The sequence below is a fragment of the Ricinus communis genome, chromosome 1 (genome assembly GCF_019578655.1).
Source record: "Ricinus communis isolate WT05 ecotype wild-type chromosome 1, ASM1957865v1, whole genome shotgun sequence".
In the NCBI taxonomy this organism is placed as follows: domain Eukaryota; kingdom Viridiplantae; phylum Streptophyta; class Magnoliopsida; order Malpighiales; family Euphorbiaceae; genus Ricinus; species Ricinus communis.
Window position 1 is genome coordinate 12,021,018 of NC_063256.1, and position 135,109 is coordinate 12,156,126.

A 135,109-nucleotide genomic window follows, 5' to 3' on the forward strand; every position below is an offset into this window, starting at 1 on the left:
ATGTGACTATGATTTCTCAATTAAAGAGTATGGTCCCCAAATAATTGTGTCATGTAATTTTTTAATGCCACATAATGGCTACTCATAACTTTTCTTTTGTTTTTTTAAGAAAAAATATCTCAAGATCAATCGAGAGAGAGAGAGAGAGAGAGAGAGAGGGACCTGGACTTTTTGTCATTTTCTGTTATTTGCAAGCTATTCATAAATAACATGTTCTATTTTTGGCATGAAAATAAAAGTTACTATTTACTTATTGCTTTGCCTGTATAAAACAAAGATTAGAAATAATTATCAAGAAGCATCCAATTTACAGGCCATAAAATGATTATTTGAAAAATCACTATAATTCCTACACCCTGGAGCATTCATAATTCATAACAAGGAAAGCTAACTGAATTAGAGTTCCTGAAACCCGCGATATGCATTAACTGTGTGGACTACTGGACAGGATTATGAAAATACAAGGTTCGGAAACGGTGACAAGTTAAAAAGGCTAAATAATCACTCACGGGCAACTGCTACTACTTGTTTCCCGACATTGCGGCCACTGAAAAGGCCTACCAGAGCAGCAGGAGCACTCTCCAGGCCTTCAGCTATATCTTCCACGTAAGTTATCTTCCCTTCTCTGATTAGCGGCAAGACGAAGTCCAGGAACTTGGAATACTGGTTGAAGTAATCCGTAACAACAAATCCTTTGATAAGGACCCGCTTATAGACAATAGTCATCAAATTATGCACTCCTTCAGGCTTCTCGAGATTGTACTGAGAGATCATTCCACAAACAGCTATGCGACCGTGAATTCTCATGTTTAGAAGTACAGCATCAAGCATTTTGCCCCCAACATTCTCAAAGTAAATGTCGATGCCTTCGGGGAAATACCTGAAGATGAAGAACTATTATGTGTATCATTTAAGTAATGTTGTTGCAGCAAGGCAACGACAATTGCTAATTATGCAGAAATGTACTCATATTCTTATGCATAGAACTATCATTACAAAACTTTTATTGATGATATGTGCTGGATGCTATAGACTAAAACTAACAGTATGCAAATGCTTTACAGATCCTTACCAGAACGAAGCCCTGAAAGTGCAACATTAACTTTTCTATTCTCTCCACAGCAACATCCTAAATTCAACTACTACTAACATGTAGCGGCAGAGGATGATGTGATTGGTAATATCAAAACCAAAGTCACTGCATGTCTACATTTTGTTTTTCTTTTGATCAATATCCACTATGGTTTATAAATAAGATTGTCTTGGGAACAGAATCTACAATCAATGTCCACTATGGTTTATAAATAAGATTGTCTTGGGAACAGAATCTACAATCAGAAGAGATTGCTAACTTATAAAGTTTTAAAGAATCCTACATTGTACACAAGTAAAGCACAAAGTAAACAAAAAAAATTAGCTCGCTGGAAATGATAATTTTATTCTGGTGCATGAGAAATCATACAGGAAAGGAGCGCCCAGGGTCCTAAGAAAAGGTGAAGCTGAATGGCAATGAAATCATATTTTCAGCTTTTCATTTTGGGTATTCCTAGAGGAATGCAAACACTTAAAGCTCCCCTACAAGCTAGTTAGTGAATCTTTTTAAAACATTTGGATATTGAAAGACAAATGAAAAGCAGCACAAAGGCTCCAACATAAACATGTAAACAAAAGCAAATAAGAAAGAATTTGATCTACAATGACTTACAAAGATGCAATGCAGTTTGATATCCGTGGTTCTCTTCTCTTATATTTATACTTACTGACCTTTTCAAGGCTGCATCCCAGTCAGGCTCCTCTTTGTAGTTGAAAGCATCATCAAGACCAAACTTGTTCTTCAACAGTTCAACCTTACATGTGAGAAACCAAAATAAGAGAACTTAAGTCTATTATATTCAAAATTGATGTATCAAATCAGCACCCTCTAGGCAGGAAAAGTGAAAAGATGAGCATCTCTTTGGCAGGATACCAACTTCAAGGTTCTTGTGTCATGTCTGTGTGGTGGCCAAAATATATGGTCTATGAAATCACTTCAGAAGATGAGAGATTTACTCTAGCACATGATGATTTTGCAGATTACAATGGCATCCAAATTATGAATTTTAACAAACTGAAATTTGAGATGCCAACTTCATGATTATTTACACCCCTCTGATGAGACATGTAGCATAAATCAAAGGAACGAAGGCATGGAAGTTAAGTGGCTCACCTTCTCCTTACTTCCAGCACTTCCAACAACATAGCAACCCGACAACTTGGCAAACTGACCAACAAGCTGACCAACTGCACCTGATGCAGCTGAAATGTAGACACGATCTCCTTTGTTAGGAAAACAAACATCATAGAAACCAAAGTAAGCAGTCATGCCAGGCATACCTACAAAACAAAATGCAAATATAAAACCATAACCCGAAAAGGAGGGAGAAAAATAAGGAAAGAAATCGCTGAATTCTCTCAAAGTGATTCTGCAAGGAAAAGTGAAATAGTTGTAATGTACTCTCAAGCCTCAACAGTCAACACTCAATTTCTAGACAATTGTTACCTATTAAATTCAGAGTTTGCAATAACAAAAAGCACGGCGTTGGCTTTTTAGCACAATTGAGAGATGAGAATCAGTAAATTTGTTTGTCTAAAACTACCTAAATAGCTAAACTAAACACTCCAGAGAGAAATCCTTTGGTGCAAGGCACCAGGAAGTTAGTGCTCAAGTTGGCTTTGCCATAAAAAGTACTTGCTTCTGCCATGCTGACAGGAAAAGAAACTAACACTCGGTGGATTAGCTAAGACTTCAAATGTGCAGTAACTGAATCGAAATCAGGACCTCGTGTTGACCATGATTCCACATGCTCAAGAGTGAAATTGTGCATTGCAATAAGGTTTGTTTGTCGATAGTTCTATATATAAAAGTAACAGAAGTCTACAGTTCAATGGTTGAGGTCAATTTGCATGACAAATGAGCAACCAATATCATGGCAATTAGCAAATGCACGGTATAACATCAGATTAAAATGCAAAAAGAAAAAAAGACATGCAACATGTTTTGGCTCTCCCACTTGTAGCTTTCACTTTAGAGTGAGTGATTCTCAGACTTTAAAAATGTTTAGTTCAATCTTTTCTTTTTGACACATTTTATAAATACGTCTGAAATCCCACCCTAATCACATTGGTGCTTAGGGATATAATCTGAAAGCAATAAAGTAAACACAATCAAAAGGCCTGACTAAGAAAATGAAAGAAATTGAAATGACGAAAAGAAATTGAAATTACACCAAACCAAAATCCCAATTGATCAAACCTGAAGAAATGAAGAAATAACTTTACCAAGCAATCCAGTGTAATAGGAAAGTGGCATATCAGTATGCTCTATTTTAAAGAGGCCCTCGGTTGCTGTTATAAGAGTGTACTCTTCCCACCCGATTGATCCCCATACTAACTCACCTTCTTTAAACTCAGGATGTGCAGAATCCACCACTTTAGCTACTCCCAGTGATTTTATAGGCTTTAACAAATAGATAAACAGATAAATAAAATAATATAAGCCCCATGTAAGCAAAGATTAGAATAATGTATTTCTTCTACTCATTGATAGCAGAATCAACCCACAACCTTAAAAAATTAAATTTCCGAACACTCAGTTAAAGAAACGGAAAAAAAAACATTAAAAAACCTTTTCGTTGACAACCCATTGAGACTCTAAACAAATGAGAGGACCCAAAACATCAAAGAAGGAATTAATTTAAAAGAAAAAAGAAAAGCATAAAAAGGAAGAAAGATTACAGAGCCAGGAGAGAAAGAAGCGAAGTTAGGATCATCAGAAGGGGGAATTGTCATTCGACCGCGCATGTAGGGATCGCATGACAAGTAAAGATTTTTTACCAAAACAGCCTTGCTACATTCTTGTGGTACTTTGAGGGTAATCGAGGAAGTCGCTAAGAACATGTCTGTTTCTTTAGGAAAACCACTAACATAGTCTTTGAATATCAGTTGCTTGTTCCTCACTGACACTGCCACCTCTCCTTCACTCGCCATTTTCCTTTACCTTCTTCTGGGTATTTCTCGGTTTCTCTTTTCTTCTTCCTATTATTATTAGTTTTGGAAGTTATTAGGTAATGTAACGTTGTGTTTGGATTCCTTAATGGATTCCGTGTGTCTGGGGCTTGATGGAGGCCTGCATTGTGTGGGCGTTAGGCGTTAGTCCTTTTTATTCTTTCATTTTTATCAAGAGGAAATTGAAAAACCAGAATAAGAAAAATCAGAGTACAAAATAGAGGCCAAAGCTGAAGGGGATCAAACATCCAGGAAACGGGGAATTGCTTTTTTTTTTTTTATATATATATATATAAAAATAACAACAATATTTATATTTTTTTATTTTTTATTAAAAAATTTAAGGTATAATTTTTTTTTTACTGTATAAAAATATTAAAAATATAATTTTAATTTTTTTTCAAAAATATAATATTGGTTGCTTTTTAATTTTTTTAATTATTTTTTATTTTAAAGTATTTTTAAAATTTTCTTTTTGACAAAAACCATAATCAGGCTCTCAACTTGCAAGTTTTTTTTTTCAAATTAGGTCCCAATGTAATTAAGGCATTGTACTATTACATTATCCTCTATTTAATTCCCTAATCTTTTATTCCATAAAACATATTGTATTATGCTGAATCAAAACACATCGTTTTGTTTTGATATCAACATAAGAATACCTGATGAGAAAGTAAATTCCAAATTGAACCAAGAAAACAATGATTATTCTTGTTTCTTTTTTTTTTTAATATCTAGCCATCACAATTTCAAGCGAGTTAACTCAAGAATCTCTCTAAAGCCAACAAAATTTTCTTTTCTTTTCTCTTTCCCTAGAATCTTAAACAATCTTATAATACATTATTGTAAGAACAAGACATGGCTTGTTTTACAAGAATGCTTGCAGGCTTTGACTCTACTGGCTGACCCACCGCAAATTGTGAACATTGAGTCAGATTTAGTAGTGATATTGGCAGCTCTGTTATGTGCATTAATATGTGAAGTGGGACTCGTTTGTAGTGGTTCGATGTGCCTGGCTTCATCTAGTTATCCATCTCAGGCTGCTGCTAATAAGGGTCTAAAGAAAAAGATCCTAAAGTCTTTCCCTAAGTTTACCCATGGCTCTGCAGCTGTTGTTATAGCAGGTTCTTGTAGTTTGCGTCCACAGAGTGTGCAATCTGCTTAGGTGAGTTTGCAGAGGGGGGATGAAGTTAAGAGTCGTGCGACAGTATGGACATGGGTTCCATGTTAGCTGTAATTCTCTTATGAGGACATTGATTGAGGGATCACGATTTAAACACGAGAGGTCAAAAATTTACAAATTCAGAAGCCCAATTATGGTTTGTGCCTTTTTATGCTTGGTTTATGCAATTCCTTACTTCCTATAAATGTGAATGAAATTTCAAATGTGTTATTTTTATAATAGAAAATATTTAAAAAAATATTCAAATAGAAATATTAAAAAGATCATTTTAAGTTGGATGAATTCTTTATTTTTAAGAAAACAATAATTCAAATTTATATTTCTTTTTTTCTCTTTTAACAACTATAATAATAATGTCTTTTTTAAATTTATAAAATAACAACTTTTTAGTCCTTAAAATGTCGTTAAATTATAGATATTTTAATCATTGTACATAACATATTCTAATAAAACATTTTAATGAAATAATAAATAGCAACTTTCCATTAAATTATTCTCTAAATGAAATAATAATTCTAATTTTAAATAGTTATACTTTTAATATTCTAGTTTTTATATTCGTCTATTATATTTTATGATTCGTTAAATTAAATTTTATTGAATGCTTTTATTATTGTTTAAATTCATTCTACATACTATTATCATTATTATTATTATTATTTACTATATAAAATTATGAATTAGAATTTCATACATTAATTAGCTGGTCAGAGCTAATTTTGATATATAATATATATGTGAATTTCTTTTTTCTTATTCTAACTAAATCAGTTTTTAATGATGTGTGCTGATTTACAGAGGCAGGAGTATAGGCATGAGGAGAAAAGGCAAGATCACAAGACAAGTTTTCACTAGTAGAGTTACATCTTTTCTATTTCAATACAAGTTTTCACTTACTTTCTTTTTTCTTTTTGATTTACCAATGAAGGTAGAGGGACTCGATATGCACCTACCGCTGGGCTAAGCTTATGAATGCAAGTTTTCATTTTCTTACTATTGCCTTTAGTTGTGGCTTTTATGAGGACACTAAGTCTTTTAATTATTGGCCATTGTGTAGATGCTTTTAAGCCAGAGAGTGCATGAAATTGGTGCTGACACATGTAAAGTTTGCTGCTTCACAAGTACGGCATGCACTTGTAGGCAACCCTTTGGGTTTTCACAAGGGGTCGCCACAACAGGTTATTACATGCATGAGCATGATCATAACAATTCTTCTGGTAGCATGGGAAATGTATATGTTGCTGATTCTACTCAAGGCGAGGGAAATGGACTCTTTAGACCAGTCCGAGTACATATTAGGGGACCTATTGATGGGCTTGCGGGAATTGGACGGGAACTACATTTGTGCCAACAGCTGCATGGCCTCCAACTCGTTTTGTCTTTTCCCGTCTGCCTTTTGGTATGGGTAACAGAAATTGCCAGCAATCTATTGCTAATGAAGATTCAGAGAGTAGAACTGATCACATTGGAGACCTAACATGGAGATGGGCTGACAGCTCTGGTTGGGCTTAGCCAAGGAGGGAACAGTGCCACTAATGTTCAGGGAGAGCACAGAGAGAGGGGGTATGAGACAGAACTGCAAGGAAGATTATCTGGAATGTCCATTTCAGCACCAAGTACCAGTGGTATTGCTGTCCAGATGCTCGAGTCACCAGAACATGCCATTGGAATTGAGTGGGAGAACACAAACAGTTCCTCTATATCTTTAGATATGAAAACACCTTTGAATCATTTCCCTCCGTTTCGTTTCGGGTGAGTTATGATTTCTATTCAGGACTAAGTACTTCTATTTCTTAGCATTAGTAATTCTTTTTTGATATATGTTAGACTGGGAAGCTTCTGCTGATGGCACTATAGGTGGATGTGTTGACTCCTTGTCAATTGTCACCTACTAGACCTGGAAATATTCTGTCATTCATAAGTCTGGAGTGTTGCTTGCACAAACCCATCTGTTTCCCTCAGTATTTTTTGGCCTAATTTCTGAGAATCCCAAGCTCATTACTAAATTAATCAGTTGTATATAGTATTTAATTACTATCAACTAAATATATTATTTTTATTTATTAAAATTTTTTATCTATTTTTAAAATTTAACTAATAATACTTTACAATTATAAATTTTATCTACATAATTTTAATTTGTATAAATAATTAAAAATTATATATCAATTCATTAACAATCTAATTATAAAATAATGTATAAATAACTAAAAACTATATATCAATTCATTAACAATTTAATTTAATATAATAATATATATAGTTAATTAATTATTTAAAATAATATTAATTAATTTTTAAAAGTTTAAAAATACACTTATAATGATAGAATAATCTAATAAAACTCTATTATCAAAATTATGACGACAGTTATGAGGTAAGTAATTAATTTTAGCTAAAAAGCTAATTTACCTCTTCAATTTGGAACTAATTGGCAATTAGTTTAGATCTTAATTTCTAACTAATTTATTCAGTAACTTGATGAAAATGGTTAATTCAACCAGATCAAATAACTTACTCAATATAAAAGGCTTAGTTTGACTCTTCAACTTCACACCAAATAGTAAGTTATATAAAAAAAAATATTTTTATTGAATTAAAATAAAATTATTTAATTTTAAAATAATTTAATCATATTATTTAATAAAAAGAATTAGATAATATTTTTAATTAAGAGTAAATAATATTAAGCTATCATAATTTATAATTATTAGTTAAATATGTATTATCAAAAAAATTAAATCTCTAAACTAAAAATAGAATTGTATGGCTTATATTAAAAAAAGAAATATCGGTGACATAAAATATTTTAACAATATTACATTTATGATATGTTAATTTAATTGGTTTCAAAAAAAATGTTAGTTTTATTTTAATTAGCAGTTGAGTCTCTTGTTGAATTTAAAATATATCACAGTATTATTTTATATTTTTTATATAAATCATGAGTTTGTTTCTAACATTGAGATGAAATTTGTTTCCCAATTTGATTCAAGTATATAAACATTTATCTCTTAAATATTTGGGTTTTCTTGTATATGTTTGTTCTTTTTTCTTTTTAACTATATATTTGTCTGTTATTGTTAATAAATTTTCGTAAACTTGATATTGCTTCTGCTTTACTGTTTCAGTTTTATTGCGTATCTTTTATCAGGGTTATAATGCTTTAGTCTTCTTGCATGATAATAGCAGTAATAGCCAATCCATTGAGAGTCAGGCCAACCCCAAGATGACCTTGGAAGGCTTTAATACAACAAACATTGGCAACAAAGATCTTGAAAATGCTTGTCCAAACATTAATTTCATGTGTTGATACACTTGCACTGGCTAAAGAGAAAGAAAATATTTTATTGGTATGCTCTTCTGCTTCTTGGCTTCTTTGCATAAATGATACAATAATTATATTCCTTATATCCATTTAGTATCTCAACTCAATAATCATAAAAAAATAATATTCTAAATTATTATTAATTTATCATTCGAAAGTATTTTTAATACTTTCTGGCCATTTTGTATTAATGTGGCAATCATATTTTTTCTCTTAGCTTTCACGTCATTGGTGACATATACATAATTAATACGAAGGCCAAAATATAGAGTAATCACTATCGCACGATAATGTGCATTCCTATACAACATTGTATATAGCCGACTAACTATACGTAGTGGCGGGCGATTGTGTGCCTTGTTGTACGGTTGCTCGTCCTATCACAATGTCTTTTATTCCTCCAATACTCCAAATAACACATAAATACAAAATAAAATAAAAAATTCATTAAAACAAAATAAAATAATTTAATTTAATTTAAAAAACTGCTGCATTCCTGCCATTTTTTGTTATATCTAATGTGGCATTTACCATTTTTATAAAACTATCTCTTGGTTTTAAAGTATTTAATAGCAATTTTATAAAAATAGTAGATGCTACATCACATGGGAAAGAGGTAGGACAAAATAAGGTGAGCTATATAGCATTACTCTTAAATATAACAGAAATTTAAAAAATAAAAAAATATAATATAATAAGAAAGATCGATAAACAATATGATAATAATATCAATAAAAATATAATAAGCAAGATCGAAAACGGTAATATAAAAATTATAAAAATAAAAATAAAAATATAATGAGAGCAAGGAGTAAATGGGATCAAAAAATATGATATTGTTAAATCTTCAGGTTTTTACTTTATAGATCCACGAATATCATGCAAGGAGGTAAATCAGACATTATTTAAGTTTTCCAAAGTGTTTAGGCAGATATTAAAAAAAGTTAAAATACGTTCTTATTTTTGTTGCTTCAAATTTGTCTAGGAAGTGATAATTAAAAAAGATAATTAATGATAACTTTAAAAATTGATCATTTTAAGTTTATTATTAAAGATAAATAGCTAAAAAAACTTAGTAATTATGTTTAGTTTTCTAAAATAAATTAGTTAAAGGTTTTGAAAATCAAACTGCACAGCCATGCAGCCAAGTAACACTGTTGTGCGGTAGAATAAATCATATCTACAAGTATAATCCACGTGATGAACCTTTCGCATGAGCAGATAAATGTGCAAGTTATTCTATTATGGAAGAAAAACAATGGTCTGGAAGAACTGGCAAGGAATATGAGTGGCATACTCGTTGCTTTGGGTAGTAGGGTTGGCTGACATATGCCATTGGAGCTTTCATTTGTTGTCCTCATCCTGAAATTAGTAGGCATTAACTTTGCTGATACTGAAATGTGGCATCACTGCCTCACTAATCATAATGTTATTTTTCTCATTGAAGCCTTGGTTTAATCATCATTGTCAGTTTGTTGATAATCAAAAGTGTTGCTATAAGGTAACTTATTATGGTGGAATTAAGTAATATTCATCTTTTGTTTTTCTCTACAGTGAAGACAATACTTATCAAAAAGTATGATTTACAATTATCTATTTAACTCATTTAAATATATAAATGGCAATATGTATTTGTATATTACGGTACAAACTTAAAATATGTATAATTACATAATAATTTACATATGTTCATATCCAAACGAATGAAGGTTGGAGCTGGTAATAAGCCATATTTGTATAAGGATTCTAGCACAGAAATACAATTTGGAGAAGAACAACCAAAACGAGGAGAAATAAGAGAAGAAGCTTTACAACCCAAAAATTCTCAAATGATTCAACTAACATTCCCCTATAATTCTTGATAATTATCCTTCAAAAACCAAAATCTAACCTTAAATTATGCGATTTTATCTATTTAGAGTTTAAATCATTAGAATTTTTTAAAGAAAAAGATGAGAAAGAAGAGAAGTTTTACATAACAAAGCTGAAAATTGTGTTAATAACATCTAAGGTTAAGTTTTTATCTTTGATTTTCATTAGTTTAATATAAATATACTCTCATACATAAGTAAACTTGGGATGTATAATTTATGCTATTTTGTCTCTCTATTACTATGATAATATGAATAGAATTATAGCAATTAATTAAAGGAAGGAAAGAAAAAAAAAAAAGCAAGTTTGCAGCATAATAGATTGATTTATACCTGCCTGAAATTCTTTCTTTTGAAGGGTTAGAAACATCCTTTTGAGCTGGGTTTTGGGTTCATTTGAGGCCTTTATATTTAGTATTTTATTCTCATTTTTGGTATAAAGTTAGTTTAATATGTTGTTAAAATTATGGTAAAATTTCATACCAAACTATAATTATTTAATAGGGTAAATAAGTTAAGTTTCAGAACTACCCTAAAATTGTTATAATTTTTTGATAAGTAAATTTATTAAAAGGTATTTATATGTGCATATTTATGTGCATAACATTTATAGCATCACGATTTTTTCTTATTCTTTTAAGTTTGCTTCTTAGTTGAGAATTTAATAATGATTCAAGAGTTAATCAAAGCGAATCTCGTAAGGCTGAAGGTTTAAGCCACGGAACTTGGTTGCTGGGATTGTATAAATCTCTTTGCTTGTTTTGTTGGCTCTTCTTGCCGAGGTAAGTAGACTTATTATTAACATCTAACTTAAACAAATGTATAAATAAATCTTTGTTATAATACAAATGCTTATGAAATGCCTTGAGTAATGATTTTGAATCGGAAGAATTGAAATGTTTTAATTAGCAAAGTATGTGAGAATGTTGATCATTAACTTGCACACTCTTGTTATTGATAATTAATCAATTGATGATGATATACTGTGAAAATATGAAATATGATATTCTGTTTTTGGAACACGTCAGGATATACATGATGTTTTTAGGGCATGTATCTGGTGATTACTTTTGAGGATAAGTCTCCATGCATCTATAACATGAATTAGATGAGTTTTCGCTATGCTATGATTGGTGGATTAACTTATTAGATGGGTTAACTTCAAAATGATATGCATTGTTAATATATTAAGTATATACTTGATTTAGTTTGAATATTTTTATGGCAATGATATAATTTGAGAAATGAACTCTTGAGGTTTCTTACTTATTGTAATAATATTGAAAATATACACACACACATATATATATATATATAGCAAAAGAAAAATAAAAGATTTATTAATTTATGCTATAATTGGTCCTTCTTGTTAAATATAAGTCTACTTATTGAATATTTTCGTATTTACATTTTCAAATTTTAAACTTTCAGTTAGCAGACATAAATTCATTCCACGTGTAAAATAGGATATGACATCAAATACATAAATATTCCCTTTACTGCTATTTATCCCTTAGCTAATTACGTGAAAGAGACGTAAAAAAAACTATAATTAGTAATTGTTAGGATGTATTTTGATTTTACTTTTAATAGTTCCATATTTTAGCTTTTGTATTATACCAGTTTGTTTCATTTAGTCCCTATATATCAATTGCATCGTAAATAGTTCTTTTATTTTTATTTTTTTACCTAATTGGTCCTTAAGAAATTATTAAATGAAATGAAAACATTATTATATATTATAAAATCATGTCTATTTGCTAATTCCATGAAGCTAACTCTCAAAATATTAAAAATTAGTCTATGACTTTATTATTTGTTTTCCTTTTTAATAATTTTCTAGATAAAAAATAAATAAATAAACCATAATCAAGCATAATACAAGGTAAATTAAAAACAGTAAAACATAATTTTAAACAAAAAATAATTAAATATTTTAAATTTTCTTCAACGAATTCTCATAGACTTAAAATCAATCAAATATCAACCATACACCCATCTTATCAACCACCCATCTTAAAATCAATCAAATATCAATCAAATATTTACAAAACTTCAATAAATTCATTCAATTATAAAATAGTTAAAATAAAAATCAACAATAAAAATTAAAACAAATAAAAAAATAAACCTTAAAAAAAATATAAACTAACATAAAAGAATAATAATGGAACTATAAATATAGCATAGAAATTATAAGACTTCAAGACATAAATATATATGTTGAAATATCAAAATGATTTTCTTACATAAGTAGTTTGAAGAAGACTGAATCTTTTATAGATAGCAAAATCTGATAAATTTTAAAAAATTCATAAATAAGATTTTCTTTATAAGAGAAAAAAATTAATAAAAGAAAGAGTTGAGATTAAAAAAAAATTCAAGAAAAAGATATTAATTACAATTCTTTATAGATATAAAAATCAAATATATTCATCTTAAAATCAACCAAACATCAACCAATTTGAATTAATTCAATAAAAGTAATTATTCTTTTCTATCCTTTCTCTTTACTTTTCTTTTTCTTTTTTTTTTCTCTGAAAATCTTGTTCTCTTTAAGGATTAAATAATATTTATCCTTTGAGGTTTAATCTAATACAAGTAGGTTTTTATATTTTTAATATATAAAACCTCTTTAAGTTTTAATAAAACTAACTTCTATCTCTCTACATATTAGTTCAAGGACTAAATTGATAATTTAAATTATAATTTGATCATTAAACTTATCATCAAGTATCAAGTTAAATTCAATAACATTATTTCAAAAATAAATATTTTTAACGAGCTTAGATTTTCTTACAATTAAATTATGCTAAGAAAGATAAAAATTTAAAGCAAGTAAAAGAATATTAATTATTTTTGTTAGAAATTAAAATCAAGTTAAGTTAAAAATAATATTTTACTCTATATTGATAAAAAAAAACCATTTTAGACGAATTTAATATGTAATAATTAAGTAATATGAAAGGAGATAATAAATAATTTTATTAAAACTCAAGTGTGTTAATGTAATAAAAAGAATACATAGACTAACTTATATATTAGACTAAACCTTAAAAGTAAGCAACACTTAATTGTTTCTTTAAATACAACGTAATCTCAGCAAAATATGACGTAAGCCACTGCTATTAAAACTTTTTCAATAACAAAAATTAAATGGATAAACAATGAAGTTCATGATATGCATATATATATATATATTGGTGTGGAAATTGGAAGATTGTTCCGAGAAATTGCTTTATAGTTTCTACTGAGTCACAACTTCCAAATCTTAATTTCTTCAAAAAAAAAAAAAAAAGACCCCATTGTCTTCTCTTTAATTTCTCCATTCATAGCCAAAGAAGCCATATCGAAAAAGTAATGATGCCTTCTCCGCCTACAATTCTTTTTTTATTCACCACTGCTCAACATTTCATTGAAGCTATCTCACTTTTCTTCACTTGTTATATCCTATTATCACACAATAGAATAAGGGTGTTATGCCTTAGGAATAGTGATCTCAAATCAATTTTGCCACTTTGAATCTCTAGCCATAGAGAACGACGTACAAAGCGACACTGTTAATCTAGGTTTTAAGTTATTTAGTTGATTCTTTAATACTGCCTGACAACCCCCAATACTTACTGCTATGCCCCTTAAGAAACCAATGAAGCCTTTAATTTGGGATGAACACTGCAAAATCAAATCAAACTGGAATGTGATGGACCCACTTTCTTTTTTCTGAATCGTGATTGTACCTTTTCTTTGCCAACATATATTGACTGGCTTTATTGCCATTTCATGCCAATGAGATGGCCCCACTCCCTTTTTTGCTCAATTAGGATTTCCATTTAATTGAAACTTATAATATCCAAAGTTAAAAACTTGAAACTTTTCAGTATATTAAGCTTTCAAATAAGAACTCAACATTCAGCATAGTCAAAGCCCTTCTTATTCCACTATATTTTCAGCAACAAAAGAAACAAACACCGATTAAACAGTTATGGATTAAAAGAGTGATAATTCAAACCAAAGACTATTTCTTTTATTTAGAATCAGTAAGACCCAACTTAATAATAAGTTTATTACAAGAATTTAATGGTAAATTATTATTTTAAGATAGCATTAAGTACTTATAATCAATTAATTATGTTATTTTATTATGTCTTAATTTATGAAAATAGTGTTAGTTAACAGGTAATCAACAAATAAATTTTTTGTTAATTCGAAAATTTTTAAAATGCAACTTGGAGATAAATGGACTTGAACCGCTGGCATCCGTCATAGGGTAAACTACCGATTCTCGGGTTCCTTGACTGAATTTATTATAGAGGCCAACGATAAATAATAACTCTTCCCCGAACATAGCTTACAATTTCCATCATACTGTGCTCTCCAAGCAACTCTTCTCAAAATCTCAAAAGATGTTGAGTTGGAATTACATTCTAGCTAAGGATTCTTGTGGTTCCAGAGGATCCAGCTATAGGAAAACCAGGAATAGAGAGCCCCCCCTAATATTTTAACTTGCAACATTTGTATTATATAAATAACAATTTTACAATTCAGATTAACTTGATCAACCAGAGAAAATTGTTAAGCTCAAAGTTGAAAATCAATATATTCATAATGTTGAAGTTGAAAAGATCATCAATAAAAAAATAAGTGCTCGGTTACTCTATCGCTTGATATTCATATTGATAAAGTATATTCCTTTTGTAGTTTTATTACTAATATTTCATTTTTATAATTACGATAATATATTGATAGTTTTTCTAATTTAATATATAAAATTCACATGCAAAGCTATAATTGATAATGTAGATGTTTCTATTCGCTAGTGGTACCACTCACATTGTAAAATCAGTGTCCAAAACTACAACGATTAAGTTTCTGTAAAGCTTTGAAGGAACCACCTTTGTATTAGTATATATTTTAACTATTTTAGTATTATATTAGTTTTATATATATAAGCTAAAATGCTATTATAAAAGATAACATTTTTCATTTTTAGATAAAAAGTTTTCTAAGTAGTCGTTAATTATCGAATAGGGAATTTGTATAACTTATCATTTCTTCCCATGTTATCTAGTGTCTTCGGCTTTTTTGTGCTATTGCTCCTTTCTGTATTGGGTTCGAGGCTGAACATTTATTATAATATGGTAATTTATTAGGTGTCGGCTGTTATGTTGGCGTTTTATTGGATGGAGTTATTGAGCTTTGTGTGCAGTTATTACTGATTTCTCATTATGGCTAAGGAAACTCAGTCGGATGAGCTACTGATATAAGATATTATTCAAAAATTGAAAATCTACAGTGCTCTGAGAAGAAGCTGCCGTTAAAAGCTAATACAAATACGAGAAATTTCTACTCAAAGAAAATTTTAGTAGGTCGTCTGATGTCCTTTATGAATCTATCAGGTCAAATGGTTAAAACAAGCCTCCATCAAATTTAAAAGATAGAGGGGGACTTCCAAGTCTAGAAGCACAACTAGAATACATTTATCTTTCAGTTTGAGACGGCTAAAGATAAGCAGTGGTTGATAGTAGGTACTCCATGGTCTATCTTTAATTCTTTATTGGCACTAGTAGTTTGGCCAGTAGATACACCTATTGATAAACTTGACTTCTCGAAATGTCCTTTATGGGTGGAAGTTCATAATCTTCCTCCTGATCAAATCAATGTTTCAAATGCTCAAACGATTGGGAAGCTATTTGCAGGTTTTATCAAAATGGAACTAGTCACAACAACATTTAAGTTCATGTTTAATATGAAGATTAGAGTTCTGGTAGACCTTGAATAACCACTTCCCATGGGCTTCTGGAATAACAGGAGGAAGCTGCCTATAGGGCTTTATGAGAATGATTGGATTATATTTCAATATGAGCGACTACTATAGTTTTGTTTTCTATGTAGGAGGACTGGACATATGCTAAAGTTCTGCCTGTTTCAAGAAGAAGAATGGTATCAGAAAATTCTTGAATCAGGAAAGTTTAAGTATAGTGCGGAGCTTAGAAGTACTAATACTGTAAGTTTTGCTAAAAACCTCCCTATGAGCTCCAATCAATACAAGGTTTCACAAGATGATAACATGCATACCAACTTTGGATCACTTTCTAAACCAATAGAAGTCCAGCAGAAAGCTAAAGAAGATGACAGGTTAGCCCTTGTTGCTCACGCGACAACATATACAAGTGGTCATGATCAACCACGTGATGAACATTATGTTGGGAGTGGAAGGAAACTTGATGAGGAAGATTGGCGGTCCAACATGATCATTTCAGTGAACACCCCATATTAGAGATATGCACATACTGCATGTCCAGTCTTTATTAATGACAATGAGAGGATAAAGGTTCAGATGAGTAGACTTCTGGGAGGGGATAGGACTGACCTTGGGAGTGGACCCTCCGAGAATAAGGGCAAAGAAATTAAGGTGTCGTCCTCCTTTTCATCGAGTTTTGATAAGGAGGATTTAACCTTTAAAGTCTCGTTGGCCTAGCCCAAAAGAAATGGGTTGTGGTAGGCAATGCAAAATGCCCTAATCTGTGTTTAGGTACTCAACGAACTCCGAAGTTTAAAAGGATTAAGAGAGTCGAACCAGAGATTAAGGTTATGCTAGTGCTCTTGAATGGATTGTCAGCAAGCCACTAGAAATAGGGGAAATTGGACAAGTAACTGTTCAAAATGAGAGGAAGGAGTCGACAAGAGGGTCAACAGGTTTCTCCTCATATGGACAGGCTACTACTAATCTAGAAATTAGCACAATTGGGTTTATCAAGAAAAGGAAAATAAAACAACTAATAAGATAAAAGAAGTCTTTGAAGCTACAAGAGTTAACAGATGCACCACTTGGGAAGTCAGATGACACAATGCAGGATGGTACTCGAGAAGGGCAAGGTAGTACCTTCTTCAGCTTAGATAATGATGGCGTTGGTGGCTCGCCAAAAGCCACCAAGGAGTAATGAGTTATCTGGTTTGGAATTGTTAAGGTATGGGAACGCCACTGACAATTCGTCATCTAAGAAGTTTGATACAGACTCATCATCCCCAATTTTGTTTTCTGATGGAGGCAAAATAATCGAGAGATTTTCTTGACAAAGATAAGCTGTCAACTAGGATTCCATGGAAGTTTTTATGTGGACCCTATTGGTGCTTTAGGGGGCCTGGCCTTATGATGGAACCAAGATGTCCAAGTGCATATTTTGAACTTTTCTAATTACTTTATTCATTCCTCTTGTTGTATCTTGGGAACAAATAAACTATTGGATGCTACTTTCTTCTATGGGGATCAAAATAGGACCCTTAGGCCCCAATCTTTTGCTGAGGTAGCTTCTTTGAAACCTGTAATGGATGTTCCTTGGCTAGTGATAGGTATTTTAACGCAATTGATAGTGCTAAGGATAAGATTGATGGTAGAGAGGTCCCTCTAGCCCAGCTCAATCTGCTTAAGGATTGGATTTATGAGTGTGAGATGATTCATATTGCTTTCCATGGGCCACGGTTCACTTGGTCTAATAATCGGGCGAAGGAAGGGGGGGGGGGGGGGGGGGGGGTGTGGGGTCAGATTGTGTTATGCAGAGATTAGATAGAGCTTACGGTAATATATTTTGGCATTCTATCTTCCCTAATGCACTTGTGATTCATGAAAGTAGGGTGGGGTCTAACTATCGACCCATTTTGCTTTCTCTTTTTGGTCAAACTAGGAAGGGGAGGAAGTTGTTTAGGTTTGAGATCAAGTGGTTACAGGAAGATTATTGTGCTTGGGTGGTTTATGGGTCGTGGGTTAGTAATAGTAGAGAGTATCCTCAATTTATGTTAAAATAAAAGCTCGTATCATGTAGAAGAGCCCTCGGCAGGTGGCATGTTCAAAGAGTGGGTTATTCCAGACAAAAAATTAAATCCATCACCGAGAAACTCAATGTAGTCTCCCAAAATCCAAGGGTTATCTCTTGTGAGGAGGAATCAAACCTCATAAATCAGTTAAATTTTCTCCGGAAACAAGAGGAACAATTTTAGTTTCAAAGATCTTGAATCAACTGGTTCTAACATGGGGATAGAAACACAGCTTTCTTTCATGCCATTGCCCTACAAAGAAGGAGTATGAATAGGATCATTATGATTAAGAATAGAAGTGGAGATTGGCTAGATAGGAGGCAGGATTTGAGAAGGAAATTTGTACCTGCGTTTAGGAGGTGTTTATGGATCAAGGCACTATCAATGAGTCCAATATTATAAATTGTGTTATCCCGATGATCTCTGATGAAATGAATAGATCTTTTATGGCTGAAGTATTAGAGGAGGAAGTTCAGGTTGCAGTCTTTAGCATATACCCATACAAAGCTCTTGGCCATAAGGTTGGGGGGGGGGGGGGGGGGGGGGGGGGTAGTGAATAGGTACTTTAATAACATATTTTTACTTAAAACCTTAAACCAAACGTTTATTTCTCTCATTTCATAAACTTCAAATCATGTTTCGGTAGATCAATATCGACCAATTAACCTTTGTAATGTGGCTTACAAGATTTTCTATAAGATTATAATCAATAGATTGAAACCATATCTCCAGACATTAATAGATGATCATCAAGCGGCTTTTGTAGCAAAGACATATTCAGGATAATATTTTAATTGTGCATAAATTCCTCCATGCCATTCAAAAACCTTGCTCCAGAAAGAATGCCTATATGGCTCTGAAGCTTGACCTCACCAAAGCTTATGATAAGGTCAATTCGAACTTCCTTAAAGGGTAATGGAGAAGATGGGGTTCCATATTCTCTTTATCAACCTGATGAGTGTATCTCCACGGTGTCCTTTTCTATCCTTCTCAATGGTAGTCCCACCAAGCCATTCTATCCTTTTAGAGGTCTTAGGCAAGGAGATCCCTTGTCTTCATACCTCTTTTTGCTGGTCATAAATTCTTTCTTTGCCTTTTCAAAAGCAGCCATATCCAACCAATAGTTCTCGGGGGTTAGAATTACTCGCAGGTGCCCTGTTCTATCTCACCTGCTTTTTACAAATGATACCATCCTTTTCGTTAAGGCTGATGTCCAAGAGGTCAGGGGGTTAAGGAAACTTTGGACCATTACCAAGCTACATCAGGCCAGCTCTTTAACTTATCTAAATCAGGTGTATTTATTGGGCAATCAGTTTCTGCTCAAGCAAAGAGACAAATTCTAACTATACTGGGGGTTAAACAAATTATAAAAGGGGATAAGTATCTAGGAGCCCCTATTATTTGAGGCAAAAGCAAGAAACAAACTTTAGATTTTCTTAAGAGCAGAATTTTACAGAGAATCTAAGGTTGGAAGTAGAAAATGTTATCTTATGGAGGTAGGGAAGTTATGATTAAATCTATACTATCATCGCTTCCCTCGTTCATAATGTCTTGTTTTCTTGTTACCAGGAGTTTGTGTGAGGAGCTTAATGGTCTATTGGCTAAATTCTTGAGGAGCCAAGATATGAATAGTCATCGTGTGAGCTTTATTAGTTGGTCAAATATGTCCAAACCGAAGGAGCTAGGTGGATTCGGGTTCAGGGACCTGTTATTCTTTAATTTAGCTTTGTTGGCTAAGCAAGTCTGGAACCTTTTTAATGATCCCAATTTCATGTGGGCCAAAATTGTTAGGGCAATCTATTTTCCTCATTGTTCTTTCTGGGAGGCTAAGACTGGATATCGACCCTCACGAGTCTGGAGAAGTATGTTGACTACTAGAAATGTGCTTAAGCTAGAGGGCTTTTAGGTTGATTGGGAATGGGCAATCCACTTTCATTTAGGGTGATCTATGGTTGCCCAGCACTCTAGGGTTTAAGCTCTTCTCTATTAGAACTCAGGACTTTAATCTTCATAGGGTGAGTGATGTTATCAGAGCTAGTGAGTAGGATTGTAGGGGATTAGCTAGTTATCTCACATCCCTAGAATTAAAAGCAATTACAATGTGCTAACCAAGTGCTGCCAATGAATCTGACAGATGGGTTTGGAAATTCTCAAAAGAAGGGCTCTATTCCGTTAAATCGGGATATTATGCCTTGAAAAACCAAGTTGAATTTCAAGAAGGGTCGAGCCCTTCCTCTCCTACTCAGCCATCTCTAACTTTCTAGAAAAAAATCTGAAAGGTTAACCTAACCCCAAAGATCAAGACCTTCTTATGGCGGGCTGCTAAGCAAGTCCTTCATGTTGGTAGGGTTCTCGTCCGTAGGAAGCTTAATGTGAATAATATATGTTGCTTATGTGATCAAAATCCTGAATCAGTGAAACACCTACTGTTGTTTTGTCCCATGGTGCGACTAGTATGGTTTACTTCTTTATTGGCCTACTCTCCCACTACATTTGAAGGGATCTCCTTTGCGGAATGGTGGAAAATAATGATGAGAACCTGTAAAGGTCCTAATATGGTTGACATTCTAACTAGAATTGGTTTCATAGGCTGTATGGAGAGGGATGAATGAGCTTATATTTTCAGGAACTCCTTTTGATCCTGTTAAGATTGGTAAGATTGGTGATTTTATTGCTAACAAGTTTTTATATGTGCCCAATACAGCTGCTATTATCTAATCTGAAGCTAATTTTCATCTAAATTTAACCAACTTGCAACAATTTTCTTTCTACACTGAAGTAAAATTTAATGAGATGTCAGATTCAGCTGCTCTAGCTATCTTATGCAGGAAAGCTAATGGGTCTCTAGTGGATGGTGCTGCAGTGATGATTCCATGCTTAACTGAGGAGGCTGCAGAAGCCCAGGCGATTCTCCTTTGTCTCCAGGTTGCCCAGAATTTTGGGGTAGGATCTTTTGGCATATTTGGTGAAAACAAACTTCTTAGTAATGTTGTAAATGGCAATTCTCCTGTTCCTTGGGATACTCTTAGTACTGTTCACCAAGCAAAGGAGAGACTCCGTTATTTATTTTTTTTGTGAACTTTGGTTCTGTTTGTAAAACTAAGAATTCTATAGCCAGATGAGTGGCAGAGCGATTATCCAAGGGGAATCTCTCTTGTGCTTGGCTATTTGTTTCTCTTAGTAATGAATAAGTTATTTGACCCAAGAAAATATCCTGAGTCGTACTTTTGTCGATTTAACATTGTTATGAAAATCATTAGCGCCATATATTAAAAGATAAATGAAACAAAGTATTTCTTTTTCAAATAAAGGTGGAAGTCAACTAAGAGAAACTATAAATTTCTCTTCCGCAAGTGAAAAAGCATCCATATTTGCATCTATTGATGAGTCAGAGGTAAATCTATTTTCAGACGAATCACTTGTAAAGAAAATATGTTTTGCGTTATTGTTTATAATATAGTTAATATATTCAAATATTTAATATTGATGTTTCACTTGCTAAATATTATTTTCATATGTGCTGATCACATGGGGCAGTTTTTCATGGTCCTTCTTAAAACATATTTTTTTAGCTCAAAATGAATTTCCAATTCTCAAAAGTAACTTAAAATAATTATATAATTTCTGTTTAATTATTATGTGTGTTATAAATTATTTTGACGATGACATCTTCTATTTATTTGTACGTTTCGTTGTTTCAGTTATGTAATATGCTAGGGACAAAATAATAATCACAAACTTTTTATCTTAATACGATATATATAATCTATGTTTAAAATATTTTCATATTATTTTTTTTTCATTATATTTTAATATATTTATTTATACTAGTGTCTTAATATTAATAGATAATAACAAAATAAAAATTATCATGAATTAAACTCGCATATCTAGTATGATATGTAGAGAGATAAATTTCAAATTCATTACCAACTAAAGCCAGCTTAGACAGACTTTATATAGATTAAATTAAAAGAATTGGTCAAATTTGACAAAAAAAACACAAATATCTAATTTATTTCTTTTACTAAGAGACCTTTAATGTAATAATAAATCGTTTAGTAGACATGTTCCATCAATTTATTGATACTATTAATTGAAAAGTCATTAATCAGTTCTATCTTCTTGGACACTATAAAAATAGTTGAATATTTATAAGCCACATGAGTTAACTAATTGAAATTCTTATCAAACTCGTTGGCTATGGAAGTAGTAAATGCACATTAGTTGACTAAATGTCCAAAATACAATTATTGGACTTTATTAGAGACATATTTCATTGGTTCCATACTATTAAATTTGTAGGTTGTTTCTTTAAAAATTAATTTTAGCATCTCATATAATTATTGATGTTTCTCTTTCAAAGAAGTAGATGTCGAAATTTAAGAACACAAGTCTCAAAGAGAGAGAATGTGTGTATTAAAGAGAGAATAATAAGAAAAAAGTAAAAAGAAAAAAGATAAACCAAGAAGGTAAAACTATAAAAGAACAAAAACATAGAGATAGCTTTGAATTTTTTTTTGTCTAAAAACAGGGTATATAGTATAATTTTTCTATTATTTTAGATTCTACATATTAATTCACTTAATTTTAACTTTAATCTTTCATAAATAAATGAATCAAATTTATTTATAATCGGATTAAGCCCAAATTTGTCTAACTATTTATTTTTTAAATATATAGGAAATGGGATATAAATTTTATTTTTGCTGCCAATTTCTTTTAGAGTTAAAGTATGAAAATAATTTGTTTATGCGGTATTTTTTTATCTGCATTATGATATTCTATTGATATTTTTTAGTATATTTTCAGTACTCTTAAATAAATTTTTTATTTTAATTATATGGATATTAAAATAATAAGTAAAATAAAAAAGATGACATAAATTTCTCTAAATTTAACAAAAGCAAACATCAACAAATAAATAAAAATGACTGATGTATATTTATTTTTGAATAAAATAATTACCTTAAGCTAATCCTTTTATACTTCAGTCAGAGCAGTAAATTTTTTAGTTACAAGGTCTCATCCAAATCTAGAGCTATAACATAAAAGATTGCAATAATTATTGTATATTTGTTTAAACCATTTTAAACGGTTTAAATATTAAGAATAATTCTTATTACATCCAAGTTTTTCATTCAAAGGAGGGAGTGTCTTTTTCTCAAAAGTTCCTTTACCTAACAAGCCATTGCTATCGCGCCAACCCCGATTCGCAGCATCAACCATGAGTTTCAATAACTCGTTAATTTTCTCAGCTCTCCACGTTTTATATTTTTCATGAACTCTTCCTGAAATTTTGTTATTTCTTTGATTTGTATCTCCTATTGTAATATTATTTTATTATACAATTCCATATATAATAAACCAATATAAATAACATAAAAGAAACACTGCTATTAAAAAACTAATGAAATTTAAATACTTTAAAGATATTTCATAGAAATTATATTATAATAACAATAAATTAATGAAATTTTTATTGGTAGGCGTGTGAAAATATTTTTCTGCCACCAAATTAAGAGTAGAGATTGCATTGCAAGAGTTGCCTATAGTGAAATTGTTATTGCATTTCATCATATCATATGTATTGACACAGTTGTTAATAAACAATAACAACAAAACTAACTAAATAAAAACATTAACATGGTAAGTGGGAAAGGATGGTAGCATGATAGCACCAAGTTAGGTAGGAAAAATAGAGGGCAAATATGGATTTACATCCTTTGGCTTTTGGGAGATTGCTTTATTTCCTTTTGGATATTTTCATTGTAAATTCAATTGACGTGCACAGTGTAAGAACAATAATGAGAACAAGAACAAGAATAGATATTAGAAGAGGATCTCCAACTTAAATTATTTCAAAGAATTTTCTTGAGTAAAATCGAAATCTTTTTATTCCTAGACACTCTAACAGTCATGAATTTTGTTTTCTCTATATCAATACTACAAGTGAATGCATAATAAATATAATTTTTAACGAATTTATATCAAAAGAAATTTTATTAATATACACATAAAAATAATAAAAAGCCATATAATAATTTTATAATTGTTGAAAAGGATATGCAATAGTGAGACTAAAAAGAAGAAATACTTGTCATTTCTTTTTTTTTTTTTTTGCTTTCTTTTCAGTAATAAACGACTTCTCTGCTTGGAAAAAGTCTACTCAAATATTGAGGTACGGATGAAAGAATTTTTTTTTAATTTCTTATATACTAACCTACAAAAGTCATTCAAAGTACACAAAATTTTATTGTTTATAAAAATCTAGGATTTCTTAAATATGGGTTTACTTTTATTAACTATTTTAAAGTTTTAATTGAATATTTCTTAATTTTTATAGCTTTTTTTTTTAAGTTTATAAAAGTCATTATTAAATACACTCTAACTTTTAGGATTAAATACCCTATAACTTTTAACATCTATCAAAGTATTTAAAAGTTTAAATTGAATACACTCCATAAAAGTCAGGGCGCACTCAATAATAACTTTGAAAAATTTTATAGTCATGCAGTATTCAATATAAATTTTTAAAAACTTTAAAAAAGTCTATAAAAATTATGAGGTATTCAATTATAATTTCTATAAAATATTTAAGAGTAAGCTAATATTTAAAAAATTATTGACTTTTATAAACATGAACTTTTATATATTTTTAATGACTTTTTATACATTGTTATGAATAAAAATTCTTAAAATTTCTCTTTCACTTTTCTTTAAGTTTTCAATAAAATTTTCTTTTGAAAATTCATCTTTTTTCTTTTTAAATTCTTCTATATTATCATCTTCATTCCTCGTTACTGTATTCTTCATCTTAAACAATATAAGAAATTAGATGAAACTACTAATAATAATTTCTTGTACTCACATATACAAAAAATTATTTAAAACTTTTTAATTTTATTTTAAAATGGCCCTTATAAAAAATATGAATTTTAAATGAAGCATCTAATGAGTTATTTTGAGCAAACAATCCTAGCATATAGACTTCTAGATTTTATTATGAAGATTATTTATATAACTTTTATGTTGGTAAGCATAATTATAGGTTTAAGTATTTATCAAATAATTAGTAAGCGTGATTATTATTGACTTAAGTATTTATCAAATAAGTAATAAAATAAAATATAATAAGTATGACATTAATTTAATGGTTTAATTGGAAACAAATTATAATATGATAATTTCTTTAGCCTATTGCATAAATAAGCTCCTGAACTATAGGTCAAAATACACATATCACCCAAATGTTCACTTTTGCCTGTAAAGGCTCTTATACTTTTCAGAATTCATCATTCAAGCCTTTTGACTAATTACAATAGTCAACCATTTATTTGGTTAAAAAAAATCAAAAAGTAAATAACAGTCCTGCTCTCTTTCATTTTCCTTCTTCATTCCTTCCTACCATCTCTTTCTCATTTTTTAGTTCCTAACCAACAAACTAAATTTTAAAAAATAAAATAAAATTCTAATGAGCATGATATGCCACTGTCATCATCTTTACTGCCACTCTCTTTGGTAATTAAGAATTTGATATATAAATTTTAATTCATTTTTTTATTTCAATTTAATCTTGCAATTTTTTTCTCTTTGTTTATAGCATTGGGTTAATTAAGATAATGATTAGTTGATGGGTATTGAGAATTTAGATTAGAAGTCATTAATGGAGGCTATGGAAAAGAATAAAGAACAACAAAGAAGAATAAAGAGGAAAGAAAAGGAAGGCTAATGAAGGAAAGAGAAAGGAAATGAAAAGAGTAGGACTCGCAATATTATTTTTTATTTTTCATCCAGCAAATAATTAATTAATGGTAAAGGGCTTGAATAATGATTTTTGAAAAGTTTAAGAGCATGTATAGGTAAAAGTGATTGTTTGGGTGATATATACATTTTGACCTATATTCAGGGATTATTTGTGCAATAAGCCTAATTTCTTTTTAAAAGGAATTATTTTCTTAATAAAATAAATATTCATGTTGTGAGATAAAAAATTTAAAAATAGTATGAATTTAATACAACAATGAAATGAATTTTGTTACTTGTGTACGAAGTTGCATATAATATTATAGGAATAATTACAAATTTGACATTTTAACTTTTTCATTTTCTCTATTTTGGCGTTCAGACTATTTTTTTGTTCAAATAAGTGTTTAAACCTGCTAAAAATGTTCAATATAGTGTCTCTAGCTGATTTTATAGTTTAAACTACTTGACTTATTTTGAATAATAAATTGACTTAAATATCCTCTTTTAAAATAATATCATATTTCTTTTATTTTTTTATCCATTTTTAACATTACTTTTTCTAAATTCATTTATTTTTCAAAAGATTAAAAGAAAAAAAGTAAAATTATTTTGTTCTTTTTCCATTCAAATAAGAATTGCAAGAAATTAAATGTTGTTTACTTATTTTTTACTTTTTTCCATTCACCTCAAATTAAAAATAAAATATATTCTATCACCTCAAAATTGTAATACCCCGAATTTTTATATATTTAATAATGAGATATTTTTCCATATCCAATTAGTTTGATTTTTAAGGAGTTAATTAAATAAATTATTTGAGGAATAAATTATATTTTTATTTGATTATTCAAATTTTAATTGTGTGTAGGATTTAATTGGAGGATTTATTTTGGAATAAGGATTGAAAGTATAATGTTATTTTTATGAGGGTTTAATGGAAATTTGTGACTTTGGTATTTTTGTAAATAAATATGTCTGTCAGAGGTATTTGTGTAATTGTGTATTTTCAATAATTCGGATTTGGCCCAAATTAATTAGTTAAGGGCTTAATTGAAAGGATAAAGGAAAGTTTAGGGGTTAAATTGAAATTCTGCAGGATGAGATTGTAAGTAATTAAGAAAGTTGAGGGACCAAGTTGTAATAAGGAAAAGTTCGAGGGCCTAATGTCGATATTGAAAGGAAAGAAAATCGAGGAGAGAGAAAGTATATCGGGGGAAGAAGAAGAGAAGAGAGAGAGAGGCTGGGGCCTTGGGCGCCAGTGGCGTGACGGCGGCTCGCGTGAGGAGGAAGATGGCCGAAGCTTCCTTACCGCCGTGCGAGCACTTCCTGTGTCGGTGGCTGTTGATCTTGGTGCCGATTGACTTCTCTCGGCCTTGGCTTTGTGTTGGCGGCAGCGGTGTCGACAGTGGTGGCAGGAAACGGAAGATCCGGTGGAGAGAGAAAATGGAGGCAGCCGAAGTTTTTGGGCTTTTCCGGCGAGCTCCGGCGGAGGATGGACGATCGGAGGACATATCCCGACTCTTCTCAGCTCAAGCTTCGCGATGGCACCGGTTTTGTGGCGATCAGGCTCCGTTTGCAAGTCGACGGCTGAGATCGTCCGCAAATCTCTCTGGACGATCGGATGTCAGATCGGAAAATCGGAAGCGGGGATCGTCGTCAGCGCGTCGTTATGAGTCCGATGGTGAGTTCGGATCGTCGATCGGACTCTAGCGGCTGGAGGCGAGTCGACCGAGCGATCGAGCGTCTCGGTAATTTTCTTTGGCCTGAAATTCTTGGTTTAATTGTTTCTATTGGATTATATTGAGTATTTGATAATATTTGTGAGTTAAAAATAATTGTCGGTCAGTTTGCCTGCCTCGTGTTTTGTGCTGTGTGGCGGAGTCGGAAAATAGTGAAGTTTGGGGACCCGACTCCCGTTGTTTAAATTGTTGGATATTTGAAGTGTTTTTCTGGCAGGTCCTGGACCCGTTTTTACGGGGGGTAATGTTCGTGTTGTAGGGGAGGTTCTGCCGGATTTTCGGTAGAATTCTCCCGAGTCGAGATTCTTAGACAGTCAGTCCTAGGAATCTAGACCTAGGGTCTATTGTAATTGTTTCAGCGTTTTGATAAATTGTTTTCTGTGACTAGATTGTCCGTTTGTTCGGCTCGCTCCAACCGAGGCACCGGAGCAGAGCTAGGAGGTCGCCCAATCCTGTGAGTTAAAGTCATTTAATCATTGCATTATTGCTAAGTCTGATTTTAATATGCTATTTTGGAAGTTTATGCATAACATGGTTATTAGTATCACAACGTAAATAATTTCACTGGATTATTAATTATTGAAGATAATATAAATATCATTATTAGTGATGTTATAATAATACCAAATATTATCAGTTTTCCACGTGAGTTGCCTGATGTATTACTCTTAATTGTTAATCGATATTTTGATATGGTTGAATGATTTCATTATACAATGATATTTATTAAATGGATGATTGTGTTTTGGGAAATGTGGCTTTCGTAGAACATGCCACCTGGTGGGTACATCAGGACCGCGTGCGCACCGGTAATGATCATGGACATAAGGTTATTATGGATTTGTTTGCCCTGATCGAGCATTGCTCTCTGGGCTGAGTTCAGTTGATTGCCGGAGTTAAGGTCCCTGGTCGAGCATTACTCTCGGGGCGCCGGCTTATTTGGATACTTAAGTGACCAGACTGGAGGTAAGGTCCCTGGTCGAGCATTGCTCTCGGGGCGCCAGTCTTATTGGATTAAGAGAGCCGAATGGCTACTAGATTTTGGGGTTTAGGGTTCTACTGAGCCACTTGTCCTGTAAAAGTAAAAATATATTTTTATTTATTTATTTATTTATTTATTTATTATGGTATGATTATAATATGGATTGAATTTACATGCATAGTTGATATATTAATTCGAATGATTAATATTTTCTGTGAACGAAGTAATAGGGTATGATTATAGTATGATTGGTAATTATGTACATGGTTTGATATACTGATTTGAATAATCTATGTTTTCTGAGAAGAAAGTAATAGTCTCTAGATTATTTGATTTTAACTCACTCTCGAGACTGACAGTCTCATTTTTACTGTTTTTTAGATTCATGACTGTTAGTCCTCTCGCAACTCTTATTCAGTAACCCGACTCCTTCATCATCGGGTGATGTATTTGATTTGGTATGTAAATTGGTAAATCTTAGATTCTCCGCAGTAGTAATAGTAGATGTATCAGTTGTAAATTTTATGAGTTTCGGGTCTCGCCTAGTTTTTCTGGCAGACCGAAGTAATTATGTAAAATGTAGCTGTTAAGATAATTTATGGCTTTAATAACATTAATTGAGATGAGATTTGTTTAAGTCAGTGAGTGTCAGGCTTACTACGGGTTTCGGTGGCCTTACGCCTACCCATTCCCTAGTACCGGTCACGGGCCCACGGGTGGGGTCGTGACAAAAATAATATGAAGAGAAAAAAGGAAAGTATTGAGTGTTCTAAAAAAATAAACTTTAAAAATAAAAAAACTGAGTAATTTTTTAAAATAAATAAAAATTAAAAGAATTTAATCCAATATTTTGTTTAGTACTAAAGAAGATTTTATAGAAAATAGAAAAAAAAATTAAGAAAAAGAGGAAAGAAGAAATTGAAAAAATTGTAAGTAAGGATGAATAAGGATATTTAGGTAATTTCATGTGTAAAAAAAAAATTAAATTATTACTTTAACATGTGAAATATGTAAGAGACAATATAATATATATAAATTAACAGGTTGAGAGACTTGATTGAATAAAAAAATAAAAAATTTAAGATATTAAATTTTTAATTATCTCTAATATTATGTGGAATAATGTTTAAAGTAAACGTAAAAAATAAAAAAAATAATAAAAGGGAAATGATTAAATTTATTTTTAAATAATTAAATAATAGATAAATAAGAAAATCAATAAAAGTCTATCAATGTCTACAAAAATATTTTTAAGTAAAGTCTGTGAAAGTTATAAAAGTCATTAAAAATTCAGAAATTTTTTAAAAGTAATTCATTTAAAAGAAGACTATAGAAATTTTTAAAAGTATTAATTAAATGAGATAATTATAAAATTAATGTTTGAACTTGTTAAGATTTGACAATTAAATGTCTAAGCTTTTAAAAATTATAATTTAGTGTATAAACCTAGTAAATATTTATAATTAAGTGTATGAATCTAGTAAATATTTATAATTGAGTATATATAGTAGGTCAACAACATATTACAGGTTATCCGTATCAAATTTTTACATAATGGTAATGTCAACTTATTTTAAAATTTAATAATCAAGTGTTTAAACTTTTAAAAGTAATAATTTAGTGTGTTAAATTAAAAATTATTAATATTTAAGTACGTGAAACTAATTATTATATATATATATATATATATATATATATAAATCTAAAGTAGATAAATCAAACTATTATATTTTTATAATGAAAAATAATATTTATATAAAAAAGAAAAAAGTTAATATAAACAATAAAAATTATAAAAATAGATAAAAATATATAGAAATTAAGAATATTTATTAATAATTAATATAACCGTCAAGATTATCATCCTCAATAATAACTAATTTTAGTTTAGATGGTTATAGTGATGGATTAAAAAAATAATGTGTTGCTCAAGGTTGGATAGAGATTTCTTTAAAAAAATTAATGAAAATATAATAATATAATGATAGTGATAATGTGAACGATGTATTAATCTATTAAGAATAGATATCTTTTAAAGATTTTTTTATCATATTAATTTTTTAATCTACTTAAACTTATAATATATATTTTAATATTACAAGTTAGTAATTATTATTGACTTGCTAAATACATCCAATTATAGATATTTATTAAGTTCATATACTAAATTATAATTTTTAAAAATTTAAATAATTTATTGTCAAATTTTAATAAATTCAGATACCATTTTTATAATTATAAAAAATCTTCTACGTAGTTTATATAGTCAAATATTAATTATTTCCAATTTCACGTATTAAACTTTAACTTTTAAAAATTTAAATATTAAATTATTAAATTTTAACAAATAGTAATTATTCTTAATTAAATACAGCTTTTAAAATATAAAAACGGACTCATTCATTGAAACAAAGCTTTGTTTCAAGTGTAAGCCCACATGCACAAGTTACAGGCGTCACAATCTGCATTACACGAAAAGCACGGAGTGGTCATCGTATCAACTAAAGAATCCGTCAGAATAAGACTCGCAACTCTTAAGGAAAAGCATCCATCACTCCTCATCACTCACTCTCGCTACAGCAGCCTTCTCGGACTGCTAGCAAACGTTGACAACAGCAAGCACTCTGGAAAAGAAAATATGGCAATGGCTGGGCGTCTGAGATTGGTTCCCTCTCTCCGAAATCGGATGCTGAGATCGATGTCTGCCTCTATTGCCGGACCCGCCGTTCAACGCTCCGTTCTCTGCCGTGCTTTCACATCTGAGGTAACCGTACAAATAACCTCAATTCCAACTTATTAGTTTAATCTGAAGAAAGAAATCATTTTCTTTTTCTCACTCCATTTCTTGTTTTATCTACTTATTTATGTTTTTATGATTTCTCTTTGAATCTGATTAGTGTCTTCCATCTCTGTTTTTCTCTTTACTGTACAGACTTCCCTTCTCAATCTTGTTCACTGCGTAATCATAATTTTGATCCCTATATGATTTTTTTTTTGTTTCAATTCAGAAATTGCGATTTTTCTAGAAATAAGGATTTTTATGTAAACCCGTTTTTTAATCACTTAAACGAAGAATCAATATTTGGGAAATGGATTAATTTTCAAATCGCATTGCTATTAATTTGTTATTAAAACTTCTCTCTCTCTCTCTCTCCCTCTCTTTTTGATACCAATTGTCAATAAGCAAAAGAGATTTATTGAATCTAAAAGGCAAAGTACATTGTTAAGCCCCTGAACTTTTCTATTTTATTTTTCTGAGCACCTTAAATTTTATTTTGTTCCACTGAGTCCTTGTTTTCTTTGTTTTTCTTTGATTAAGGACTATCTAGTCCTTAATTAAAGCAAATGACCCAATGAAATAAACAAAAATCTCATAAAGTATGTATAAAAAGTCTTTAACTAAGGTAAAAGCAAAAGTATAAGGGTTTAATAGAACAAATAAAAATTCAGGTGTTCAATAGAACAAAACGGAAAGATTCAGGGGCTTAATATGGGTTTTTCCAATCCAAAACTCATATTTACAACATTTTGATAACATTCTCAAAGCATACGCATCTTCCTTTAACATATGTTATTTTAGTTCACTGATTTGGATGAAACTCATATATTTACTTTAGCATTTTTTTGATAATCATATCATTAGGACCACTTACCAAAAAAGCACGCATTTTTTCGCCTTTATCCAAAACTTTTTTTATATTTGTTTTGACTGGTAGGATAGTAGAAATCAACTCCAGCATCAGGATACAATTGCCAAAAACTAAAAATTCTGAATAATAAAGGAAAAATGAGAAGAGGTTGATTAAAATGGTGACTTCTATAGAAGTTTCAGAAATTGCGATTCTTGTGTAAGCTGTGCCATGAGATATGTTTAGCATCAATATATATTCTTGTAAGTCCTGATAACTTTGATGTCTTTCTTCTTTTTCTTACTTTAGTTGTAGAATGTACTATGTAATTTATGATATCAGCACATAAGATAGTTATTTGATTTTTAGTAAAGGCTGAAATATGTTTTATGAGGAGGTTTTCTGTTATGTTGTCAGGTCCTGGTGGTATTCCTTAGTATAAGTTTTGCATAAATGCACACCTTGTCATATATTTTTATATTTCTTTTTCTGCTAAAATAGTTGTCGTTGCAACACTAAGAGCTTCATTTGAATGTCATTATGGTATTCTTGTTAGCAGTGAATTCATGAGAAATATCGAGTTGTTTCTTCTTTATGTTTTCTTTTTGGATATGTCAATATCTTTTTCATGATTCTGGTGTCAGGTATGCATGAAAACTGAGAGTCTTGCTGCTCGGCTACGTAATGCAGGGCTATTACGAACTCAGGGTCTTATTGGTGGAAAGTGGACTGATGCATATGATGGGAAGACAATTCAGGTCTACCCACCCTGTTTCCTACTAAAATCTGCCTCTATATTATGAGTCTGCATGGCTAATCACATGAACCGTTACCATGAACTGTGTAATGATTTTACATTCCTTGGGCTTATGTTCTTACGTCATTAGTTGCTTCTCCATAGCTCCGAAACATCATCAACTAGAGGGTATGTAGCATTGAGCAATTGCCTGACTAGTGCACATTTCCAATGCTTGTTTGACATGTGAGAAACACATTTCACTACGTCAAAAAAAATTAAAAAATGTTCAGCATGTGTGTTTGACACGCTTTTATTTGTATCAGAAGCAAATTAGACATTTCGGTGGTTTTTCATATAATAAATAATTTGCATATATTAATAAATAAAGAAAAAGCATTTCTGAAACTGAGTAAAAAGTACGAAAGGATACAACTTATATTAGGAGAGTAGCACATATGAAATTATGTTTAAAATACTGTATTGAATTAAAGTAGATAATTATTTCCATAATTAGATTTCTTCTAACTGTGTTTGTTAATATATTACTGCTTAATAAGGAATATTTCTCAGTGGATGCTTTTTAGTTTGGAATTAATGTCAAACATCTTATTACACATTATGTACAAAATCTTTTTCCATCTTATTCTAGGTGGATATTCTTTTCAGTTGTTACAAATAAACTTTTTTCTCTAAAAATCTTTTATAAGATGGATTTTTTTTTTTATATACTTCTTCTATGTATGATAAAGTATTAGTATTCTTAATGAAATAAAATATTTAGCTATTTAATATGTTGGGTAATACATGTTATGTAACTATGTTATTACATACTCATATTATGCCCTGATTTTGCAAGAAATTCCATGTCCTTGTTGTGTCTCTGTCTCTGAATTTGCATCTCAGCATCATAGGCTGGTTTGCTTCTAGTAAGACAAGTATGAGCATGAGCCTCAATTGTGTCTTGGTGCGTGAGCGTGATTACTTTCAGATGTGGCTTTGTTGTTGTTTTATTGTTTATAATTAGTTTTTCTGAATGATAGTTATAAATTCTTCAAAAGAAAAGAAAAAACCCCAAAGAAAAGAGATCTTTTTGCCATAAAGAACAGCTACTTGCATTTTATGTTGTTCAAAAATACCTTTCCCCTCCCTGCAGCAGGTGTGTGAAGCAGGAGAATTCATGATTGTGAATAATCTTTTTCTCCTTTGTTTTATGCTTATGTTCCTCCTTTCACACCCAGTTCACCTCATGGCAGGTTCATAATCCAGCGACTGGTGAAGTTATAGCAGATGTCCCATGCATGGGTGGAAATGAGACAAAGGATGCGATATCATCTGCTCACGATGCATTTCAATGTAAACTCAAAATGACCTATCCTCTAGTCAACATCATTTGTGTTTGCATGAATATGGCTGATATTATGCACCTTCAATATCTTCTCTTTGGTTATTAGAAGTTGTTAGTTCACATCTGCTATCAATGGATAGCTTGTTCTGGCATACCTCTTATATTGTTGCTCACATAGACACAGTAGATGAATGCAGCTTGTGCATATAGTTGGACTCCAGTCAGAATTCTCAAAATTTCTTTCGTTTTCGCTACCCTCTTGCACATCATCTTCTCTTTTCATTTTAACGCTAAAGACCTTGGATAGCTTGCAATATAGGACAAGACTCCAAAACAGATTTTATCACATGTGTTTAATTCAAAATAGTAATTATTAAATGTCTTTGATAATCTAAGGGTGCGGTTGGTTTGATTTTCGTATTCTCTTTTTGAATTATATTCAGAAAAAAGTAAATCGAGTTTGTCAAAATTGTTCCTATTTTTATTTTCTGAAGCTTTTACAAAATGTCCTATGAAATGAAAAACATAAATGCAAAAGGCATCAGATCGTTGTCTCATAACTTCCTATTTTTTCTCCCATTGCTTCTCATCCTCTATCTCTTTCATTCCTTCTCTTCTACTCTCTCTTATTATCATCATTTTGCTTTATCTTGACACTTCACCTGCATTTCCTTTCTTCTCCTTTTCTCTTCTTTATTGTCTTCCACTTGCTTGATTCAGTGAAATCCACTTTTCTCATTAACTCCTTTTGTTATCAAATTACTGTCAATCTTGATTACCTTTGCAATCTTGAATGAAAATTCTGAAGTCTTACTAGTTTAATTGTTAATGCCGAGGGTTTAACGTAATGATGTTTCATGAATTATTGTTCTTTAAGATTCCTATGACTGCTAGTTCATAATTGTAAATGTATCCTGAATGTGTAAATTTCTTGAGAGTTAAATAAGAATTAATTGAGTTGTATTTAGATTTATATTTGTAGAGAATCAAGCCACTTCATTGAAATTAAATTCTAAAGTGGATTAATAAATCTTTTGTTGAATTTCAATTTGAATATGCATTAACAGTTGAATTCAATCCATCCTTTGGTTATAATGTTTAAAGCAATGAATTTTTCTCATTTTCTTCCCTTCAAATTGCATCTTGAAAAGAAAAAGGAATATAACATTGCTTTGAGAAAACAAACAATAAAAAACCCAAAATAAAAAATAATATCAAATACACCCTAAAGTTTTGAAAAATTTCTTAAATTACAAACTTAATGGCTTTCTATTGACATGGGAGATTTGTTATTTAATTGTAAATCAGTTTAGTGATTTTAATTCAGTTAAAAAAAAAAAAATGGCGACTTCCTTTATTTAGTTAGTTTAGGTCTGTTTTCTTTTTCCTCTATTTTTCAGGTGTTCTTAAAGTATATAGTATTCTATAGCGTCTAGGATTTCTTTTTCTAGTCCAATTGTAATATTTCTAAAAACTTTAGGATTTTTATTTCAATTCAAGTTGGTATTAGGGTTTCTTTGAACCTTATAAATAGGTCTCTTATCTTCTTGTTGTAAGGAGAAAAAATATTCAAATTTGAATAGAAACTCAGCTGTTTCTCTCTGGTCAACTCCAGAAGTTATTGCTCTTTGGTATTTGAGGGATGTTTAGCACTCGGATATGATATGGTGTGATTACTGCCCTTTGGTCCTGCTTAGCTATTTATTTCAGCTATCTGAGGCAACTCGATAGCTCTTTAACCATCAAAAGTAAGCCAATGACTTTGGTAAATTAATAAAAAATATCCTCAACTGGTAGCAACTGGAATATCCGGTAAAAATTTGTTGCCAATCCTTTTAATTGTCTATCATACATACAACTATCATACATACAACTTTTATATTTATTGGTGTCAATTGTAGTCAAACATTTATTTGGGAGGAATGTGGAAGAGAGGGAAACTGATAAGAAGATCCTGCATACTTTTAATTTTCTTTTTAGTGTGACTAGAAATTTTCAAAAAGCCGTAGAGTTAATAATGATTTTCCAGTATTTCTACAAGCAAAAAGAGCTTAGTTACGATTTTTGTTTGACTATATATTGAATTCACATCCTTGAGTACCCATGGTAGTCTAACATGGAAAAGAAACCTGCTTGTATGTTGTTGACTTGAGAAAACAAACTAATTGCGAAGAGGAGCCCCAATATTTATCTACAAGACATCATTTTATATATTAGGAGACAAACATAACTGGTCTTTTACTGAATGTTGCAAGACTGCAGCAAACAACTAAATTACCTAAAGATTGAGTCTTGGTTACTATATAATTTTTTTTTTCTAGTACATACATTAGGTTCCGTTGATAGCTTAGTAACTTGTGATTGTAAGAAACAACACTGTATTGGCCATTGGGGCTGGCCTCATTGGTTGTCTAATATAGAAGTCCTGCATACCTGGTGGGTGGTTGCCATTTGATAATATGTCTAAATATGACTGAGAACCTCAAGAAGTTGGAAAGGTGCAATTTTATTCCTCTTGTGCTGTTTCCTGCAGCTTTATATCATGCTCTTATAGTACACTGTTTTTGTTTGTTTTTGAGAGGGCTGTTCAATAGCATGTGCATAGTGATGAAAATGCGTTTGAAATGAAGTGAGGCTTGTGCTTTGTGCATACAGGTTGATTTACCTTTGATGTACCAGATAGACATATAACCCATTATTAAGCCCTTGAATTTCTTAATGATATTCTATTGAGCCTCTAAATTTGTATTTTGTCTTATTGAGCTCTTCTACTTTTGTATGGTGTATCACCAAAGAATATGGACAACTCTCAATCTGGTAGCTTTTTTTCCATAACCTCTTCCTATTCTTGTGGCTGATATTTTGAAATTATGGGGCTAATTTCTCCTCTCTTCATTAGATATTAAATAGGTTCATCATATCTAAGCGAAAGTGAAAATTTCTTTTTAATAGTCCTGTTTTCACTGTTGATATGACTAATGTTTTGAAATTGTGGTGCTCTTTTATATTTTTCTATTTGTATATATAAATTTGCCCATTTCTGTCTAACATGGCATGAGGTTGTTATGGTATTTTAGTCTCACTGGATTGTGAACCATACTTAATTTGTAATATATATTGCTGATGCAATTTTTTGATCATTTGTATAGCCTGGAGCAAACTCACTGCCAGTGAGAGGAGCAAACATTTACGAAGATGGTATAGCTTTACGCCATGCTGATTCAAATGATTTGCTTAGATGATCTAATAGTTGGCAATTCTGTTGTGTTGAGACAATATTTCTTTTGATTCGGTATTCTCCATATCTATTTCAAGGTTTGACTTACTAATTGCCCACAAAGAGGAACTTGGACAACTAATAACCTTGGAACAAGGGAAGCCTCTCAAAGAAGCCATAGGTGAGGTATTGCACTCAAACTTTACTTGCAATTTTAATAGGTAGGTTTTAGCAATTTATCTTGATTCTGCTCTTACTCCTTTGTTGGAACTATGATTTTGTTATTATTGAGCATTTGCAACATGTGATCCTGAGATTAAACTAACAGGTTAGCTATGGAGCCAGTTTCATTGAGTTCTTTGCGGAGGAGGCAAAACGTGTATATGGTGACATAATCCCAGCTACTCTTGGTGATCGTCGGTTACTTGTTCTGAAGCAGGTGATTTTAGTTTTCCATTGATGTTCTATACTCATAATCACTTACTGATATGAGTTACTTAAGTCTTTTAATTTTTGGCTCGTGATATACAACTCATCTGTTTCACCCTTACTTGAGATAACCCTTTTTAACAGTTCTTGCATTTGGATCTTAATTTGTGTCATTATCATGAGGTGTAGCAATACTATGAAAAAGCATAAAGGTACTTAAGAGAAAGCTTAGAAAGAGTGATAACCAGTTATATAAAAAGGGGTACAAGGAAAAAAGAAGAAGCAACCTTATTTCAACACTTATGTTGCTTGGACTTGGGTGTATGTATCTGGTACAGATACATATCTAGGAGTAGGATTTGTCATGCCCTAAAAAGATACCTGGACATGGCTAAAAAGGGTCTGGAATGTGGACATAAATATGTGGATACGCCCTACATATAGAAAATTGGAAATATTTGATATTTTAAGCTAACTTAAAATACTGATTTAGCAATAATATCTTATTCACTGAAGAAAACCGCAAATTATAATACTTCATTTGCATTTTAAAAATAGTATTTCAAACTACAAATTTGGAAGATCAAAACTACTAAAATAATTGACTTAATGATATGAAGGTATCTGCTACTTTTCAATTGAAGGGTCCACTTTTCAAATTAAAAATTTTGGGAAGGATCCCATACCCATATGCAGACCTATACCCATGTCATGTTGCTTGACACAGGTACCTCTTTTATCATATTTCAAATCATAAAATAAGTGATTTATGGAGATGCCTAATTTTGCAAGAGTTCTCCTCAACTTGTACATGTTTTCTTTGTGTGAACTTAATCATCTACATGGCAATATATTGTTATTTTATTTTCTATGGACTCAGGTAATACTAATAATTTCTGTGAAATAAAATTCATTAACTTGTTACTGAAATTTTATCATTTTTATATAACTCCTTGAAAGAACTTTAAGTATTAGCCCAAGAAAATAATGGCACAAAGCTTGAACAGTCTAATGGAGGGCAGAACCTGCAAGAATGGTACTCTTTCCCTGTGTATTGTTATCTGTTGTCTGAGTCTGTCTAGCTGTGTCCTTGGAACTGCCCTGTCTTACTTTTTGTCTAGAATGTGTATTTTTTTAGATCTTAAATTTCCATGAAAAGTTTTTGATGCACCATTTCTTATGGAGTCCTTGATATGGTTTTTGGACATTCCAAATGCCATTTGAGGGCCGGGTGCTTTTGATGAGAGTTCTAAATATTAAGAATCCTGAAATTTCTGGAGTTATATAATTGAAAGTATATTTTAGAGTTTCATGTTAGTCATCCAAACAATTCAAATCTAATGTTTTTTAAATTATTAGAATCCCAGAGTGTGAAACAGACTTGAAATGAGACAAAGTGATGGTAGTGGTGGCAGTCTAGCTGTGGTGAAGGTATAAACAAAGATGGTGACTGAAGTGATGTTTAACTGCATTTGTGAGAATAATGGAACAGGGGAGTGACAGTAATGCTAATGTCAAGCCTTGCAGTGTTAAATATGATATACAGGGGGATGAAGTGGTGTTTTTAAAATGGGAAAAGGGCGACAGAGAACGATAGGACCATAATGATGGTTTTGTAGCAGCAGTGGCTGTAGTGGTGGTGGTGGTGGTGGCGGTGATGCTGTTGCTAGAAATTAGTGATGGCGGCAACAAAGGTATTGGGGATATGGCAGTGATGGTCGTATTGATATTTTTAGCTATAAAGTAGAGTGCATAGAACTTGGATTTCTTAAGTAACAACCTTAACCCAGACCATTACTGATGTTTCTGTTTTGAATGATTTTGAGGTTCATCAGAATTTAGAAATTTCATTAGAATTAGAGTGTGTGTAACCTTGAGGTTTGCATGAAAATTTGAGGAATTTCTTATCTATAACCTTGATATCATGAAAAGAATTGAGTCTGGAAGTTTATGTAAATGTTCTTTATCCTGCAGAACAGTTTATCCTTCTAGTGATCTTGAAAGCTGATTTGGTAATTTTAGTTTTTGTGAATACTTAATACAAGCTGTTGTTGTTGAAAGCTTTTTGTGTGGCTATATTTATTTCTTATTTGTTGCTAGGATATTAGTTGATCCCAATACTCATCGTAATGGCTTCACCTTTTTGTTTCTGTATTTTTTCCCAGCCTGTAGGTGTTGTTGGAGCAATTACGCCCTGGAATTTTCCCTTGGCCATGATCACTCGTAAGGTGTGTTCAATTTAGGATAAATTACATTTTTCATTTTGATGGTTTTGGGAGATATGTATAGCAGATGGCTTTCTTATTTAAGATGAAGTACTTTTACCTTGCACACACAGGTTGGTCCGGCCCTCGCTTGTGGTTGTACAGTGGTTGTAAAGCCCTCTGAACTTACACCTCTCACAGCCTTAGCAGCAGCAGAGCTAGCCCTTCAAGCTGGAATACCGCCGGTAATTCTTATTATATGCTGCAAAATTGATAAAGAACTTCTATAGTTACTATTCTGACATGATTTGGCAAGGCCTGTTAGCTTTTATCGGGTCCAGTATTTTACTGGTATTTATTACTCCTTGAAGATTATTAATAGTAAGTATGGATGATTATTTGATCCATTAATTATTTTTCCTAAAGAAGTCAAGGGTTTAAGTAACTTTCTACTGTATTCACCAGTGCCAATTGAAATGCAACAGTTTAAACTTCATACTTTATGGTTGATAGAATGGAGAAGGCTTGTTTTCTGACGAATTGTGTTCTTGTGAGAATTTTGCTTGCAAATTGGAAACATTGTAGAATAAGATTAGTCTGAGTTCCTAAAAATTAATCCAGTTTGCACATATTAAAGCCAAATAGACTAGAACTGACCACTTGGTTGGTTGCACCTTAGCACTTATAAGCTGCTTGTGTTTTTAGCAACTTTGCTCTTTAGTAGATTTTTCTTTTTTAGTAAGTTTTCATGTTTCACTCATACCATCCTGTTAGTAGCTCTGTGGTATTTTGGAAGTGTTTGTTGAATATGTTAGAAAGAAAAGAAAGAGTGACAAGAATCGTGTGACATACTTTTTCATACACTAGCCTTTTTCTTTTAGTTTACTTTTTCTTTTCTTTACTTTTTTTTTTTTACACTTACTCTGTATTAGGTGCAAACTTGCCTAATCTGATGGCACATGACAATCACATAGAAGCTGGTTGTTCTCGTGACATTCAGGGAATAGAAACAGTGAACTTTAGTACGAAATCAAGATATGTTGTTGAGAGTCTTGGATTTAGGAATGAATCTTACATTCCACTAGTGAAGATGACTGATGAAATCAGAGACCAACTTCATGTTCTAGGGTTAGATGCCATCAGAAACCAGAATGATAGGCCATATTGCAGAGATAAGTAGCTTGTGGCCAACCTATGACGAGATGTTCTTAAAAACGCTGTAGGCATGAAGTCTGGAAGATTTAAACAACAAAAATGACTAATTTGTAGAACTTGTGAGACAAGCTGGTGATGCTAGGAATATGCATGACTATGGTGATGTAGAAGTTACAATATTAGGCTGAAGGTATATATTTCATTTTGTAGTAGGAGTTTGAATATTGAAGCTTTCCTTGTTTGGATTATAGAGATAGATTGGTTCTTTAATATGTGAAAACTGTAGAAGGGAAAAGATTTAGATTAGACGAGTGGCATGCTGGTTAAAGGATGGTGCTATTGCTCGGTCGTACAGATTGTAGATGAGGAGAAGTGTGAGCAGAAAGCACTTGTTAGGACGTGGTACATGAAGAAGCAGCTCTTATTAATAACTTTGCTTCCTCCTGATTATGAATTGATTCTGTTCTAGCAGTGCAGAGTTGCCACAAACAAGTTCATGTGACTGACAGAATGAAATGACTTGAGAGAGTGAGGGTTAGCAGATGGCAAAGTATATAAAGGAACCAAAACCTGTGATCAAGGATAAAACAGTGGCGTAAGTATTGTGAAGCTTCTGTGAAGCAATTGCATTGCAGAGCAACTCGATTCCGTAGGAGGAGTAGGTTTGAATCTTGTTGCAGGAATTATGGCAACATGATAATTACTGAGTTCCTTTTGATAATGGTAGTCCCTGCATAAGAGTCATCTCATACGCGCGATGATAGTTGTCCCATTCGGCATTATGCTTTATTTGTATAATTATATAATTTCAGATGATGGGATTATGAGGTGTGCTATTGGCCTTTATATAAATATTATCTACTAAAATATTGAGGTGGAATTTATTTTAGATGGTTGTGCTGCAATTGTTATCTCACAATAATTTGCTCTTGTCCATCATTATGACTATGGCATGGTGAGAAAAGAGCAACCCAGTTATAGCCTCTTAAATACCTTGTGCAAATTAATGTGTTTGGGACATGAATGATGCATGGTTGTTCTTTTTATGTTTTTGAAACTAAATAAATTTATAGTTTTTTCTGTTGCTAATGGGTTTTAATATTTGAACTTTTAGGGTGTTCTGAATTTGGTCATGGGAAAGGCTCCTGATATTGGAGATGCTTTACTTGCAAGTCCACAGGTTTCTATGCGGAATATTCTCCTTATCCTTTTTGCCATTCTGAAATCATGACATTATCTCCTTGTTGTGCAAGACAAATATGACAATGAAGTGATGCTCAAGTGCTATCATTTTGTGTCTGATCCAGGTTAGAAAGATCACATTTACAGGCTCAACTGCTGTGGGAAAGAAGTTGATGGAAGGTGCTGCTAGGACTGTTAAAAGGGTAGGCATTGGGCATGAATGAATGTGTACCCACAAACTAGACTAGACTTAGAGATCATGATATGGCTTTGTTTTTCCTGTGATATATCTAGGTGTCTCTGGAACTTGGTGGGAATGCACCCTGCATTGTATTTGATGATGCAGACCTTGATGTGGCAGTAAAAGGATCAGTAAGTGGTTTTCTATGTGTTTGTAGAGTGATTGTGTGGTATTACACTCAACACTTGTCAGATTCTACTAGTCTTATCTTATATTTTCAAGTATCATATCATGTTAATATACTTTTAGTTTTTTAGTAGTAGCTAGATACATATTCGTTGTTTGATTTATTATTATCACTGGCTTCTATTTAATCAGTTGCTGAATCACGCATTGCAATATTGTCTATAACATAGGAATTTGTTACCATTTGCTGCTAGGCCATCCATTTATTAGCATAGCTTGTTGATACTTGTTGATGTAGACTCATAGGTTCTTACACTAAAAGTGCTATTTAAAACCAAAAACCAAGTCTACCTGTAAAGGCGGCACCCTTCTAGAGAAATTAGGGTTGTGAATCTCTAATGACCCTAGAAATATGAAATTTCATATGAAGGTTCATGCTACTAGAATGGTTAAGAAAAGAGTAATTGTTCCAATTTGGTCCCTCTTTTTCCAAGACAGGTTCAGGTCACAACTATGGAGGTAATAGTTTGTACTTCATCATTATGAGTCTTCAAGCACAGATTCAAGCCTAAGAAGAGATAGTCTGCTTAATGCTATCAAGTCAGATGAGTTGCATGTCCTTCTTGTTGGAGGAACTGGGAGGCTTGTTCTTCCCTGTGGCTGTTGGTGGTTTGCTGGTTGGAGAAGAGGGCCTTGTAAAGGTTCCAGGTCTCCAGCATCACTATGTGTCTTGCTTTGAATACCTGGGAAGAAATAGATTATCCAATACATAAAATAACTGTAACCCGTTTAGTGGGGTTTGAGTTGAGCCTATCTGTGAGCTACTCGAACTATGCTCCAAAGTATTAAGATTTGACTTGATTATCATTTGCTTGAGCTCAAGTAGTTTGTTTAATGAACTGAGCCAAGCTCAAGTACCACAATACTCGACTCGAGAAATTTGTGAGCTTAATCAAGTAACGAATATATTATGATTTACCATTTTATTTCTAAATATGTACGAACTAATTTGAGTTTTTTTGTTTGAGGTTATTCATTTTTTATTTAAATGTATTGAGTGTGAGTGAAGCCATACTCGAGTATTTACAACATCTAATTGAGTCAAGTTCGAGTAAGCAAAAAACATAGCCTCAATTGAGTTCAATTTAGTTTGACCACCCTTGAGTTTTCACTCAAGCTCTAGCCTAGCATTGTTTTGACTTGGATCGGCTTGATCATGCCCCTAATTGTTTGGGTTACATTACAATGACTCTTTAATGCATCACAAGTGAATACATTTATCTTTACCTAAATCCAGGAGCTTAGGCTTTTTCCTAAATGATTAGTTTTTTTGCTGTGTCTATTTTATAAACATACCTTGCAAATTCTTGCAGCTTGCAGCAAAGTTCCGTAATAGTGGACAAACATGTGTCTGTGCAAATCGATTAATCGTACAAGAAGGTAGAAATAGACAATTACTGAGCTACAATCATTTTTTCTTTCCTTTTTCCTTTTAATCTGTTGCTGCAGTATATGTTGTAATATAGCAATGGTGGAAATAATGTTAATGACTTTCATTAAATGGCAACAGTTGGTATATTTAGGTTGTTAAGCTGAAACTACTGACTTTTGTGCTAATTCTTTCTTTGTAGAGCTGTTAAAAAACTGCATTGTAAAATATCAGCAAATAGTCTAATCCATTATCATTCGCTGTCACTACTCACTAGTCACTAGATCCTATTAGCCTTTAGAAATATGCTGCCGCTGCCTTTTTTGATGCTGAATCTTTTTGTGCAGGTATCTATGACAAATTTGCTGAGACTTTTTCAAGAGCTGTTCAGAATTTGCAAGTTGGGGATGGATTTACTGAAGGTGTGGCCCAGGTAGGTGGATATTATATCTTATTAAACTTGTATATTTTTCACTAATGCATGAAGTAGCTTTTCAACTTCAGCAAAGTTTATCACATAATGGACCCCTCTATAGTCCCTTCCTTCCCTCAAGATTTGATAATGATTCTTTTTCCTTGTGTGCAATTTGAAAGTGGTTTGTGCTTAAAAGTTTATATTTTTTATTGTTATGTTACTTTCCCTACAGGGTCCATTAATTAATGAAGCTGCTCTGCAGAAGGTTAGTTTTGCTTTTTACTCGTATTTTTTAAAATGTATGTTTTAATTATCCAATTTCTGAATGAACTTCTGTATCATTTGCTCCCCCTATGATTCTGAATTGCAGGTTGAATCATTTGTTCAAGATGCCATCTCAAAGGTTCATCTCTTTTGCTTATGCTGCTTAATATACTATATTTGCACCTCTGACAGTTAACAAACAGCATGCAATTTCTTTTGCATTTGCATCTCAAGATGTACTGTAATCTTGTTATGTATTGTTCTGTATTGTTCTCGTCTTATTTTTTCCAGTGGTGTACATGGGGTCAGTTGTTAAATAACAAATTTATCAGAGTCCAGAATTGTTTAACAGGATGACATGAACTGATAAAAATTGGCTTACATCCGATTCACAGCCTTACTTATAAAAGAAAGAAATAGTCCTTCAGTAGGGAGAATGCATTGGCAGAACATCTAGTTCATAACGAATGACAGATTCTGATTAAGATACATATACTAGTCAAAATAATTATTTTATCATTCCTGAAAGACTGAAAACACAAACAAAAAGATGTTGCATGTGTAACAGAAATTTCAAAGCAGCTAACTATAAAAAATCCCGAAAAACATAATTCAGCTCCTTTCACTTTACCCTATGATTTCATAACAACCGCACAACATAAAGATAGAAGTTAAGATCCTACAGAACGAATACATATATTTTTTAAATGATTATTAATAAAATGAAATATTTTATTTTTAATTAAATAAATAATAAATTAAATTAAAATAAATATTTAAATATTAAATAAAAAATGAATATTAATATTATTAAATAAAAAAGATTAAAATTAATATTAAATATAAATAAAAAAAAAATTTCGATTTAATTTAAAAACAAAGATCTTGACCATAGAATTCTATATCTATCTATGAGATCGAGTATGAAATTCTGTTTACTCACTAAATTGGATTATCTGTTTCCTTCCCTTTCCCGCTAGGATTGGAAATCCTGTATTTTACATATCCATACAATTGAGTCCTTGGGTGTCCGTAGGCCTCTCAAAAGGTAACGGAGGCATGCAAAGGTTTCCTCGGGCCGGACGGAGATTGGCCCTCGAGTGCAAAGGCAGAAGGGAGCTTGACTGCAAGACCCACCTGTCGGGCACGGACGAAAGTCGGCCTTAGTGATCCGACCTTAGGAAGGAATTGAGTAAAGGGAAATTGGGGTTTCTTCCAAAGACTTGGTGCAATTAGCAGTTATAGCGGATGATTCTAATTTATTTAGGCAAAATTAAATGGCCTTTTCTTTCCTCATTCTGCTCTTAAATAAAAAGCTTCATGTTTCATCTCAAATCATTTATCACATGCCCTATAGTTGATGTAGAAACATGAAAAATACAAATCTGAAACAAACAACATTCTGGAATTTCAATCAATTATGTTTTTCTCAAAACATAATTACAGAGCCCATGAACTCTTATGTAGTCACCACAAAATAAACCCTAGCTATAATACAGTCACATGCTGAAAATATTCAAGATAAAATCGAAAGTAACCTAATTGGTATAGTTTGATAAATATTTCTTAAAGTATATAGTCCTGAATGCCTAAGAGGTGACTCGAAGCAACATGTATGTATTTTAACGCCAAGAAATGCAAAATTGGAATTCAATGAGCAAATTCAGGGTAATATATAAAAACATTCATTGTTTTTTCTTTTTGGCCTTCAACAGTCATGTGCATGAACAAATAAAGCATTGTGAATTTTAGATACTACTTTTACGTACAATTTCCCAGAACCTGGAACCGAAACTATACTTGGTTAAATCAAATTTTCACTTTACAGTGCCATTAAATTATTTTGGATTAGAAATGTTTTTGTTTTTTTGTGTATGAAACACAAAGTGAAATCAGTTAGATGGTTGCTTTTTAAGGAGGCTGAAAGTACAATTTATGAGAAAAAACTGCAACTGCATTCACTACCCCATCTTTCTCTTGAGGTGTCTGCTAGACTAACTTTATTTTCTTTGTTCCTTGAAAGTATTTTAACATATTGTACTGCCACCAATGGTATTGCGATGCTTTCATATGAATGTTTCATATAAAATGACCATAATTTACTATTTCAATGCTTAAAGGGTGCAAAAGTTCTTATCGGAGGCAAAAGACATAGTTTGGGGAGGACTTTCTATGAGCCTACTGTAATTAGTGATGTCAAGAGTGAGATGGTTGTATCCAGGTAAATATATATTTAGGAATGTTTATGTGATGATTGATCGGTGGTATTAAATGTAGTTGATCTTTATTTTTTGTCTGATTGATAAAGCAGCAGGCCCGTATTCCTCCAAGGCACTATTATTAGCCTGCAATCTTTTACTAGTTCAACACCTTGACTGTTTCGAAATGAGAAAAAAATAAAATACACGTTGTGCTCAAGCTACCCCAATTTGTATTTACTTGGGATATGTATTTAACCATTTAATGACCAAAACTTGAATTTCGAAATAAAAGAGGACAAAAGTAACATATATATATATATATGTGTGTGTGTGTGTGTGAGTGTGTGTGTGTGTGTGGGCGTGTGCGCGCTTGTGCGCAACTTTTCTTGTACAAGGTACTATTGATGCCAGGTATGCTGAAGGGGTGATATGTGAAGATGTGGCAAATTTTGACGGAACATTCTATAGTATAGTGCATACAAGGTTATGTATCTATTTTCTTGCTTAGGAGGTCATCCATGATAATGATAAGTGAATGACTTGGGCAATTAGAGGTGAATGGATCAATTATCTCGCAAATAAACTTATCCTTCTCTTTGACTATCTCCATATTCGCTTCTTTAATATTCATGTGTTTGGAGATGCTCATGAGGTTGCAGGCTATTACAAGCAAATAATCTTGTGAAATTTGGTTGTAATCAATTTAGGTGGGGCAAACATGGATACAGGATGCTTTCTTTGTCATTAGGTATTTACAGAAATATTATTATAAGTTGAAATTGTCATCAAATGAAAGATGGACTAGTGCATGCCTCTCAAGAATGTTCGACACTATCAGGGGCCCAAGCAAAAAATGTTTTCAGAACTTAGGCTTCAGTCCTTTTTCATTTCAGGACTGTCTTTTGTCGATGGGTGAAGCTTCAATGAAGCTTTATGTAGGGTGCAGGTTTCCAGCTGTAGATTCTGGGTTTGGAATTTCTATATTTCCCTTCTATAATTTTTTAATCATCCAAGGTTATTCGCCGTGAATTTTTGTAAATCTGAAGTTTGCTTGAACAATTAATGTATGTAAGCTATATTTTGCTTGAACCATAAATGAATATAGAGTATGTAGTAGGTTAAGAAAGGTCAACTTCTGTGCTGGTTTTTAGCACTTTGTCTGCTTCTTAGAAGTGTGCATTTATTGAATTAAAATGTAATCATGGAATGATTTTGCTTTGTAAAACTTTTATGCAGTTATCTCGATGCATAAAAATAGTTAGATATTTATTCTTTCTTCAGGACAGAAAACAATCAGTTACATAGACGTTAATTTACATTGTTCTTGTTTTACATCAGAGAGGAAGTATTTGGACCAGTGGCACCGATATTGCGGTTCAAGACTGAGGAGGAAGCTATCTCTATTGCTAATGACACCAATGCAGGTTTTTACATCAGACATGACTGCATGTTCACACGCACATGTGCAGACACATGCACACACATCTATTTATCTATATTAAGCCTGGAGTGCAGAGAGTTAAGATTTTTGGCCCTCTCTTTGATTTCCTTTTCTATTTCTTTTATCATTTTTTAAATAATTTTTAAACTTATCCTTATTTTTCATGTTGTGATCAGTTGATACAAAATTAACATATATGTTTATTTTAGTTTAAAATTATAAGAATGAAATGTGTAATAAATAATGAATGAACAAAACTATGTTTTAAAAAGTAAGTTTGGATTAAATTCTCTCCCTTTAGGAATTTTGTGTTCTGTAAAATAAGTGAACGAAGCCTTTATCAAAGACTATATCCATTGAAGATATTATAAAATTTTATATTTTCGAGCTAAAATTTAGAAATTCAGTAATTGGGATGCAAAGAAATGAATCATGGGATGGTAGAACCAAATTGACAAATATGATATAATAAAGAGATAAGTACAAAAAAATACTTGTGTTTTCACCATTTTAAAAGTTTCAGTATATGGTATTCTTTTTCCAGATAAAAAGAGGTATGTGGTTAAACATTATGACAAAAAAAAATATTTCACTGTTAAAAATATTGATTGGCAAAGATTTAACTATCTTCATTCCGATCAGCAATCATTATCATATTTTCCATGTTGGATAATTTGAATTTAGAGCCTAACAACTCAAAAACTTCTTTGTTTGACCGTTAAATCGATCTTATCAGATTAATGAATTTAATGATCAAATAATGGAGCTAAGAGTTATTAAGCTCCAAATTTAAATTATCAAATATGGATAACATGATAATGATGACTGATCGGGTTGAATCCTTACAAATCGAGGTTTTTAACGTTGAGATACATTTTCTTGTCACGATTTGTAACCACATACCTCTCTTTGTATGAAAAAAAACCACATACTAAAAAGTTTTAAAACACTAAAACTACAAGGTACTTTTTTATATTTATCTCTATAATAAAATAATAATATGAATTACGAATACCATAAGGTTTTAAACATGTCTTAATTGAAGAAATGTATTTAATTTATATTTTGTGTACATATTTCGCTTAAATTATTATTATCATTCAACTGAAATTTTTTTATTAGAAATAGGAAAAAGTACAAAAGCTCTACTTTGCTGTTTTAGTCATTGCAAAAACCGGCTTGTGATTTATTTTTTGACAAATCACTATCTTGTGGTTTATCATGTTACGTTTTATTAGCATACATGTTAATGCCTTTTGTTGGCACCAATGTAGTTTTGCATATTTGATTTTTTGGCTTTTTTTACCCTTTGTTTTAGTTTGTTCGAACTCAAGTACGTCAACTAGTAGTGGTAGTATTCTATCATTAATATAATATTAAAGTAAATGATTAATAATATTTTTTTAAATAATGACATATATCTATGCATCACAAATCAATAAATATAATTAAAAATTTATTTAAAAGAATTATTTTCTTAATTCAACTACAAATTATAAGCATACATATTGCTATAATTTATTTTAAGCTTAAAATAATTAATAGTTGTCAAATTGCTTACAAAATTTATTTTACTAAAATTGAATTTTATTTCAGTGATACATTATAAAACATGAAATAAGGTGTTAAATAGAAAAAATATATGATATGAAAACGTTACAAAAAAAAAAAAGGACCATAGGACCTATTGTACGAAAGTCCAAAATCATGAGAGTACCAATTAATGATATTAGCATGTTTGAGAATTATATTTGGAGCCTATTTAGTATGGATGGATGTGATTGATTAGAAATCCAAATTTACTAAATTATTGAACCAAGGAAAAAATTACTATGTTGCACAGGGATGCTTTACGATTCTTTGTGGTCAATTTCATTTTAATAAAAGCAATGAATTTTTTCTCAAATAAAATTTACTTTATTTGCTATTAAGATATATAAGATGCAGGATTACATGTGGCCAATTTGAATCAGTTTTCATTTTGGGCACACACACCTGGCTCATCATCTTCTCTCATACGACCCTTCAACTGCACTAATAATCTGTCTGCACAAGCATCCTCTTTGTTTCAGAATTCATGATTACAGTGTCTTTTACTGTTAATGATGCAGGATTAGCAGCATATATTTTCACGAACAATACACAACGTTCATGGCGTGTCGCTGAAGCTCTGGAGTATGGACTCGTAGGCGTCAATGAAGGACTTATTTCAACAGAGGTTGGATACATCCTGTATTTTCTAAGGACTGACATACTAATTTTGGCATCATAATATGTTCCATTATGATGCAGGTGGCTCCATTTGGAGGAGTAAAACAGTCTGGTCTAGGAAGGGAAGGCTCCAAGTATGGGATGGATGAATATTTGGAGGTAAGCATTGTCTTAACATCCTTTCATTTTCTCTGCTGTGGAAACTAAAAAGAAGTCAAATTAATAAATAAATTGCGCCTCTCTCTTCTATCTCTTATGCTTGTCATACCATGCAGCTCAAATATGTATGCTTAGGAGATATGAACAGAAAATGAGATGCAAGGTACATTTTCAAAACCGTCCTTTTATCACACTAGTTGAAAAAAGCTACCCCCTGGTTATTTACTTGAGTTTCTACGAGTAATGTGCATGTCATGTGTGTATATATAGGTAGTAGCGGCTTGTAACTTTCAAAAGAATCGATGAGCAGTAGAAAGATCTTTGCAGCTTGTGTATATAAATAATTGTTACTTGCTCGATGATCTGGAAGACATAATTGCATAGTCTGTTGTATCACACAGTTTCTCCCTTCCTGCTCAATGTGCTGAATGCTCATTTCTCATCATTTTCTCTATTTTCATGTGCAAATGGACTATTCTACAAGTTACAGTGTTTTCTTGGGTTCCTAAGCTCGCCAGTCATTTGCTAACTTGCTTATCCATAAAGATATATGATTTTATTGTTAAAATTTATTTCTGTATACAGTAATGCCTTTCTAGGGTAATTTTCAAAGCTAATATAATAATTGGATTAGTGTCTCAAAGGTGATGGTCAAGTGGTAGACTCTGGGATTCCGATTTGGCAGTTTTAGATTCAAGCCGGTAAAAACACGAATTTCAATAGGCTGGAGGACTGATACTATAAGTTAAGTAAAGTAGGACACTTAAGGAGATGGAGGAGGGTTTTCTAAGAAGGGCTTGGGACCTATGAACGGAACAACACAACAAACATGATGATTTTCTTTACGGAAAGGAGTTGGAGCTGATATCCTGTTTACAAAAGCAGGCTGATTAATGAATAAGGAAGAAAAGGCTGATGCAATAAATAATCTAATTTCTTATTTCAACATTGTCATTTCCAATTACATTATTGGCCATTCCATATATTAAATAATCTTTCTCCAGTAGCAACAAAAACAGTTGACAAGCTACCCAGGTGGTCAAACTCCACTTTCATCATCATTTCTTTGCAGGTATTTCGATCATCCCATTCTTCTTCCCCATATACACCTGAGGCACACAGTAGGATGCATACAAAACTTCAGCTGAAACTGCAGAAACCGCATAGCCAATCCCAGAACCACTTTTGAACGAATAATCGAATCTCCAATGAAATTTCCCTGAATGGTCTATCCACTTTTTCAAAGGTCCTTCACACTGTGAATGACACTGGCTCTGATGATGGATTATTAGAGAGACTAAAGACCTTGATCCAACTGGGAGGACCAATTTCCGGTGGAATCTCACCAGCTAGTCGGTTGTGGTCCAATTTAAGAAGATTTAGATCACTGCAATTGGCAATACTAGCAGAGAAATGGTTGGATGATAGATCTATTGTAACAAATGGTAGTATTTTTAAGATGTCAAAAGGAATTGGTCCCTGAACCTCCTTATTGGAAAGGTCCAAGCCTGTTAAACGTGTACAGTTCTCAATCGCACGAGGGAACTGTTCCTGGAGACCCATGTCAGAGACTCTGAGATTTAAGACCTCGCTCTCATCAGGATCCCAACAATCCACTCCTGTAAATCTACAGATGCAGCCTTCTGTATCGCTGTTGAAGTCCCATGAAGACTTCAAACCAAAAGGGTCTTCCAAGAAACCTTTAATACATTTTATGCAAGCAAGGTCAGTTTCAGTAGCAAAAGAACCAAGCAATGAAATTATAAAAGCATGGAGTAAGAAAGAAGGTTGTAGTCCTATACAAATATGGAGAAGAATGAAGCAACCATTTCACGTAAATTAACAATTACAAGTAAATAATTTCCTTATTGGTACATGATGTTGGTTCATCATAAGTTGCCAACAAGTTAATTAAGATTACATTGCTCTCAAATAGGGGTGTTCATGAATTGGTTTGGTGCAACTTAGTAGACATTCAATTCAAATCATAATTTACAGATAGAAAATTTACGAATCTAATCAAGTCCACAAAAATGAAAAGTCAATTCAATCTAACTCATAATTACTGGTCGGATTGTGCGGTTTTGTTTTATATACCTTCTCCTTTTAATTAACAATTATTCATGCAAAAAAAAAAAAAACGAATATATTTAATTAATTTAGCTCAAAACACCTCTATAGAAAAATAATATCTTGAAATAATACTAGGTAACTATAAAATTTGCTAGAGTTATTATCAACAAGAAAAGACAAAAATTAAAAAATGCCAAAAGTATGAAATGTTAAATTACAGCAATTTAGTGTCAAATTATGCTAATCTTAATGTTAATGTGAAAATTAAATAAAAAATACTCATAAAAGATGCAACTCAAGGGGTTACAAGTTACTATACAGGAAATAGGTCTACTGTAAGATATTATACACTGCCAACATCTTAAGTTTAATGTCTTTGAATACTCTCAAGGAATAAATAATTATTATACTCAATTTGTAAATAAAAGACATAAGAAAAAAAAAAAAAAATTCCTGGAGAGTACCATATTTAGTCAATGGGTCCTATGTGCTACATATATTTCACCTGTTTAAGGACTCTACTGTTTCAATTTCAACAGATTTTCCTTTGAGACTAGCAGTGGATATTTCACATTTTGTAAGTAGCTTAGAACCATTGATGATGCTATATTTCTCTGCTATATCTTTTATCTGTTCATACACTTCTAACATTGTCGGTCTTTGATCTACAACAGGTTGAACACAACTAAATGCAATTTCAAGGAACTGATGAATGTCATCGTCAAATCCATACCCTGAAACAGATTCATCAATCAGATCATATGAAGTAGAAGAGTGTCTGTCAAAAAGATGACTAACCCATTCACTTGGTGAGTCACCGTAGCTGTTTGATGAACTAGTACTAGTCATTCTGCTTGAATCCTCCCCAGTAATCAGCTCGAGAAGAACGATTCCAAAGCTATAGACATCCTCCTTAACGAACGCCATTTCCCAGAATTCAGTATTCTCACTAGAACTCTTAGTTGGAATCATGATTATCGCCTCTCCAAAGTTCGATAACTTAGGCTCGAAACTTTGATCAAGTAAGATGCATTTTGAGCTTATGTTAAGATGGATTATACGAATGTAGCTACCTTGATGGATCCATGCCAAGCCTCTTGCCAACCCAATGGCAATTTTAGCCCTTAAAGGCCAATTCATGACCTGATCTTGCCGATGATGTAGCCAGTCATAAAGTCTACCATTTGGCATATATTTGTAAACCAGAAGCCTTTCCTTTGACTTTATACAGAATCCGACAATTGGAATTATGTTGATATGTCTTATTGCACCAGGTATCCTTAATTCTGCTATGAACTGCTCATCAAGGAATTGGGAGTAGTTTAACTTCTTGACTGGAAGGAAATGTCCGCTTGGGAGGGTTGCCTTGAACATTATCCCCATCTTTCCCAATCCAATGATATTCTTTTCACTAAAGTTGTCTGTGGCATTTCTGAGATCTGTGTAAGGCAATCTTGTGACCACCTTTTGTAACCTAAGAATCTTAGGATGAAAAACTTTCATTTCGTTAGTATTAAAATACATGCTTCTCTAACCCAATAATTACAAAAAGAAAAGGAAATTGGCAGGCATGCTTATTCAAAATTGTACCAAGTTGAAGCGTCTAGTATGAATATAACATTATGAAGTTGATTAGGCCATAGCTTAATTATTTTCACATCAGTAAACAAATGCCTAGTCCCCCAGTGCACGAGTAAAACTTCCTGACACTCTTGTCCACTTTTAGATGTACTGGATGTACCAAATGAAAGACAACAACTTGAAAACTATTGGAGAAACATGAAATATGAGTACCTCTTTGCCACCATCTTGTAGATTATCCACAGTATGGAAATCTGTCACTTGATCAGAGTCTATTATCTTGGTCTTCCTCTTCCTCCTGATCATATTTAGAACCTTACTCCTGATTTTCAACAAATTCTTGCTCCTGATCTTGAAATTCATCCAAGCAGGTATGTCACAGGCCATTAAAGCAAATGTCACAGAAACAGCAAAGACTGCATAACCGATCATAAACCCCTGCTTGAATTCAAATTTCCAAGGATGATGTTTACAGGATTCTTTCAGGCAAGTGACATAAGTTTCAGTTTCCATACTTGGAATAAAAGTACACAGTAATGACAAAAAGAAGGTAAGCAGAAAAATATTGTGTAAATTTAGCAGAAAATCTTAATTAAAGATGCTACCAACAGAAAAACTTGCAAAAGAAAAATGGATGGAAAGGCCAGCAGAGAGCTGGTTTTAAAAGGAAAGATATATTTCTGCAGACAATTGAGAATTTAGAACATCTTGAATTGAAGGAGTTGGTTCTTCTCTTCAAGTCAGGGATTCTAAATGACACAATTACAAACAAAGTCAAGGTAGCTACCCTACCACAGGTGGAAAAGCAAAGTCAAGCTAGTCTACTACTGCATACAGAAACCAAAGTCTACAAGTAAAGAGATAGGAAGGTCCATTGAACGCTGAGTGTAAACCTCAAAACAAGGTTGTATCTGACCCTTAATAGCTACCAGCAACATAATGAAAACAGATGGAAATGGATTGTAAATTTCCAAGTAATTCTGAGAAGCTCTCCTGATGGTTAAGTTTCGTTTTAAATAAATGCTGTTCTTTTTTTTCATAGAATAGAAAGCAGCCGTTACTGTATTGCTTATGGAATACTTTTATTTTATGATGTTCAGAGTTTACTTCAGCTAGCGACTATACTTGTGGTGGAAGGTACGGCAAGACTGCTGCCTCTATTTGTCTCTATTCTCTTCATTTAATCTTAAGGCAGGCTTCTTGAATGGGGACTCTTCATATATATTAACGACCTATTTTTAGTGAAACATTTGCTTAAAACAATATATAGTTGGTTGCAGAACACTAATGTAGCAGTGATATTTAAAAAATGAACTACGAACATACCCACCAGGCAGGACTCAGAAGCCTGATACGAAAACTTAAATATGGACCTTAAACTACACTCAGAAACATAGTTATGCTCAAAGGTCATTATACATTTATTACCATGAAAAAGCATGATACTGATGATCATTACCAAAGTGAATAATATTGAAGGAAAAGTAAGAGCTGGACAGAAATTTGCTCTGTTATATTAGTGTGGAGAAGATGAAAATGTGATATTGTTATTTGATCTATGATGAAGTGTACAATTATGTATTCTGAGATTTACAAGTTTATGTGATGCCTATATAGACAAGTGATGAATAACGGTAATATTGATGCTTGATTCTCTCCTATTCTCCTATGTAAACGTTCCTTTCTTGTTAGGGATAGGTAGAAGTGACCTTTCTTCCTTAGGGAAGAAAGATTGCTCCCTTTCCCTTAATTCCAGGCCTATGATGAAGTGTCTGTATAGCTTTTTACTGTACAATCCTAAGGCCTAGACCGCTGGGTATTACTCCTTGGTCCCTGTGTTTGTTGTCCAGGTTCTGTATCCTCAACACTCCCCCTCAAGGTGGGTTCCAACAAATTAATTGAACCTATCTTGCTAAGGAGTTTCTAGTGACTTGCTTTATCCAAAGCCTTTGTAAATATATCTGTCAATTGTTCATGGCTTTTGACAAATGGGGTTACAATTTCTCCTTATTGAACTTTCTCTCTTATGAAGCGACAATCAATTTCTATGTGCTTGGTTCATTCGTGAAAAACAGGATTTGATGCGATGTGTCTGGCTGCTTGGTTGTCGCAGTACATTTCCATCGGTCCTTTGCATTCTATGCCCATGTCACTAAGCATTTGTTTAATCCAAATAAACTCGCTAGCCGTAGATGCCATGGCTCGATACTCGGCTTCAGCGCTGGACCTTGCGGTTACTGTTTGCTTCTTGCTTTTCCAGGTTACTAGGTTTCCCCTGACGAAGGTACAGAATCCTGATGTTGACTTTCTGTCACAGCCTCCCGCCCAATCTGCATCAGAGAACCCTGTAATAGTATTAGCATTATGGTTATTTTTCATCCAAATACCTTGGCCTGGGATGCTCTTAAGATATCTGAGGATTCTATCAATTGCGTCTAAATGGGAAGTATGGGGAGCATGCATGAATTGGCTAACCATACTGACTGCATAACTGATATCAAGTCTGGTGACGATTAAATAAATCAGTTTTCCTACTAGACGTTGGTAGTGACCTATGTCATCTAGGGGTTCACCATCCTCTAAGTTGAGTTTTGTCTTAGTTTCCATCGGGGTACTTATGGGTTTGGCTCCTATTTTTCTTGTTTTCTTTAGCAAATCAAGGGCGTACTTTCTTTGAGATAGGAATAGACCTTTATGAGATTTGACTATTTTTATTCCGAGAAAGTAGGACAATTGACCAAGATCCTTGATGTCAAATTCTCTTTTTAATTTCTGTTTCACTTCTTCAATCTCCTTATTATTGTTGCCTGTTATAATAATATCATCCACATATACTAGGATGACGATTATATATGTGTGAGTGTGTTTAATGAACATAGAGGAATCAGAAGCATATTTGCTGAAATTAATTCGTTATAGAAAATGGCTTAGCTTGGCATATCATGCTCTTGGTGATTGTTTCAATCCGTAGATCGCCTTTTTTAGCTTACATACTAGGGATAGATCAGAGGTAGATTTGTGACCTAGAGGGAGAGTCATGTACACCTCTTCTTCTAGAGACCCTTGAAGGAATGCGTTCTTAACATCCATCTGAAATAAGCTCCACCCTGAGTTAGTAGTAACAAACAGTAAAATATGAACAGTGCTCATTTTAGCTACAGGTGTGAAGGTTTTTTGGTAATCTACTCAATAAGTCTGGGTGAAACCTTTTGCTACTAACCGAGCTTTATACCTTTCAATTGTTTCGTCATATTTGTATTTGATTTTATACACCCATTTACAGCTAACCGGTTTTTTATCTGGTGGTAGGGTGACAAGATCCCAGGTGTCATCTTTCTCTAAAGCCTGGAGTTCCTCCTTCATAGCCTTACGCCAACTGGGGTTGGTGTTAGCCTCACAGAAAGAGGTGGGCTTAGTGTGTGATGTGAGATTGCTTAGATATGCTCTATATGAACTTGTTACAAAATTATAATTAATGAAGTGGTGAATAGGATACGATACCATGTGGAACACATAGTCCTTTAGCTTGGTAGGAGGTCTGGTTGGTCGAGATTATCTACGTAAGGCAATTTCTTCTGCTTGTGGCTCATTTTCCCCCCTGAAGAAGTTGCCACGGGAACGACATTATCTCCCCTTGAAGGGGAGGCCTCGGTAGTTGTGTATGGAATCTGCTCGCTCTCGGATGGAGGATTCTAGACTGAACTGTTAAAAAAGAAAGGGTAATCTGGAAATAACAAAGTAGAAGACCTAGAAGCGGTGTTAGACTCGGTGGTGAAATATGGTGTACTTTCATCAAATGACACAAAAGGATCATAACATTTATACCCTTTTTTTTTTCAGAGGAGTACCTTAGGACACGGTTTTCACAGAACTCTTGTCAAGTTTATGGTGACGTCTAATGTAGACAAAGGTAGTGCACCAAAAGACTCGAATATGCCCTAATTCTAGCTTTCTACCCTTGAGGATTTCTAGAGGAATGAGATTTTTAAGAGTGGGGCTAGGTAAGTGATTGATGAGGTAGGCAGCAGTGAGAAGGGCATCCGACCAAAACATATGAGGAACATTATTTTGAAAGAGAATTGATCTTGTGACTTCGAGGAGATGACAGTTTTTTCTTTCAAAAACACCGTTTTGTTTGGGAGTATAAATACAAGTGGTTTTGATGTAAAATTCCCTTGGTAGAGAAAAAGTCAGAGAAATTTTTATTGATATATTCAGTGCCATTATCTGATCGAAAAATTTTAATTTTGGCATTATACTGATTTTGAATAAAGTGAAAAAAATTTTGAAAGCAAGAAAACACTTCAGTTTTGCCTTTTAATAAGTAGACCCAAGTGGTACAAGAGTACTCATCAATAAACTTGACAAAATATCGAAAGTGATTGTAAGAGGTAACGAGGGCAGGTCCCCAAACATTATAGTGAATTAAATCAAACATTTTTTCTAATATAGTAGAGGAAAAAAGGAAAAGGTAATCTGGTAGGCTTTGAAAATTTGCAAATGTCACAACAACTAGAATCTATTTTTAGACAAAACAATTGATTTAAAACTTTATCGACCGGATGCCCAAATCGCCTATGCATGAACATTCTGTGATTGACTGAACTGGTTGAGACTAGACACTGGTTGGTAGATTCTGTGAGATTATACAATCCATTTTCAAGGTATCCTTCACTAATCGTCTTCCCGGTGATGCGATCCTGAAATATCATAATAGATGGTGAGAAAATAACATTACAATTTAAAGTCCGAGTTATTTTACCAACAGATAATAAATATAGATCTAGAGTTAGGTAATAGAAGAATATTATGTGTTGTATTATTATTAAAAAAATTAGAAGAGCCAAAACTAGAAATTTTGACTCGATCTCCATTTGCAACGATCACATGTTGAGAATCGATATGTACAAAATTGTGTAATTTTGTTGGATCTCAAGTCATGTGATCGGTTGCACCAGAGTCAATAATCCATGTTGAAGAATTTCTTAAAGATTTTTGTAATTTTGGGATACTAAACCTGACCCATGGGACTGCTGAAGCTGTAAAATGGACTGAAGTTGGGAAATCATTTGAGAAATTTGGCAATTTTCTTTTGGACCGGATTCGGGTCGGGTCGGTTGATTGGGCGGATTTAAATCCGGGTTGGCCTATGGGCTGCTATTGGGCTGGGCCGGGTTACTGGGCTCGGGTCGGATGTAAATAGCAGTATCGGGTCGGGTTGAATTAAAAGGATCCGAACCGCTGGATGCATCATAACCCCTTAGGGTTAGACGCGTTCGTTATGCCCACGCCGCCAAACCTCATTTCTCTTCTTCTCTCGTCCCTTTCACGCCTCTCTCCATTTCTCCCTCGCTCACCTCGGCTGAGAGCCGGCCGAAGGTATGGGTGGAGATGCCAGCAGCGCTCGTGGGAGTGACTCTGCTTCTTGCAGTGGTCACACCTATCAATGCTGACAGGCATCACCCTCACCTAAGCTGTCTCTCGCGAGTGCGAAGCGAATGCTCTGTTTTCTGTTCCTTGGTTGCTTACTGTCCCCATGGCCACACGTCTAGTCTCCTCTTGTTGAATGAGGGCTATGATCGTGTTGAGCCTGGGGAGGTCGCTGGACAACAGAATCTGTGACCTAAGCGCCTCATAGCTTGAATCAAGCCCTCCCAAGTAAGTAAAGACTAAGTCCTGCTTTGCTCTCTTCCTCGCTTTCTCTAGGTCCGTTGTGGGTGGGAGGTAGCTTTGAAGTTCCTTCCACCGAGTCAATACTTCGATTGCGTAACTCGCGTTGGACCGAGTTCTCAGTTTTATCCGTGCTAGCTCTTGTTTCAGATTCAAAATATGAGCATAGTTTTGCTCCTGTCCGTATAATTTTTTTATTTTTTCCCATACTGCCTGTGATGATGTCACTAGCATGCACAATCTGGCAATCTGAGGCTCCATCGTGTTGGTAAGGAGAGACATGACCATATGGTCAGTCGTCTGTAATTCTTCGATTGCCTCAATTTTCTCCTTTAATGGTTTATTAGGATTGTTTATTTGTGGTTTGCTTCGGGTTCCTGTGATGAACCCTAGCTTCTTCCTGCAACTGAGGCTGATATAAACTGCCCTTGACCATTCGAAGTAGTTTTGGTTGCTTTTTAACACAATATTGGTTAATTTGGTAAGATCGTTGGAAGCCATGATGAAAAGATTTTGATTGTTTGATTGGGCAGATGATGACAGGATCAATCCTACTCTAATACCGTGTGGAGAAGATGAAAATGTGATATTGTTATTTGATCTATGATGAAGTGTACAATTCTGTATTCTGAGATTTATAAGTTTATGTGATGCCTATATATACAAGTAATGAATAACGGTAACATTGATGCTTGATTCTCTCCTATTCTCCTATGTCAACGTTTCTTTCTTGTTAGGGATAGGTAGAAGTGACCTTTCTTCCTTAGGGAAGAAAGGTTGCTCCCTTTCCCTTAATTCTAGGCCTGTGATGAAGTGTTTGTACAGCTTTTTGCTATACAGGCCTTTGTATAGCTTTTTGTTGTACAGTCCTGAGGTCTGGACCGTTGGGTATTACTCCTTGGTCCCTGTGTTTGTTGTCCAGGTTCTGTATCCTCAACAATTAGGCTTCAGCTATTTCAATCTCATTAGCTCTGCCTTCAAGACTAAAATTGGTCGTTTCAGGTTGCATTAGTTGCTCACAATCATCAATTAGGCCATATCTCTCTGCTATATGTCTTATCCCTTCGTATACCTAGCGTATGGTTGGTCTTTGATCTGGAATGGATTGAGTGCATCTAAATGCAATTTTAAGAAACTCAGACATCTGGGCATCAAATCCTTGCCCGATCAAAGATTTATCAATCATATCATAGAAGTTAGAAGAACTGTTCAAAAGATGATTTAACCATTCATCCTGAAACCCATCACAATTTGTTAATGAACAAGTCATTTTGCTTCTATCATTGCTCATGATCAGCTCCAGAAGTATAACTCCAAAGCTAAGGACATCCTCCTTAATAAATGGCTCTTCCCAGAATTTAACAGTCACAGAAGAAACATCTTTAGAACATAATATCATTGCCTCCTCGAAATTGGATAGTTTAGGCTTGAAATTCTCATCAAGCAAAATGCACTTTGAGCTTATGTTAAGATGGATTATCAGCATATTACTGTCATGATGTAACCATGCCAAGCCTCCCGCTAAACCAACGACAATTTTAACTCTCACAGGCCATTCCATGACTTTTGCTTCGCCTTCAAGAGGATATAACCAATCATAAAGGTTTCCATTAGGCATATATTTGTAGACAAGCAAGTTCTCTTTCATTTTTTTGCAGAACCCCAAAAGTGGAAGTAAGCTGATGTGCTTTAATGTACCAAGTATCTTAAATTCTGATGCAAATCACTCTCCAAGGGAGCAGGAGTTATGCAACTTCTTCACTCTAAGGAAATGCCCATTAGGGAATGTTGCCTTGTACATTATTCCTATCTTTCCCGTCCCAATTATATTACTTTCACTAAAATTATTTGTTGCTTTTTTAAGATCTGGGTAGTGCAATCTTGTGACCATCTGCTCTAAATTATAAATCTAACAAGAGAATTTCACTTCATTAGTATATAAAGAACACACCTTCACCCATCTTATATATCTAAAATGGAAAAACAACTTGAAGTAAAAATTGGGCACACAACTTGAATCTTGTAATGGACTATTTATCTAATATAGATGTAACAAAATCACAGAATAAAATTGAAACATATTAATCTTTAATTTATATGATTTTTAAATATAATATATAAAGTGAAAACATAGAAAAATAAAAAGTAAATTCAGATTTTAACAAAATTGATCAGACCAATTGTTTTAATTATATGCTTCTCCAATAAAGGTTCAATAATGGAAGTGAAAATGAAGCAGTTGTAATTAAAATCATAGTGATAGAGTACCTTGTTTTGCCGTAGAATTTCTACAGTAGACAAACTAACTACTCGGTCGATTTGTATCTTTTTCTTCCTCTTCATCATTGATATTAGCATTGCTGCTATTGTGATCATGGTACTCCTCTTCCCTGTGTTCAGCCATGGCACAAAGTACGACACATACAGAACTACAACTGAAACTGCAGAGATCGCATAGCCAACCGCAAACCCACTTTTGACTACAGAAAGAAATTTGCTTTGATCATCGCTGCATCTTTCCAGAGGCCCTCCATAGAGTCCAATATTATTATCATAGATTTCAACTGGAAAATTAGCTTCCGCAAAGGTTGGCACTAGCCCTGACAATAGATTATTAGCGACATTAAAGGTTTTCAGCCGCTTGAGCTCACCAATTTGCTGTGGAATATGTCCTGTTAGACTGTTGAGTTCTAGGTTGAGGACGTTTATAAGAGAGCAATTGGCAATGGTTGATGGGATTTTACCGAAAAATTTGTTCGAGGATAGATCAAGGAACGTACCATATGGTAGTATCTTTTCAATGTCAAATGGAATTGGTCCCTGAAGCTCATTATTGGAAAGGTCCAAGCCTGTTAAGCTTGTGCACTTTTGAATCCCACGAGGGAACTAGCCCTTGAGCCCTATGCCAGTGTCAAGATTTGGGAGAGAAAAGAGTTTTTATTTTTTCTTAAACATGTTTTCTTACAATGTTTGCTATATACACAAAAAACCATTACACTAGCTTTACACGTGTCTAGCTCTTATTGGTTACCATACATATTCTATTAGCCCCCCTCAAGTTGGAGCATACAGATTTTGGATGCCCAACTTGGAAATGGAAGCTTGGAATAGAGTTGTAGGAAAAGGCTTTGTAAAGGAATCAACCAGTTGTTTTGATGAAGGGACTGGCATAAGATTGATGATTCCATGTTGAATTTTCTCTCGGATGAGGTGGCAACCGATTTCTATATGCTTGGTCCTCGCATGACATACAGGATTCTCGGTAATTCTGATGGCAGACAAGTTGTCACAATACAGATTTGCTGGAGAAAAGGAGAGCTGTAAATCCTGAAGGAGAAAGTGAAGCCATTGTATCTCACATGTCACTACAGCTATAGCTCTATATTCAGTTGTTTGTTATTTCTTTGACTTCCATGAGATCAATGTGAACCAAGAAAAACACATAATCCAGTGATGGACTTTCAGCAATCAGCGCATAAAGCCCAATCAGAATCACTGAAAGCTTTAAGCCGAAGATTACCTGTTGCTAGGAAAAGTAAGCCTTATCCTGGAGTCCCTTTCAAATACCGGAGAACTCTATGAGCTGAGGTCAAATGAATATCTGTAGGGGCTTGAAGGAACTGAGATAACTGTTGTACTGCATATGCTATGTTAGGCCTAATATGGGTTAGGTACAACAGCTTGCCAACTAGACTTCTGTATGCTGTAATCTCTTTGAGAACCTGCCCCTTTGTTCTAGATAATTTCTCAGTGGATGCTATCAGCGTCAGTACTGGTTTTGCTCCGAGAAAATCACTCTCTTGCAAAAGGTCTAAAGTATATTTTCTCTGGCATAGATTAATACTGGTTTTAGACCTGGCAACCTTTAATCCAAGAAAAAATTTTAGTTCTCCAAGATCCTTAATTTGAAAAGTATCATGCAGGAATCTTTTTATCTTTACAATTTTTGTCATGTCCGAACTTGCTAAGACAATATCATCCACATAGATAGCTAAGACAATGAAATTTGATCCAGTACCTTTGGTAAAGAGAGAGGAGTCTAATGCAGCCTGTTTAAACTTCTGAGTATGTAATGCAACAGTTAGCTTTTCATTCCATTACCTGCTTACTTGTTTCAATCCATACAAGCTCTTCTTTAGTTTGCAAACTGTATTGGTCTACGTAGGTTGAAAACCAGGGGGCAAATCCATGTAGATCTCCTCTTGTAAGCCACCATGCAAAAAGGCGTTGTTGATATCAAGTTGACAAAGGTTCTAGTCCTTTGCAGCAACTACGGCCATAAGAGTTCTAATTATGGTGATCTTTGCTATAGGACTAAATGTATCGAGAAAGTTAATTCCAGACCTTTGAGTGTATCCCTTAGCCACAAGCCTTGCTTTATATCTTTCTAGAGTTCCATCAGCTTCAAGCTTTGTTTTATACACTCATTTACAACCAATAGTCTGCTTGCCCTTGGGTAAAGGAACTAATTCCCAGGTATTACTTTCTTCTAAAGCAGCTATTTCTTCAGCCATTGCTTGTTTCCAACAAGTATGTGAGATTGCCTGATTATAATGTTTTGGTTCAGGTAATATTGATATATTACATATATAGGACTGGTACTGAGGTGAGATCTTTTCATAAGATAGAACTTGAGAAATACGATGTGGTGTGGTTCTAGGTTTGGGCAAAAAAACTTCAAAATCATGAAATTTTGATGGTAGGTGAATATTTCTAGTAGGTCTGGGAGAGGGTTAAGGAATAGTACCTGAATTAATTAGAAGAGACTGTATTTCAGCAGTAGATGAATGGAGTGGATTAACTGTGTGTGAATCTGCCCTTTTGAAATCTTCAAGTAAACTTTCATTTTGATAAACAGGAATAAGAACATCATTGGATGGTATTGTAGCAAAAATCTCTTTAAACAGGAACTTGTTTTCTATAAACATTACATATCTAGAAACAAAAATGCTTTTATCCTCTAAATTGTATACTCTGTAACCTTTAGTGTTTTTAGGAAAACTAATGAAAACACACTTGATTGATGCATTTTTGTCGTAGGATGAGGTAAAACTGAAGCAAATGCTAAATAACCAAAGACTTTGAGCTGATCATAAGAAGGTTTGACCTTAAAAATGATCTTAAAAGGAGTAGACTGGTTTAAAACTGGTGTTGGGGTCCTGTTAATTAAAAAGCTAGCATGCAGGACACAATCAATCCAAAAACAAAGAGGGAGATTGGCTTGAATCCTTAAACTCCATGCAACAGAGAGAATATGCTGGTGTTTTCTCTCAATAATACTATTTTATTGAGGTGTATAGGTACAGGAAGTTTGGTGAACAATCTCTTTTGATTTGTAAAAATCGGTCATTTCAAATTCTTTCCCGTTATCTGTTCTAAAGCATTTAATCTTGAGTGAGAACTGAGTTTCAACAAGATGGTAAAAATTAATGATTAAATGTCGAGCTTCTGACTTAAGCTTCATAGGGTAAATTCATAGGAATCTGCTCTTGTCATCAGCTACAGTTAAAAAATATGAATGACCATATATACTTTTGACAGGAAAGGGGCCCCAAATGTCTAAATGAACAAGATCAAAAATTGAAGTAGAAAAAGAATTGCTAACAGGAAAAGTGGGCCTTTTTTGTTTAGCCAAATGACAAACTTCACATTCAAAGAAATTATCATTAATCACAGTATTATGAAACTTATCAAGAGATTTCCTTACTTATTTAGAAGGGTGGCCTAGTCTGTTATGCCACAGAGTAAAAGCAACGACATTACAACTAACAGGAAATGAATTTAAGAACTTCTCACTATCTTCTTGTTGTAAAAGCTGATACAATCCATTCACTTGCTTAGCTATACCAGTCATCTTCTAAAGTTTCATGTCTTCAATATAACAAAATTTGGAAGAAAAAAATAAGAGAATAAAGGTTGTTTTGGGTTAACTGCAAAGTAGAGATAAGATTAAAAGCAAAGTTTGGTATGTAGAAAACCCTATGAAGAATCAAAGAGGGTGATAATTCTACAGTGCCTATACATGTAACCTAAACTAATTCATTATTAGGCAACTTCAAATATTTTTCAAGAACTTTGTAATGCCTTTTGAAAAAACCGAGAGAAATAGTAATGTGATTGGTAGCTCCTGAATCTACAATCCATTTCCTATTGTGGAATTGCTTATAACAACATAAGGCAGTACCTTTTTTAGTAATAGGATCGAAGACAGAGGATAAAGCATTAATCTGAGAGTTGGCTGCATTTTAAGAATTAACTGCCTTTTCTTGAATCATTAACATCAAACTATTATACTGATCCCTTGTAAAAGTAATAGGACCATCATCACCAAATTTGTTAAAAGAGTTATGATTGTCATAATTCATATGATATTCCAACTGTTCAGTAGTTAAAAAATTATGATTGTCATAAGGAAAAGATGCAACCTGGTTTGTAAAATTCTGAAAATTCTTGCTTGTTCCCTTGTATCCCGGTGGGAATCCATTCTTTCTATAACACTTGTCAACAAGATGCCCATACATTCCACAGAAAAGTGCAGGTACGCTTCTTGGCCCCATTGTTTGGAAAAATTCCAGAATTGCCAAAAAATCTCTTTTCACTATTACCAAGGTTGAGTTGTTGATTTCCCATCTTCGGCCTAAAACCATTCATATTCTTCAAGTGTTGATTATGTCCAAGGTTAAAACCGGTTGCTCTACTTCCAATATTCATATTGAATTTCCCAGTAAGCAGTATATTTGAGTAATAAGAAACTATAGCAGCACTCAAAGACCTTTCATGTTGAATCACAATAACAAAGATTTTATTCACAGGGGGCATTGATTTCATCATAAGAATCTGAGACCTTTGGACAGAAAAGTTCTCATTTAACCCTTTAAGAAACTTTAGGATGAAATCTTGTTTCCTATACTTATTAGTAGAACATTCACAAGCATGTAGAGGTCTCAAATTACATATCTCATCCCATAAGATCTTCAAGTGGGTATGATAAGCAGTAACAGAAAGGTTACATTGTTGCAAAGAGAAGAATTCCTGTTGAAGATTAGAAATCCTTATAAGGTCTGCTTGTGAAAAGCGATCATATAAGTCTGCCCAAAGATCATATGCATAGTCCAACCACATTACACTTTTACCCAATTTCTATATTAAGGGACCTCTGTAACCAAGAAAGCATAAGATTGTTGCATTTCAACCAAGCGTTGTAAGAAGGATCCTCTTCCCTGGGAACCTTAATTGAACCATTAACAAATCGAAATTTGTTCTTTGAAATTAAAGACATCCTTATAGATCATGCCCAGCTATGATAGTTGTTGCCAATTAATTGAGAGGAGGTTAACATGAGAGTTGGATTTTCATTTAGGTGGATGTAGTATTCACTATTCTGATCATCGATTTTAAAAGTTTGTGTAGAACTAAAATCTTCAGTAGCCATTGAAGAGATGGTGGTGGAGTATATTAGCTGCTCTAACAATTGATCATGGATCTGGATCACTGCCCACTCAAAAAGGCTAGAATGAGCCCCTGTATAACAAACGCTTCTTCCGGAACTCAAAAGGCTTCAAGAAGCCAACCCCAAAATGGTCTAAAAAAAAACAACTACTGTAATAGCTATAGTTGCATCATTTGCCAAGACATATACATCTTTTTCTACCACAAAAATATGCTTGACATCTCTTTCTTTTGCAGGATCAACTGTTCCACTCAACATCCAAATAAATCCAAGAAAAAGGTTCACAAGAAAAAGAGAATTTCTGGTGTCTAGCAACATGGGTTACAAAGAAACAGCGTACAGCGTAATGGGAGCCTTAATAGCAAGTGAGAAACGAGCAAGGCCACAAAAAATACTGTTTATCTGGTAGTTTGCTAGCCTAGTGTGATCATACCACACAAAAATACCCAACCAACTAGTAGAATTCAAACAAAATTAAAAAATTCATCCTGCTCACCAACTGTTTGATGAAATTTCCGACTCACCAACTGTTCGTCTTACTCACCAGCTGCTCACCAACTGTTCGTCTTGCTCACCAACTCCAAGTAGCACATCAATGTTCTTGAAACAAGAAACAAAAACGGCAGCCACACTGCAAGCATTGTCGACGAAACCAACTGTGTGCATCGTCGCTGTCGAACATCAAATGGGAAAAGGAAAAAGGTAAGGGAAAGGGGTCGAAACCCTAAAAGAAAAGGAAGAAGGTAAGGGGAAAAGAGTTTGTATTTTTTCTTAAACATGTTTTCTTACAATGTTTGCTATATATACAAAAAAACCATTACACTAGCTTTACACGTTTAGCTCTTATTGGTTACTATACATATTCTATTAGCCAGAGAGTCTGAGGATTAAGACCTTGTTCTCATCAGGATGCCAACATTCCACTCCCAAAAAGCTACAGATGAAGCCTTCTGTATTGCTGTTGAAGTTCCAGGAAGAAGTCAAGTGACCATAAGGGTTTTCCAATGAATCTTTAATAGATTTTAAACATGCAACATCAGTTTCAGAACCCACACTTGAAGTAGAATACCAAATAAAAATGTAGAGAACAACTGTACTAACTCCTCTATTGAGTACCATCTGAATTTTAGTTTATCAATTTTCTTCTACGAAAAGATATATCAAAGATTAGAAAACATAAAACAAAAAACCTTGTAGGGTATGATAGAATTGTTCAACTGACAGAGAACAAGAAGACGAAGCTAAATCATTTGAGAGATTGAATTCAATAGGAGAAGGATTAATGACAAAAAAAGGATTAAATGAGTAATGAAGTCAAGCAATCAACGTCCAAGATAATACGCAGCTATAATTTCCACGAAGCATCTTCGAGAAGCAAATTCTCACTCGCATTCCCTATTAATGTCCTTGAATTTCATATTATAATATTTTGACCCTATAATTTTGTTTTAATTCTTTCCTAAGTTTTATAAAATTACTTTTTCACCCTTATAAAATATAAATTTAAATAATTAATTACAATATTTTTACCCACTACCAATAATATCTTTTAAAATCATAAATGCATTAATTTGTGGACAAAATCTTGTTGGCACCTCCAAAATAATTTATAAAATATTTCTTTTTACTTAATTGAGATTCCAGCTAAATTAAGCTTTAAAAAATTAATAACAGCTACTGTAACAGTAATAGTAAAAATAACTTTAATTTGTATGTAATAATTATAAAATATATAATAAATAATATCATGAAATATTAATTTTTTATAGCCAAACTAAGTTCATAAAATAATATCATGAAAATCTATTCTTTATCTTGCAGCCCAAATTAGGTAATTCAAATATTACCACAAAAGTTTCAATTAATTATAACAATAAATTATTGGAATTGATAAATCCAAATCAATATATTATTTACATTTAATAGGAGTTGCAACCATATCCTGTAAAGAATTATAAAGTATTAAAAAACTTATAGGAGTTTAAGATATTTTAAAAATTGCAACGGTCAAAAAATATTTTATAAAATTATGAGAATTTATTTAATTATTTGTGTTTTTTTTTAATAATTTATTTGTGTTTTCAGGTGCTTAAAGATCTAATGCAGGTGTTTATGTGGTAAAAAATAGAATGAATTTAGATGCCGCATTTGGACAGATTTTTATTAGTTAGGAGGACTATGTTCATAATTTTGGACACTATATTTTATATTTTATTTAGTTGAAATGAATTATTTTAAAAATTTATATATTTAATTAAAATAAAAATTTACTTAAAAATTTTAACTCATTGACTTTATTAAATTTATTATAACTAAATTTAATTCTAATAAAATAAATAAAATTTTAAAATAAATTTCATATTAGCGAGGTAGTATATTTTATGAGATCAATTTTAATTAATTATTTTTCTATTTTTTCTTAAATTTTTTGTCTCTATCAATTTTCTTGTTATAAATTCTTTAAACTACATATTAATTTTATTCGAGGTAACTTCTATAGTTATTATCTAAAAACAAATTGATCAAATCTCAAAGAATTTTCTTACACGTGGCATAAAAAGAAAATAAATAAAAATGATATTTTTATTAAAAAATAAATTTTTATAAATTTAATTTAGAGTGTGATTTTTTATTGTTAATCGTTGGCCAGATTAAGATTTAAGCATTTAGTTTGTATTTTTATAATAAATCTTTTTATCTTATATAATAATTTATTAATTTTAAGTTTATATATGTATTGAAATATATTAATTTTATACTATTTTATAGCTTTTATCTTTTGGGAGTTTAACAAATTAATAATTTTAATATTTAATAATTTTTTTAATTTACCAAATATATTAATTATCCCAATAATCTATTGTAATTGAGATTATTTTATAAAAGGCAACCAGACGCACTAAATATTATTATGAAACAGAAAGGGAAAAAGCTAATATAATTATGTTAAACTTCAATGTCTATTAAACATATAATTTTTCAACTAGATTAATATTAGTAAACAGAAAGTTAAGCTAAATTACTTTGATGGTTCTTGAATTTAGGCCTTAATATTACTAAAGTTTTTAAATTTTAAGTCGTAACACTAAATTTTAAATTTCTATCATGGTAATATTAAATTCTTTATTTTTAATTTCCATCGGTCACACTGATGGAAAGCTGACAAGATAGTTTACATGGTAAACTTTTTTTAAGAAATAGAAATCTATGTCATTAAATGAGAGACGTTAGCGATACATACCTCATTTATTTTTTCTCATTTTAATTGTAACATTATAAATTTATCAAATTTTCTTAGAAGACAAATATAAAAGAATATAGTGACAATCTAAAATTTTAATAATTTCAATCCATAATACTGAAAGAACAATCCAGATGTCAAATCTAGTTTCACTAAAACAGGTCACAAAAAGATGATAATATTGACAGCAGACTTAAATATCAATCTAAACCCTTTTCTTTAAGTAAAATTGAGGCTGAACAAATTAAAGAGGAGACAGTGGTCGATTCATTATATTATATACTCTTAAAAGAACAATGGATGAGATCACTGGAGTCGAGCAAATGGATAACGACTTTCGATGATGTTTCCAACTGCATCGTTGATCAATAAAGCTAGCCAGATGAGAGAGGAAGGTAGACGGTGAAGAACATATCAAATTTTATGAGTTTGATTTTGATGAAAAAAAAAAGAAGATCATTTTATTATGGGTATATAAAAGTAAAGGAAGGATTTTGATATAGATAAGTGGCTAGGGTTTGAAAAATTAAAAGAGGAAAAGATAAGTTATTAAGAGAGAGAAAGAGAGAGGTAAGGTGGGAGAGGAAGAGAGAGAAAAAACCAGAGAAAAGAGAAAAGAAAAGGAAAAAGAATAAGTGAGAAGTAGGACTCATCATTAATGTGTCTAGATCAAATGATGTGTAATATTTTTATTTAAAAAATAATTTTTTTGTGACATAGAGATTGCCATATTATTTTTCTATTATAGTGTTTAACGGATAATTAAAGTGGGAAGTTTTTTTGTTGTTAAAATAAAAAATCAGAGAGTTTAGTATTACAAATTAAAAAATTAAGGACTTTAGCGATATTAGGTCTAAAATTCAAGGACAATGAAGCTAATTTAGCCTCTTCCAAAGCAAGCTTAGTAATATTTCACTTCAATAAAAAAACACAAAGAAAAAGAAAAGAGAAAAAGAAGAAAGAAACCTTAGCTTAATATTTCCAAGCAGGTCACATGATTCTTGGAGACTTTAAGATTTTGTAGGAACTGATTAACATGTTAATTGACTGTAAATTGCCATGTCTAATTGCCATGTCTGGCTTGAATGATGCTGATTGTTGTATACACATAAAGCATGCTTGGCCTTTGCTCTGGAAAGGGCTGGACACAATTACAAGCAACTCTGAGGAACTCGGAAATCTCACCATCATGTCCTTGGCCTATCAGAAGCTCATCAATGGCATCATACATACAAGAAGACCTTGAAGCAAAGTCACTTATCGATTTTCCTAAGCTTCCATTAGAACCAGTTGAAGAAGTAATATTCCTACCTGTAATCAATTCAAGAAGCACGAGTCCAAAGTTGAAAACATCTTCCTTGAGAAAACACTCCTCCCAAAATTCAGTATCCATACAGAAACCGGTGCTTGCATTGATCTCCTTTGGGTTGATCATTGTGGCCATTCCAAAGTTTGATAACTTGGCTTCAAAATTCTGATCGAGCAACACATTCTTAGAGCTTATGTTAAGATGAGCCACACGGAACTCGCAACAGTGGTGGAGCCATGCCAAGCCTCTTGCCAAACCAGCAGCAATTTTCATCCTCAAAGGCCATTCAAGAATCCTCTTCTTGTCTTCCCTTGAATGCAACCAATAAAAAAGGTTTCCCTTTGATATATATTTATACACCAGAAGCCTTTTCTTGGATTCGTTGCAGAATCCGATAATTGGAATTAGGTTGTCATGTCTCAGTCTTCCTAATATCTTCAATTCAGTAATGAAGCGTTCCTCAGATTGTTGAGAATTAAAAAATTTCTTGACAGCAAGGGACCAACCATTAGCAAGAGGTGCCTTGTACATGGTTCCCATTTCTCCCGACCATATGACATTATCTTGGCTAAAATTATCAGTTGCATCGCGAAGATCTTTAAAACTCATTCTTGTAACAAAGTTCTCTGAGGTAGAAACCTGTGGACAGATTCATGCTTATTAGCACTATTATAGACTGTAGACCAATGAAATCTTTGACAAACTATAGCTAATTATAGGATCTTCTAAGCTTATTCTGGATAAAAAAGCAATGCTAATCAAAGAGAGCTGGGGATAGATTACCTCTTTCTCCAGTAGGAACTCCACAGTTGACAAGCTACCCAGTTGGTCAAACTCCACTTTCTTGTTCTTCTTCCTCATCATCAACATTACCATTGCTGGTATTGTAATCAACCCATTCTTCTTCCCCATATACACCCATGGCACACAATAGGATGCATACACAACCACAGCTGAAATTGCAGAAACCGCATAGCCAATCTCAAATCCGCTTCTGAATGAATAATCAAATCTCCAATGGAATTTCCTTGAATGGTCTTTGCACTTTTCCAGAGGTCCTCCACAGAGTAAAATATTATTTGCATAGCTATCAGCTGGAAACGTAGCGTTTTGAAAGTCAGGCACTGGCCCTGATAATAGATTATTAGCGACACTGAAGACCTTGATCCGATCGAGAAATCCAATTGCTGGTGGAATCTGACTAGCTAGTCGGTTGTGGTCTAGTTTGAGAACATTTAGATGACTGCAATTGGCAATATCGGTTGGGATTTCGCCAGAGAAATTGTTGGACGATAGATCAAGAGAAGTAATATATGGTAGTAATTTTGAGATGTTAAATGGGATTGGTCCCTGAAGCTCATTATTGGAAAGGTCCAACCCCGTTAAACTTGTACAGTTCTCAATCCCACTAGGGAACTGGCCCTTGAGCCCCATGCCAGACAGTCTGAGATTTAATACCTTGTTCTCGTCAGCATGCCAACAATCCACTCCTGTAAATTCACAGATGAAGCCTTCTGTATTGTTGCTGAAGTCCCATGAAGACTTTAAGTAATCAAAAGGGTCTTCCAAGGAATGTTTAATAGATTTTAAGCAAACAATATCAGTTGCAGTACCTATAGTAGTAGCAAAGGAACCAAGCAATAACCATATGAAAATGGGGAGAAGAATTGCATCAACTATTCTTTTTTGTGCCATTTGGATCTGTTTACATAGCTTGCTCATACAAAAGAAATAAAGAAATAAAAAACTTGCCCTACACTATGTATGACAGAATAATTGAAATGAGACAAAACAAGAAGGAGAAACAATATATATTTCAAAGGAAATCCCAATATAGAAAGATCATTTTGAATCTCAAAGAATACAATAAATAGAGTTTAATTTAATTTGAATAAATTTTTTTATATAATATCCAAAAGAATCTATGCGTGTTTTATATTTTTAAATTTTTTTTAAAAATAACTATTATACGATAATTAGATAAAAAATTTTAATTTTTAGACTAATTATAGAATGATATTTAAATTTTGAAAGTAAATTGCTATTTATTCTTATTTTTAAAATTATAAAATTGTCTCGATCATTTTAAAATATATAAGGACATGGAAAACTACCAAATGTCCCTACCCAGAAATGTCTAACACGGAAAAAATGTGGCCTGTGGGAAGGAGTCAAAGCCCCATGAAGAACCTTACATATTGTGAGACTATTTCCACACACTATTATTAAATCTCCAATTAATTCTCATAAATATTAAAGTTTGCTTTTTCTTAGATCATTTTTACTCAGGCTAATTCTATCGTAGACTTAGTTTTACTTATAACTTATTAAATTTTTTTTTTTTTTTATATATATCTTTAGTTGATGAAGATCTCACTTAATATTTTATCTGAATATTTAGTAAAACTAAGTAGGCTAAATTAAATAACCATATATAGTCTTCATGAAATTAATGTCTTTATGACCTAATGTGGTAATACCTTATCTAGATTTAAAAATTTTCTCTATTTGTTTATTATTTATTAGTATAATAATATAAAATAATATTCGAATTATAGATAATCTATTGGTTTAATTGTAACTCTAGAGAATTATTAAAATATTAAAAAATTCAAATATATTGGAGAAAAAATGGAGTATCATTTTTAAATAAGAAATTAAAAAAGAATATTTTTACCCATTCCAATATCAAAAAAACTTACATAAATCAGCTTAAATAAAAGAAATTTCAAGAATCTCATAAATAAATCAATCAATCAGCATGAAGAAATTAATGGCTCGAGTATAAACGTGTGTGTTGGGTACATGTCCTTGTCTGACACAAGAAAATTGTCGGTTGCTTCCAAGGGTAGGAGCCAAGCCCCGTAAACAACTTTATTTGGTAGAAGGAATAAGATTCAAATTGGCCACTCAACTTTTAGTACGGGATCAAATATGTCATTTTGATCTTTTTTTAGACTATTTTAGTCCAATATTTAACTTTTTAAGACCTTTTAACTCCTTTTCTAAGTGCGCGTATATTACAATCGACTGTTAATTCTTGAATAGGCTATTTAATAGTTTTTTCATATTTAGAAGTACTAAATAACAGTTAATAAATAAAAAATACCATTTAATATTTAACACATATTTATTTTTTAAACATACTCCTAAAAGCTTTACCGTCACTGACAATAACCACCACTAATATCAACAATATTTAAGAGCAATAACATTTGTATTATCATTAACAGGACCGAGGCATTTTTATCAAATACCTTGCGCGCATCATCATTCATTAACATAATTAATTAAAATTTCTGAAATTAAAAATTACACAAATAAATTTGCAAAAGAACCATCTTGATATTAAGATCAATATGGTCTTGGATACTAAAACCAAAGCAACCAGTATCAATGGAGTTCCTCCTCAAAAGCTCATATTCTTTACCCTTAAAATTGCTCTTAAGGAGCTGCACAACCTGTCTTTTTCTACGGTAAGATAACAAGTAAATTTTTTTAATCAATCACAGCAAGTGATATTTTCGTTACACCTTACACCAATAGATCTAACAATGAGAATATAACTATTTCTTAAGTTTATTATTATTCTTTTTTAACTTTTTTCTTTAAATTTTAATTATGATTGCAATACACGCACTATACTTTGAACAAAAAGGGGTATATTGAACTCATTTTGTAAAGTGTTATGGTTATTTGGCCTAAAAAGGTTAAAGGGGCTTATTTGGCCCTGCACTAGAAGTTGAATGGTGAATTTAAACTTTATTCATTGACAGAATTTCAATGAAAGATCCCAAATGAAAACTAAAGCTATTCCTGCTACCATTTGCCAATAGGAATGCAACACTCAAAAGTTGGGAGCTAAAGAGTGAGTGGCAGGCCTTCTAGTAAGGACCCTTGGCCAAAATCATAGACAATTTTTCCACACGCTATTACTAATACCCAATTAATTCTCATGCATATTAAAGTTTGCTTTTCTTAGGTCATTTACTCATTAATATGATTAGCTATCCTTTTATGCCCTGCATCGAATCTACGGCTGTAGATCATCTGTCTATTCATATCGCTACTTTTGGCATTTTCGCAGAACTTGTAGAAATGAAGAAAATTTTAAAATGTGCAATCACAGTTGTTAAATCTATATAAATTGAAAAGAACAAAGTCTATTGGATGCAACGTGCTAACTGCACAAAATTAAAATGACTACTTAAATTAAGCATTTATTATAATATTATATAATTATTGGTTATGAATATTTATTTTTATATCAGTTATTTAAATAAAGTATAAGAAATTTGTATATGTAGAAAAATTTCTCTAAAGTTATATATTTGAAATCAATTAAAATTTATTACTATAAATAGATTATAACTTAACAGAGGTTTGATTATTAAATTTTTTCTTTATATTTAATATTATCGATGAAATGACAAAAACCAGAGATAAGATATGTAAATATCTAGTTATTCTATATAAATAAAATTGATGAGACAAAACAATACTATAATAAGAAAAAATATAGCATAAATACTATTTTTAAAATTATATATATAAATATTACTACATAGAGCGATATTTTTCTAAGGATTTAAAAAATGTATAATTTATTACAATAGAGTCTATTTCTATTTATAACTCGTCCAAATTGAGACCGTAATTTTTTAATCACTATTTAGAAGTTCTTCCTATATAAAATATTACTATAAAGAGGAATATTGTATATGATCGGATTGTTTATATAATTCATTTTTTAATATTTAATATTTAATATTTACTAAATTAATAAAGTTTTAAAGAATCAATCTTATTTCTCAATGAAAGTTTAATTATTCTATTATTCAATAATTTATTAATTTTTAGAAATATTCTCTCTATTTAATGATTAATGGAAAATATTTAAAGAAAAACACTAAAAATCTATATATCAATATTTAGTATAAATCTGTTATTTAATGTTTATTAATATTAGTGGTAAATTCTAAGTTTTACAAATTATTAGATATAAAACCACCAAAAAAACCACCATGAATGAGAATTAACTTTTCCATAAAAGGAGCACAATCATTGTTAAATTATTTTAAATCATAATTTTTCAAAGAGAATTGAATTATTTATAATATAATTAGGAATAAAATAAAAAATTGTTAGAGAGGCTCATGAGATATGAATGAGAAATAAAGAATTACAAGGTTAAATCTAGATATGTATGTTAAAAAATATATACAGAGACATCTAATCTGTTCATTATAGCAAATACAGGTCCACCATTTTTACAATACACAGATCTTTACAAAAAGCAAAGGAAAATGCGACTAAAACAGCACTCATAAATAGAATTGGTGTTCTTAGAGGTTGCTTGGTAATATTGACAGAATCCATTAAACATGTAATTAATGTCTAATGATGTTTAATTAAAAAAAGGACTTCATTATCCTTCTCACACGTGGATTGTTTGCAGCAAATTTGAAGAGAATTAATATGACATTTCTACTTTCTTTTTATTTTTAATATTTCAAACTCTCTTTCTTCACTGGTTTAAAATTGACCAGCAATATTGAATTGTAGCTATTTGGTCAATGTTTTATGCAAACAATATTTGATTAGTTCATAAGATTTTAATTTATATAAATTTTATGAGATTAAATTAAGCAGACTTCTACTTAGCACCAGGATCACAAGTCTAATCCGAACTACTTTATAAGTACATAAGTTCAAAGGACTGTATTTTCAATTACATAATGCTGTTGGCAAGTTAAGCATCATACTTAAATCTTTTATCAACATAATTGATTACTTCTTCAAAACTAATTTCACAAAAGTTGTAGACTTTTTCTTTTAGAATAGATAACAAAGCGATTCAATTTTACTCGACAGACTACATAATTTTGGTGCATCTAATAATAAGTTTATGGCTTAATTACAAAAGAATACTCGATTTTTTATATATTTTTTTTAAATTTAATAACGTGTTTTTAATTATAATAATATCATGCGCGACCTTATCAATTTTTTCAAATCGATACATAAATGAAATTCTGATAAAGTTTATCCCACATGGTTACCGGAGCTCTAGTAAAGTAAATACGTAAAAACGGTACGTTTTAAAGCCAAATCAGAAACGGTTTATTTTGGATAGGAGAAATGATGTTTTTTTTATATCTTAAATTGAAGCTCCTTGTTTCTGCAATCTCTAACCTTAATTTTCAAATTCATATGCATGTACTCCAATAAAAAGCTTTAGTTATTTTTATTCTCGTGCTTCATATGCTCATAAATTCACATTTATCTACTAGTTTGAAGCTAATGGTGTTGTATTAGGTTGATTGAAAGTAATTCATTTTTATTCTGGTCATTTAATGCTTCAATTACGAGCTCGACCAGTAGTTCGATGGCTTCACCCTAACATATCAATGGCTTCCTTATATGAAAGAGGTGATGAATCATTTGAAGGTTGAAAGGGACGCATTAGAAGAGGTAATAAAAGTGAAGATGGTTATGGAGAAAACGATGGTTGAAAAAGTGTGCAGTTGTAAAGAAAAGAAGGAATAATTTGAATTACTGCAGAAAACTGTTGATGACTGTAGAAAACTATTGATGAGCTCAATTCAAATAACTCCAATTTAGTGAAGATGGTTTTATCATATGAGGGCAATGAATTTAGAGTTTGATTCTGAGAAGAAAATGCTACAAGAGAGTGTATTCTTTTACAATTAAGTCAGCTCAATTCAAATAACTCCAATTTGGTGAAGATGGTTTATCATATGAGGGCAATGAATTTAGAGCTTAATTCTGAGAAGAAAAAGCTACAAGAGAGTGTCCTGATGTGGTTTGAGAAGGCCTTGTATTCTACTACTCATGACTGTGGTTATTGGTATTGGTATTGTAATACCTATGAGTTTAGCTTAACTGTTGGTTTGAGAAAGCAGATGATGCTGCCTGAAATGTTGAATTGTAATTTGAACTAAAATGTGAATAAATGACAATGTTAATTTATGATTATTGAGCATTTTTACTTAGGCCATATAACTTGAAGCTGGATACCTTGCATATAGGGTTGAGCACGGATCGGTCCAATTCGATTATTTATAAATCACCAGTACCATACCAAACCTCGGTTATTTTAAAATTGAAGGTACCAGTACCGTACCAAACATAAAAGGATCCAATACCGTATTGTACCAATTTTACGGTTCAATACAGTTCGGTTCGGTGCTATTTTCGGTTCTAAAAAATTTAAAAAATACAACTTTAATCTCATCTTTAATCAAATACATTTAGATAAAATATGATTATCAACCTAAAAAAAGTAGCATGAAAATCTGAATTAAAATTGCAATCACATTCTTGAACAACCTGTTTCGCAATTCAGTCACTTGCAAATACAATAATTCATTCAATATTCAAATACAAACCATTAAAATATATATTACTGCTAGCATAAAAATATTTTACAGATGACAATCATTAAAATAAATAAAATTACAAACTTTATGTAGCACTAAAATAAATGTCCAAAATTAGCAAAGGAATGTTATTACCTCCCCTCAAAATTAGCACTCCACATTTAATCTTGGCACAAGGGACTCATCAATCTCAAGATCTTGAATAATTTCTACAATAAAAGTAAAAGATTACGTCAATAAGACTTAACAGCATCAACAATAAACAAATATATATAAAAAGTAAAGAAATGTTACCTGACTCTATGCTTCAATATCCTCTATTGATTATTCTAGTTGGATAGGTTTATTTGAACTTCTAAGCCAATCTTGACAACAAATGAGGACCTCCGCTGTTGTAGGAAGTAAAGAACTTCTATATTGTTAAAAGATGTTTTGATAATTTTTTTCTCAAGTTTTGTTTGATCCTTTTCAAAAAAAAATTAAATTTATAAATATAATTTAATATATTTTTTATATTTTAATATTAATTTATAATATTTTAAAAGTTAACAAATTAATTATTTCTAAATATTTAATTTTTTAAATTTTATTAGTATAATAATATAAAAATTATTTTTATAATATTTATTTCTTAATTTTAATATTTATATAAATTAATACTTTTAGTATAATTAATATTATTATTCTTAAAATAAAAATATTATATAATAAAAAATTAATTTATTAATAAATATAGTGTAAATAATATTATATTTATGTAATAATATCTTTTTATAAATCTTACTAATTTATATAACTTTTATTAAATTAAGTAATTTTTTAATTAACTTGTCAAAGATTTCTAGATAGTAAATAAATTTTAAATCTAGTATTATAGTATGTATACTAGATTACTAGTATCAATATACTATGTGATATATTAATATATAACTTATATTTTTTATAGAGTATAAAGTATATTATAATATTATAGTTATTTTTAATATGTATTATTTTTTATATTTCGATAGCAATTGCTTGAATTATATAAATGATAAATATAAAATAATTTTTTATAGAGTATATGTATTATTTTTTTAATATATGTATTATTTATATAATATAAATAATTACTTATAAATATATGTAAAAAATTCGGTTCTACGGTTTGGTCCGGATCAGTACAAGATGGATCGGTTATGGTACGGTTACGGTACGGTTTTTACTAAAGAACCAGTATCATACCGTAATAGTAAAAAAATTCGGATCGGTTCAATTCGGTTATAAAAACTTTCAATCTTTTTCGGTTCTGGTACTTTTCGGTACGGTTATTCGGTTCGGGCGGGAATCACCGAAATTCATGCTCAGCCCTACTTGCATATATATGTACTAGTATAAATCATAAATAGAGAATACAAGTATTTAAGAAAACTATTTTCTGATGAAAATAAATGCATTATTTGCGTTCAAAACATTCTGTTCATAGGTGTGAAAATAAAGACAATATTTGCCTACAAAAAAATAGTATAAAGACTGCTACAAAGAAAGGCACAAGTTTTCAAATAAGATAACAGATACAATATTTGCCTAAAAAAGAAAATGTCTTGCTCTACATTTAATCACAATCGTAATAACCAATCAAATTGCTTGACTCTCTTGTGTTTCAACAGGTGCAGCACCTCTCCCACCATTTTTAGCTCCACTGCCACGACCTCTGCCCTCTCCTATTCCACCTCTATTATTTATTGAACTTGTAATTGTTGATCTAGCATAAGAGGGAACTGATTTGCCCTTACTTGCTGCTGCCTTTGTTGTTGCAGCCTTAGTTACTGCCTTTGTACCAGAAATGAATTTCACTCTCCTTGAGTCAGGCATCTAGAAACCAGACACAATTGTTCCGTTAGACTGGGTATAAAATAATAAGAAAGAAAAAAATAAATATTATGTTACCCTCAAATATATGTTGCCAGAATCTTCAAATATTCTTACTCCATAACCTTGGTTAACCTGTTCGTACAACCATAGTGAATACAAATTGGGCTTTCCACTGTTCAAATGTAAACCAACTACAAGTGTTCAAATAACTTACTAATGTAGTTTCTTTTTTCCTACTTTGAGACCATTTTTGGTTGTTAAGCGAGATTGAGGTCTACTTGAAGGTATGCCAACAAATTGACTTGGTCCAGATTGAGGTCCACTTGAAGATGTGCCAGCAAATTGACTTGGTCCACTTGAGCTAGGAACATCAGACTAAGTTATTGGGGAAGTTGCAGTAGATCCAAGTCCAGAAGTTGCTTTTCATGGCCTGCCACGCTTGAATGACAGTTTATGAGGCCTCTTAAAAGATGGATCATTTTTCATCTTACAACTTCTTTTGTTATGCCCAACTCCTCCACAAACTGCACAAGTCATTTGAATTTCTTGTCTGGACAGCTTATTAGGATTCTTTGGATCTTTAGTAATATCTCCCCTCCTGTTTTTCTTGGGTCTGCCATGCATTTTCTTAAACTTGGTTGCCTTGATTGGAAGCCCATCAGCTTGTAGCCACATTTTTCTGCCATTCAGTGGTTCAAGAGCATTTTTGTAGGTTTCAATATAAGTTTCCACAACCACAAAGGATGCACTATCCTAGTTCATCCAATGAATGCTAGAACAAGCATGGATATAAAAGGAATGCCTATTATCTGCCATGCTCTACAAGTACAAGTGTGCATATTTATATCAACCACAAACTGATCATCTCATATGTTCACTTGGAACTTGCCACCGACAGCAGGTTTGCAAGTACATAATCTGCTATTGTATTTGATTTCTTCAAGCTTAGTTCTAATTCTAGGTGTGATGGAGTCAGTTAAACCACTAGCATGCATCAACTTACTGTGCATTCTCTCCATTAATGCACATCTAATCTCTTTTAATATGTCTATAATGGCCATACTCCTAAATTCCACAATGTAACCATTGAAGGTTTCACTGACATTGTTATCAATCATATCACACTTAGGAAGCTCACATATAAATGACTTACAAAATTTGGATGGATCCCTCTGTAAAAAATTATTATAAGCAACTTCATTCTCTACTTTAATTTGATCAATGGCTTCCTTATAAGCAGCTTCATAAGTATTTCTAGCTGCATCCCAAAATATATTTTTTAATACTTTTTCCTTAAACTCCTTCTTCCAATTACAATAAACATGCCTAGCACAATTCCTATGTTCAGCAAAAGGTGCTAGGTTCTTTATAGCATTAATAAGATCTTGTGCAATAAACTAAATATTAATATTCATCAAATACAAATATAAACAAAAACAACAATTAAAATAGTCAAGAAAAATCACCTTTTATTGGTTTGATATAAAGATCCAGCCTAAACTATCTGTAATTTGCAACTCCTTTAAAATAATGGTTAAAAACCAAGTCCAAAAGTACTCATTTTCGCATTCAACTACAGCCCAAAAGATGGAAAACATTTGATTGTTTCCATATTTAGCAATTGCACATAATAATGCCCTCCTAAAAACGTTTTCAAAAAACACCCATCAAATCCATTAATGGGCCTGCAACACTTTAAAAACCATTTTCTCAAGGAACTAAAGCCTATAAAGAACCCTTTAAAAGTGCAGTCTTCATTAAGGAGGAAATCAAATCTGCCTTTCTTATCCATCCTTAGCAATTCAGCTTTATAGCCTTTTAACTTAGCATGATGTTCCTGTATAGACCCTCTTAGCATATTGAGTGCTTTCCATTTTTCCTTATAGCACTTTGTTCTTGACACTTGAATATAGAACTTATCAAGTAAGTCATCCTCCAAGTCCTTCACACTCCAATTAGCATTTCTTCTGAATCTATGTATATATTCCTTAACTATCCATTCAGAGGTAGCTTGCCTATTTTTCATCTCCCTAGGGCACCTATGCTCACCAACATAGGTCTTAATAGCAAATGTATGCTCTTTTTTAATCATGCTTCCACACAGTCTCTATGGACATCCTTTCTCATATCTCATTTAAAGTTGGTACTTGTTGCTTCTCATCACCTGTACATTGTGATTATTAATAATTGCCCATTTACAAACTGCAGCTTTGCACTAATGTGCATCTTCAAATCGCATTCCAAGAACCAGCTGTAAATACTTATGATCACATCTGGGATCATATGCAACCCTCTTTCTCCTCTTTCTTGAACCTTCTTCAATGCCATCCTCATCAATACTGTCTGAATTCACATCTCCATCAGAGTCTTCGTATTCATTTACAAAGTCAGATACTTCCTGTCCAGCATTTTCTACCCTAGTAGTGCCATCAGTAGATGATCTTTTGAACTGTAAACCAGTGTTACTATGTAATCTGTCAGCAACCTCATCAACAGGCACATAATTCTTATACTTTTCCTTGGTTCCACATACTCATCATCATCTGATAGTTCATTATCATTAAGTCCATCATCTGTGTCATTCTCATCAACTAATAAGTATTCAAGAGCCTTTTGCTGCTATAATTGGTCACTATATTCAACACTGACACTAAACATATTGTTCAACTCATCACACTCAATTTCATCCTCAGTTTCATCTAAATTATCTACACCTTTTGGATTTTCACTAATACAGCTAACACCAGCATCTCTTCGATGAATAGATTACTTCTGCCATTAGGCAATGCTACTTGTCATTTCTCTCCTTCGATATAGACTTGTAATACACCATTGTCATAATCTATATACTTAATCATATCAATTAAACCTTTATTATCCACCATTTCCCTTAACCCATCATTCAAACTCAATCCTGGAATCTTATAAGAAATCTTTACCTTATAATACCATAGTTTTTCTGCTTCATCAAGTTTATCCAAAAATTATATCCTATATGAGTCTAATCCATATTTAGGCATAATATCTCCACCTACATAAACCACATTCCCACAAACAGATGCAAAACGTCCACCATAATTTATATACACAGAAAACCTGTCAGACATTCTGTTTATAGAGTGCATGAATGTTAATATTTCAAAAGGACAGACAAAATCATTACATGAATAAGATCCTACAGACCATGACAAACTCAAATAAATTAATATCAAAATCACAATACCCAAGAATGACAAACTGAAATAAATTTTGATAAACCTGAAAGTGCAGTAATAAAAAAATTGATTCATACCCTACCCTACATATATCGCACTCATCTCGTTAATGTAAAAGCTTCTTAGACAAGCCATTAACAATATAATAATTTGTCCTTTTTCAGTGGTTGGTACTTCAAGGGACCATAATGTGTGATCTTTTACAATGTCTTTGCTGCTTCAAGGGACCACAATGTCTTTAATTCTTCAAAGCACTACAATGTCTTTGCTTCTACAAATAAATGGATTCAATAACAATAATTTCTTTTTTCACTTTCACTCTCTTTTACTTTCACTCTTTTCAAAGAAATTGTTTCAATAACAAATAATGGTTATTTCAATTTTGGAGATTTAGGGTTTTCTTACACCATATACGTCACTGTTTTATTTATCTTTTTTGTTTCTGATTAGGATGTTGAAAACGTATCATTTCTGATTTGACTTTAAAACGCATTGTTTCTACGTATTTAATTTACCAGAGCTCTGATAGCCAAGTGGAATAAACTTCACCGGAAATCTCATTTTTGTATCTTTTTGAAAAAATTGATAAGGTCGCGCATGCCATTATTACAATTAAAGACACGTGATTAAATTTAAAAAAATACCAAAAAGAACGAATATTCTCTTGCAATTAAGCCTAAGTTAATTGATTAGAATTTTGCTCTTTGTTGTCTGATGATGCTGACTGTTATGTACACATCAAGCATGCTTGGCCTTTCCTCAAGAGAGGGCTGCACACACTTACATGCAATCCTGAGGCACTCCAAAATCTCACTCTTATGCCCTTGCCCTGTCAGAATCTCATCTATAGCATTACACAGACAAGATGAGCTAAAAGAAAAGTCTCTTACCAAGCTTCCATCATAACAATGTAAAGAAGTAGCCTTTCTTCCTGTAATCAGCTCAAGAAGCACAATTCCAAAGTTGAAAACATCTTCCTTGAGAACACACTCCTCCCAAAATTCAATATCCATACAGAAACCTCTGCTTGAATTTACCTCCTTTGGGTTGATGAGCGTGGCCATTCTAGAGTTTGACAACTTGGCTTTAAAGTTCTGATCAAGTAAAACACTTTTCGAGGTTATGTTTAAGATAAGCAATATGGCAATCTCAGCAATGGTGTAGCCATGCCAAACCAGTAACAATTTTCATCCTCAAAGGCCATTCAAGAGTCTTCTTCTTCCTGCCTTCTACTGAATGTAGCCAATAAGAAAGGTTTCCATTTGATATATACTTGTACACTAGAAGCCTTTTCTTTGACTATTTGCAGAATCCAATGAGTGGAAATAAATTATCATGCCTTAATCTTCCCAATGTCTTTAATTCAGTTATGAAATAATCTTCAGATTGCTCACAAATAGATAATTTCTTGACTGCAAGAGACCAACCATTATGAAGTGTTGCAATGTATATTGTGCCCATCTGTCCCGACCCAATAATATTATGCTAGCTAAAACCATCAGTTGCATTATGAAGATCTTTAAACTTCATTCTTGTAACAAAATTTTCTAAAGTACAAATCTGTGGATACATTCATGACTGTTATTTATCAGCACTAAAATTCTAAGACATTTTAGATTATTTCAAATGTAATCTTTATATATGGCAAACTCTTTATTTTAAAGAATCATGATACTTCAATGTACTCTTTCTTTTTCAAATATAAAGTAGAGAGTCAATTTAGCTCTCTATATATTAAGAGTCAAACTTCACTCTCTACTTTATATTTAATAAATACACTATAAATTTTTATGCACATGATTAATTGATATTCACAATTCTTATTTTTCTATTGGTAAAAAGTAAGAAGAAAATGAAAAAAGAAATTAAAACATTAAATGTTCATGGAAATAAAAATAAAATAAAGAATAAAATATACAGTCTATTGGATTTAAATAAAATATTTTACTCTTTATATTTGAATATTTCTTAAAATATTATTCATTATACTCTTTAAACTAAAAAAATACCATTGGAGATGCTCTTACAAGGAAATAGTTAATTTTCTTCTATCTGTATTAAATGAAAATTTGAAGAACAAATAAGTAATGAAAATAGTGTGCCTCCTTCTTTAGTAGGAACTCCATAGTAGACAAGCTACCCAATTGTTCTAACTCTGATTTCTTGTTCCTGTTTCTCACCATCAAGATTACCATTTCAAGTATTGTGATCAAATCATTCATCTTCCACATATATACCCAATGAACATAGTAGGATGCATAGACAACTATTGCTGAAGTCGCAGCAGCAATATAACCCATCAAAAACCCACTTTTTAAACGAGTAATCAAATTTTCTTGGATGCTCTTTACATCTCTCCACGGGAGCCTAGCATAGTTTGAAGTTATTTGTATAGCTTTCAGCTGAAATTGTAGCATTCACAAAGTTTGGAACTCGCTCTGATAACATATATAGAAAATTTAATTTATTATTTGTCTCCTAAATAGTTTATATCTCCTGTATCTATCTCTTTCTATATATATTCTTATTCTTTAGGTTCTTAATTTGTATTAAAATATGAATCTTGTAAATAAGAGTCTATATAAGTCCTTATGCCTAAAAAATTTATCAATTATGAATGAAGGATTTGAATCAAGTTTCTATATAGTATCATAGCAGGATGGCATAAAATTTCCATTGTTAAAATTTCCATATGAAACCACTACTAATCAATCATCATACCATCACCACGAATTATCTATGTTATCACTGAAAATTCTAGCTTTAAAACTGGAATAACCCTCACCAAGAGTTACAACAAAGCTACCGAGCAATAACACTGTTCAGAAAAAACTGTATCAATTCTTGATGTATGTGCTATTTAGATTTGAGTTTATTAGTTTGTTGCTCGCATTAGCTCAAATGCATTTAACTTGTTTTCTGATCCTTTCGAATAGTAAAAGATAATAAGAAAAACAATAATAATAATAGTAGTAATGTGATTGTAAGAGTGAATTAAAGATAAAGAAAACTCAAAAGCTTTGACTTAGAGATGTAGAAAATTTGGCAATTATAATACTTGAATTTTTTTTAGTAATAATAATAGTAATAACTAATAAGAATTTTTTGATGATGAAAAAATAAAAAAATAAAAACTAAAAGCCTTATAGTTTAATGGATATGATTAGAATAACGAGTTTTTATTTAATTTAATTTAATTTAATTTTAATTAATTGAATTGGGATGATTTAAAATAGAATTTTAATGCTAGATAAAAATAAAAGGACTTATTTAACTATATCTAATTAGTTTAATTTTTAAAGATCAATTAAGTGAGTTTCATAGAGGATAAATTATATTTTTTTATATGTATAGGCCACACTCAATTTTCTCTCGATATGAATTTAGGAATTAAATATTATATTTGAAAGTTATGAAAGAAATAGTAAATAATATTCTTATAAAAGATTTATTAGAGAATGGTAAATTTTAATTAGCAAATGGTGTTGGACTAAATTGAAAACTAATCAACAAATTGATTATTTAAGTTAATTAAGTATTAGAATTAATTTGATAATTAATTATGAGATAGGGGCTAAAAGTATAATTGCATTAATATGGAGTTTAAATGAAAATTTTTGTGATTGGTATTTTTGTAATTAAATATGCTGGTAAGAGTATTTTAGTAATATTACCATTAAAAGCAAGGGTAAATAAGTAACTCTCTATTTTTAATAATTTTAATTTGGCCCAAAACAAGTAGTTAGGGGCTTAATTGAAATACTAAAAAAAAGCTGGAGGGTTAAACAGAAATTTGCAGGAAAAAATAGTTAGTAATTAAAAAAATGAGGGACTAAATAGTTGTTAAGTGAAAGTTGAGGGACGAAACTGCAATAAAGGAGGGAGAGAAAGAAAGGAAATCGGGGAAGAAGAGGAGGAGTTCGTTTGAGGTGCGGTGGCGACGGCGAGCTCGATGGTGTCGGTGGCAGCAGTTGGAGGCGACGACGAGCGGTGGAAAATAGGGAAGAAGGCAGCCACTTCTCCGACGCTGTTCATGGCGTTTTTGGCAACCATAACTAATGATTCTTGGCTCAAAATGATCAGTAACTTCTAGACTTCCTTTTCCGCCCATTGTCACCCCTTGAGGCTGCCGAAATTGCAAAATCCGACAAGGTAAAAAGTATAGGGGCAGTTTGGATTTTTCATTTTTTTGGCCAGTCCTGTTGAGCTTCCAACGATCAGAGGACACATTCATACTCTCTTAATCACAAGCTTTTCAATGGCACTAATTTTACAGTGATCGGACTCCGTTTGAAAATCGACAGTTGCAACTGTCTGTGATTTTCTCCGGATGATCGGGAACTGGATCAAAGAATCAGGTACTAGAATCATCATCTGTGCACTGTCTCGAGTCTGTAAGAGCACTCGGATCGTTGATTGGACTCCGGCGGTTGAAGGCAAGTCAGCCGATTTATCAAGCATCTCGGTAATTCTTTAGCCTGTTGATTTTAGAGATTGTAAATTAAAAAATTTATATTGATTAATTATTGTGTTGTTTTGTGATGGATGTGATGGAGTTTAATTAGTTTAATACCATAAAATTTATGTGTGGATTTATTGTCAAAATAAATATTAATGTCGGATCGTCTGCCAATAATTATGATCTGTGGTGTGTTGCAAAGGCGGGAAAGATAATGTAGTTTTGGTGGCCCGACTCCCGTTAATTAATTGATAAATATTAGAAGTGTTTCTAGCATGTTCTGGACCCATTATACGGGTGGTAAACATATGTATTTTAAGGAGAGGTTCTGCCGAATTTTTGGTAGAATTTATCCAAATCGAAATTCTTAGACAATTAGGCCTAGGATTATTTATTAAATATTTTACTTTTATTGATTGAATTTTTCCCGTGAATAGATAATCCATGATTTCAACTAGCTCCACCCGAGGCATAAGAGCAGAGCAGGAGGGGTTATCAGAATTGTGATTTAAAGTCATATATCTACTATACCTGTGTCATGCTAAAGTTTTATATAGCAATTATGATTTGAAGATCTAAAGATTTAAATTATTTATTTATTTACTATTCCTATATCATTTTTTATATCATTGATATTGTGAATGCATGTTGACTTGGGATGAGACGACAGTAGAACATGCCACCTGATGGGTTACATCAGGACCGCATGCGCACTGGTATAAATCTGAGACAGGTAGTAAAAGAATATTTTAAGACTTGTCCTGGTCGAGTTCAACTCTCTAGGCTGTGTAGAGTTTGATTGCCGGATTAAAGGTCCCTAGTCGAGCATTGCTCTCCGGGCGCTGGCTTTATCGGAAATTAAGTAACCAGACTGGATTTAAGGACTTTGGTCGAGCTTCGCTCTCTGGGCGCCAGTTCTGTTGGAGTGAGAGAGCCAAGAAGGCTGCTAGTGTTGGGGTTAGGGTTCTGCTGAGGTACACGTCCCATAGCATGTAAAATATGTTTTGTTGAATCATATGGCATGACACGTATTTTTACATGACCTAATATTTTATTTGATTAAAGAAATAATTTATTGAAGTGGTTGTATTCTTTTTGGATATATGATTTTAACTCAAGTGGTTGCATTTATTTTTTGATATATGATTTTAACTCACTCTCGAGATTGATAGTCTCAAATTTAACTGTTTTTCAGGTGTTTGTTAGTTTTCCACAGTTCTTTTCCTCTAGTATCCCGACTTTCTTCACCTTCGGGTTTAATGTAACTGATTTTATTGGTATGTTTGATTTTTAAGTTCTAGATTCTTCGCAGTAGTAATTTTAAAATTTATCATTTTGTCATGGTATGTTAATTTGGATATTGTCTATTTATGCTGGCAGACTGAATTAAATATATAGTATATGGGTGGTTAAAAATTAGTTATGAATTATTGTTATAATGGATATATTTTAATTGAGATAGCGAATGGTCAGATTTGTTACGGGTTTTGGTGATTTTATGCTTACCCATTCTCTAGTTCCGGTCAAGAGCTCACAGACCGAATCGTGACAGCAATCATATATTAAAGAAATGCTATTAAGTTTGAAACTATGCATACTGCTGTATTAGTTGACTGAACCTGGCGAGCTACTTTCTTAGATTATTTTTATTATCAGTTGCACCATTTCCTCATTCATAGATGGCTAAAAGGAGTAAAATGGATTAATTTCTTTAAATAGTGACTTAAGGCTAGTTTACCTGTGGGAAATTATAGTTGTATGAGCTGATGTGGCAAGATTGATAAAACCAATCATACAAAATGGTCATATTAGTTTAATTCAATCCTTTAATTTTAATTTTATTTTATTTTACCAGTAATCTCTTTTAGCCTAAATCAAAGTTAGAAAAATTGCCACCTATGAAATGCAATAAAAATTAAATGGCTTAATTCTAATAAATTAACACAAAATAATAATAATTTTGTAATAGGAAATAAATAGTGTGACCATTTATGATATTAGCTAGTTGTCAAGTCAATTTCTTAAATGGTGATTCTCGTGGCTAAAGCTAATCTTGTAACCTTCGTTGAAATTCTCTCAATAGCTTTATTTTGTCTTATTGGCTATGAGTCAAGCCCCACAAAGAACGTTACTGGCCGAATTTCCCTGAAAGATCTCAAAAGAAAATTAGAGCTGTTCTTGCTACTATTTGCCAAGGGTTATGCAGTACTCCCAAAAAATGTGTTAATTAGTCAGAATAAATGCTGTTTGAAACTTTCATGTTGTTGTGTCACCGTTGACTAATAATCTTTTTTTTTTCTTTATCAATTAAAATGGAAGAGGAAGCGATGAATCACAGTAATTTTCACCTGAGGATGATTACACAATCTATTTCGGAGCTAAATAAAAAAATTTAACTAAAACGTGATCTGGATAGTTTTTATAAAAGGTATAAACTCCTTAACAACCATCTCAAAATTCTGATCCAAATTTTTATAATTCAGTGGAAGCATTTCAACCACTAAGTTATTACTCTAAGAACCATTTTTCATACGTTATATACTAATACCCATTAAATTTCCAATTAATTCTTAGACACATTGTTAAGTTTGCTTTTCTAGATCATTTACCCAATACTTTGATGCCCTCTACCAAATCTACGTTTCTGGATCCTTTTTATCTTTTCTTTCTTCCTTTGAGCAAGATTAAGATTTATTGGAAAGAAGTAGAGCAATATGTACAAACTAAAACAGCAACTCTTGGCTCTTGCAGCCAGATTGTAGACAGTCGCATTGCATCCTACATGAACAAAACTAAATTGACAGAAACTGAACAACATGGATAATAAAGAAATATCACTAATCTTTTCGTACTAATCTTTTATATTCTAAGATATTTATGGGTTTTAGATAATTTTTGATAAATATGAAAGTCTAATAGTAAGATTTTATATCTTTTATTGACTAATTTTAAATTTAATTTCGTAAAAAGAAAATTTATCAGGAATGGTTAATTTATTTTATTGCTAACTATATTATTTCATTAGTGGGAAAAAATTCAAATCAAATTAATCATTCTTAGATGAGATTGTGCTAGAAAATATAACATTCATTAATTATTATTTTTATTAGAATTGAAGATTAATATTGCTAAAATTAAATATCTTGCTTTAATTTGGTTATAAGTTAATTTTGATAGAGTTTGATATTATTATTAATTAAAAAAATTTAGTTCTTTTTTATTAGCTATTAAATTAAATTATATTAAAAATAAATAAATTCAGTCTGATTAATAAAATAATTATTTTTATTAAGTTTATACTTAATATTAAGTTTAAGAATTAAATTAAATTTTTTTAATTAATTAAGTCTTTTGATCGAAATATCTAACACCAAAAACTAATAGAGGATGATTGTTAATGGAATCAAAATTCATAGATATTAAATGTACAATTCTCAAACAAGGAAACGAAATTGAAATTAGGGTTAAGCCTAAAGAGGAGAAAATATCATCTGGCCTTAAATTCTTTCAGAGAGCGAAGCAAATGTATCCTGGAAAAGTTGAGCAGTTGCAATCCAGCAGTGAATCTCAATAAACAGATATTCAATTCTTCCAAAATTCTGAAAATAATTGAAACACAACCTTTCCCAATTTGTCCTAAAGTTCTTTGAATAGCCGACAAGCTGAAACTTGTCAAAGTCTTCCAACTAAAGCTCGGTTCAGACGCTAGTAAATTCTTAAAATTTGCAGTGTATATAATAGATGGTCTGCAAACTGTTACGCTAGAATTGCTGTATTTAACTTTCTAACAAAACATTCTTAACAGTCACTGGGCATCTAAAGCATGAACCAAAACAAGATGTTCATTTGGTGATAATCAGCTGGTCAGGATTGATGACTCATAAAACAACACTTTTTTCTTCACCAAGAAGAAAGTTAGAAGGACCGGCTTACACAAAATGAAGAAAAGCTTTGACCCAAATCATTGGCCTCGCCTTACCAAGGTGGCCAATCTTAAAACTGCCTAATTATCTAAAATAAGTTCAGAACTCAGAAGCTTGTTCGATTCTCTAAATTTAACTAATTTTACATTGCTTTTAGATTAGGGGTTCAAACTCTGTATTGGAGCCTAATTAGGAAAAAGAAAAGAACAACAAGAGTCTATTTCTTTTAATGAAAGTTTCTCTACAATTGTAAATGTACTGTTTCAGAGCACCTCGGCATCTCTAGCTCTGTGCCATCAGCATTTCGGCATGCAGTAATATGCCCGACACCCAATATCTTAAAGACCAACAATTCATTATACACTTCGGTCATTGTTGGCCTTTGATCTGGAAGTGTCTGAAGACATCCACAAGCAACTCTCAGACAATGCAAGATTTCAAGATCGAATCCTTGACCAATTAGAGAAACATCGACAACATGACATAGGCTAGAAAATGAACTAGTCGAATGATGAGCATTCTGTTCAACCAAAGTTTGTTTGAGAGAGTGAAAAGATTCATTATTTCTGACAGGATCTTCTCCGGTTATAAGCTCAAGAAGTAGAATGCCAAATCTATAAACATCCTGCTTGAGAACATTCTCAAAGAAGTTTCTGGAATTTTTGCTAATGAAGACTGCACCTCCGAAATTTGATATCTTGGGTTCAAAATTCTTATCAAGTAAGATGCAACTCGAGCTTAAGTTAAGATGTGCGGTTGGAAACTGGCAGTTGTTATGGAGATATATCAGTCCTTTCGCAACTTTCATAGCAATGAAGGTCCTTGTTGGCCATTCCAGGAAGCTAGCTCCACCTTCTACAGGATGTAGCCAGTCATAAAGCTTGCCATTTGATATATATTTGTAGCACAACAAAAGCCTCTCTCTTGACTCTATACAGAAACCCAAGAAGGGGACCATGTTAATATGTCTCAATCTACTCAGGATTATCAACTGGGAAATGAAGCCTTTCTCCAAATACTGAGATTCGTTTAGTCTTTTAACTGCAATAAAACAACCACTAGGGAGCATTCCTTTGTACATTGTCCCCATTTTTCCGACCCCAACAACATTGTCTTGGCAAAAACTATCTGTTGCATCATATAGCATTCTGAAACTTAATCGTGTAACCGACTCCTCTAACTTGGAAATCTGTCAATGGAATATACTGAAAATCAATTAAATATGTCAAAAGAAGAACTATCGAGCAAGAAGTACAAATGCATACGGATTGATAAACCTTGTTCAGGCGAACTAGCTTCAACCGGGTACGAACTTAGAGACTCAAGTTTGCAAATGACGTTTGTATCACAATCCAATAGCTCATTGCTAACAATGACTTATTCTCAAAGTAGTAAAAATTGACTAAAAAAGAACAATCTTTCTACTTCTACTGAATGAGAATTACACTTTTCTTTCTACTTCTACTGAATGAGAATTACACTTTTTTAGCTCATCTCTTAAGAGAGTTAAAATGGATACACAAACCTCTAGAATAGCTTCTTCTCTCCTCTTCTCACGCCTTTCCATTAAGGATGTCATCATCGGTGTCTTCATCACCCTGTTCCTCTTCTTGACAGCATGTTCCCGAGGCATGCAATATGGCATGAAAATAACTACGACTACAACTAAAGAAAATATATAACCGATTAAAAAGCCAATCCCAAATGTTTCCCCGATCCTTGCTTCCATTTTCCTGTGTGAGAACCTGCCTTTTCCTGAAGATCAAGTTCGCCCAGGGCAAGCACTTCTATAAAAGTTCATACTTCCATTCTCCTGGTTCCTTTAAAAGAGAGATGAAGATTCAAGAAATTGTGAATTTGTTTTTCTGTATATTTTCGGAATTGGGTTCAGGCTTTCCCGAGTCTCTTGACATATATTGAATGTGGTTAGTTGGAAAAAAATTCTACTCTGTTTATATTTGAGATGCGTGAATGATACTCCATGAACATGAACAGGGGAAGTCAAAAACATAATTAGGCATTTAATTAGTAGCAGTCCCACCGATCAAATGTCTCGCAACATTTAATAAATGATGGAGAAGAGGTACAACTAATAGCTAAGGAAAAACTAATGAGTAATAACTACTGAATCAACTACCAAGTGCCATTATACACAAAGGAAAAGAAAAAACATAAAGGAGAACATAATTCCCTGCTACAAGTCAACCCACGAAGAACGGTACCAGAATTTCCAGGAAGGGTAGGAACAACTAACAACTACTGAACCAAGTAACATCTATACACGAAGGGTAAAAGACAAAAAGAGACATGATTCCTGCCATAAGTCAACCCACAGAGAACGGTACCAGAATTCCGGGGAAGGGTACGGAGACAAAGTCAATACTACTTCTGAAAAATGCTTTTACCTGTTTTCAACACAGATATAATCAGGGGTAATTATTATTTGGCCCCTCTATTTTTTTTACATTATCCTAATTACTTTTGACATTTAAAAGATATATTTTTTTATTTTTTTATTTTTTTATTTTACAATTTTATACTAAAGACCTCATCACTTAAAATTTCAGTTAAGAAATTGTTAATTAGATTTGATTTTATACTATTTACCTCCTGATTTTTTTATGTAATATACAAATTGCCCCTATATTTTATTTATTGCATTAGAATCTCATTGAGTTTTAAAAGTCAATATAAATAAGAATCTAAATTGATTAAAAATATATATAATTTGATCTTCAAATTTTTTATCAAAATTACAATTCTATTGTAATAAAATTAATAATAATAATAATACTATCAATTTTATTTTAACAATATAAAGTCAAATTATATGAATTTTCAATATTTTGATTAATATAAATACTTTTAAGATATTTAAATTTTACTAGAATTTGATTATGCTAAAAATTAGAGCAATTAAAAAGAACACTAATTAATTATTTTTGTATAAATATTAAATTTTATTTTTATATAAAAATTAGATAAGATGTTTTTGTATAATAAATAAATTATAAGGGGCAATTTGTATATTACACTAAAAATCAAGAGGCAAATAGGTTATTTAATGAAAATTTTGATGAAAAAAGTTTTTAGCATAGAATTGTAAAATAAAAAATGTCAGGTAATAAATAATATAATATGGATAAATACATGAGGTAAATAGTGATTACCCATATAATTATATCCTTATAGCAGAAAATTTTAAGAAAAATAACATAAATACCCATATTTATAGTTTTTTAATTATTATTAATGTTAAAATATTGAAAATATGATTTGCTTTAAATTTTCTATTTTAAAATCTACATTTTCTTTCAGTTGTTTTTGGATAAAACAATGGAAAAATAACTGAAAAATAATTGAAAATAACTTTTAAAACAATAAAAAATAATTGAAAAATAACCATATTGTAAATTTGAAAAGAAATTAAAAAGTGTTAAGTTTAAAAGTCTTATGCAGCGGTAGTTATTTTCTATTAAATAACTACATTGATTTAAAAGTCAGTAATTAATACCCCATTTAGTTTCAACAAGCTGTTGATTGAATCATCTGATAGCTTTTTTTTTTTTTTATTTAGACAACATTATACTTGCCAAATTTTATTAATAATATCTAATATTTTATATAATTAATTTTTTATAACTCGTAATGAATAATTATTATTTTAAAATTATACTTAATAATTATAGTATTTCAAAATAGAAAGTTTTATTAGTTAAATTTACATCTTAATTTTTATTTTTAAAAATAATTTCTATAGATATTTTTAATAATAATAAAATTAAATATTAATATTTTTAATTATTATAAATTATTTTTATATTTAAAAATAAATAATACCAATAATGGTTATTTAACATACTAAAATAACCGTTAATAAAATTTTATCAAATGATTTAATTTATTAGCTATCATCAATATTGATCGGTGGAACTAAATAAGTCTTAAAATAAAATAGTTTTTCTCTAATACTGAAATTATACAGTAAAAATAATTTTGAAAAATCTTCAGATTTTTTTTTCCTGTAGTTTACTTTTCATACTGCGGAAAATTGGGTTGGGCCACTCATATTCTCTTTCTAAATAAGAGTCCCTCTCTCTCTCATCAGCAAATTGTGCCATGCACTCGGGATCATTTTGTAGTTTGGTCCAGAGGCCGAGCCATACATGATGGACGATACTTTTGTTTCTTTAGTTTTTTTTTTCTTTTTTTAAATTATAATAAAATAATTTATAAAAATTAATATTAAATAAATATTTTTATATTTATAAAGATTAATTTTTACTCATGTATCATACGATTGTTATAATTATTTTAATTCTAAATAATAATATATATTGAGTTTATAGATAAAATTAAATAAGATTTTTAATATTTTATAACTATTTATAATATTCTTACAAATAATAAGAAATTAAATATTTCTTAATGTCTTTCATAATTTTTTTTATATGTGTTAAAAATAAATAAATGTGTCAAAATAAAAATTTTATATATTAAGATATAATAACTGCCCCAAAAATATTTTATGTCTATATATATATATATAGGTACAATTTTAATACTAATATAATTATTAATATATTTTTAAAAAATATTTAATTAATCATACTCCAAAGAAATTAAAAATCGGTATACTTTTAAAAAATAATAAAATAAATTATTTATTAAAATTAATATAATATAACTTTTACGAAGTTTTCGTATACTTAAAATATTATGTTATTAGTGAATTAAACTAATTCCTTATACATTTGAAAATTTAAGAATTTTATCAAAATATAATTGATAATTCTATAACTAAAAGTGTTACATTTTTATGATAGACATTAATATTCATCATTTACAGACATATATTTACTTTTTATTACATCAACTTTTAAATGTATATTTTTTCAATAAAATTTGTTCATTGTTTATGATCTGCATATTCAATAATTTATTCTTGTTAAATTAATAGTTATAATTTTATATATGTTCTTCATATCACTATAGAATATTGTTTCAAATAAAAATAATGTGGATTCTTTATGAAAGTTTAATTCACTGCTTTTATGATGCATATTAAAATATTTTTATAATTAATACAAACATTCATTAATGATAGGCATAATATTCATTAGTTTGTTAATTGATATTCATCATTAATGAATATCATATTTATTAATTGATTCAAATGGACATATATAATATAAATATAACACAAATTATTTTTATAGTTAGTAAATAAAAAAATCAAACTAAAGTTATATTACAAATATTTATATTAAATAACATAAATATCTTATCAATAAAATAAAATTACTAATGTTTAAAGAATAAATATTTAATAAATATTTAGTACAAATTTAATACATACAATCTTTTCTTAAAAAAAAACATATCAAAAATCTGAGACACATTAGTTTGATTTTTTCAAAATAAAAATAACAATATAAGATTATTTTTTGATGTTTTTGAAAATGTTGATTTAGAAATATTAGTTTAGCGCCTAATCCAGGCCAAGTTATGCCTGGCTAGTTCAGGATTTTTAAATTGTCATGCTCAACTAACAAGAATTGGTTTGGTGGCACTTGAGTCATCTCTAATATTACCAGTTGGAATTAAATTTTGGCAAAACCTAATTTTTTGGTTCTTGGGCTATATGAGTTTGTTTCACGCAGTTTCTATACATCAATTGTGTCGTAAGTAGTCCCTTTACGTTGTGGAAATAGACTCGCCCTAAATCTAACCATGAAGATTAAGAATAAAGATGAGACATGTTGAAGAAGAAGCCAAAGAAAGTAAAGAAAAAGAGAAAGAGCAATTGGATCTACATGCAAATAACGGGAGTTTAAACACGTGCAAAATGTCTGTTATTATAAGAACTAATTAGGTACAAAAATAAAAAGACTACTTACGACACAATTGATGTATATAGAATAAGTGAAATAAACTCATATAGTATAAGGATGAAAATTTTATCAACGGTTCGTAAGCACTGCCACCATTGAATAATAGATAAGATCTAGTTGAAAAATTAGAAAGCAATCTGATTGTGAAGATCTTATTGCAAAAATAAAATAAAAGACGCAGCATATTGCATGATAATTATGTAATAAATCCTATGACATCATATGGACCTAGTTAAGGTTTAGGACCTTATTTTTCTTGATCCTGGAACCTTCTCTTTTCCGCTTGTGGGCCATCAAATTGGGTTCCTGCACGGAGGGAGGTTGCCACATGCATCTTTTATCAATCATCATTGCAGAATCACCATATTCGGTGTTCCCATGTTTAGCATTGTCATAGTTCGAATATTGTTCCAAAGGAAATGTTGTTTGTATCCTGTTGTGGCACTTCAGCATTTGAATGATAGAATACTTAAAGCTGTGTGAAGTTGGAATTTCCAGATTTAATGATTTCCCTCTGGTTTTGGCACATAAATTTCGTTGCTAATCAACTGTAAATTTGAAATACATTTCAGTCCAATTTAATAAGAGAAATTGTGGTGTAAATGTATCATTGTAAATCCCTTTTTTCTCCTTGTCTTAATTGCAAACGCCGGGCCAGCTCCAAGCAACTGATTAATCTCCTGGAACGCCGCAGGCTCAGACAATAGAACATTGAAGCTACTTCACGTCGTATTAATGATAAAATATCTGACAGCAGGAACCCATTTATATTCCTCTCCTAGTACTGCAACGCAAATAATCAAAAGACAACCATTTCTATTGTAATAGTACTATAATGATCTATTATGCTGCCACCGAACCGTTTCGTGAAACAGGATCCTGAAACCTTTATTCTCTCTGTTATGATAAGCAGCTAGAAGGCTGGACAAAACCTGAAGTCCTTCCATCCGCATTGTTACAAGATGCATCTGCTGGTTGATTCCTGTAAGTTAGCCTTATATCCTCCATTTTGATTCCCGTGCATGGAGTCTTCTTACTACAATCAAATCTCACTGCAACTTCTGTTGCTGATGTTCCATGTATATCTTGGTACGTCACACCACTAATTTGAACACCAGAAACCTGCTTATTCCATGTACAACTAAAGTTACAAGCGAAAGAATAATTAAAATGTCATATTTAATGTTTGTTAAATTTAGTACATCCAACTAATTAATTAAGATCACAAATGCTTGATTTCTTAGTTTATAAAATAAAACTTAAGAATAGAAAATTAGGGTTATGTCAGGATTTAATTTATTGGCATTAAATATTCACATATCAAATCCATGACTAATATATACATGGACGGAACCAGGAAGGAGCAAGCCTCCTCATTTAAAAACTTTTATATTAAAATAAGAATTATTACTCTTATGTTACAATTTGGTAAGAATATGTAAGAATTTCTTAAAAACGTAAATTAGGCTAATCTTTTAATTACCTGTCCAGGACAATTTTTGTTATGAGGGCAGTAATTTTGGTCGATAACAATGGGATTTTTGACATCAATCATTGTAGCATGTTGGAAAAGAATGTTTCTAGCAAATCCATTACTGGGTCTCCCCCAAGACTTGATTCTTAGCCCATTCTGAGTGCCCGTAAACTTGGCTGTTTTAACTGTCACATTTTGCACTCCAGCCTCTTGAAGATCCTTGCCTAGACTCCCAATGCTGTAACCATCGTTCCCAATATCCAGCAATAAACACCAAAAACATATATCTTACTATATGAAATCATGTAAAATGGTAGTTTCGACATTTAAATTACCTGATCCCATGTCCAGGACCACACAAAACGTTTTCGATCCATAAGTTGGTGGCACCAGGACCAATCGAGATACAATCATCACCAGTTCCAATCCTTGAGTCCAAGATTGTCACACCACTTGATAGTTGGACATGGATGCCGTCAGTGTTTGGGCTGTTTCCCGATGAGGAAACTCTGACCCCTTCTAGTTTCACGTTGTGGCAGCCATTGATATCAATATTGAACATTTGGCTATTCATTGATGTTAACCCGATGATAGCTATGTTGTTTGAATTGGAAAAGCCTAACGACTGCAGTATCATAAGCATAGTAATAGATCATCATTAATTATTTCTGTGGATTCATATAATGACCAAAAAATGATAAAAGGAAACAAGGAAAATGAATCATTGCCCTGACATAACTCTACACTCTACAGTGGAGCCGATTCTTAAGATTAAACCTATAGAAACATCCATTAAAAATCTTACCTAGACTTGTGTATACACCCAATACTAATAGAAAAGTGACATATACATATAAGTATTCTATATTTTAATATTAGATGATTAATAAATATTACATTATTTAAAATTAATAAATATGTATTAATCATCTATAAATTTAGTGTATAGATAGAAACATTAACTAGACCTAGGCAAGAATGCAAGAATTTTTCCATTATTATGGCATAAGCTCATCATCAAAGAATTGATGATAAAATACATTATATATAGTATGCTTTCAGTAATTTGTTACTCAAATCTTTGAGGTTTGTACTTATAAATCAGAAAGCATATGTGGATCAAATATTGTTTACAAGTATTATTAAGATGTTAATAATTACTTAAATATAGTTTAATCTGGAGTGAGAAGAACCCTAAAATATCTTAAATTTAAATAACATAACCCCTTCACGTTTCTCTACTCAGAAATAACAGTGGGCATAGCTCCCACTATAAAAGAAACAACCGATCAGGTTTGGCCCATTCGTAATGGAGCTGGAGAAATTCTCTCGCACCGTAAAGTTCCAGGTTGAAACCGAGTCAAAGCCATTAAACAAAAGAAAAGAATTTGGTAATTTACATACCGTAGCACCGGTGGGACACTTCTTGCCGGAGGCCTTGCAAGACCACAAGCTCATGCCTTGACCATCAAGAATACCTCCAGAAATAGTAACTCCATCAACATACTCAAAAATGAGCCAGTTTTGAGCATTTCCAGTAGCCCAATAATCAGATGGAGCAACAAGGGTACTCCCATCTACACTTAGTAAAACGGCATTGTTCTTGCATGGACCCTGAAATAAGAGTTTACTCACTAAGAACCTTCCTGGAGGTACACTAATGATGGCAGGCCTAGTAGAGGCACAGGCTTGTGTCCATGCAGTAAGAAAAGCTTTGGTACAGTCAGTCCTGCCATCTGGGTTCGCTCCATAACTCAGCACATTGAATTGGGCTGATGTTACTAATGGCGAAGTAATGAAAATGAAGTAAAATACAAGAATAAAAGGATTACTCATATTGATATAGAGATAGAGATTTCAGAGTGTAAGTCAATAGTTCTAAAGGGGAAGATGAAAGGGTTAGAGACGTGAGGAGGCTATTTGTAGGGGAATTGAGTGCGGATTGAGACAATCTGACGATGCAAAAGCGCCGAGCTATGACAACTACTTGTATGCTTCCGTTATGAAAAGTAACTCCGGAATACTTTTGCAAGTCATGATTGGTTAATAATATTATAGTATGATATTCCAGCAGTAACAGTGAGTTCTATAGTTATACTTTGCTCTCTTTCTTTTTCATATCTTATTTTCAATTTGTTTCTATTAGCAGTTGATGAATTACATTTATGATCTAAGGGTAATTATTAACAAAGTGAACTTTATTTTACTAAAAAATAAAATCATCAGAAAATTTTCCAAAATTAAAGTTACAGAATAGGAAATAACACTAATTAAAAGGACGAAGAACTCTGCATTTAAAAGCATAAATTGGTGGTAGACTTATAAAAAAAAAAAAAAACTAAGATATACAGTGTTGTGGCACTAGTTTATATATCAATTATGGTTGTTCTCTAATGTAGAAGGTTTGCTTGAGATAGCAAGTATGCATGTTAGTTACTAACTTTCAAGCACTGAAACTGATCAAAGGCATGAATCATAAATATTATATATATATTTATTCTTAAGGATCAATTTAACAAAGGGACATAGCGTCCCTGTTAAGAACATACGTGAACCCTCCATCACAATCTCTCTCTCTCTCTTTCTTTTATCCTATACTTTTGTTAACTATATTTGTCACAAATCTGTTATATGGTTCTTTTTTTTTTAAATGCCAAAAAGAATGCATTAAAACAGGCTAGAAAGCAGAATACAAGGCTACAATATGATTATGCTTATGCCGAATAAATAGACAATTGGGGCCAAGGAATCCATATATCCCGCGTCCCAACCTCCTGGTAATGGAACTGATGATTTATGGGAAAAATTGAAAATAAAGAATTCGGTTGCTGCAAATTAATTACTTAATGAACTTAGCAAAAGCCTCTTTGGCTTTTCTTGGATTTGGGTTTATGTTTGAAGAAAATGACATTATCCTGTTTGTTTTGCTTACCCATTCTACAGCTCGTCTTTACCTGATTTTTCTCCAACCAAACCAAACTAAATAAACTGCCTAACTATATTAAAGTTTTTCAGTGACCACACACATCACATAGCTTGCTTTGCTTTACTTTTATTCACACACACACCCACACACAGATATATATATATATATATATATATATATATATATATATATATATATATATATATATATATATATAGAGAGAGAGAGAGAGAGAGAAACCTCAATCCATCAATCTATACATGTACAAGTTATCAAGAATCTTAAAGATGAAAAATACTAAAAATAGCAAATTATATAGTGTGCGCAACTAAATTTTAGAGAATAATGTCCTCGTACTATAAACAAAGAATAATTACTTCTATATTTTCTCCAGCACGAGTATCGTTCTCTTTTTGCATATTGTTTTTTTGAAAGGCTTAGTATATGTCTCACCTATATACTAAGACATATACTAAGTCGATAGATGATTGATATATATTTATTATTTCTAAATAATAGAATATATGTTAATTCTCTAATATTAAAATATAAAATGTGGATGTTATTTTATTATTTATTGTGATGTATAGACTAAATTTAAGTAAGAATTTCTCTTGCTTTTATTAGAACTAATGGTCTGCCCATATGACTTGCAATAATTATTATTATTACCAAATCAACTCTTTCTTAGTTCATAAACGGCAAACAATTATTATAATTATGGATGGGATAATTATAGCAGTGGTCACCTAACTATGCACTTAGTTTCAATCTGGTCATTTAATTTCAATTTGTTTCATGAAAATTTCTTAATTAGTTTGGGTTATATATGTCACAACTGTCATTACACGGTAGAAGAGTGAACGAAAGATTAACGTGTATACTGATAATCTATTTATTGAATGATACATGTTATAATCTTTGTCCTAATCATCTTTCTTTTTTCTTTCCTAGTCAGCTTTAGTTTTAACCTAACCTAATCTAACCATCTCTAAACCTACCACTAACTAAAGTTAACTTATTAACACCAACTCATATCTAATGTTAGTAGTAGGGAATCAAAATCCGTGTTTCCTCTAATTTACAAAATCTCTAATTCTCTATAACATAAATTCTTCTAAAATTTTATACAACAGAAATTGCTCCCTAATTTCTCAATCCTTAACAATTCCCTTGCATTCAACAATACTAGAACTTAAATGAAGAGAATGGCATCAAGCTCTAGTTTTTCTTCTTCATCAAATCAATCAGCTTATTCACAAGGATTTCGCTCCTCATGAAAAAGGAATCATAGTCATGCAGATTGTCGTTGGTTTGTAAACCCGAGTATGATTATAAGGAGCCATGGAGATTTTATAATTGTAAATTGAAGGCAGTTAGATGGTTCTCGAGGACAGAAATCCAAGAAGGAAGTTTTCAGATGCAAAAATGGAAAGATAAATGGAACCGAATTGAAATACATTTTGGTATATTATGTTACATCTAATACATATTTTATCTGAATTTTATATTTTTCAGAGGGGTTTGTCAATTCTTTGAATGGTGTAATAATGAGTTTTCAACTCGCACAAATGAGGTTATCATCAGGTTATTCGGTGAAATATCAAACATAAAGAGGAGAACCTGGAAAGGTGTTAATGAGCTTGATCTCTCTGTCAACAGCCTAATGAAGAATAAAATGTAGTTGCTGGAAATAGGTTTACTAAAGCATTTTGATTTAGGAATCTTGAAAAGAAAGAAAAATGAGATAGTTAATATGAGTTAGTACTTTCGAGAGAAAAAGTAAAGGTGAGTTCACTTCAGTTAGTGGTAGGTTTAGAGATAGTTAGATGTAGATAATTAGGTTAAAACTAAAACTGATTAGGCAATATAAAGAAAGATTATTAGGATAAAAATTATGACACATGTCATTCTATAGATGGATTACCAGTACATGTCATCTTATTGTGACTATTATTCAATCCAAATTAATGTTAAATGATTTTTGTGAAATAAATTAAAATTAAGTATATAATTAAGTGACACTAGGACAAAAATATGATGCCTAGACAAGGAGTGGCTTCTTGTAGGCTTCTAGGATGGTAGCACTTTAGGATACGGGGATAAATGAATGAATCAAATTGACATCCAAATGGGATAATAAATGATTGATAGCATATATATATATAAAGAGTTGGTATTAATTACATGAGGTGTCTTTTAGTTGTTTGGATATAGAATTGTAAGAACTCCAAAGTTAAACATGTTGAATTTAGAGAAATTTCAGAATGGATAACCTTTTGGAAAGTTCTCGAATCTGCCAAACAGACAAAACCGTGAAGCCAATAGGAGCCAAAATGGACAATATCTCATGTGATCTGATTCCGAATTACTAAAAGTGATATCAAAACCGAAATCCCCTAATAAATATGTAGTTTGATGACAAATTAGACAAAAGCTGATAGGCACTGGTGAGTTATTACTCAATTGGTGTAATTACCCCAATGATGCATAAAAATATGTTATCTCGCGGTATTTATATATAAAAATATGCTTCCTAGTGGCTGGATAGTATTTCTCTATAGACTCTTTTTACATGGTTTCATTTCTCTTATTTATTAAATTTCAAAGTTAAGAAATCCCAACTACATAAATTTAAACTTTCTTCTAAAATAACATTTTATTATAATTTATATCACATAATATACTATTTGGTTTGGCGCTTATAAACCTTACAATTTTAACTTTGGCCCTTGTAAACCTTACAATTTTATCCTCTCAGTAGATTCAAGCCTCACGATTTCATCTACTTATAATACGTTTAGAAACTTTTTAAGAGGTCATTCATTCTAAAATTCAACATTTTTAACTTTTTTATAATTTCACAGTCAAATAACTAAGACAAACTCCATATAATTGATTTTAACTCTTTATATATACTATTAGACATTTTCTAATGCATTCAATGTAAAAAAATTCAGTTCATTCATCTTTTCTTGTACTCTAAAGTATTAAGTGACCCCTTGTTCAAACATATTATTTTTACTCCAGCATTCATTCCCCCTTGAGTACTATATTAACGTGCAAATGCTGGAAAAGTGTCTTGCTATTTTTTCCATTTAGGTGATGATTCTGGCACGCCACAACTTCACATCAAACTATCAATACTTAATTATTTCAGTCTCACTCACTTGTAATTGTCACGAAAAGAAATGTAAAAGGTTAGTCTTGTCATGTGAATTAAGCACTATCCATAACTATCTTCTTCTCTAATTATGCCTAATTCCAACTACAATTCATCCCATGTGGAGCTACTACATATTAATAATACTACTCCTAATAAGAAATTGTTTGACTTTGACATTCATACTGAATAGAATTACACTCACTTTATAACGATATATCTACATGATTAATTAATTGCCCTTTATCACAATGGCATTTCAGATTGCTTGCTCACTCTTTTTCAAAATAAACAAAAGAATTGTTAAAAATGATTGCTTGCTCACTCTTTTAATTTAACCGCACAATATCTTTAATTTTTTATGGAATATAAGTTTTGGATACATTTTTTCAAATATAATTTTACTCTGCTCTAAACCCATAATTTTTAAATGATACATGATTACGATAGAGAAATAGAGTAAATATTTATTACATTCGAGATTAATCATTTAAGTTTTATTATCTATTTATTCCTTAAAATTATTTGCTCTAGCCATATTATTCCATATACCATGAGTAAGCATCGGTTGCTCCAAATAATGGCAAGAAATAAAAATTTAATAAATAGATAAAAGATTGTTTGATCTCAAAGTATGGTAGAGCTTGTTCATGTCCCTGTCAAATTCTTCACCACAAGCATATTGATTTTGTTAATATCATATCTCAAGTCAATTGCTTTTAACTAAATTTCAACTGCATGTATTCAGTGTACAACATTGTGGATTGATGAAGAATCAACAGTCATCACATGGCAGATTTTGCGTAATTGAATTAAGAAATAGAGTATATCATTATTTACTACTTACATCATCAACTTAATGTGTTCTTACCAGCACCTAGAATACCATCAGCGGGTTTCATTATCAAATTTCAGGTTCACTTCCTATTAAGGTTAAGTAGGCGAATTAAATCTCCAACCAAAAACCTGAAAAAGGAAAAAAGAGAAAACGACAATAACAAATAGAAGAAATATGCCAATGCAAGGTAATGAATCCACATCAAGGATTCATCTCAAAGCTAAATCCTCTCCTCCTTAAGTTTCATACCAAACTTACTTAACGAATCAACAACAAAGTTACAGCATATCTCCTAACAGCAACAAAAGAACAAGTCTGAAACAAACTAGCCAGAGACAAAATATCAGATAAAATTACATTACATTTCGAAAGATGTCCATCCTTAAAAAAGGGCCAAAAAACTAGCAGAATCCGACTCGACAATCATCTCCAAGAACCCACATTCCATTGCAAGCCTTCTCGAATGGCCAAGAGTTCTGCCATAAGCACCGAAGCCACCCGTTCCTCCTTCCTTGCAGATTTTACAGATTTTTAATTTCTTTTTTTAATATATATGCGGTTTCTTCATTTTTATTTTCTGGAAAATCATGCATATGGTTTAATATGTCAGCTTTTCATGTATATTTCTTTAACATGGTAGATAACTAATAAAGTGGTGCTAAAGTATGTATTTATATTTTTCGACTGCATGTAGTGTTGATGTGTCTTATTTCCCGATTGATACACCAATGATATTAAAATGCTTTGCCTAAAAATTTAAATTGTAAAAAAAAGTACATATAAAAAGTTTAAAAATCAGATATAAAAAGTCATATATAAAAATTATATAAAAACTTATATAATAGGACAAACTAAAATATATATTATGCTAACCAAAAAGAGCTAAATGCAGGTACAAACCAGAAAGAATTGTTTCGTCTCCCTTGTTTTCCCATTTTTTTTATCATTCTTTTTAAATGCTCTGTTCTTAAACATTAGATAGATACTTATGTTACGTTTGGTTGAAATCTATTAAGAAATTCATTTCATTTAATAAAAATACATGAGAGATGAAGTAAAATAGAAATGATAAAATTGAAGGAAATATTTTAGTATCATAAAATATATTGAAAAACTAATATATAATTTATTTATAAATTCTATTTATTTTGATAGAATTTAGTTTAGCTATAGTCAATTTCATACAATTTTGAATATGTAGGATTTTAAATTAACTTTCACTTTCATTCAAAGCACATAAATCTTATATTTACAAATGAATTCTATAAATGTTATAGATTTCAAACAAACACAGTATTATAGAAAATAATCATTTGGTTCATGCTCGAAGATACAAAGATTTGACCAAAACTTGAAGACTTAAGTAAATAGAATATAGGATTGGTTCATATTTTTTCTTTTTGAAATAGATTGATTCATATTAATTAGTACTAAATTGATTATGTGCTTATAAATAATCTAACGTATTATCCTGGTGAATATTTTCATTTATTTGCAGAGTTATTATGATTTTGTTTTCATAAGTAATCCATGCAAATTGGGGAAACCAAAATACCTCCAAACCATAATAGTCAAATATAAATTTATTGCATCAGAAAGAATTTAAATATTTAGATTCCAATATATGATTGCAAGGCCGGGCTCCAAAGCAACCGTACTATTAGGACTTAGGCGCTGGAAACGCCCCAGGCTCAAGCAATAGGCCTCTTTCAGTGAGCTACTTCAATTCATATTTCATATTACAAACACCCATTTGATTTCTTTTTTTTTGTTCCTCCCATCCTATACAATTGACAGGACAAAAAAGAAATCTGACAATTGAAATTTGTAGTTGATGGTTTCCCCTACAGACAGCTAGAAGGCTGAACAAATCCAGAAGATGTTCCATCGGCATTGTTACAAGACGCATCAGCTGGTTGATTCTTGTAAGTCAGCTTCACGTCTTGTAATTTGATCTTAGTGCATGGGTTCTTCTTACTGCAATCAAATTTCACTGCCACTTTTGTTGCTGATGTTCCATGGATATCTTGGTATCTGATGTCGCTGACCTTAACACCTGATTGCTGTTAATACGCAAATTTGTCATTAGATTTTTAGCAAAAGGAAAAAGAATAATTATAAAATTCTTTTGAAACATACCTGACCAGGACAATTATTGTTGTCAGGACAGTAATTTTGATCGATGACAATGGGGTTCTGGACATTAGTCATAAGAACATCTTGGAAAATTATGTTCCTTGCAAAGCCACTACTAGGTCTCGCCCAAGATTTAATTCTGACCCCATTTGTAGTGCCAGTAAATATAACTGTTTTAACTGTCACATTTTGCACCCCAGGTTCTTTAAGATCATTCCCCAAACTACCAATACTGCATCAAACCATGCAACAATATATTTTTACTCAAGTGCTATACAAAAAATCTTTTGCTCATTATATAATGTTTATGGTCATGTCATATGCAAAGAAATTTAAGTTGTACATTTTGTTTTAAGTACCTGATTCCATGGCCAGGGCCACATGCTATTTTTTCAATCCACATGTTAATGGTACCAGGACCGATTGAGATGCAATCATCGCCGGTTCTGATCCTAGAGTTCAAGATTGTTACCCCACTTGAAAGTTGTACATGGATGCCATCAGTGTTAGGGCTATTGCCTGAAGCTGAAACTGTAACCCCTTGTATCTTTACATTTTGACAGCCGTTGATCACCATGTGGAAGAATTGGCTATTTAGTGAAGTTACTCCACTAATGACTATGTTCTCTGAATTGGAAAAGCCAAGTGACTGCAAATACACACAAATTAGAGAACAAACAGATTTGTCATAGTCTAATATTTGTGCATTAAGTGCACGTGCACATATGGAAATGTGCTAGAGCAGGACCACTAATTTTTAAGCCAACGGTTGACCTTTCAAAACCATAATTATTTCTGACTACAAGATAGGCATTAAACTATGAGAATTGCTTAATTTATGGAAACAATCAATTAACCTTCCAAATTTCTCAACCTGTTCAGTTACGGAATGGCTAATCACTTCACCGGCATCAACGATGCAAGAATGTTATAGAATCAGGCCTCGGTGTATGTATTATGCTTTAACAATCAGAAAAGGCGTCGGTAGTGATGAAGTAAATTTAACTTACCGCGGCGCCAGTGGGGCAATTCTTGCCAGAAGATTTGCAACTCCACAGACCAGGACCTTGTCCATCAAGAATTCCACCAGAAACAGTAACACCACTGACATGCTTAAAGTAAAGCCAATAACCAGCATTGCCAATAACTCTATAATCTGATGGTGCAAAAAGGGTTCCTTCTATACGAAATAAGATAGCATTACTCTTGCATGGACCCTGAAACTCCACATTTTTCAGGAAGAATCTCCCTGATGGCACATAAACAGTGGCTGGCTTAATTGAGCCACAAGCTTGTTTCCATGCAGCAAGAAAGGCTTTGGTTGAGTCAGTTCTGCCATCAGGCTTAGCCCCATAATTCAACACATTAAACCTTGCTGCTGTTGCTAAAGATGAGGTAAAGAGAAAGATTAGAAATGCAATAAGAAGTGAACAAGAAAACTGTCTTTTGGCCATTTCTTTGGCTGGTATAAAGGAAATCTACTAATTCTGACAGCAGAGAGAGAGAGAGAGATGGAAGTGCTGGAGCTGAAAGGATTGCAAGGGGAGTATTTATAGGATTTGAAACGCAGTTATGTATGGATTGCATGAATTAAATACCTTAATAAAGGAAAGAAAGCAATTTAGCGCCTAAATTTGTGATTAGCTTTTTTAGCTCTTAATAAACGTCTTTTCTAAAATACATTTTCTTGCATGTTTAATAGCTTGCAATTGCACTTTGCTCTGCGCTTCCATGTGAAGAATGCTTATTGATCAGGATAAAACACTGCTATGTTCACATTTTAAGTGTTAGGGGTCATATATACAGATTGATCCTGAATCTATCATACAAATCAACTTTCTGGTTTTGTACCTTTCGGGCAATTATAAATTCTCCTTTATGTTTGGATGGAATAATTGGAAATATACAGATTAACCTTATAATCTATGGATTTGATGTTCTATATATGCAAGTTGACCAAGAGTTGTCTTCTTTTTCTCATTTTTTATTGCAAAAAGTCAAAGTTCAATTTTAAACAGTGCACTAACGCCAAGCAATCATTGATACACACAGAGTAAGAATCTTTTTGAGGTTCCAAGTTATCAAAACTACTATCTTTGAATTAGATACTTATCTAATAACTATCACAGTTTTCTTTTATTTTTACTTCAACATTTCCAAGAATAAATATTCCCAATTTGTTTCATTGATCCTTTTGATAAGATCAAATGCGAGTTAGAGGCCAAGTATCTCAATAAATTTTAGAGGAAAGTGTATATACCTCAAGAATCTTGGATTCTTAGTTTTACTGATGAAATTTTATCACATTGTTTGAATGAAATAAATAAAAATTATCACAAGGAATTATGCAAATTTAGAACTGAAACAATACTGAGGAGTTTGTATTGACAAAAGGAAATTAACAGAGTTAAAACTAGGGATATTTGGATTAAACTTCTAAAAATCAAATAGAAGAAAGAAAAAAAAAAAAAAAGAAAGAGTGCTGCAGCTAAGAATTGCCAAGGAAAACTAGTAAGAGTTTTAAGGTTGCAGTTAACTCTTTTATGTTGTAGAGGTGAGTGTTGAATTGACAGTCTTCTATCCTTTTTTCTTTTTTTTTGTTTCTCCAAGGTTGCAGACAAGATGTTGCAACTCCCACTTCTTTATAACTGTTTCACCAATATCTCCAATTCCATAACTTCTATAACTATAACCTCATACAAACAAATAATTCCTATCAACTCATCCAAACTCAGTCTGGACTTTACCAAAAAAGAAAAAGGCTCATATTAATTTGGATTGGCTCTATATTTTATTTTATGTGCAAACATGGCTATATATTTAAGTCTTTTTATCACTTCTTATTACAATCATAGTACCTACATATAAGTAATAAGTCCTTTTACGGTTTCGCACGATTTTTTTTTTTTACAGCTGCATACCAAAGTTTGAATTCGAGACTTTAGTTAAACTACAAGAGACTCTTATAATTTTATTTCCGCGTTTTTAAGTCAGTCTGTAGAGATTCATTCATGTGATATATTATATCTTGTAAACAAATTACTCATTTCATGCTACTCAAAGATGGTAAAAATTTATGAATAAACTATATATGTAGAGATGAGAGCATGGTGATCTGTATTGCCTATGCATTTAGCTAATATTTACCCCATTATCATATTTCTTAATAATTAAATTCGTAACAACATCTAAATGTCTATTTATAATGAAAATTAGTCGCAGAACAGAAAACAGGAAAAAAAAAAAAGGGTAAAATGTATGATGTTGAAATTGATTAGAAATAAAATTATGAAAAGTAAACCGATGGTTTGATTCTTTGTTAAGTGAGAATCTGGAGGACATTATGTAATGCATCCACTATACCATGTCAATGAGCAAGTAGAATAAGTCCTTCATAAAGTATATATTAATACTTTATGTGCTAAGTCCAATGCTCTAATTATATTTGACATTCAAATTTATTATCGACTAATTTTACGTATTATTTATAACGGTTATTCAGGTGCTATTTTCCTTTATAAATCAGAATTTGATTCCAAAAAAGACCAAATTCGGTTTCTAAATGCATCAGTTCAATCTAAGAAAAGTGCGTTTTCAAAGAAAGAGATTTTCTTTTGATTGACACACAAATTGGTTCAAAGATTGCCTTCCTGCAGACCAAGAAAAAGGGAAAGAGAAAAAGGAAAAGAAACAAAACTGACAAACTGATTCTGCAAGCAAAAAATGTACACACAGGAAGCTTTAGCCATCCTTATTCCTTAATCCTTGCCTTTATATATTCATACATACATAAAAGGATTTTAACGTACAAACATGGTTGCTTGATATGCTTCCTCATCTTCGGCCAACCCCTAATGAGCCCCTAAATTTTAAAATAGTTTAATTACACTTTAGAAGTTTAAAAAATAAAACAATTACAACTTTTAATTTATTTAAAATCTTTTAGGATTTAATTGTATATTGGCTAAATAAATTGAGAGTAAGAAAAGAGGTAAACCTTGTAATATTAACGTGACACAGCAGGCATCTCACCTCATCCACAAGAAAGTAGTCCCGTTTCTTCTTCCTTTCTTTCTTCCCATATCTTTGCTTTAAGAACAAGATAATACTTTTCCATAAAAATCATCACACTTACACTTTTTATTATTATTTGATTTGACTTTGGCACTATTGTTGAATATTTTATTTTTAAGAATATGTATTTGTGTTTTTATTTTTAATACCTTTACTTCTTAAATATTCTTTTAGAGAAAATTCTGTTTTAAAAGTCGAATCTTGAAAATTAATTGTAAAATAAATTAAAAACAGGCGGAGATAAGTAATATAATTTTGTTATATGTATGTATTGAACGGGTGGTACAATAATTTCCCTGAAGCTACAAAAGAATAAATATAGCCAATAGAACAAGGCAGAACTTTTGTAGGGAAATAAATAGCCACTTCCGGATAAAGAGAATTCATATTCTAAAAAATTTAATATTCTTTTTCTTGCTCTATTTTTTATTTTTTATTTTTAATACAACTTAATGCAAGAAAATTTAAATATCTTAAAAAATTATGTACATTTATAATAATATTACTAAATTATTATATAATTTAATTTTAGTTATTAATATAAAATAAATATTTCTAGTTAATTTATTTTTATTTTTATTATATATTATAGTCAAACTATATAAAAAAGTAAAAAATTAAATTAAACAATCATATCTTAATCTAGTGAAATAATCTAGACAATAAGTTGTAGATTCACTGTTAATGAAGAAGGCATGATAATTTTATGGGTTAAAATGGAACTTTTTATCAATATTCAAATGAGATTGATATAAATAAAATATTTATTTTTTATATAGTTTATTTTTAGTGTCTAATAAAATAATAAATTTTAACTATTTATTTTATTTAAAAAATTAAAATTACACTGCATAGTAATATAATGATAATAAATAAAAAATAAGTGTTTATAATACGTTTAAATTTTCTTAGAATTAAATTATGCTAATAAAAGATATAAACAAGTAAAATAATATTAAATTTATTATGTTAATTAGACACTAAAATTATTTTATGCTAAAAATAAGATTTTATTCTAATTTGATAATAAAATTAATTTGGGACGAGCTTGATACTTTATTATAATTTTAAGTATTAAATTATAATATTAAATTACCAATTAGTTATTCGACAAATACAAAAGAGTGTAGGAGTTAATTTTATTAAAATTTAAGAGAATTTTAATATAATAAAAAGATAAAAGGACCGAGTCAAATATTAAACCAAATCTTAGAGGATAAATAGTATTTAATTTTTTTTTAATTTATAAGTCAATGCATAAATCTTGATAAAGATACATAAAAAATATTAAAACATAAAAAAAATAAATTCAAATTAATAACTATTTATTATCAATAAATTAATAAAATATTCATTGATAAATAAATAACCTCTACAAATAATAATATTTTTAGTCATAATATGTAATTTTGTAAAAAAATTATTGTATTTTGATAACTATTTGAATAATTGATTATTATTGGGTTTTTCAAAATCTTATGAATAGATATGGATGAATTTAATATTTATTATTCAAAAAAGTATGTGTAAGATATGGATAGGCATATATCTTTTTGTATATGGGTAATGGGTAATGAATAAAGCATAATATAATTCTTCCATTACTATCCTAAGCCATTAAAAGCTAAATTTTCACTACTAAAGTTTTAATGGAAAAAACTGAACTCGTCACTATCTCGCCACGAATGGTTCACTAAAAAGGTATTGGCGGCGATTTCAAAATTATTTATAAAAATTATTTTATTTAAAAAAAATATATAAAATAAAATAAAAATGATAAAATTGAAGAAAATATTTTAATGTTATATAATATATTGGTAAACTAATATGGAACTTATTTGAAAATTTTACCTATTTTGTTAGAATTTAGTTTAAATATAATTAATTATATAATTAGAATAAAGTTCAATTTGATCACTGACTATCACACAGGTTAAATTTAATTATTTTTTAAATTTATAAAATTTTTAGCCTAGACCTTTGTATATTTAGCTTAAATTAACCCTATGTTGAAAGAAAATGAGAAAGCCTATTGAAAATAAAAAATAATTAAAATATTTATATTATTATTTAAAAATTATTTCATAAGTTTAGTACAATTAATATAATTAAACAATAAGTAGCAATTACCATCATTATTTTTGCTAAAACTACTCACCTTCGACACTATCATTATTGTAACTGTTTTTTTCACTATCATTATTAAGAATAAAACAGTAAGAATATTTAACAATATTTATATTTTTTATTATATTTTATTTAAATATCAATGTATATTTTTTAATTTTAATAATCTAATATAAAAAATAATTTTTATTATTTCTCATTGTATCTGCTCTCTTTCTAGGGAGTGTGTAACTCACTCTCTTATTTTTATAAAAAGTAAAGCTAACTTGAGCTAAATATGTAAATATTTGAGTTAAAATATTCATAAATTTAAAAATGACTAAATTGAAACCGAATAATAAAATTAATAGCCAAATTGGAGTTTATTATATATAATTTTAAATTAACTTTTACTTTATTTAAAACACATAAACATTAAATTTATAAATGCTGTAAATTTATAGATTTTAATTAAACATATTTAAATTTTGGCACTAAATTTCAAATTTTCGCAATTAAAAATGCACTTCCGCGGCCATTTGTTTTCCCACTGAAATTGTTATAGATTAAAAAGAATTATGAACCTCTAAATACGACAAATGCAACAAATTAAAGTTTAAAATCTCTCTAAACAATAATCCCATTATGAAAAAGATTGACTTCTAATAATAATAAGCTAATACAATGTCAAAAGACTGCCATTATCCAATCAAAATAGCAATTCTTAAAATAATTGGTTGAAATTGTAAAATAATAAGAGTTGATACTCAGTTTTTGAGTTCGAGTTGTACTCAAACAGTTTGAGTAGCTAAAATTCAAGTTCAACTTATTAATCTCCAATATTTTTTTGAATTGATCATAAATAACTAACAAGTGTTGGAGAATATAATTCCATATGAAAAAAAAAAAAATATATATATATATATATATATATAACACCGGAGAAAAAAAATTTAAATTGATTAAAATATTTTTATAATTATATATATAATTAATTTATTTTTTTAATTTTAATATAATTAATTAGTGATTAATCTAATCTAATTATAATCCTATCGTAATTTTATATACATTCTTAATTCTATATTCTTAATTCTATAAGAGAGTGATAGATATATCACACTATATACACACTTATAATGAAGTTTAAATAACTCCGTATAAATTTTCACAAAAACTAAAAACAATAAGTAAAAATAAAAAATATGATACTCTTAATTTAATTTAATTAGTTTATTTATTTACATATATATAATTTTTAATCCTATAATATTTTCATATATGATTTTATAAGTAATACAATTAAAATTCAAAGTTTTAGAAAAAGAATTGAAATAAGTTTAGATAATTTTTGAAATTATTTTAACTTCTAAATTAATTAAAAATATTTAATTTGTTAATATCTTATAATAATATTAGTTTGGTGAGAATGTCTTAAAATGGTTGTAAGAGTATTTTTAGCATAACAAAATAAATGAGACTATAATTTAACAAGTGGTACTGGATTTCTCTTAAAAATATATTTCGAGTCACTTAAGTAATTTTAAAGTAGCATTAAATCAAAATATATCATTCTAAATTAAATCTATAAAAATAATAAAATACTGGCAATTACATAAATATCTCGGGCTGCCATTTCTGGTTTTCAACCCAAGGGCTTTACAGAGGTATCATTTGATGGACTTGAATATCCCAAAACAGTCATCTTTGTTTGAGTCACCATCTAGATCTATTGCTGTCGAGCTGGTGCTAGAAGAGGAAAAAGACTATAAGTATATCCACCCTTACCAGAGAAGGTTTAGATACTTCCATCTTAGCAGTCCTTAGAGATGCTAGGTTTACAAATTTTTATGATTCTTTATTAGGTACTGTCGAGTCGAGCCTCAATAAAGGACCAATTTCTTTCAATTGTTTTCCAAACATTACAATTTCATTAAATGATAAAAATATTTTAAAGAGCATTGTTCTTCAAATAGAGACACATAATTACAAAATTCTTGAAGGATCTATTCCGATAGCATTGATTTTCAAAATACATTACAAAGCCATGATTTCTGCTTTTGGTTCAAAACACAAGCTCCATTCACCAAAAGGAGAAACCTTATTCCTACAAACAGATCTCTCCAAATCCAATGCAACTATTCCAAAAACCATTCAATGGAAAGACATCACTCTTCCAGAAGAATGGATCCTTGAAGGTGCAACCCAACCTAAATTACCAAAGCAAACAGAACCAAATACAAATCTAAAAAATATAACCCAGTTTCCAGATGGAAAAGTAAAGCTTACATTCAACAGGAAATCAACCTCTTCTAGATTTTCTGATGATGATTCTTCAACATCGACCATAGATATTGGAAGGGTATCAAAAATACCTTCTATTATTTATGCTCCTTACAAAGAACCAACTCCATCTCAAATACAACCCAGATTTTCAACATCTGATATACCAAGCTCAAATAATATACTACAGAGTGTTGATTACCAAAGCAATATCCCCAGACCAGTTTAAAAAGAACTAAAGAAAGAAGATGAGGATATAGAGATAGTCTCTACCCCCTCTTCACCATCATCATCTGCAATAACATAAAATCTAGAAGCAGAGATCAACATGATTTCAAAAGATTTTCAAATTGATAAAAAACTTTTACATGAAGATTTCTATTCAAAGAAAAACTATTCTAAAAAATTTTAGTTTTTTAAGAATTTTTTACAAGAAAAAGACAGTATTCAATAAACATACTATCAATTTTTCATTCAAAACAAAGTCCAAATCAAATTTTTTGATTGGTTTCAGATTTATTGCAAAGAAAATAGTATTCTTTATCCCTTCAAAGAAAAGCTTATTAGTCCTGTCACTGTAAGAAACAAGGCTCCAGAGTGGAAGGTCGGGGAAAACTAAACCATCCAGTCTGAACATCCTCCTCTTAGGAAGATAACTATTCCTTATGGAGAGAACGAAATAGAGGCTACACCTTACAAATTGATAGGAGAAGATCTTGAGAAGGATGTCAAGAATATTGTCCAGCAGAATAATTTCTCGAATACCTATCTTAACACAATAAGGAAGCAGCTTGTTATGATAGAAAGCCAGATCCAAAAACCTCCTATAGTCTTCACCTCTCCAATCCCTAACACTGAACATCCAAAAGAGACAAGCCAATCAGAAAAGCTAAAAAATCCAGTCTTCAAACCCTAGCCAATATCAATTTCAAAAGCAAACTGAGTTTGCTAGAGCAGTCAGAGAACAGCTTAGCAAATTAGCAACTTCTGAGTCTTCCAAAAATCTAGTGCCAGATACTCCTCAAAGCAGTAGGAATATCAGTGCTATAGATCAAGTCCATTGCGATGAATCCAATGATTTAGAGCTTGAAAGTGTCATTGACAAACCCTCCAATATCAACAGATTGGGATGTCAAGCCCCTAGATTGACCTGGCATACTCCTAGGAATACTGCCCCAGATCTAGGAATAGAAAATAGGAACAATATCCTAACCCAATCTAGATTTAGTGCCTCCTCCGTCTATGAATGGAATATAGATGGAATGTCAGAATATAATATTCTTGGTCTCTTACAACAGATGACCATGGCAGCCAATGCTTACAAAACCCAAAGCGGTACCTCTGATAGAGCCATTGCCGAACTCCTCATAGCTGGATTTTCTGGCCAGCTTAAAGGATGGTGGGATTACCATCTCACACGAGCACAACAACTCCAAATCCTAGGTGCCATCCAAACCACAATAGAAGGGACCCCTATCTTAGATGAACTAGGAAATCCAATTGAGGATGCTGTGTCAACCTTAATCCTAACGATTTCCCTCCACTTCATAGGAGATCCTTCTCTTCTGAAAGATAAGAATGTTGAGCTCCTTAGCAATCTAACCTGTAAAAAGCTTAGCAATTTCCAAGCCTACAAAGATACCTTCCTGACCAGAGTCATGCTTAGGGAAGATTCAAACCAACCTTTCTGGAAAGAGAAATTCTTAGCTGGTTTACCTAAGATACTAGGTGAAAGAGTTAGGAATACCATAAGAAAAGTCCATAATGGCCAGATCCCTTATGATTTCTACAGTTATGGTGAATTAGTGAGCCTTACCCAGAAAGAAGGATTGAAGATATGCCATGACCTTAAACTTCAAAGGCAACTCAAATGGGAAATGAAGAAGACTAGGCAAGAACTAGGTAGTTTTTGTAACCAGTTTGAGTATAATCCCAAAGAGCCTCCCCCTACCTGCAAAGGAAAATGCAAAGAAGATTTTTCCAAATCTTTTAAGAAAAAACGTTTTTTCAAAAATAGAAGGACTCCCAAAAACAAAGACAATTTCTACAAAAGCCATCCTCTTCAAAATTTCCAAAATAAAATCTCAAAAAAGATTTTAGTAAAATTACTTGCTATAAATATGGCAAGAAGGGCCATACTTCAAAGTATTGCAAGTTTTCCAAAAAACTCCATGAGCTCCAAATAGAAGATGAAGTTTTAAGCAAAATTTCAACTCTTCTTGTTGATTCCTCTGAATCAGAGTTTTCGAATAGTGAGGAAGAGTTTCAAATTGATGAAATCAAAACCTCATCCAATTATTCTGAATCAGATTCTGAAGGTATTTCAAAGAATATTAATATGCTCACTAGGAAACAAGAAGCTCTTCTTAAAGCCGTCAACCATATTAATGACCCTCAAATCCAAAAATAAGTTTTGAAAGAAATCCTAAAAACTGAAACCCTTGTCTCCTCTTCTAGTAAGAACACTTATGATCTTACTATGATCTTGGATAAAGGAATAAAAGCTAAAAAAACCCTCTTCCTACCGTCCAAGAACTTCAGAAAGAGATCAAAGCCATCAAAACAGAGCTCAAAGATTTGAAAGAAAAATAACAAAATGATTATGTTTTACTCCAAAGCCTGATTCTCAAACAGAATAGTGATTCTAATTCTGAAGAAGAAAATAATTTTCAAAATCTTGAGGTTTCTGAAAGTGTTCCAGAAAACTTCATTAACGTTTTAAAGGAAATTACCTCAAGAAAATATTTGATTCAAATAAAACTCATTTTCCCTAGTGATTTCCAAATAGAAACCATCGCTTTATTTGATACAGGAGCAGACCTTAACTGTATTAATTATGAGCTGGTTCCTAAAAGGTATCATCAAAAAGCTAAAGAGAGGCTTACTTCAGCTAATAGTTCAAAGATTAGGATTGTGGTAAAAACTGAAACTTCAATTCTAAATAATTTTATTGCTTTAAAAAATGTTTTTAGTCTTACAAAAGATCTTCAGCAAACAGTTATTTTGCGAACTCCTTTTATCAATTTAATTACTCCTTTCAAAGTAACTACTGTTGGTATTATTTTTAAAGCTAAAGATTCAAAGATTGTTTTCCCTTTTATAGAAAAACCCAAAAAGAGAAATCTCAATCTTATTAAAGCCCACTCAATTTATAATTTTGAGATAAATGCTTTGATCAAAGGAAAACAAACCCAGCTTTTCCACTTGAAACAAGATATGGGTTTGAAAAGGATCCAAAATCCAATGCAAAATGATTTTGTCCAAAAAAGAATCTCTGATTTGCAAAAGAAGATTGAAAATGAAGTTTGTTCTGATCTTCCTAATGCTTTTTGGAGACGAAAACACCATATGGTAGATTTACCATATGAAAAAAAATTTTCTGATAAACAAATTCCTACCAAAGTAAGACCCATCCAAATGAATGAAACCCTAGAAAGCCATTGTAGAATAGAAATAAAAGATTTAGAGCGAAAAGGTTTGATTACCAAATCTAGATCCCTCTGGTCATGTGCAGCTTTCTATGTCAACAAAATAGTGAGATAGAAAGAGGAACACCTAGGTTGGTGATTAATTACAAACCTTTGAATAAAGCCCTAAAGTGGATCAGATACCCAATTCCAAACAAAAAAAATCTTCTTCAAAAGCTTCATTCTGCTTTTATTTTTTCAAAGTTTGATATGAAATCAGGATTTTGGCAAATCCAAATTCATCCAAAAGACAGGTACAAAACTGCTTTTACAGTTCCATTTGGCCAGTACAAATGGAATGTAATGCCCTTCGGATTAAAAAAATGCTCCTTCTGAATTTCAAAAAATCATGAATGACATTTTCAATCCTTATTCAAAGTTTTGCATTGTCTACATTGATGATGTGTTGATATTTTCAAAATCTCTATAACAACATTTCAAACACTTGGAGACATTTTTCTATGTTGTTAAGAAAAATGGTTTAGTGGTTTCAAAATCCAAGATATCTTTATTCCAAATAAAAATTAGATTTCTTGGTCACTATATCTCCCGGGGAACTATCACACCAATTGAAAGGTCTCTAACCTTTACTTCAAAGTTTCCAGACAAAATTTTGGAAAAAACACAATTACAAAGATTCCTTGGTAGTTTAAATTATGTAATAGATTTTTATCCAAATTTGAACTATCTTGCAAAGCCCCTTCATGATAGGTTAAAGAAAAACCCCCCTGCATGGACCGATGAGCATACAAAGATTGTCCAAAGCATAAAAAACCAAGTTTCTGAAATACCATGTTTACACCTAGCTGATCCATCTGCATTCAAAATTGTTGAAACTGATGCATCAAATCTAGGATATGGTGGAATTCTTAAGCAAGTCCAAAATAACAAAGAATGTATTGTCCAGTTTACTTCTGCACACTTGAATGATACACAAAAAAACTATTCAACTATCTAAAAAGAAATTCTTTCGATAGTTTTGTGCATTTCAAAATTTCAAAGCAATCTTTTAAACCAAAAATTTCTTTTAAGAATTGATTGTAAATCTGCTAAAGAAGTTTTACAAAAAGATGTTCAAAACATAGCTTCAAAATAAATTTTTGCCAGATGGCAAGCCATTCTTTCTGTTTTTGACTTTGAAATCGAATACATAAGAGGAAATTCAAATTCAATTCCAGACTTTCTAACTAGAGAGTTTCTTCAAAAACAGGAGTGAAAATGCTAAGAAAATCAAAAGCAAAAGAAGAAAAGTCGACAGCAAGTTCAAAGCCGATCCGGCCCAATAACAATTGCAAATTCAGGAGTGGCTTGCACATCAAGATCCTGAATTCCTGAAAAGGGTCGAAGAATATTCAAAGCAAGTGATACAACTTCAATCTGAAACCTCTCTAAAGTCATCCTCCTCCTCCAACAAGGGTAAAGGTATACTTTCTATCCCTTTTTCAAAACTTGAGATAGAAATTTTCCCTCAAAACCTATCTCAGAACTCTAAAAGTATTTCAAAGCCCAACTCTGAGAAATAGTTTTATCACAAACAAAACTTTTTAAATCTAACGAATATATAGAAAAGCAAAATTTTCAAAACATTTTGATTATTGAGGAAGGATTCTGTACAGAAAGCCCCTCAAAACTGATTTCAAAGATTTTCCCTCCAGGATGGTATTTCAAGCCCTGGAATATTTCAAAGCCTCAATCCTACTACCAGTCTATCCTTGAGTTAACTGGTTCTGCAAAGTTCAAACACTTCAAAAAACACAAAGACTATAAAGACCCCGCATATTCCACATGCACCATACAAAGAATCCTCCACCCTACAGATTGGGGAATAGATTTACACTCTTCAAGATCTTTCCCAACTTCCCTCCAAAGAACCTACCCATCAAGCCTAAACACTTCTTTCAACTATTGGGATTACCAGCAAGCTTAGTTTAATACCTTTCTTCTTCAAAACGAAGGACAAAGCCATTCTTTGCTTTTCTACTTCGATACAAGCTAAATCCAAACTTCAAAGATCCCCTATTGGTTTAAACAATGGTGGAATTTTTATAGCAATGTTCCTGAGACCATAATTCCAGAAGTTCTACCTCTATTTAACCTTTTCAAAGCCCACTATAAACCAAACAAATTAGAAAGACGTTTTCCCCCGTTATTTCTATTTTGTTCAAACTTCTTTCTTTCCTCAGTATGTGTATGGTATTTCCATTTCAATCAAGCAGCAGATGGAGAAATCATTCTTACCCGAAGGTTCAAAGTCAAATGGTGGGATAAATTTAACCACCAAGAAAAATTATCACTAAAGTTGGTACAAAATTTCCTTTCAAAAAATAGCTTCTTGCCACCTCCGAAAGAATATACCACTTTCTTGGCACAGAAGTCCTTCATAATTCCAAAGCTAGCGGCGGGTCAGACAGAAAAAGATTTCTTACAGTTGATCAAACAATTGTCGAAAACCGCCTCTTGCAAAGGAAAATCAAAAGCTTCATCTTCCTCTTCTAGCACCAGCTCGGCAGCAATAGACCTAGATGGTGACTCAAATAAAGATGACTGTTTTGGGATATTCAAGCCCATCAAATGATATCTCTGTAAAGCCCTTGGGTTGAAAACCGGAAATGGCAGCCTGAGATATTTATGTAATGGGCCAAAAGCCCAATGTAAAAAGAAAGAGTCATTTAAAAAGAAAAAAGAAAGAAGACAAAAGACTCTTTAAAAAAGTAAAAGATTCTTTTTCAAAGCATGGCCGACAACTTCCACAAAAGGAGTGAAGCATTTTACTCTATTATCACAAGACAACAAGAAGAAGTGGAGTCCCCTTTATTCCACTAAGAAGAGCATCCAAAGCTTCAAGAAGAGCATACAAAGCTTCAAGGCCTCTATAAATAGAGGAGTTTCCCTTAGAAGAAGGCAGACTAAAAAATACGAAGAACTTCTTGTATTCTTCAAGTCACACAAAGAGAAATATAGTGAGAAAAGAGAGAGTATAGTGTGAGAGTGATAGTGAGAAGAAACACTTTCCTCTTATATTCAATTTCTCCTCTATAAGTTATATTTCTTTAGTTTAAAGCTTTCATTTTAAAGATTTTTTCAAAGTTTGTATATTTGTTCAAAGTTTGTACCTATCAATAAAATTTTTATCTTCTTATCTACAATCTTTTAGATTTAACAAGCGTATGCTCTGTGCTTGCTTAATCTGAAGATCCTGCACACCAGAAACTTGTTGATCTATCTTTTGTTTCTCTATCTTGGTAATATATATATATATATATATCTTAATGCATTGTTTTTAATTAATTATAAAATTAATTATTTTATTTTATAATTTTACTATAGCGACTCATTCACTTTTTTAAAATACATTTTTTTTAATTTTTAAGATATATTTTTCTTGTTTACTACTCACATAAACAATTCTTTATAGATATGAAAATGAACCAAACATCAACCAGATATCAATCATACTCATCTTAAAATCAATAAAACATCAAGAAAAATTAAGAAATTAATATATATTTCAAAAAAAAGTTATCATAATATAAGTATTTCTAGCCATGTTTGTTTGCTAATTTCATGGCAAGTCAACCTGTAAAGTATCCAAAATCAATCCATGACTTTATCATTCTTTTTCTTTTTAATAATTTTCTATATCAATAAAATAAATAAATAAATCATAATTAAGTACAAAATAAGATAAATCTAAATATCAAAATATAATTTTTTAAATAAAATAATTAATCTTTAATATTTTAAAATTTATTAAACAGGTAAATAACATTTCAAGGAAAGAAATTAAAGACACTTCTCCATATATAAGAAAGTAAAAAAAAAAGTAAATAAAGCATAAATTGGCATAAACAAATCATGACGGAACTGTAAATACAGCTAAAAGATTAGAAGACTTCAAAAAAAAAATATATATATATATAATTTTTAAATATTTTTTATATAAAATTTGAAAAGAGCTAAACTTCTTACAAATTTGAAAAAAAACTAATCTTCATAGATCTAAAAATCAACCAGACATCAGCCATACCCATTTTAAAATCAACCAGATATCAACAAAAGTCATTTAGTTATAAAATAATTTTAAGAAAATAGAAATCAATCAAAAAATATTTTAAAAAAATTAAGTAAATAAAAAAATATTTAAATGACTAAATAATATTAACAAATGACAATCACATCCAATATATATTGGTCACAAGAAGAATATGCATAATGTAATATGCATAATGTATCATTTGTAATAAACTAATTATTTTATTCCATAATATTTTGTTCTCGTAACTTTTTATTTGTAGGTACTATGGCTTGAATTTTTTAGAATTAAAAAAGTCAAAAAATATAGAAAGCCACGGAATACTATATATACTAGTCTTAATTAATATATATTAAACATCAAGATAAACATATAAATATATATATATATATTAAAAACCTAAAATATTTTTCTTATTCCTTTGTGATTTTTATTTACATAAAAAAATTAAAACATGTTCCATTTTTATAAATTAGAAAATTAATAACAAAACAGTCAAGTGTAAGATTTTATTAATGAATCTAAAATGGTTAGAGATTCAAATTATTTTATTCACTCTTAGAAAAGAGATAAAACATTTGAAGCCAAACTGCATAAAGTTAAAATTTTTGTTGATATTTCTGTTATCTTATCTGTTTTATTTTTAGTTTTTATTTTTTAAATTTAAAATTGTATTTAAAAAAGTTGAAAAATTCGAAAAAAATAAGACCATATTTGAATATTATTGTGTTATCTTGTAAGACTAATTAGACTTTTTTTTTTGGAACTGATTAATTTCACTCATATTGTTATTTTCTTATAGATTTAAACACTTGTCACATATTTATAACCTCTAGACATTTTAAGGAACAAAGGAAAATGGAAAAACAAGAAGAAAATAATACGAAAAAAAAAACAATTTTAGAACATTAAATGAAAGCATAGTTCGAAATAAGAATGATTGAAAAGTTTAAAGAACGAGTTTATCTTTTTATTTTATACCTTCATGATTAAGTTTGCGATAGCAACTAATAACTTGTACTTATTACATTTACCCTGAAAAGCGTAAAAAGGAAAGTTGAAAGTATAAGAATACAATGAAGTAAAATAAGAGATATTTTTGTAATTATTTCTAAAAAAACGTGTTGGACGTAATTTTCTCTAGAAATATAATTATATATCATAACATATATAAAAGTACAAAGAATGAGATGAGAAAAATTACTAAAAGAGACTTATAATTAATATCGTTAAAATTAATTGATTTAGTTTCTTACTAATTTAATGTAATTAACTAAAATGATAATATACAACTAAGATATTAAAATATTATATATAAAAGATAAAGATAAGTTTATTTAAATTTATATATAATTACAATACTAAAAGATTATAAATAAAAAAATTTAAAAATTATTAAAGAAAAAGGAAAAAAGAAGAAGAAAAAGAAAATATAAAAGCTTGATTAACATATTTCAATTAACATTGTTGGAATGAACTTTTTCACTTAATGCATATGATATGTTGAGATGGAATGTAGAGCTAAATGGTTAAAACTGTCATAAAAATTAAGAGAATTTATAGAAAATGGAAGAAAAGTATTATAATTTCATTTTGTTAATATGGTTAATTTACTGGGTGCATTATACATATAATTTATAAGCGTTAATATAATTAGTACTTATTTTAGCAAATATTAAATCAATGTTATAGAGAGTTTATTATTATTATCGTCGAATAATATATTTTAGACAACTGCTAAATCAGTTTTTGCAGGATACCGATATTAGTTAAGAATAGTTTGTTTTGCTTTGGCTATAGTTATGAAAATGTAATTAAGCTTCAGTTGTATTAAGATGCATTTGAACTTGGATCTTTTTGCTTATATTTGTGAAGTTGACGATTCTTTTCAAGTCTATTTGAATAAGTCTTTTGGCTTGAGTAACTATTTTCAATTGTAATTTTTTTTTTTTTTTTTGTAGATTGATAAAAATTTGATTACCAACACAAGAAAGAAGTAGAGTTTAATTATAATAAAAAAATAATTTCATATTTTATTTATTAGAATAATTTAATTAATTATTATAATTTATTGGTGCTAAAATTTGAAATTTTTAACTAATTATTTACACATATATTTATAATTTATATGAGAAATTTGAAATAGATCACCAATTTCGCATATTAACATCTTCTATACAAAAGTTAAAATTTCATTAAATATTCAATGAAAATATAAAAATAAAAATTAGGATAAAATTAAAAAAAAAATAAATAGATTAATACTTCTATAATATCATTATCTGAATTTGGTATTATTGACAATTGATATATTTCATTATAACTTTATGTTGTAATTGACAATTTACGAGTTTTATAATGATAGTGATAACTAATTTTATAAAAATATTATATTACATAAAAAATATAATAAAAATAGAGAAAAGAATTAAAAGAAAACGTGATAAGTTAAGAATTAAAATATATTAGTGCTAGATTAGAGCTTTAATAAAAAGAATTTGATGAAAGAAAAACTCAAATAGAGAATCCTGTTGCATTACCCTTATTAGAAATATTAATTTTTAATACTATCAAATTAATATACTTTTACAGTGTATATGAGTCTTCAGCTTTCTTTTCAATAATATATTAAATTTATCTATTGTATAAATTAATTTCTTAGTTGATGAATTTACTATAATAAAATGATTTTAGCATTATCTTAAAATATTATAATAAAATAATATTATTATTATTTTAATAATAGAAATATTAATATATTAAATTAAAAAATATATAATTTTTATTTTCAAATAATAAGAGTCAGATATAATCTCATATGAGAAAAAGTAAACAAATTATAAAGTAGAATATACATGGAGTAGGTTGTGTCTTAGCACAAACCGATTGTTCTTGTGCTTATATAATTCCTACATCATTTAGCCCAAGACTTTCAACACCAATTGTTTTTCTTTTTTTCTTTTAAGAATAGCAGAGGATATTGTTGGCCATGATCAAACTCGAAATCTAGCACCTAAATTTAAAGTAACAAATTGAATTGAATTGATTTGAATTGGTAAAATTCGAAGGATCAAAATTAATTAAGTTGTTAAAGTATCTGTCACGTTTTTTGAATAAAAATTTAATTGATTATTTATTATTATTATTTCTTTTTTGGAAGCAGTGCAGGTCGGTACACTCCTAGACCAACAGGCACCTATCAGATCATTCCTCAATAACTGATGAATCCCGGCAGGAGGGGCACTTCAATATAGTAACACCTGATTGTCATATTCTTTTCTTTTTATAGTTTATGATATAATTAATATCTTATTTGAATTCTTAATAAAAAAGCAATTGAATTAACTAAAATCACACAACAACATAGATTCATTATTTACCAAATTAAGAAATCATATCTAATGTAGGCGCAAGGCCGGGCCCCAAGCAATCACTATGTGCTAGCGGTGCCCCTGGCCCGAGCAAATAGACTTGCTAAAAGATCACCTACTACTTTAACACAATAATACAAGCACGTCCCTTTTCTTTTTATCAGGGGATTCATAAATATGAATCTAATTCTTAATTACTGGGTTGAACAAATATGAATGTGTGTGTGTGTACATATACATATATATATATATATATATATATATATATATATATATATATATATATATATATATATATATATATATATATATTTATATGCTTGCCATCTACAGACAACTACTGGGTTGAACGAAACCAGAAGCTGTTCCATCGGCATTGTTGCAAGAAGCATCTGCTGGCTGATTCTTGTATGTCAATTTCACATCTTCCAGTTTGATACCAGTGCACGGTTCCTTTTTGCTGCAGTCAAATTTCACTGCTACTTCTGTTGCTGATGTTCCATGGATGTCTTGGTACGTGACGCCGCTAATCTTAACACCAGACTCCTGTTCAACACAAAAATAATTTTAAGGTCAGATTTTTATTTTTGTTTGTTACTATTCATTAATCATATTATGTATCAAGTAGGAGAAAGATCAATATTTGAGCCTACCTGACCAGGGCAATTTTTGTTGTCGGGGCAATAATTTTGATCGATCACAATTGGATTCTGGACATTGGTCATGATAGCATGTTGGAAAAGTATGTTTCTTGCAAACCCACTACTAGGTCTTCCCCAAGATTTAATTCTCACTCCATTTTGAGTACCAGTGAATGTAACTGTTTTAACTGTCACATTTTGTACACCAGCCTCTTGAAGGTCCTTTCCTAAACTACCAATACTGCATCATATCACACATATTTAATTAGTTAATCAACTTTTATACACACTATTAATTACAGTATCCCATTATGCAAATTCAGAATTATAATTTGTTTAACTGTTACCTGATTCCGTGGCCAGGACCACATGCTATATTTTCAATCCACAAGTTAGTGGCACCAGGACCGATTGAGATGCAATCATCGCCAGTTCTAATCTTGGAGTTTAAGATCGTTACACCGCCTGATTGTTGTACATGAATGCCGTCGGTGTTAGGGCTGTCGCCAGAGGCTGAAACTGTAACCCCTTGCACTTTCACGTTCTGGCAACCATTGATGACAATATGGAACATTTGGCTATTTTGTGAAGTCAATCCTTTAATCGCAATATTCTTCGAGTTGGAAAATCCCAGTGACTGCATAAATAGACAAAGAACAAATTAAAAAAAAAAATGTTAATAAGGGGCAAAGTGCTTATGGAAAGTAAATTTGACCTATGGGATTCTTGGTTTAAATAACAAACTAAGATTAAGGCATAAGCAAATGGTTGACCCTTTAGATTCTTAATTGTTAATTCTGAGTGTATTCATGCATATGAATATCTGGGTAATTAATTTTAACGTGTTGCTTAATTTATGAAAAGGATAAACTTTCAAATTTCTCAGTTTGAGTGTGTGAATGGTTTCAAAAGATTTAAACGGCAAGTGTATCAATGATCGGTTACCAATCTTGCTAATTTTCGGCATACTAAAAAGAATTACCCGGCATTGTCATTTCACTTACCGTGGCACCACTAGGGCAATTCTTGCCAGAGGCTTTGCAAGCCCATAAACCAGAACCTTGTCCATCAAGAATTCCGCCCGAGATAGTAACACCATTCACATGCTGAAAGTAAAGCCAGTAACCAGCATTACCAATAACCTTATAATCTGATGGAGCAACAAGGGTGCCATCTATACGAAACAAGATTGCATTATTCTTGCATGGACCCCCAAAAGACAAATCTTTCAGAAAGAATTTCCCTGACGGCACATAGATAGTTGGTGGCTTAGTTGAGCCACAAGCTTGTGTCCATGCAGCAAGAAAGGCTTTGGTTGAGTCAGTTCTGCCATCAGGTTTAGCCCCATAACTCAAAACATTATATTGTGCTGCTGTAGCTAAAGATGAGGTAAAGAGAAGGATGAGAAGTGCAAGAAATGAAAAAGAGCTCTGTCTTGTATTGGCCATATCTTGAGTTTGTAAAGCCAGCTTGTTCTGTGTGTGTATGGGAGAGATAGAGAGAATGGAATTAGATTGTGGTACAACTTAAAGGACTCTGAAGGGGTATTTATAGAAATTTGAATGCAGTTACTGAAACTGTAGATTGCATGAATAAAACAAAAGTTAGATAAGGGATTAAAATAATAATAATAATAATAATAATGACAATAAAAAATAAATAAATAAAAAAAGCAATGTTGATCAACCATAATTAGGGATGGGTCTTGTTTTAGTTTCTAATGGAAGTGTTTTACCTTTCTGAAAATACCCTTTGCTTGTAGAGTTAGACAGCTTGCATTTATGGGTATATACTTTGAAGTACTGCGCTTCCATGTGAAGAATGCTTATACAAGTAGGAAAAAATATACTGTCTGTTATATTCACATTTTAAGTCTTAGCTAAACCTCCCATATTCCCATTCTACTATTCTACTTTTGGTTTTCTACTTTTTGCAACATGATGAATGTATCTAAATAATCTTATTTGGACTGAATACTTGGAATTTACCTAAAAATGTCATTACTCTTATGATTGAGCACTGCATATTTACTTTAACTGATCTTATTATTTCTGTTTATCAATTGGTTTCTGTCAGAGTTCAAACTTAGCTTTAGAGTCCTAAACACCACTACAGTATTAATTGATGTTTGTTCGATTCTTATACATATAGTATTATATCTGTCTAATTAAAGTTTATGCACTTTTTTGAATTTTTTTATAGATTATAAATAAATGAAGAACAAATTCAACTTCAAAATCTTATTTAAATTGAAATATAGTAATTGCACTTTTAAATTGATATTAAAAATGTAAATAGTAAATACTCAAACTTTGTTTTATTCTTTTGTATATATATTAAAATTTAATTTAGAGCGCAACGAATAGAATTTTTATAAATAGTAAAATACTACTTTAAGAATTCTAATACAGCTGCTGCATATCTAACATTTAAACTCAAGATATTAATTAATAATTTATCTTATTGAATACGGTTTTCAAATTTTAGAATGTTGAACATACTCAATATACAAACTTTTCTTTTGTCATATATACATATAACAGATGCAAACAAAAGATGTATGACATATGATTTTCTTTTTGAATATTATTAATTTTTTGTTATAATTAATATAATACAATAAATATATGGATATAAATAGGACAAATGCACGTACATGGTTGCTTGATAAGGTAGTAAATTAAGAAAAAAGAGTCACAGCTTCACCGTTAACGTGACAGTGGAAAACATCTTATCCAAAGCCACCAGAAGAGAGCCACAGCCTTCGTTTCTTCTTTTTCCCGTGTATTATAATTATAAATTATAATCTCTTTGCTTTAAGTACAAGACACAATCTCTCCTTTTCTCATTAAAACCATCTCGTCCTCATATTTAACTTCATTTTTCTCCATGGTTATGGGACATGGAAAGATGGGGGAAATTCCTCACCCGAAAAGAATTAATGGGTATGCGATCAATAGGGTTTTGTGCCTGGCAATAATTTTATTTTATTTATTTTATTCTTTTTTGTTCTTGAATGAGTAACAGACAAGACAGCCACTTTTGTGCATTAATTAATTGACATTTCCACGACAACATCAAAGTTTAAAACGGAAGAAGAAGAAGAAGATGATGATGATGATTGTAACAACTGTTGCAACATGAGAGTGTAACGTGACATGTCGTAGAGTAGGAGAATGGGAAAAAGTTGGCATCCTGTTTATCCAGCTTCTCGCTACACATGCTTTATATGGAACATCATTGTCCCTAAATCTTCTTTCTTCTCTTAGTTATTAGGGTTTTTTACCTTTTTTCTTTTTTCCTTTTAAGGTTTCATTCAGAATATCGCTGTAAACGGAGTTATAAATATTTCAATCAGCTAAAGTAATATTTCTTTTTTCTTTTTCTTTAATCTTTCATTTTGGTTCTCGTATACAAACTTATGATGTAAGATCGTACACTTAACTTAAATTATTATTGAGCATAATTATAAGTATTGATTTTTGTTAATCATATTCTGAAGACCCAAGAAATTTTTAATACAACAGCATATTCCAAATTATTCTTTTCAGGTGGATGTATAATTTTCCATTTTACTCAAAAAGGAACAGAAATCTCACAAGTGTAAAGGTAATAAGTAGGTCGTTATGGGCACTGGCCCAAATAATCGGCAGCCCCATAACTATGGGCTCTGAACATTGTTATAAAGTTTTGTTCTTAAAAGACGTTCAAAGAACATAGTTTCAATAATTTCCAAAAAAAGGAAGATAGTTTTAGGTTCACATGCCTGGCTAATTAAGTTTCTTAGTCAATTATTTCTATTTCTTGTAATTGGGAAGTTCAAGAAGAATTCCATATGTGGTAAACCTAATAACTCTGCTCAAACCTAATAAGGTTAGTTGAATACAGTTAAAAAAGTTGAAGAAGCTGATTACAATTTTTGTCAGGATCATGCATATATTTTCAGAAGCAAGCAATTGACTTACAAGAGATGGTGATCATGCGTCTTTATCCTGATTATATCATTTCTGCCATGCAGAAGAAGAAGAAGAAGAATCAATATTGCCGCCATGCATGTATATAATTAATTTTTCCATGGAGACAGACAGCCAATACAATTTCAAAAGCCATAGTAATTTACGTGTTAGATTTTAGAACCAGAGTCCTGCTCCTGCAGGTTACAGGCACATGTCTTTATTGGCCACCACAAATTATATCAACATATATACATGCTTTTTAATTTTGACATATATATGGCTAAGAGATGATGATTTCCTAGTAACCTTCTACTTAACTTTTTTTTTTATTATTATTATTTATTTTAATGTTGGACATTTCATTAAGAAAAGTCCCATGCCCATGTGATGAACTCAAGGGTTAGTTGGATAGAGATTAAAGTCCCATTGCTTTATAGTTCAAATTTGAAATTTTTGGGTCTGCCTTAGTTGGCATATAATATGACATATGATAAGATATTGGGATTAATATGAGTAATTTTAAAAAAGGAAAATGCTAAACATTCCATTAATAAGTTGAGTCGAAATGGTAAGAGTCAGGTCAATGGTTTAATTAATTCTTGGAAGGTAGTGATTAAAATTCTTAAGTATTACCATTGATACACACAAAATAGCAGAATTAGGGGGCCAGTAAGGGGTAACTGCCCCAGCAATAAATTTGCCACCTCCATTCCTTTTTTATTTATAGGAATTTGATTGAAATTGAATTCTGGATCGATACCGGAAGCGAATATAAAAAAATATGAAATAAAATATAAAGAAATGAAAGAGGATCGGATTCTATGTATATTGTATTTGAGAAAAAAAAAGGTCGACAGATTCTAAATTATAACGAATTTTAGGGCCCGCTCGACTCCCTTATTATTTTTATCCCGTTATCCAATAAATGCCCAAAATTCCTAATAATATTCAATTTAAAGTGAGTAAACAAAATTTCAAATTTTTTCTTTGGCCCCATTTTCGATAAAAATGCTTAACGAAAGTTTGGGTTCCGATTTTTTGAATTTCTAATTGAAAAAAATTGGATTATGGAAATTCCATTTTCCCTACGATTTTAATATTTTTCTTTTGAAATAAGGATAAATACAAATGGCGTTTTCTTAAGTCCAAGCGATCTTTTTGTATGCATTTGCCCCATCCAATTGAGGTATTTGAATTGATTATAAAAACATGAGTTTATATATATAGATAAACTTTTAGATTATTGTCACTTTTTATTATTTTTCTCTTAAATTTTGTCATTCTAGCTATATTTTCTGGATCGCACTGTAGGGACATATTCATTGCAGACAAATTTACCAAAAAAAAAAAGAAAAAACACTGTTAATTAGCTCGTTGATCAAAGTCAATAACTGAAAGATAACAAATAATGACCACATACATGGTAGCACTAGTTAGGAAAATCATTTAGAGCAATTTTTCTTATGGTTGTTGC

General features: G+C 31.3%; 9 protein-coding genes, 1 long non-coding RNA gene and 1 pseudogene across 19 annotated transcripts; 2 read left to right on the top strand and 9 right to left on the bottom strand.

Annotated features, from left to right (window-relative positions):
- Positions 1-265: 265 nt before the first annotated feature.
- LOC8279670 (NADP-dependent alkenal double bond reductase P2) lies at positions 266-4,786 on the bottom strand. Of its 8 annotated transcripts, none has more exons than XM_015725750.3 (5): positions 3,874-4,750; positions 3,319-3,496; positions 2,207-2,373; positions 1,765-1,847; positions 266-880 (listed from the first exon to the last, which is right to left on the bottom strand). In XM_015725750.3, the coding sequence occupies exons 1-5, from the start codon at positions 4,024-4,026 to the stop codon at positions 502-504; spliced, it is 960 nt and encodes a 319-aa protein (XP_015581236.2). In that variant the 5' UTR covers positions 4,027-4,750; the 3' UTR covers positions 266-501. The 8 variants fall into 8 exon arrangements, with proteins under 8 accessions (XP_015581236.2, XP_048226361.1, XP_015581238.2 ...); XM_048370404.1 differs by having other exon boundaries at positions 3,436-3,496; positions 3,874-4,748; XM_015725752.3 differs by having other exon boundaries at positions 2,207-2,295; positions 3,436-3,496; positions 3,874-4,746.
- Positions 4,787-19,346: 14,560 nt separating this feature from the next.
- Positions 19,347-21,448, top strand: LOC125369352. The gene is made up of 2 exons (XR_007214897.1): positions 19,347-20,891; positions 21,067-21,448. It is a non-coding gene; the product is annotated as an uncharacterized LOC125369352 (long non-coding RNA).
- A 9,675-nt stretch (positions 21,449-31,123) lies between these two features.
- LOC8279668 (succinate-semialdehyde dehydrogenase, mitochondrial) lies at positions 31,124-51,578 on the top strand. Its single transcript, XM_002529764.4, has 21 exons — positions 31,124-31,472; positions 32,982-33,095; positions 34,330-34,429; positions 37,571-37,619; positions 37,737-37,824; positions 37,967-38,077; positions 40,233-40,295; positions 40,406-40,516; positions 42,541-42,606; positions 42,734-42,811; positions 42,903-42,980; positions 44,349-44,415; positions 44,752-44,837; positions 45,052-45,084; positions 45,190-45,222; positions 47,204-47,304; positions 48,623-48,708; positions 50,837-50,943; positions 51,018-51,095; positions 51,212-51,258; positions 51,366-51,578. Exons 1-20 carry the CDS (start codon positions 31,146-31,148, stop codon positions 51,248-51,250), a joined length of 1,815 nt encoding a protein of 604 aa, XP_002529810.2. The 5' UTR covers positions 31,124-31,145; the 3' UTR covers positions 51,251-51,258; positions 51,366-51,578.
- Positions 51,579-52,624: 1,046 nt separating this feature from the next.
- On the bottom strand, positions 52,625-63,313 carry LOC8279667 (probably inactive leucine-rich repeat receptor-like protein kinase At5g48380). 2 transcript variants are annotated; one of them, XM_025159219.2, is made up of 4 exons: positions 62,688-63,313; positions 54,963-55,187; positions 53,967-54,650; positions 52,625-52,795 (listed from the first exon to the last, which is right to left on the bottom strand). In XM_025159219.2, the coding sequence occupies exons 1-4, from the start codon at positions 62,793-62,795 to the stop codon at positions 52,769-52,771; spliced, it is 1,044 nt and encodes a 347-aa protein (XP_025014987.2). In that variant the 5' UTR covers positions 62,796-63,313; the 3' UTR covers positions 52,625-52,768. The 2 variants fall into 2 exon arrangements, with proteins under 2 accessions (XP_025014987.2, XP_025014986.2); XM_025159218.2 differs by lacking the exon at positions 52,625-52,795 and having other exon boundaries at positions 53,608-54,650; positions 62,688-63,312.
- Positions 63,314-71,969: 8,656 nt separating this feature from the next.
- LOC8279686 (probably inactive leucine-rich repeat receptor-like protein kinase At5g48380) lies at positions 71,970-74,248 on the bottom strand. 2 transcript variants are annotated; one of them, XM_025159217.2, is made up of 3 exons: positions 73,203-74,248; positions 72,338-73,058; positions 71,970-72,301 (listed from the first exon to the last, which is right to left on the bottom strand). In XM_025159217.2, the coding sequence occupies exons 1-3, from the start codon at positions 74,139-74,141 to the stop codon at positions 72,174-72,176; spliced, it is 1,788 nt and encodes a 595-aa protein (XP_025014985.2). In that variant the 5' UTR covers positions 74,142-74,248; the 3' UTR covers positions 71,970-72,173. The 2 variants fall into 2 exon arrangements, with proteins under 2 accessions (XP_025014985.2, XP_002529807.3); XM_002529761.4 differs by having other exon boundaries at positions 71,970-73,058; positions 73,203-74,246.
- A 9,643-nt stretch (positions 74,249-83,891) lies between these two features.
- Positions 83,892-85,955, bottom strand: LOC125369756 (cysteine-rich receptor-like protein kinase 25). Its single transcript, XM_048372757.1, has 3 exons — positions 85,617-85,955; positions 84,210-84,295; positions 83,892-84,150 (listed from the first exon to the last, which is right to left on the bottom strand). The coding sequence occupies exons 1-3, from the start codon at positions 85,953-85,955 to the stop codon at positions 83,892-83,894; spliced, it is 684 nt and encodes a 227-aa protein (XP_048228714.1).
- A 235-nt stretch (positions 85,956-86,190) lies between these two features.
- LOC125370198 lies at positions 86,191-87,339 on the bottom strand (annotated as a pseudogene).
- Positions 87,340-93,195: 5,856 nt separating this feature from the next.
- LOC8269653 (probably inactive leucine-rich repeat receptor-like protein kinase At5g48380) lies at positions 93,196-95,788 on the bottom strand. Its single transcript, XM_002529041.4, has 2 exons — positions 94,799-95,788; positions 93,196-94,462 (listed from the first exon to the last, which is right to left on the bottom strand). The coding sequence occupies exons 1-2, from the start codon at positions 95,000-95,002 to the stop codon at positions 93,515-93,517; spliced, it is 1,152 nt and encodes a 383-aa protein (XP_002529087.3). The 5' UTR covers positions 95,003-95,788; the 3' UTR covers positions 93,196-93,514.
- A 3,859-nt stretch (positions 95,789-99,647) lies between these two features.
- Positions 99,648-102,550, bottom strand: LOC8269655 (polygalacturonase). Its single transcript, XM_015725345.2, has 4 exons — positions 102,046-102,550; positions 100,977-101,266; positions 100,651-100,879; positions 99,648-100,289 (listed from the first exon to the last, which is right to left on the bottom strand). The coding sequence occupies exons 1-4, from the start codon at positions 102,475-102,477 to the stop codon at positions 100,068-100,070; spliced, it is 1,173 nt and encodes a 390-aa protein (XP_015580831.1). The 5' UTR covers positions 102,478-102,550; the 3' UTR covers positions 99,648-100,067.
- Positions 102,551-109,169: 6,619 nt separating this feature from the next.
- LOC8269684 (polygalacturonase) lies at positions 109,170-111,220 on the bottom strand. The gene is made up of 4 exons (XM_002529043.4): positions 110,715-111,220; positions 110,064-110,353; positions 109,708-109,936; positions 109,170-109,631 (listed from the first exon to the last, which is right to left on the bottom strand). Exons 1-4 carry the CDS (start codon positions 111,156-111,158, stop codon positions 109,413-109,415), a joined length of 1,182 nt encoding a protein of 393 aa, XP_002529089.2. The 5' UTR covers positions 111,159-111,220; the 3' UTR covers positions 109,170-109,412.
- Positions 111,221-129,008: 17,788 nt separating this feature from the next.
- On the bottom strand, positions 129,009-131,633 carry LOC8269656 (polygalacturonase). Its single transcript, XM_002529044.3, has 4 exons — positions 130,684-131,633; positions 130,027-130,316; positions 129,692-129,920; positions 129,009-129,584 (listed from the first exon to the last, which is right to left on the bottom strand). The coding sequence occupies exons 1-4, from the start codon at positions 131,125-131,127 to the stop codon at positions 129,366-129,368; spliced, it is 1,182 nt and encodes a 393-aa protein (XP_002529090.2). The 5' UTR covers positions 131,128-131,633; the 3' UTR covers positions 129,009-129,365.
- Positions 131,634-135,109: the final 3,476 nt, after the last annotated feature.

Excerpts from the sequence above, each read along its gene's own strand:
- LOC8279670 (XM_002529766.4), bottom strand. The coding sequence starts at position 4,026 with ATGGCGAGTGAAGGAGAGGTGGCAGTGTCAGTGAGGAACAAGCAACTG. Across the intron at positions 3,497-3,774 it reads CTTCTTTCTCTCCTGGCTCT|CCTATAAAATCACTGGGAGT; the intron begins GTAATCTTTCTT and ends TATTTGTTAAAG. Across the intron at positions 2,374-3,318 it reads CTATTACACTGGATTGCTTG|GTATGCCTGGCATGACTGCT; the intron begins GTAAAGTTATTT and ends TTTGTTTTGTAG.
- LOC8279668 (XM_002529764.4), top strand. The coding sequence starts at position 31,146 with ATGCACAAGTTACAGGCGTCACAATCTGCATTACACGAAAAGCACGGA. Across the intron at positions 33,096-34,329 it reads ATGATGGGAAGACAATTCAG|GTTCATAATCCAGCGACTGG; the intron begins GTCTACCCACCC and ends ACCTCATGGCAG. Across the intron at positions 40,517-42,540 it reads TTCAAGCTGGAATACCGCCG|GGTGTTCTGAATTTGGTCAT; the intron begins GTAATTCTTATT and ends TTGAACTTTTAG.
- LOC8279667 (XM_025159218.2), bottom strand. The coding sequence starts at position 62,795 with ATGATCACAATAGCAGCAATGCTAATATCAATGATGAAGAGGAAGAAA. Across the intron at positions 55,188-62,687 it reads AAATTCTACGGCAAAACAAG|GGGTTTATGATCGGTTATGC; the intron begins GTACTCTATCAC and ends GAATTCAAGCAG. Across the intron at positions 54,651-54,962 it reads TACAAGATGGTGGCAAAGAG|ATTCTTAGGTTACAAAAGGT; the intron begins GTACTCATATTT and ends TTTCATCCTAAG.
- LOC8279686 (XM_002529761.4), bottom strand. The coding sequence starts at position 74,141 with ATGAGCAAGCTATGTAAACAGATCCAAATGGCACAAAAAAGAATAGTT. Across the intron at positions 73,059-73,202 it reads AGTTCCTACTGGAGAAAGAG|GTTTCTACCTCAGAGAACTT; the intron begins GTAATCTATCCC and ends ATCTGTCCACAG.
- LOC125369756 (XM_048372757.1), bottom strand. The coding sequence starts at position 85,955 with ATGGCCACGCTCATCAACCCAAAGGAGGTAAATTCAAGCAGAGGTTTC. Across the intron at positions 84,296-85,616 it reads TGCTTGATGTGTACATAACA|CAGCAAAAGGCTCTTGAATA; the intron begins GTCAGCATCATC and ends GACCAATTATAG. Across the intron at positions 84,151-84,209 it reads GAACTATCAGATGATGATGA|ATTACATAGTAACACTGGTT; the intron begins GTATGTGGAACC and ends GGTTGCTGACAG.
- LOC8269653 (XM_002529041.4), bottom strand. The coding sequence starts at position 95,002 with ATGGAAGCAAGGATCGGGGAAACATTTGGGATTGGCTTTTTAATCGGT. Across the intron at positions 94,463-94,798 it reads GAGAAGAAGCTATTCTAGAG|ATTTCCAAGTTAGAGGAGTC; the intron begins GTTTGTGTATCC and ends TTCCATTGACAG.
- LOC8269655 (XM_015725345.2), bottom strand. The coding sequence starts at position 102,477 with ATGAGTAATCCTTTTATTCTTGTATTTTACTTCATTTTCATTACTTCG. Across the intron at positions 101,267-102,045 it reads AGTGTCCCACCGGTGCTACG|TCGTTAGGCTTTTCCAATTC; the intron begins GTATGTAAATTA and ends ATGATACTGCAG. Across the intron at positions 100,880-100,976 it reads GGTCCTGGACATGGGATCAG|CATTGGGAGTCTAGGCAAGG; the intron begins GTAATTTAAATG and ends CGATGGTTACAG.
- LOC8269684 (XM_002529043.4), bottom strand. The coding sequence starts at position 111,158 with ATGGCCAAAAGACAGTTTTCTTGTTCACTTCTTATTGCATTTCTAATC. Across the intron at positions 110,354-110,714 it reads ATTGCCCCACTGGCGCCGCG|TCACTTGGCTTTTCCAATTC; the intron begins GTAAGTTAAATT and ends GTGTATTTGCAG. Across the intron at positions 109,937-110,063 it reads GGCCCTGGCCATGGAATCAG|TATTGGTAGTTTGGGGAATG; the intron begins GTACTTAAAACA and ends GGTTTGATGCAG.
- LOC8269656 (XM_002529044.3), bottom strand. The coding sequence starts at position 131,127 with ATGGCCAATACAAGACAGAGCTCTTTTTCATTTCTTGCACTTCTCATC. Across the intron at positions 130,317-130,683 it reads ATTGCCCTAGTGGTGCCACG|TCACTGGGATTTTCCAACTC; the intron begins GTAAGTGAAATG and ends CTATTTATGCAG. Across the intron at positions 129,921-130,026 it reads GGTCCTGGCCACGGAATCAG|TATTGGTAGTTTAGGAAAGG; the intron begins GTAACAGTTAAA and ends GATATGATGCAG.